This window comes from Lontra canadensis, unplaced genomic scaffold, assembly GCF_010015895.1.
Source record: "Lontra canadensis isolate GAN:19392208 unplaced genomic scaffold, GSC_riverotter_1.0 scaffold75, whole genome shotgun sequence".
Lineage (NCBI taxonomy): Eukaryota > Metazoa > Chordata > Mammalia > Carnivora > Mustelidae > Lontra > Lontra canadensis.
The window spans coordinates 9,810,576-9,916,958 of NW_022631069.1; the positions used below are offsets into that span (position 1 = coordinate 9,810,576).

The following is a 106,383-nucleotide window of genomic DNA, read 5'->3' on the forward strand; positions in this document are numbered from 1 at the left end:
GGACATGGGTACACTCTTACCCCTCTTTTACCATGAAGCATTGGGCCCTGGTTGGATGCTATGTTACACAGGATTCTGTCTGTAGATCAGCCATTCCATAGGCCTAATATAGTAATGTTGGGTTAGGACCTGTGGGTGGAAAGAAAAACCCATACCCAGAATAGCTATCCATCTCTGTAAAAATGAACCACTGGCTCCTCCAAGATGGAAGGGACCCAATGTAGTCAACCTGTCACCAACTAGCCAGTCCGTCTCCTTGAGTAACGGTGCCATATTAGGGGCTCAGCATTGGTCTCTGTTGCTGACAGGTTGGACATTAAGACATCAATAGCTATCAGCCTTGGAAATTTGGAGTCCATGCTTTTGGGACCTGTACATAGTCTCCATCCCTGCCACTATGGCCACTCTATTTATGTGCCTGTATTAGTTTCTTACGGGTGTCTTAACAAAGTGCCACACATTTGGTGATTTAAACAGCAGATACTTATGGTCTTACAGTTCTGGAAGCTAGAAGTCTGAGCGCAAGGTGTTAGCAGGCTTGGTTCCTTTTGAGGGCTGTGAAAGAAAATCTCTCCCCTAGCTTCTGTGGTTTGCTGGCAATCTTTGGCATTCTTTGGCTTCTACTACATCACCCTGATCTCTGTTATTGTTGTTTTTGTTGTTGTTGTTGTTGTTTAAAGATTTTATTTATTTGAGAGAGAATGAGTGAGAGAGAGCATGAAAGAGGAGAAGGTCAGAGGGAGAAGCAGACTCCCCAAGGAGCTGGGAGCCCGATGCGGGACTCGATCCTGGAAGTCCGGGATCATGACCTGAGCCAAAGGCAGTCGCTCAACCAACTGAGCCACCCAGGTGCCCCGATCTCTGTTTTTATCTTCACACGGCATTTTCTCTGTGTGTGTCTGTCTTCACATGGCTGTCTGCTTATGAGAACACACTTGAATTAGAGGACCATCATACTTCAGTATGACCTTAAATCAAAGTTCTTTATGACCCCAGTAGGAAAAATACATGGGCCCAGTAACCAAGGAATGGATGCAGGAACGGCCCCATTTACTTTTACTATCAATGATCCACTAGAAGGATACCAACATTTGTCATAATCTGGGATCTATAGGGCTGGTGATACTGGTCGATGAAAGGACTGCACTTCTATTAAGAGACACAAGGATCCCTTTGAACTACAAGCTATGACTGTTGCACTTTGAAGTCCTGTATGATGTCATTTTAACTAATTACATCTGCAACAACCCTATTTCCAAATAAGGTCACATTTTAAGGTACCCGGGGTTAGAAATTCAACATAAAAATCTGAGAGAGGGATAACAGTGCCTATCACACAATCATGCTGGTTCCAAGGTGGCCAATGATTAAGACTGATAATGACAAATGGATGATTCATTTTGTCTACTTGATTGCTTAGTGCCTCTTCCCTGGTAGATGCAAGATTTGATAAAAAAAACTTCACACTTCATGCCAACTCCTGTATATTCATTCATATGACTCTATTTCAGATCTCCTTATCTTTGATCTTCTAGTCCTTTTCCTTCCAGGTCCTCTACTAGGTTCCCTACCAGGCAACTGACACCTGCCCAACAATCTATATATATTCTTACTTTAGTCTGCTTCTCCTTATACACAAAGCAGATGATCAGGGATGATCCTTGTAACTCTACCAACTGGGAAGATTTTCCCTCTTTGCTGTTTTTCAAAGACTCTTAAGAATGTGACTATAATACAGCCACTATCTAATTTTGGTTTGCTCCCACATACTAAGCTGACTCATCCATAAACCAAACTTAGGCTTTACCCTTCTTCCTTCAGCTGTTCATGGCGTTGGTGCAGCTGTGGTGGGTTACATGGGGATCTGGGCTACCTGAGCATGCATCTTACAAGTGCCCCAATTGTGCTTGATCTCCATCCCCTATGTACCATTTCCATCTTACAACAGATGCTGCTGGGTCCATCTGAACCAACAGAATTCAGTCCATAACAAGTGGTTCTGGACACATGGTTACTTGGTATACTATGGTTAACTGTTCTGTCTCCACCAAGGCTCAGTATCTAGTTCTCACTAGTAGCTGGTTCTTAAAATGTGTATAATTCTCTGTTGTGGATGGCATGGCCTTGCTCCAAAGTCCTAAGGTGATTTTCTCACTAGAGCTTACTATAAGCTCTGTCTTAGCTTGGGCTGCCATAACAAAATACCGTAGACTGGATGGCTGAAACAACAAAAAATTACTTTCTCACAGTTCTGGAGGCCAGAGGTCTGAGATCAGGATGCCAGCATGATCAGGATCTGGTGAAAGCTCTTTTCCTGACTCGTAGACTGATACACCTTCTCACTGTGTCCTTATAGGACAGAGAGAGAGAGAGAGAGCTCTCTGTTGTCTCTTTATCATCACATTTGGGGTTAGGGCTTCAACATATGAATGGGGGGGTACATTTAGTCCATAACATCCCACCCATGCCCCCCTAAAATTCATGTCATTACTGCATGCAAAATACATTCATTCCATCCCAAAAGCCCCAAAGCTCTTAATTCATTCCAACATCAACTCATCTGAATATCATCTAAGTCAGATATATAGTGAGATTGGAAGTATGATTGATTCATCCTGAGGCAGCCGTGAATCTGTGAAATCGGACAAGTTATGTGCTCTCAAAATACCACAGTGCGACAGGCATAGGATACATATTCTCATTTCAAAAAGGATAAGAAGGAAGGGGTGACGGTCCCAAGCAAGTTCAAAATTTAGCAAGGCAAAAATTCCATTAGATTTTAAGGCTTGAAGATAACCCTCCTTGGTTCAATGCTCTGCCTTCCAGGTACAGTAGGCGGCAGCATCACCCCTAGGGTTCTGCTGGGTAGTCCCACTCTCAAGGCTGTTGAAACTGAGGCAGCAGCCCTCTCAATAACTTTCAGGGTCATTTCCCCTTCTTTTTGCAGAAGAGTGCATGCTCACAGCCGAACAGCTCTATAATTCTGTCCTGTCAAATTCAGTAAGCCCAACAGCCTTCCTTCATTTGGTCCCATCTCTATCCCCTTCAGTTCAAATTGGCTCTATTTCTGCTCATGTAATCCCATAAACTCTATCAAGTGATAATCTAGTTGTGCCATTGGTGTTCTCTTTAAAACATGCTTTTGTATTTTTTGCAATATGGATAGGCTGAGAATTTTCTAAATCATCAAGTTCTGGTTCCTTTTTGCTTAACAATTCCTTCTTCAACTCACCTCTCTCCTTTTGCATTTTACAATAAGCAGTCAGGAGGAACCAAGCCCCTCCTTCAATATTTTGCTTAGAAATCTCCTCAGCTAAATACTCAATTTCATTGCTCAAATTCTACCTTCCATGAAACACTAGAACACAGTTCAGTAACGTTCTTTGCCATTTTAAAACAAGGTTCACCTGTCCTCCAGTTTCCAGTAACATGTTCCTTATTTCTATCTGATATTTCATCAGAATTGTCCTTAATGTCCGTATTTCTAGCATGTACTTTAAAACTCTTCCAACTCCACCCATTACCCAGTTTCAAACCTGCTTCCACATTTTTAGTTTTTTGTTTCAGCTGTATTCCCCTGCTGGTGTCAAGATCTTTATTAGCCAGGGATCTCCAGAGAAACAAAACCATTATAGTTATATAGACGTAGGTATAAGTATAACTATAGATTAGATAGCTATAGCAATTGAGGTGTTTTTTTTTTTAAGATTTTTATTTATTTATTTATGTGACAGATCACAAGTAGGCAGAGAGGCAGGCAGAGAGAGAGAGGGAAGCAGGCTCCCTGCTGAGCAGAAAGCCCAATGCGGGATTTGATCCCAGGACCCTGGGATCATGACCTGAGCTGAAGGCAGAGGCTTTAAATCACTGAGCCACCCAGGCGCCCTATAGCAATTGAGTTATTATAGGGAATTGACTCACATGATTATGGAGGCTGAGAGGTCCCAAGATCTGCAGTAATCAAGCCGGAGACCCAGGTGAGCTATGTGTAGTTCCAGTCTGAACCAAAGACCTGAGAACTAGGAGTGCCAATGATGTAAGTTCCAGTATGAAAGTTGGCAGGTTCAAGATCCAAGAAGAGCTGATGTTTCAGTCCAAGCCTGAAGGAGTTCTCTTTTAGTCAGTCTTTTTGTTCTATTCACATCTTCAATTGATTGAATGAGGCCCCCTTACATTAAGGCCGGCAATCTGCTTTACTCATTCTATCAATCCAGTATTTACCTGATCCAGAAACACACCCACAAACATACCCTGAATAATGTTTGACCAAATACCTGGGTACCCCATGGCCCTGTCAAGTTGACATAAAATTAACTATCACAAGCTCCAAACTTCTTTTCCCACTGTTAACACCTCCAAGATTTTACAGAAATACATGGCCAAAGGGGCACAGATGCTTGTACTATAGCCTGAAGTTTACCTGCTCTGGGCTCCAAGGCTGGAAAACCTTCACTGTCACCTGGTAAATGGGCTATAGTAGTATTCCTAAGTGTGGTATGTACTGCTCCAGAACATAGACATACCAAGCCCTGTGCATTCTTCTTTGTGGTAGGGGATGTAAGATGTAATAATTTGTCTTTGACTTTGGAGGGCGATACTGATACACTTCTGACCAGCTGACCCTTAAAAACATAACCAAAGTGGCAAGCCCTTGAATCTTTGGAGCATTTCTCTTCTACTCTCTGGAGCATGGGTCTTACCAATGCCTCCAGCACTCGAGCCACCCCTTGCTTGTGCCATCTGAGCAGCACAATGTCACTGATGCAGTGGGTCAAAGTGATACTCTGAGATGGCGAGGAGGATCAGATTTCTTTGGGCTTTATTATGACAGAAGGCAGAGCTAACCAAAACTGTAAGTGAAAAGTTATCTGTCCCATATGTATGTGAATCCTTTCTGATGTTCTCTCCTAACCAGAATGGAAGATAATTCATTGAATAAATCACTGGCCACACATCATGTCCTGATGCCTTACTATTCTGCTCCAGCAATAAGACCATATCAAGCATAGCATGTGCATTGGGGTTCTTATCTGCTGAAGCCTATGGTAGTCTACAGCCATTCTCTGCAATCTACCTACTTTCTGCAGGGGACACACAGGCTAATTAAATGGAGATATGACAGGGACCATCTTTCATTCCCCCCATTCTTTAGGTCTTTTATGGTAGCACTAATTTCCACCACGCCCCCCCAGATGTGATATTTTTGTTAGTTTTTTAATTTACTATGTTGGCCAGGGTGGAAGGTCATTTTCAGATGCTCCCACTGACAGCTCTCCCTTCACACATGTCAAGGATTTAACATCGGTATTACTGCAGCCACTAGGTGTATCAATTCCAATTACATACTCGGGAACTGGAGAAATGACTACTGGGTGGGTCCACAGACACAATGACCTACTTACTGTAAGCTAGACTTTACTCAGAACCCCATTTACTACCGGTCCCCAAATGCCTCCATTCTAACAAGACGCCATGATAATGCTTGGGTCTCAAGATACTGTCAACTCAGACCCTGAGTCTCAAATTTTCTGGTTACTCCTATTCCCCACTGTGTAATCACTGAAGTAAATAGCTACAGGTATCTTTGGGAAAGGACAGGAGAATCATTACATTTATACTTGCTGCACTGAAGCAACATCTGCCATTAAGTCAATGATTTCCAGATCTAAAAAGTAGCTCAGATCTGGACACTGAGCAAGGGATAATGATTTTTGGGTGAAATCACCCTCAATATTCTGCTCTTCCATTTTGGCCCTTTTTGGGTTATAGATGTTAATAGTCTTCCCATCTATTTCACCCTTACAGATGTCAAGCTCTACATCCATCTCCACAACTCCCTAGGAGTTTGGCTGCCACTCGTCAGATGTTGCTGGTCTTTATAATTGTGGCCTCCTGGCTTCTAATGATTAAGTGTCACCATCTGGCCTCTACTAATTGGGGAAGGGGAATTTTTTCCCCAGTTATTAATGAACCATAACTCTGTGACTGCTATTATTAGCTCAGGACTGCAGAGAACTTTTTGGTGGTATTGCCCCTTATCAGGCCTTCTTGTGTTATCTTCTGGGCTCTCCTATGAAACATAACCCTTTGATGGAACTTCTGGCCTCACACATATCCATTCCAGCATGTCCACTTCCCCCAGTCTTTTTATTTTTATTTTTTTTATTTTTTAAAGATTTTATTTATTTATTTGACAGAGATCACAAGCAGGCAGAGAGGAAGGCAGAGAGAGAGAGGGAAGCAGGCTCCCCAGCGAGCAGAGAGCCCGATGTGGGGCTCGACCCCAGGACCCTGGAATCATGACCTGAGCCGAAGGCAGAGGCTTTAACCCACTGAGCCACCCAAGCGCCCCTTCCCCCAGTCTTTTAATTCATTCTTCTACCATATAAGCCCGGGGAACCCTAACATTTCTACTTTGCACAGCATTGGCCATCACTTTCTTTAGGTTTCTAAGACACCCCAACAGTGAGTTGTTTTATCCCTAGAAGTTCTTGCCAGGGTGTTAAGTCCTGACTCAAGAAAGTGCTCCTAAGTCAATAAATTCTTGATTATCTATGTCTAATATTCCAGCTCCCATGATCAAGTTACCTTAAAACTCAATTGCAGGGTACTTCGCTGACTTCTTTGTGTATGCTAGCTAATTCTTACAGCTCCTTTGTATATGATCTCTTTTCTCCTTTATCAGGTCAGGCATGTTTTCAGCTGGGTTATGCTAGGATTTGACTCTAGTTATTAGCATGGCAGCCAGGGGAAAAGGAATGGCTCTGCAGTGTCTTTCAACTTGGGAAATTACTAGTTCTTACTATGAAGAGGTAGCCCACCTCTGCAAGCTTTGAAAGTTCACGAGGGTCTGCAGAGCTAACATCCTTACAGTTGTACATACAGATGTCCCATACCTTGTTTATGGTTTCCTCAACCAGGGCCCTAACCTGCTTTGGCCACACATTTTAATGTCTCTGGGACTCTGTGCCTCTAACGTGTCCTGAGTCTGTGGCATAGCTGTTTCAGCTCTTCCACAGCAGGAAATAAAAGCCTCTTTGTAAATTACTAAAAGAGGTTCTCTGTCTCTCATACTTGGTCAGTAACCAAGGGGGACCTTTGCTTTTTCCTTATCCCTCCTGAGTGTTAATACAACTTAGCAGTGACCAGCCAACTCCACTGTCCACAAAGGTATTGCCCACCCCCACCCCCATATATTTCAAATGCCTGAAATTGTATTCTTCTCTTTCTCCTTCATTGGGATGCTTTCCCAGGTCACTGCTGATGAAATCTTTAGTAGCTGGGTCACCACCTTGTGCTGGGACTACCCATGCTCCAATACTACTCAGGATAATATTCTCTCTGCCCACCAGCTAGTGTGCGAACTGGTCCTGAAACCTCATTTTATTATCTAGCTTTTGTTTTCATTTTGGGTTTTTTAGTTGTTGTTTTTGTGTTTTGAGCCTTTCCTGGCACCACTTGTGTTAGTTTGGATCCTCTGAGCAGTTGCAAGGTGGGATCTGGCATGTGTATTAGCTAGGGCTGCCATAACAAACTATCAAGGACTGGGTGCCTTAAACAACAGAAATTTATTTCTTACAGTTCTGGAGCCTAGAAGTCCAAGATCAAGAGGTGAACAGGTCTGGCTTCTTCTGAGGCCTATCCCTTGGCTTGCAGATGGTCATGTTCTTGCTGTGTCCTCACACAGCCCTTCCTCTGCACCACACCCCGAGTGTCTCTGTGAGTCCAGTTTCCTCTTCTTGTAAGGATACCAGTCAGATTGGACTAGGGTTCACCCTAAGAGTTTCATTTTAACTTCACGGCCTCTTTAAAGGACCTATTTTCAAATACAGTCACATTCTGAGTTATTGGGTGGTTAGGGTTTCAACATATGAACTTTGAGGCGAACACAATTTGGCCTACAATGACATGCAGAAGATTTCTTAGAAAAAATGTCTATGAAAGACAAAAGGGGAGGGAGGAGGAGAAGGTGGGAAAGTGTGTAAACTGTGATATAGTTCTGAAGGACAGTAGAAAGAAAGGACTGAGTAGGCAGTGTCTCAAACTGCATCACAGTTCTAAGAATTTCAGCTAGTATGCCACAAACCATTGCTGCCCATTAGACGAGTCCCAAATAGTCCAACAATGAAGCTGCATTAGTACCCCTGCCATGCTCAGTCAGGTAGGCCAGGACTGGCCAATTAGTATTTCTTAAGAGGCCTGAAAAAATCCAAGCTAGTTGAATCTCTCAATATCCTTGGTGAAAAATATTTGCTTATTTTAAAACTTCGTATAAGGAATAGAATACATGACTTCATTTTATAATGACTATAAAAAAAATCATAAGGTGAAGCAGCCAAATCTAAAATGTCTCTTTATATAAATAACAAATTATAGCTACTAGAGATAAAAGTAGATAGATAGATTTGGGGAACATGATATCTAGGAAGAGCAAAGGGACCTAGATTATAGATTGATTTGAAATCACTTACAAAATTCTCCACATAAGTTTATTTTTTGCCATGCACCCAGGAATGTCTGACACAAGGTAATAATGCAGGACAATCATTAACAAATCTGAGTATTTTCAATATTTGTTGGGGTATTAACTTTATCAAACTATTTCATTTACTTGCAGTGGAATGACAAGGCTTCTAATCTATCGATACTTAATTGTAATATAGTAAGACCTCTGTGTTTCATCTCTTTTTTTTTTTTTTTTTTAAAGATTTTATTTATTTATTTGTCAGAGACAGAGGGAGAGAGAGCGAGCACAGGCAGACAGAGGCAGAGGGAGAAGCAGGCTCCCTGCCGAGCAAGGAGCCTGATGTGGGACTCGATCCCAGGACGCTGGGATCATGACCTGAGCCGAAGGCAGCCGCTTAACCAACTGAGCCACCCAGGCGTCCCTGTGTTTCATCTCTTAAGATGATTACAGCAGCTTTCAATTAGGGGGTCATTTTTCTTTCTTTGAAAAAATGTGCAAAAAAGTACCAAAATATTTGAGAGCTCTCATTTTGTGGGTGAATGCGGAACTTTTTTAAAAAAAATTTTTTAGGTTTTTTTTTTTTTTTTTAATGATTGTTCCTTTTCTCCACCATTTGCGGAACTTTAATAAATGTCCAAGTGATCTGCATTTGTCCAGGAAGAAATAGTCCTTCTCATCTCTCAGTATGTCACCTAAAAAAGTTGTGACCAACAAACTTTTGTCAAGTTTATAAAAAAACCCAAACCAACCAACCAAACAACCAAACTCCACCTAGGAAATTAAGACAGACAGACAGACAGACAGACAGAAAGAAAGAAAGAAAGAAGGAAAGAAATATTAGTGTTAAGTTTTACGAGTGGCAATTTGAAATACTGAATTTTCTTTATTTACTCTAATTCTCCAACTGACACATATATTAATCTCTATACAACTAATGTTTACAGCAATTGATCAATAATTGTTTATTTACTCAACAAACATTCTAGAGCATCAACTATGTGCAATGTGCTAGGCTGAGTAAGACATGGTACTGTTCCTCAAAGAACTCACATTTCAATTACTGTCTTTTTTTTTTTTTTTAAGATTTTATTTATTTATTTTGACAGACAGAGATCACAAGTAGGCAGAGAAGCAGAGAGAGAGAGAGGAGGAAGCAGGCTCCCTGCCGAGCAGAGAGCCCGATGCGGGGCTCGATCCCAGGACCCTGGAATCACGACCCGAGCCGAAGGCAGAGGCTTTAACCCACTGAGCCACCCAGGCGCCCCACTGTCTTTTTTTTTTAAAGGTTTTTTAATTTACTTATTTGAGAGAGAGAGAGAGAGAGAGAGAGAGAGAATGAGAGTAGAGAGGTCAGCAGGAGAAGCAGACTCCCCGCCCAGCAAGGAGCCTGATGCGGGACTCGATCCCAGGACTCCAGGATCATGACCGGAGCTAAAGGCAGCTGCTTAACCAACTGAGCCACCCAGGCACCCTCAATTACTGTCCTTTTAAAAAACGTATTTATTTTTATTACAGTAAAATACACATAAAATTTACCATTTTTACTATGTTTAACTGCACAGTTCAGTGACATCAAGCTCATTCACACTGTTGTGCAACCATCACACACAATCCATCCCCAGAACTTCCTCATCATCCTGCGCTGAAGTTCTGTACCTATTAAACAGTAATTCCTCTGCCCCTTCCTCCCCTGTCCCCGGTAACCACTAGTCTACTTTCTGTCTCTAATGAATTTGACTATTCTCAATACCTTATATAAGTAGAATAATATAATATTTGTCCTTTCATGTCTGGCTTATTTCGCTTAGCATAATGTCTTCAATCTCCATCCTAATTGTAGCATGTGTCAGAATTTCATTCCTTTTTAAGGCTAAAATAATATTCTGTTCTAGGTATATAGCACATTTTGTTTCTTCTCAATTACTTTAAAGTAGCTAATGTCTCATTTCACTTCTTTCAAAGAGATAGCATTAGGCTTGTAAAATTACTTTAAGCTTGTGTCTGTTGTCTCACAGTAGCTCCCCAGATGCCAGTTTCCTGCTTTTGCTGCCACCAACGTACAAGGTGCTCTCTTTCATGGTTTTAGTTTTCTAAACAATTCCTGACCTCTGTCATTTCTCTTTATAAGTCATCTGGACAGTTACACACACATTCAGGTGTCTTTTTTAAAGTAGCATTTTCTAGTTTACGTATAGTCAGAAACATTTACAAATCAGGCAATTTCAGGAATGTAAAGAATTCAGTTTGGGGATCAGTTCTTACTGATTTCTTCACTTGGGTACTATCTCCAGTCCACCCGGCACATTCTGCCACAGTTCATTTTGCTCCAGGACCAATGTGCCTAGCTCCACAGTACGTTTTAGATACCTTTCTCAGTTTCTGAATGTAGCTCATTCTCTCATGTTTTACTACATTCATTTCTCTTTTGTCTTCTGTGGCTCCTTTCATCATTTTTGTCAGAGGGACACTTGGTTCAATTTTTTAATGAAACATTTATTGAATTGATCATGGGGAAGAAATGATATACTAGGTGCTGGATTTTTAATGCCATGACAATCCATTTTCTTGGGAGAAAGTTAAGATTTCCCTTATTAACCACCATCAGCTACCAGCTCCCCTTCATTTATGATATATGGGGCACAAACACATTTACCCAGAGGAGATTCCACTTAAGTGATTTCGTGAGACATTCACCGCCATACCTGGTATTAGTTGGGGCTGCAGAGCACCTTGCATCCCTGAGTGTTCAGAAAATATTATTATGCTCAAGTAGCTACATAGGCTTAGAAGTAATACCTACGTAGGTATACAGTTACTATACATTAATTTCAAAATAACTTTGAAAGAGCAGGAACAATGAATTTAACTGGCATTTTTTTTTTCTTTCTTTTTTCTTTTTTTTTTTTTTTTTTGACAGAGTGAGAGATCACAAGTAGGCAGAGCAGCAGGCAGAGATAGAGGGGGAAGCAGGCTCCCTGCTGAGCAGAGCAACCGGTGCAGGGCTGGATCCCAGGACTCTGAGATCAGAACCTGAGCCAAAGGCAGAGGCTTTAACCCACTGAACCACGCAGGCGCCCCTTAACTGGCATTTTTCAGCAGAAAGGCCACATTAGTAGACCGGAAACCTAAAGCATACTGTTCTTTTCTCAGAAATCTAACAGATTCCTGAGGATTGCTACTTGGAGCTTCTCGGTTTCTTTAGTGTCAAACATCTGATTGGCTAGGGACCACAAAACGATATTCCTGCTGAATTTAGGAACGTAGGACATAAATGATGGGAAAAACAGATCTCAATACCCGAAAGGAGTATTTCTACATTCCCCCCACGACTGAAATGCTTTGGTCATTCACAAACCTAACCTAGGGCCAAATACGAACTTTTCTTGAGAGATACAGGGCCGCCTGGAGAAGTTAAGACTTGACCAGTGGCATCACATTGGCTGGAATGGAACCCTGGCATTTCCCTTTCAGTCAGTAATACACTGCCCATCAAATGGCTTAACTGGCTCTCTTTCCCGAACAGATAGTTCATTTATAGCCTTTCTCTGAAGCTGTGAAGTTGCTCTCCTAGCTTTAGGGAAGGGAAGCAGGGAGCACGAAGCACAAAAAGGCGGCACCGTGAGCTAAATTCTCCACGAATAACAGAAAAAGCAGTGAGCCGTACGAATCCCGATCCAAGGCTCTGCGTGAGCAGATCTAAAACCAGTACCGGGAAGGGCGCGGGGAGGAGCGGGGAGGGCAAGGAGTAGAAGGAAGCGCTGGTAAAATTACCTTGACCAGGTGGCAACTTGGAGACTTCTTCCCTGACTAAAACGCACCAACTTTCCTCAAACGGACCACGCGATAGGCAGGCTAGTCAGAAGCGAATGGACTCTCCCACAGCGCCTGGTCACACCCACCGTAGCGTGCCGCATCACCGCCCACGGCGAGTCCTGGAGCCCTCCACCCAGAGCCTTGAAGAAGACCGCGCCAGAGCCGGAAGAGCCCGGAATTCCGCGAAAGGCTGGGCGGGTACATGGCGCGGAGAAAAACGTGACCGAGGTACTCTAGTGCGGATTACTGGAGCCGGCAAGGAGCCTGTCAAACCAGAGTTCAGGCACCCAACTCTCCTTACAAGGTCTTCCGATTGCCAGTCTTAGGGCGGTTCACACCTCCCCGATCAGAAGAACTCTTCCCACAAACCTCCGGGTCCGAGCGCCCCTAGCAACCATCCGCGATTTAAAGCGGAAGGACAGCCCTCGCCCCGCCTTCCCTGAAATCAACCGGGGCCTGGCGGGGAGGCACGTTGGCCCAATCACCTCGGCGGGAACTAAGACCAACCAATAGGAGACAGGTACAGGAGGGCGGGCTGAAGGGGTCGCGGGCGCACGCGCAGTTGGGAGCAGGGCCTCGATTCGAGGTGGTGTGGGTGAGTTGGGTGTTGGTGCACTCGTGTTGGCCCTCGAAAACCCCGCGTAGCCGCTGCCGCCCTCTCCTGCCCTCGCCATGTTCCTCACCCGGTCTGAGTACGACAGGTCTGTGCGTCGGGGGGAAATGGTGTCGGGGTTGTGGGTGGCCAGGACTGGGGCCCGGTCCCGACCTGGGTTCTGCCGTGTCATGGGGGCGCCCCAGGATCCTGAGTCTGGCCGGGCCTGGGGATCTCTTGCCCTCCTTAGCTGCCCGCAGTGATTCTCCAAGCTAGACGCTCGCCAGGTCCTACCGCTGCGTCACTGCTGGGTCCTGACTCGGTGACTCGGTGCGGAAGCGAGAAGCTCCGCTTTGTGCTTGGGAAAGAAGGCTGAGGGGGCCGGGACTCCGACCTTTAACCTGGAGAAGTCCAGGGGTCACCCTCTCCCCCATTCATCATTTCGTGAGGCGTATGACTGCCTTTTTGGAAAATGTGAGCGTGTTGCCTGGAAGAAAAGGCAACTAGAGATTCTTTAATGGTCTTCATAATTTCAGCTCCCCTTTCCTTTAGGGTAACAACCTCGTTTTCCGTTTCTTAGTCGTGGAAATAGAGCAGCCTTTTCTTTGATTGAGATGGAGGAGGGCATGCTGGGATGTATACTTTCTGCAGAAGCGCCAAGGCATTCTCAGTTTTGCACAGGTAGAATGTGGAGTCTGATTTTACAGGAACTGGAATTCAGAGTGGTTCTCAGAAGTTTCCTCATCACGGTGATTCCACTAGACCTAGGCTTTTCTCATTCTTTAAGAAGCTTGTAGCAAGTTAGTGTGTGTTAAGGCCAGATCTGTTTTCGAAATTAAGGTTCTGAGATTTTTTTTTTTTTAAACACACTTTTCAGGGGTTGGGAATGCTGCGTAATACTAAATTGTACATATTTATGCAGTAGGCATTTTTGCTTTCAGTTTCTGCTTTGGTCAGTTAGGTTTTCACATAACTATAAAAGTTTTGGGGCGCCTGGGTGGCTGTTAGTTAATCAATTGCCTTCGGCTGGGGTCAGGATCCCAGGAGAGCACCACATCGGGCTCCTTGCTCAGCGGGGAGCCTGCTTCTCCCTCCCTCTGCCTGCTCTTTTTCCTGCCTGTGCTCAATTTATATATTTCAATAAATAAAATATTTTTTAAAAAACTATAAAAGTTTTGTGTTTGTGTTTTAAGCTGGGAAAGGCAGATTTTTCTTTCCTCCTAGGTGCTTAGAAGCTGCATTTCTTTGTCAAAGTATACTTTGACCCTGTCAAAAGTTTTATCTCTTGGAACTACCATTTCTTTTCACCTTTTTACTGATTCTTATAATTTACATGTGAAGTTTTATTTATTTTTTAAAGATTTTGTTTACTTATTTGACAGAGAGCACAAGTAGGAGAGCAGCAGGCAGAGGGAGAGGGAGACACAGGCTTCCTGACAAACAGGGAGCCCGATGTGGAACTGGATTCCAAGACGGTGGGATCATGACTTGAGCTGAAGGCAGATGCCTAACTGACTGAGCCACCCAGGCTCCCCATATGTGAAGTTTTAAAACTGACAGCTTTTCCTACTGTCGTATAAAATAACTATTAGTATTAATCTTCCTAAGCATTAAGAAGAATCATCTTTGGGTAATAGAATTTTGAGTTAGGGTGTGTATGATAAAAATTGTTTTTCTTATCAAAAGGCCTTATTAAGGTTTTGTGATCCTTAGCATCTTCAACGACTTCTTTGCGTTACTCATTTTTGTATCTTCCCAAGAACGCCTAACGCACAGCTTTTTTACATTCACTTATCTGATATATTTGAATGCTTGCTGTATACAAGGCGCTGTTCTAGTTGCTGGACATAGAGCAGTGAACAATATCAAGATCCTTGCTCTTGTATGGGAGACTGTCTTTTAAAGAACTGTTTACAAAAATAACTGTAGTGTGAGTCAGAAGTGTATTCACGTCATTAGAGAAATTCAAATCAAGTACTAAGTTCTTTTAGGGAGACTGCATTCAATATTAGGGATCATTGAAAACTTTAAAAAGGAGCTGATATTTACACTGAGTCTTGAGAAAGAGTAAGATTTTAATAAATATAGACTGTGAGAGTCAATAGTTTTGAGGCCAAGAATGTAGGATGAACAAAGGAGGGACAATGGGAAAGCACTGCATGTTTGGGAAAATTCTGTTCTGTACGGCATATATGATGCATGCATGGGAATGGTGAACTATGGAAAAAACAGGTTGATGCTAGATATTGAATGGTTTTTTATGTGTGGTTAAGGAGTTTGGGTCTTACTCTTTAGGCAACCATGTTCTACTATTTTCATTTTTAAAAGTTACAGAATCATAATTGTGTTTTGCAGAGATTATCTGACTGGAATAGAGGAAAGAGTGAGTCAATACCAGTTAGAAGGCTATTGTAATAGGTGAAAGGTAATGAGGGCGTTGAGAATGAAAGAAGAGTGTTGAGTTACTATGTGGGAGGAATTGATGTAACTTGGCGTATTGTTAATATGAGAGATGGGGAGAAATGAGTCAGATCATTCAGAACTTTCTAGCTAGGGAAACTGGGAGATTGGAGATGTTTTAAAATAAAAATGAAATAGGAGTGGTAGGAGATGGAGCTGATTTTGCAAGGATGGCTGGATTTAAAGAGATAATTCAGGTTGGAAAATGGTGAGTGTTCAGTGCTAATAGGATATCCAGGTAAAAATGCTTAGGAGGCATTTAAATTAGCCAGGGAAGTGTCCAAACTAGTAATAGAGATTTGAAAGTAGTGCTTTCAAATGTGCTTAGTGTAAATGAAATAACCCCTGGAAACAGTAAAGTTTGAGTAGAGGGCCAAGAGCAGAGCGCATATTAGGATGTAGTAATACCTCACTAGAATGAAGTGCTTGAATTGGAGTGAAAATACTGTATTTGCATAGTACTTTACACATTACAAAAGTTCTTTCCTACTCCATGCAATTCAGTATTACCTGTGATGGGGCAAGCATAGGTTTTGGTTTTGGTTTTTCATTTGAATTAAAGCTAGTTGCAGAACTAAAACTTAATTCCAGGTCTTCTGTCCTCACTTTTTACTCAGTGATTTTTAAAAATTGTTCCTGGGGCGCCAGGGTGGCTCATTTAATTAAGCATCTGACCAGGCTCAGGTCATCATCTCAGGGCTCTGGGATTGAGTCCTGAGTCAATTCTCCCTCTCAACATGGAGGAGTCTGCTTGTTCCTTTCTTCTCCCTCTCCCTTTTGTCCTCCCTTTGCTCATGCTCTCTTTCTCTTTCTCTCTCTAAAAAATAAAATCTTTTTTTAAAAAAGGTTGTTCTTGGGGCGCCTGGGTGGCTCAGTGGGTTAAAGCCTCAGCCTTCAGCTCGGGTCATGATCTCAGGGTTCTGGGATCGAGCCCCACATCGGGCTCTCTGCTCAGCGGGGAGACTGCTTCCTCCTTTCTCTCTCTCTCTGCCTGCCTCTCTGCCTACTTGTGATCTCTGTCTGTCAAATAAATAAATAAAATCTTTAAAAAAAGTAAAAAATAAAAAAAGTTGTTCTTTACAGTTCATAACTTTTTTTTTTTAAGATTTTATTTATTCATTTGATGGAGAGAGAGCACAAGCAGGGGGAGTGTCAGGCAGAGGGAAGAGGGGGAAGCAGGCTCTGGAGCCCCATGCGGGGCCTGATGTGGGGCCAGATACCAGGACCCTGGGATCGTGACCTGAGCCAAAGGCAGATGCTTAACTGACCAAACCACCCAGGCGCCCCGAGTTCTGGACTTTTTTTTTTTTTTTTTAAAGATTTTATTTATTTATTTGACAGACAGAGATCACAAGTAGACAGAGAGGCAGGCAGAGAGAGAGAGGGAAGCAGGCTCCCTGCTGAGCAGAGAGCCTGATGTGGGACTCGATCCCAGGACCCTGAGATCATGACCTGAGCCGAAGGCAGCGGCTTAACCCACTGAGCCACCCAGGCGCCCCAGTTCTGGACTTTTTAAATGATTTCTGGGGCAAGGGGGATGCTGGGATTGTGGGATTCTCCTTTAACTTTGATTTAACCCAGACTAATAATTCCCAGAGGCAGTATAGTGGAATAGTTAAAAGCTTGGACTCTAGTCACATTGCCTGAATTCTCAGTCCACTTCTGCTTCCCTTTTTTTTTTTTTTTAAGATTTTTATTTATTTATTTGACAGAGATCACAAGTAGGCAGGGCAGCAGGCAGGGGGGTGGGGTGAAGCAGGATCCCCGCTGAGCATAGAGCTTGATCCCAGGACCCTGAGATCCTGACCTGAGCTGAAGGCAGAGGCTTAACCCATTGAGCCACCCAGGCACCTCCACCTCTGCTTCTTATATGCTGAGTGACTTTGGGCAAATTACTTAACCTCCGTGTCTCAACTGTGAGATAGTATCTGTCTTAAAATGCTACTTCATAGGATTATTTTGAGGATTAAATAAGTTAAGTCATTTAGAGGTTTATAACAATGCCAGGCATGTAGTAGATATGCAGTAAATGTCAACTTATATTATTACCTGTTTTATATTTGGGGACATATATAAATATTTTTAAGAAAGTTTTTCCTAAAACAAATTTGAAAATGCTGTATTGTATATCATATCACATGTTACAAAATTCAGACTCCATAAACCAAGGATCATAACTCTATTCATTTATTTGTTCAAGTATTTTTGTAGTATCCATTGTGTGCTGAAAACTTTTATAGCTAAGACCATGGCTAATGCCTCTTCTCCATAGTGATTTCCAAAAGGATAGAGCGAAAAAAGGTGGGGAAGTGTTTGGGGGAAAAAAGAAATCTGGCATATAATTGGTATAAATATGTATGGAATAAATAAACTAGCTTAGGCTTTAGGAACTGCACGGATCTTAGTCTGTTAAGATACCAATCCTGATTCATACAAATAAATAGGGAAATGTACCTATAACTGACGTTTACTAAAAAGTAAGATATTAACAGCAAATGTATGTAATGGGAAGAGGATAAGGATAAACGCTTATTTTCTTGGGAATTGCCTGGTAGTTTTGGGGCATGAATTTGCTGAAGGAATTGCAGATTGATTCAGGGTTGAGGCAGAAGGTCACCTGTTCTCATTTGATCAGTTTGAAGTCTCTGGGAGTAGGACAGAAGTATTCCATACATAAGTTCCATTTTCTTGAAAAGCTGTTAATGTACAAAAAAATAGCTACAGATTGTTGTGGGCAAAGGAGAATAATGGCAATATGCACTAGCATATGTCAAGGAATTTGAGTTTCATATGTCTATGCTTATTTTTTCTGACAATTTTTAATCCTTTTTTAAATTATAGGGGCGTGAATACTTTTTCTCCTGAAGGAAGATTATTTCAAGTGGAATATGCCATTGAAGCTATCAAGGTATAGTATCAAGTGGCAAGTTTTTGAAAATTCATGGCAACCTAATGCTTTGCTGGCAGAACATTTGGGATTAAATGTGTTTTAGCTATTTTTTTAGAAAACATTCTTTATCTCCCTATAACCAAATACTAATGATTTTATTTTTGATTTTTTTTTTTAAGATTTTGTTTATTTATTAGAGAGCACACACACAAGGTGGGGGAATGGCAGAGGAAGAGGGAGGAGCAGACTCCCCACTGAGCAGGGAGCCCTACAATGAGGCTTGATCCCAGGACCCTGAGATCATGACCTTAGCCACCCTGGCACCCCTACTAACCATTTTTTTTTTTTTTAAGATTTTGTTTTTTTATTTGACAGAGAGAGATCACAAGTAGACAGAGAGGCAGGCAGAGAGAGAGGAGGAAGCAGGCTCCCTGCTGAGCAGAGAGCCCGATGCGGGGCTCGATCCCAGGACCCTGGGATCATGACCTGAGCGGAAGGCAGAGGCTTTAACCCACTGAGCCACCCAGGCGCCCCCCTACTAACCATTTTAACAGCAATTTCCATCTCATCCCTAAAACCTTTTGAACAGATAACTGCTTCATAATTATGTAGCTTTTTCTCAGTGGGGCTGGAAGGACATGCTTGTGTTCATAATCTTCTTGGCTATAAAGAGAAAAGTATAGAAGTCTAGAGTTAGGTCCTGGGAGATATTTTGAACAAATCCTTTGATCACCTGTATTCTTATTAGTAAAGTGGATTTGTATGGGACACTTTTAGGACTAAATAAAAGATGTGTCTTGTTATCTAGTAACAAAATCAAATAGTTTGAACCAGTATTAAGAAAATTAATAAGTAAGCTGTCTATACTTAAAGTTAGTTATCACATGGGATGTGCCTTTGTTGAATTATGGATAATCTAAATTCTGATACAGATTGTCCAGGGTAAGGTCCAGCGTCAGTATTTTTAAGGACTCCGTCAGTGATTCTGAGATCTAGCAAGTGTCTAGTCCAGCCCTTTTCCCTGTGCTTCAATCACTTCTGCATCCCCAAATAGTCTCTATTTGTAGAGTCCTAGTGATAGAACATTTTCTCACAAGATGGCTCATTCTGTTAGAAAACAGTTCTTAATGGTTAAGAAATTTATCCTTGTATTGAATGAAGAGTCTAGCTTCCTGAAGTTTCCTTCATTTTGCCCTAGTCTTGCCCTTGAACCATACAGAATGTTGAAACCTCCAAAGATAGTTCCTTGCATAATTGAAGAGAGCTACTGTGTTTCTCTTTAAGTTACCTGTTTTAGAAAGTGTATATGGTTGTATGAGAGTCTGGAAAAGGGCAAAAGAGATTTTAATTAGTTGAAGACATAGAAATAAAAGTGGATGCACTATGATAGATGGTGGGACAGAAAATGGTGGGGCAGCTACAAATGCCTATCCCTGTTTCTGATGTTTGCCCTATATTAAAACCATACAGTACTGTGAAGTATGAAACCATCATAATTCCAAGCTGTAGCATTTATTTTGAGCCTCTAAAGACAACATTCCCACCCAGATGTGCGAACCAAGAATAATCCTCAGGTTTTTAGGGTTTCTCTTTTAAGCTCCTTACTGCTAGTGATTTCCAGATTGCTTAAAGATAGATGACATCTGATCTCTAGCCCTCTGTTAGACTAAGATAGAAATAGCCATGTGGTCCTTAATAGATGTGACTTAACCTGTGTGAAAATTCAGGCTCTTTGGTATTTAAACAACCTGGTTGTTGCCTTGACAACTTATGAGTTGCCAGTGAGAAAGCAATTTGATAACCTTAAGTATTTTCAGCAGTATGAAAGGAGCTAGAGAAATGATTAAGAATGCTGAGAGGTAGAAATTGTCATTGGAGGTACTGTATGGATGGCATGGGTGAGATACAGCCAGCAAAAGTGGAAAAAATTGCCTTAGTAGGTTTTTTGGGGGAAGGAAGGATGATCTGTGGCAGTATCAAAATTACCATATGATACGGAGCATCTGATCATTGGTTACTATGAGTTGTACTTAAAAAAGTACTACATAGAATCAGTTCAAATGTTCCCTCACTCCCTTCATTTTCCTCATCCCCACCAAGGGGCGGGATGAAATTTAGGCAAAACTGTAATACCGAAATATCTGGGGGTAAATGTTCAAAAAAAAATTATCTTGATTTTGATATATTTTATAAAGTAGACTGTCTTGAAAGTATTAACCCTTTTTTGGAGCGGATGCTTAGGAAGTTACTTAAGTTGGAGGCCAAATTGAACAGGTTGAGAATTTATCCTCGTAATATGATAATGATTCATCCACAAAAGTAGTACCCAGGGACTACTAACATTTTTGACCACATAATTCTTTGTTGGGGGACCATCCTGTGCAAGGTAGAATGTTCTGCAGAATCCCTGTCCTCTACCATTAGATGCCATTAGCACTCACATTTCCAGCTGTGACAACTAAAAATGTCTCCAGACTTTGCCCTCCAGACAGATGTCCTCTAGACACGGTAAAATGGGCTCACTCTGCTAGATATAATTTGAAAGTAGGTATGAATACTGTCCTGCTCTGTTCAGTTGGAGACAAAAGAGCAATACACAGTACATAAATCAACTAGAGAGCAACTAAGTGCCACATTAAATTCTCTGATATTTTCGGATTAAAAATTTTATTCTTAAGGCATACCTGTACGTAGTTTTAGAGTCGAAAGATAAAATGATTATATAAACTCTGTAACAAAAACAGCAATCCCTGAGGACTGCCCCCTTTACCTTCAGCTTCCCTGAGGCAACACTTTGAAGTCTTTCAGCTGATAATTTTCTTGGCATTTACTTCCGTATTTCTAGCACAGACTCATATATTTTGTTTTGTTTTGCTTAGGTATTATCCACAGACTTTTTTTTTATGGAGAATGATGATTTCTGCCCCTAGTGACACACATAGAGAGACAGACACCCCCCACACACACACAATTTCCTTCTGGGGTGGCGGTAAGGCAACCCACTCTATATCATATATATCATAATCTTGTGAGATCATTAGTCGACATTTATATTAGTATGACTATGTAAATGCTGCTCACAGCTGAGCCATTTTTCCATTTCTCCACAGTTTTTTCCTGAGAGTGGAGAATTCTTTTTTTAAAAATTTGCTTAATTTAATTATGCATATCATAAAATCATCCCTAAAGTCTCTCTAGGTAATATATATCTTCTCAAAACATCCAGGCACATTAAATATCCTATTAAAGATTTTTAAATAGGGGTGCCTGGGTGGCTCAGTTAGTTAAGCATCCATTTCTTGATTTCAGCTCAGGTCATGATCTCAGGGTGGTGGGATCAAGCCCCAAGGCAGGCTTTGCATTCAGCAGTGAGTCTGCTTGAGATTCTCTCCCGTGCACCTTCTCCTTCTTAAATGTGCACACACTCTCTCTTTCTCTCTCTCTCTCTCAAATAAATAAATCTTTAAAAAAAGATTCTTAAAAAATCTTTGAGCCTTCTCACCTGCTCCAGTCTGGACTAGTTCTCTGGGCATAGTGCATAGCTGTATACTCAGGATATTCTGTCAACATCATCCTGGGGATTCCTTGTTTTGTTTTGTTTTAAGATTTTATTTATTTTTTTGACAGACAGAGATCACAAGTAGGCAGAGAGGCAGGCAGAGAGAGGCGGGGAAGCAGGCTCCCTGCTGAGCAGAGAGCCTGATGCGGGGCTCTATCCCAGGGCCCGGAGATCATGACCTGAGCTGAAGGCAGCGGCTTAACCCACTGAGCCACCCAGGCGCCCCCAGGGGATTCCTTTTAACTGCTTCTTGTGTTGGCTTCTGTGTGTCATCCTTTTTTCTTTTCATGTATTCTTCAGTTTGCTAAAGGTTCTCTAGTAGTTTCATAAGAAAGTATTTCCAAGCTCTTTTGTTTTTTCCTCTTTCTTATTAGTGTCCTATTATTATTTTACAGATGAAATATATTCTTTTCTTTTTTTTTTTTTTACAGATTTTATTTATTTATTTGAGAGAGAGAAATCACAACTAGGCAGAGAGGCAGGCAGAGAGAGGGGGGAAGAAGGCTCCCCACTGAGCAGAGAGCCCGATGTGGGACTCGATTCTAGGACCCTGAGACCATGACCTGAGCTGAAGGCAGAAGCTTAACCCACTGAGCCACCCAGGTGCCCTATATTCCTTTCTTTGAGGATTTTTTTGAAAGATTATATATTTATTTGAGAGAGAGGGAGAGAGAGTGAGCAGGGGGAGAGGGAGAGAATCTCAGGCAGACTCCCTGCTGAGTGTGGAGCTTGAGGCAGGGCTCACTCCCATGTGCTAAGATCCTGACCTGAGCCGAAATCAAGGAGTCAAGACACTTAACTGACTGAGCCACCCAGGCATCCCAAAGATTTTATTTTAAAAAATTATATTTATTTATTTGAGAGAGAGTGTGTGTGCACTAGTCAGGTTGGGGGAAGGGCAGAGGGAGAGGGAGAAGCAGACTCTCCCACTGAGCAGGGATCCCAACGTGGGGCTCAGTCCCAGGACCCCGATTTCACGACCCGAGCCAAAGGCAGACTTAACCAACTGAGCCACCAAGGATTTTTAAGGGTTTGTTTTGTTTTTAAATTTTTTTCCTTCTTGTGCTGGTTAGATTCTTTCTTTCCTCCCTCCCTTCCTCCCTTTCTATTTATTTAATCCCTACTAAACCCAGTGTAGGGCTTGAACTCACAACCTTGAGATCAGGAGTTGCATGCTCTTCCAGCTGGGCCAGCCAGGTGCCCCGAACTGGTTAGATTTTTTAGAGCTGTGTTTTTCAAGCTGCAAGTGTTGACCCATTAGTGGTCATGGAAGTCAATTTAGTAGTTAGTGGAAGCATTTCTTTTTGAGGGGAATAGAACAGGAGATATCAGAATGCCTTGCTCATAGTTTTGGTGAGTGTTTTATTGTGTTTTTTTCCATGTTGTTTCTGTTATATTTATTTGTATCCTTTTGTGTGTTTTGATCATGAAACGAAATATATTTCTTAATGTAGATTTTGTAGATTTCAAAAAGTTTGAAAACCACTGCTCTAGAGAAAACTGCCCCTTCTCATTTCATGCCTAAAGGGTGTTTCAACTACTAGCTTCTGAGAGCCAAATGGAGAAAGAAGGCTGAGGTTCTTAATATTAAGCTTGTCAATTTTTACTTAATGCCCCTGTTCCCACTCTAGTCTCCTGTTTTTGACTGTGCTTAGTGTCCCGCAATCCAAAGACCACCCTGTTTTACACTCTCCAGAGTCTTCTACAGGAGTTGGGGTGGAGGCCATCATCTAGCCTTATAGCATAGGGGAGAGGATCTGGAAATCTGTTTCTTAGGTAGGCATGGAACTGATGCTGCAGTTTTTAGTTCCTCTGTTTCTATTTCCACAGGTCCTTATTACCACCATTTCCTTTTTGGGGGTTTCTGTGATACAAATTAGGTTTTTTCTTGATTTTCTTTACTACTGATTTAGGATTCAGAATTCTCAGGTCTGCTCAGTAAATTATCAGCAACCAATCTTTTTTCGAAATTTTGTTGCTATGTCTTTGCCCTAGTGTATTTTTTGTGCATCCCTCACCCCACCATCCTTTAATCTTGTACTCTTGCCAGGCTGGGGGAAGGAGTAGAGCTTATGTGTGTTTTCAGTCTACAACTTTAACTAGAAGTATGAACACTCATTTTTTTTTTTATAAAAAATTCTTTAACAGTTCATCTATAGTTATGCATATAAACACCAATTAAGAAAATACATAATGGGCTGAAACCAAGAGTTGGATGCTCAACTAAGCCACCCAGCTGTCCCACTGTGCTTTATTTTGAATAATTACTTCATTTTTTGTCCAAGTTACGAATTCTCTTCACAAAAGAATTACTCTTTTCTTCGTCCACTAAGTTTTCATTTCAATGAAATGAATTTTGAAATTTGCTTGTTCTGTTTCATAAATTTCTTTTTTCCCTTACCGTATGTTATTTCTTCCTTAAATTTTGAAACATTTAAAAAAAAATACATAATGGGCGCCTGGGTGGCTCAGTCAGTTAAGCGTCTGTCTTCGGCTCAGGTCATGATCTAAGGGTCCTGGGATTCAGCCCCATATTGGGCTTCCTGCTCTGCAGGGAGCCTGCTTCTCCCTCTCCCGCTCCCCCTGCTTGTGTTCTCTCTCTCTGTGTCAAATAAGTAAATTAAAAATCTTTAAAAAACTGAATGAAATCTTTAAAAAAAAGTGAACTTAAAAAAAAAAAGAAAATATATAGCAAAAAGCTGCTGTATACATTTAAAAACAGTTAAGTCAGGACTTTATGTATTTGAAAAATAATACATCTATGTATGAGATATGATCAGTGTGCAGACATGTTAAACGTGTTATGCATAATGATTCATGGAATTCTTTGGGCTCCTTTGCAATAACAGGTTCCAGGAGTCTCCTGATTGCACTAGCAGGCAATGCTTTGTAGAACTAACTAAATAAAGTAATTCAGAGGAAAGAGCGCATTTAGTCATTGAAGGCTTTATAAATGATGGGTGGAATTTGGATAGGCAAAAGATTGTATTCCAAGGGAGAGAAGGCATGAGCAGAGTTGTGAAGTTAGTAGGAGATAATATGGCATGAGAAAATGGGTTGGGTTATACCTGGTGGATTTTGTTGGAGAATAGTGAACGATAAAGTTGGGGGGAGGGGCACCTGAGTTGCTCAGTGGGTTAAGCTTCTGCATTCATTCGGCTCGGGTCATGATCTCAGGATCCTGGGATTGAGCCCCGAGCTGGGCTCTCTGCTCAGTGGGGAGTCTGCTTCCCCGTCTTTCTCTGCCTGCCTCTCTGCCTACTTGTGATCTCTCTCTGTCAAATAAATAAAAATAAAATCTTTCAAAAGAAAAAAAAAGTTGAGAGAGAAAAGTGAGATTAGATTTTGAGGGCTCTGGAAGATTATGTGGAATTTATGTTACAGGCAATATAGGGAGACGTTAATTCTTCAGAGAAGAAGTATAATGAAAAGAGCATTTTATTAAATCAGTTAGGCCATAACATGAAATATACATTAAGAGAGAGATTAATTTGGGGAGCCTAAGTAGGAGGCTGTTGAAGTAATCCTAGCATAGAAGAATGACTAAATTTGTTACTCCTTTATTATATGCCAGACACCATTTTAAGCCTTTTATATATTAATACATTTACTCTTCTTGATGTGTTTTACAGATAAAGAAACAGACATAGAGGGATGGTGATTAGGATGGTGTCATGGAAATGGGAGATGAAATTATATTGTGAACTGCTAGTGACCTCAAAAGATTACTATTTTTACATTGGTGGTGGTGTTTGAGTTTCTTCTTTTTTTTTTTTTTTAAGTACATTACTTTTCTGGAGGTTATGTTGTACATTTGAGGAATACTACCTTTTGGGACAGGTCAAGATGGCAGAACTGGAAAGAAAAATATTAGAATTTTATTACTTTTTCCCCACTACGTTTAGAACTTTAGAATCCGCTCCTTCAAAATACTGGCATTAAAGGTGATAATTTTCCAGATGTTTTTAAGAACTTGGTGATCTTTCTCTTTAGAAGAACAAAATTCTATAAATCAGTGCTCTTGCCATTGATAGGAATAGTACATTACTTATTAGGGTGCTCCTTATTCTCTGCATACTAGATATAGCTGATTGAAGCTTTTATATTGTAAAGTTATTCAGAGAGATTCCTGGTGAGTATGTGAGACGGTTCTTTGACCTGTATGTGATAACGTAATGCATTTCTTTTCAGCTTGGTTCTACAGCCATTGGGATCCAGACATCAGAGGGGGTGTGCCTAGCTGTGGAGAAGAGAATTACCTCCCCTCTCATGGAGCCAAGCAGCATTGAGAAAATTGTAGAGATCGATGCTCACATAGGTAAGGAGTAAGGGAAAGCTGATCTGTAGGATCTGGCTTGGGTTAATTAGTCATCTTTGGTGTTCCAAGGGAGATGTATTAGATGAACATCTTATCTCCTTGTTAACTATTATTTTTCAGATAGTAGGCCAGTGTGCATAATATAAGAGTAGGAAGCAGTTGTAGAGCTCACTTACTCCCAGAATTAAGTCGGGGAGCCTTCAAATTTAGACTTGGCAAATGTGATGGTTATTAAACTATGTCAAGGTTGAATCATAGGTCGGGTCCTTATGATGGTTGGGTCTTTAATAATGCATAAGTTAGTCCTGGTAAGAAACCACCAGGAGCAGAAAATTATGTGGAAAACTAGAGGTCTCTGCTGAAAAGAGGAATTCTTAAAGATCTTTGGGGTGACTAAGGTTCAGAGAGCATAAGAATATTAGACTGAACAGATCAGTCTTCTTCCTCTATTTTGAGATTTATCTTTTTACTCCCTGTCACCCCCTACTCCCCCACCCACTCCCCAGCACTAATTTTCTTGGTCTCTGTTTAAATTCCCCTGCCTTAGCTTCTGGCATCACTGTAGCATTACAGGGTGAGTAGTTCTGATTATTTATAGCATGGCATTTTAGTTGGTTGTCCAGATTTTCTTAACCTACTAGTCATCTTATTAATGAAACATCATAAAATAATGACTTGAAGGCCTAAGACCAAATGCCATGGTGATTCTGGGAGCTCCACATTATTTCTTTCACAGACAGAGAAACAGATTTAGTCTTTTAAGATTAGAACATTGTGGCTACTTGACTTCAAGTCACTTGTCTTTTGGAGATAGATCAGTGTCACTTAATTCAGCAAATTGAGAACTTAACTATGTGCCAGATATATGTTAGTCAGCAGGGATACAGAGAGAAATGAGACTTAGTCCTTATCTTTCAGAAGCATACAACCTAATAGTGGAGGTAAACATGTAAATAAGTAAATGCAACTGAGTGATATAGGTAGCATTAAGAAAGGCTGTGGTATGGGTTTAGAAGGGGTACAGAGGAGGAAATAATTAGTTTTGTCTCGGGCCAGTGGTAGTGGGTATTCAGAAAAGGATTCTGTAATGGTGAAGACTGAGCTGAGCTGAATTGTAAAAGATCAGGAAGTGTTCATCAAGTGAACAAGTGTCTGGAGATAAAAGGAGGACACTCTGGTTAGAGGGATGGAAATGAGCAAACCCTTGATGGTGTAAAATGCTGAATATGCTGGCACAAGCAGTTTGGTATGACTGGGAGGTGGACTGTAGCAAGAAGTGAGTCTGGGATCAGATAGTTGGAACTTCTTACCATGCTAAAGAGCTTGAACTTGATCCTTTTGCTCTGATGATTTTAAGCATTGAGGTAATATGATCAGATTAGTATTTTAGAAAGACCATTCTGATAACAAGGTTGCAGGTAGAGTGAAGAGGGCTGAGACTAAATGTAAGGAGATCAGGTAAGAAATTTGCTTTAGTCCACATGGAGATGATGAGGGGTTTAACCAAAATGGTAGCCAGAGAATGGAGAAAGTAAAGATTAATGCCAGACATGCTAATTTGATAGACACTGATAGAATTTGAGATCTAATTGGTTGTGAGGGCCAAGGAGTTTAGAAGGGAACAAACTTGATTTGAGTTGGTGGTGTATCCAAGTAGATATATTAATGGAGTCATTTGGCTTTATGGGGTTTGAAATGTGGAAGCAAGGCTTAGGCTGGAAGTGCAGATTTTTGAGTCATGGTGTGTAAAGTAAAAGCCATAACCTTGATATCTTGGACTGTTATACAAACTTTTCTCTAGATTACTTGGTTTCTATTTGGTCAGGGAGGTGAAAAAGCTTTTGATTTTATCCTAGGGTCTTCCACTATAGCTCATAGTAAGATGGGTTTTTTAATTTTAATTTCTTCTGTTGGGATGTTATTGTTTACTTAGTTTGAAAGTGCATTGTGGTCTATAAAGAGTGCTGAAGGGTTTTTAAGGATGTAATATGTGGAAATTCATGTTCGATTGGCTGTTCTCCTCTGTCTTCTATCTTAAAAATATTGGACTCCTATGTTATTGTGGATAGTTCTTAAAATTTATTTGTAATATAATTATACTTATGTTCAGTACAGATAATCAAATAATTTCCCATTTTTATCTCTTGGGTGTATTGCTGTGGGATTGCTAGGTGGCTGTCTTGGTTCCATTCTAGTATTTCAGTATTTCCTGAGTGGATGAAAGAGTCCTGCAAGGATTTGGCCCCCTAGGTCACTATTGCTTTTACATTGCAGGTTGTGCCATGAGTGGGCTAATTGCTGATGCTAAGACTTTAATTGATAAAGCCAGAGTGGAGACACAGGTAAAATTAGCATCATCTCTCCTTTTTCCCATGATGCTTGAGTTCCTTCTTTAATGATGACATAGCTGCCTGAGCTGTATTGCAGGTTATCTGTGTTAATATCAGATGTAGCTCTTGGGAATGATTTTGGGTAGAATCCCTAGTTTGTAAGTTTCTGAGGCTTGGAGTCTAGCCATCCAACCATTGCGGCTTTAAGGAAGCCCTGGCAAATAGTGCTGACGGTCTCTTGCTTCTTTTTTGATTTGCCTTATATAAAGCAAGCTTTGCACTGCATTCTGTTTCCTAATTGACTTTCTGTGGGAGCACGATAGCAGGAAGTGAATGTAGCTAAGGGATATTCTACCCCAGCTGCCTTTGTAAATAACAGCTCTCCTGTTGCAAGTAATGTTATGTACTAGGTGACAAGTACTGGTCAGGAATACTGATACTCTGCTTGGAGAGTAGACTAGGAAGGAAAAAAAAAATACCCGATTTATTAACATTTTTTACACTTATTTTCAACTTTGCTGTCAGTACTTACAGAAAAGTAAGTCATTAATTTAAACACCAGTACAATGATGACCTAGGGTCTTTGGGGGAAAGTGGCACTTAGCCGTTAGCATTCACTTTAGTGAAAAGACCAAGCTTGGTGCTGCGAGGGATTAACTCTGTTTTTCATTGGAATAATCCTCTAGTCTGTCGTTGCTTAGAGTCCTTTTGATCAGAGTTTATTTTCCGAGCTATTTCTCTTCCTTTCGTGTAGTCCCGAGCATTCAAGTTTAGTGTTAAGGAAAACACAATGGAGCTGAGCATTCAGTTTGCAACCATCATTCACAGGGATGCGTGTAGTGAGATGGAGGGCTGCTTTAATGCTTCTCTTATTTAAAAGGTAGAGCATTTAGGGTCGCCTGGGTGGCTTAATCGGTGAAGTGTTCAACTCTTGATTTGAGCTCAGGTCTTGACCTCAGGGTTGTGGGGCATCGTGCTCTGTGCTCAGTAGGGAGTCTGCTCTAGGTTTTCTCTCCCCTTCTGTCCCCCACTGCACGTGCTCTCGTGCTCTTTCTCTCTCTCACTCTCTCAAATAAATAAATCTTAAAAAAAAAAAAAAAGAAGAAGAAGAGGTAGACCATGTTTTGCTCTTCTTCTAGAACCATTGGTTCACCTACAATGAGACAATGACTGTGGAGAGTGTGACTCAGGCTGTGTCTAATCTAGCTCTTCAGTTTGGAGAAGAAGATGCAGATCCAGGTGCCATGGTGAGTGTGGTATTTGTGTCATGTTTTCTTACTGTTCCAAGGGGCCTAGGACATTTGTCCTCTAAACAAACCTTTCCCGGCGCCTCTCACCACTTACTTCAATAGCCAGTTATCTTAATACCTCTTGTTTTTTTGGTTCTAGTCTCGTCCGTTTGGAGTAGCACTGTTATTTGGAGGAGTTGATGAGAAAGGACCCCAGCTGTAAGAATAATTTGCCATTTTTCCTGCTTCTTTTCTGGTAGAATTAATTTTAATTTGGGATGGGGACTGGTTGTTCAAATCAACTGAGAAGATTATTGTAGAATTACAAAAAATGAAGGGCTTCTAACTCTAAAGTTCAGTGATTGTGTGCTGTTTATACTAAGGCAAATTTGGGGATTCTATGAAGAGCTCCCCCTGTTGGCACCACTGCTAATGCTGGAAAGAATTAAAAGTAACTTGGTTACTATAGTCAGGTTGTATTTTAGAGCTTTGATTTAGAATGTTGATTTGATCCTTATCCTCAGGTATTTAGAAAGGCATATGTGGGTGCCATATTTAGATCTCCTATACCGCTAAATCTCTGAGGAATTTATTAGTTTAAACACTTTTTAAAAGATCTGGTTTCCCCAGGCACAGAATGTCTTTTGGACCCATGCCTCAGTATTTCAGTGGTTTTATGGCCGCAGGGCCAAGCATTTATATTCTTTAGCGAGATGTTTATTTCTTAAAATGCCACCACTGTTCAGCATTTTAATCCCCTTCTCTTGGGGGGTTTTGCAGGTTTCACATGGACCCATCTGGGACCTTTGTACAGTGTGATGCTCGAGCAATTGGCTCTGCTTCAGAGGGTGCCCAGAGCTCCTTGCAAGAAGTTTACCACAAGGTAATTGAGCACTCACAACTTTTATTTTATTATTTTTTAAATCAAGGTATAATCATACAATACATACAATAAAATGGGCAGACCTTAAGAGTTCATTTCTAGGAGTTTGACAGTTCTATCTTCCCTATATAACCACCACTTAAAACAAGATGTAGAACACTTCTCACTTCCTGAAATGTTTCTCTCTCCAGTCACCCTCTTCCTCCCTGGTAACCATGTTTACCATTAGAGATTAGTCTTGTCTGCTCTTATCATTTTTATAAATGCAGTCATACAGTTTGTATTTTGTGTTTGCCCTTTTTTGTTCAATATACTGTTCCATTCATGTTTTTGCACTTATCAGTACTTAATGCTGAGTGGTATACCATGGTATGGATGTACCACAGCTTGTTTATCCTTTATCTTTACAGCTTTACTTAACACTTACATTTCCTAGTCTGGCTCTTGAAGCAAGTAGGCATTTGGCACTTTTTATCTAGTGGGATGAGAGGGCTTAGTTTTGGGTAATTCATTGTGTTTGAAGACTGCCATACTTATTATTCAGACGATTCATGCATCCGTCAACCCCTGGTAGTTTTGATTTTATATGTAAAAAAAATTTATGTGTAGAAAAATTGGGTTTCGTGGGTTTAAAACGGTACAAGAAACAGATTTGCTAACCAATGAGCTACCTTTTTAGATCATTTGGGAATTCTTATTCATAGGATATTCCCAATATTATCTTGCTTCGATTATTAAAAGAAGATAACTACACAAGTGTAGCCCTTTCTGCCTCTTCAGAGGTCACTTATATGAAAGTTGGTGACTTTGATCTGGTTCAAAATAGGACTTTTTTCCCCCTGTGAATAAATGTATTGTACTTATTGACTGCTTGAATTGTAGAGATTCTTGTCATGCACTCTACTTATTAAGCTGCTTGATTTATTATTTGCTAAGTCATTTCTTAAGGGAACTATAAATCTTTGAAGGAAAGCAGAATTATATTATAATGGTTACACTTCTTACCCTTTTTGTTTCAAGTCTATGACACTGAAAGAAGCCATCAAGTCTTCACTCATCATCCTCAAACAAGTAATGGAGGAGAAGCTGAATGCAACTAATATAGAGGTATTTTTCTCTTCTGTTGTTTTTTATTTATATATCATAGTTCCCATTGCTGAAGTTTGAATGGATGGAGATAATCACATTTTTATATGTTTGGCCCTTTAGAAGTTATTACTATCCTTTGAATAAATGGTAACATCAGAAGCCAGAACTGGATGAGTTAAAGACTGGAAGGGAGGTGGACAAAACATGGATGTCCTGCTTTCTCAAGGAGTTACTATCCACAGAAGGCAGTATTAAAGGATTTTTTGTCTTTTTAAGGATGATAAAAGACTTGAAAATACTTTGATAGACTGAGAAGAAACTAGTATATAGAAAAATGTTAAAAGAAACAAAAGCAGGGATGCCTGCGTGGCTCAGTTGGTTGAGCATCTGCCTTCAGCTCAGGTCGTAGTCCCAGGGTCTTGGGATCGTGTCCCACATCGGGCTCCCTGCTCATCTTGGAGTCTGCTTTTCCCTCTGCCTTCTCCTCCCCCTGTTTGTACACGCGTTCGCTTGCGCGCGCGCGCTCTCTCTCTCTCTCTGACAAACAAAATCTTAAAAAAAAAAGAAAGAAAAGCAGAGGTTAGATAGTGATAGAAAAGTTCTAGAAGAGGGAAGCCTTTGTACAAATGAAGGAGTTGGTTTGGAAGAGTAGAACTCATTCAGCTTTATATTGAATACCCATTATATATCCAGTATTATACTAGATGCCCAGGGATACAGACACAGAAACTCCAATTCCCATTCAGGGTAGTATACTATGTAATCTAGGGAACATAGAGATAATAACAGCTTGTGGCAATTCTTCTATAGTAGTGATCAGAAAGTATTGCCACAGGAACATGTAACTTACACTAGGACATTAGGAAAGCTGGCTGGAAGAGGTGATGCTAAAGAAAAGAAGACAAGGGTATTCTGGGAAGAGGGAACAGCTATGCACAAAGGCTCAAAGCTGTAAAATAACATTGTATGGAAAAGGAATTTTTTTTTTTTTTTAAAGATTTATGTGTTTGTTTGAGAGGGTGCTTGCTCAAGCACAAGAGAATACCATGTGGGGAGGGGCTGAGCGAAAGGAAGAATCCCAAGCGACTCCTGACTGAGCAGGGAGCCCAGTGATGAGGGGCTTGATCTCACAACCCTGAGACCAAGACCTGAGCCAAAACCAGGAATTAGACACTTAACATACTGAGCCACTCAGGCGCCCCTGTAAAAGGGATCTTTGAGGGTTTTCTGACTGTTGGGTGTGAGATAAATGTGAGGTAGTGAGATAGTTGGAGATGACGTGACAGTTGTGGACCAGATTCTGAGTGCCCTTATTTAGGATGCTAAAAGTAGATGGGAGGAAAGGAGGTATAGTGGTATAGTGGTGAGTAAGTTTGGGTAAGTTTGCAGGTGACTTGGGAATAAGTTAGGGTAAGTTTGCAGGTGACTTGGGAGAGAGGTCCTGTATTTCCCTCGTGATTGTTTACATCATCTGCTCAGGGTGGGTGAGTGCAACAGTGAAATTAAGGTGAATGGAACTGTTTGGAAGAGTCATTATGGATAAGGAAAAAGGAAGACAGGGATGAGTAAAAGGGTTGCTGGGCTGTATTAAAATACTAATGGAGAAAAATAATTTTAAAAAAATTAAAAATAATTTTTAAAAAAACTAGTGGAGGCTGGAATCATCCCACAGATACTTACAAAAAGTCAGGATAGTAGGCATAGTATGTATGTACATTATATTTCAATTAGACAGAATTTTTAAAGGCAATGCAGCTGTAATCACAAATCCGTAATTAAACCAGTCAGCACTTACCAGGATATTTGTCAGAAGTACTTAGCATAGACTTAGATAATGTATGTTAGGGTTAATCCCTGGTAGAGGATTGCTGGTTCAGGGCCTACGAATATCTCTCCAATAGAGCCAGCTTCCACAGGCCACAGTAGGAGGAGCAAACTTGGATGCCAAAACAGGGGCTGGCCTAAAGGTCTGAGTGGAGTTGGAGAGAGGGGTGGGAGTAGGAGGGGTTGCTCTTTGAGCAGTAATGGGGAGAGGAAGGGTTTGGAATGGAAATGGAAAAACTTACTACATAAACGCTGTTTTTTCACTTTCTTAGCAGAGATTTTTAAATACTTTCCCTTGGCAATCTCTGAGACGACCAAGTGCAGCAAATGTAGTGATACCCCTTCCTGACCCTGAGGAGGGTTTTTGTTATTTCCTTTCTAGTACTTAGTGTTTCTTGGTACTTAATGAGTTAGGGTCTTGGCATTTTTCTAAGACTATCCCCTTCCCACTCCCAGTAGTTCAGACGTAGCTCTTTTGATTTCACAATGAAGGTTCTGAGGCCTGTTTGGTTCACCAGAAATTGCAAAGATTTTTAGCTCATTCAGTTTCAGTGTTTCTTTGAAAAGAACATCAGAAGTGTCTCCTTCATGTTTTATCATTAACTGTTCCCTAACTATAATCCCTGACTCTAGTTTTTTCACATTAAAACAAAATGGCACTTTGACTTGTCCAAGATAATTTACTCCACCAGTACTCTGATGTTTCTAAATCTGGCAGTCCATCAGTCTTTGGAAATGAGGCCCACAAATCTGTAGTTTTGAAGTCTCCTTGGATGAGTCTAATGGTCAGTCATTTGGGAGCCACTGCTCTAGAGCCCATCTGCTTTATCTCTTTTAGGGCCCTGCTCCATCAAGTTGTCCCTCGGATCCCCAGCCTTTCCTTCTCTACAAAAAAAAAAACTCTTAAGTGGCATCTTTTTCAGAAAACAAAACAGGGGCATCTGGGTGGCTCAGTCGGTTAAGCATCTGCAGCTCAGGTCATGATCCCAGGGTCCTGGGATTGAGCCCCACATTGGGCTCCCTGCTCAGTGGGGAGCGTGCTTCTCCCTCTGCCCCTCCCCTTGCTTGTGCATGAGCTCTCTTGTTCCCGCTCTCTCAAATAAATAAAATCTTTAAAACAAAACAAAATCCACTTTCGTTAACTCCTCTACCTAGTATCCTGTCTTAAAAAAAAAAAAAATCAGGGGCGCCTGGGTGGCTCAGTGGGTTAAGGCCTCTGCCTTCGGCTCAGGTCATGATCCCAGGGTCCTGGAATCGAGCCCCGCATCGGGCTCTCTGCTCGGCGGAGGCCCTGCTTCCTCCTCTCTCTGCCTGCCTCTGCCTGCTTGTGGTTTCTCTCTGTCAAATAAATAAATAAAATCTTTAAAAAAAAAATCAACTTTGTTGAGATACAGTGTATATACTGTAAAATGCAGTACTATTTAAAATTTAAATGTACTATTTTAAGTACACAGTTCAGTGAATTTTAACAAATATATAATCTGCCACCTCAATTAAGGTATAGAACATTTCTGTCATCCCAGAAATTTTTTTATGTCCCTTTTTTAGTCCATTCCTTTCTATTGATCTGCTTTTTGTCCCTATAGATTTGTTTTGGGTGTTGTAGAGTTTCATATAAATGGGTCACACAGTACGTGCTCTTTTGTGTCTAACTTCTTTCACTCAGCGTAATGATTTGAGATTCAGCCTGTGTCTGTCAGTAGTCTGTCACATTTTATTGCCAAGGGCTATTCCAGTCATCCTTTTTTGTAACCTTTATTGCTAGGTCTCTTCCCAGCAGAACCTTAGGTTCATGGTGCTCACTGCTTCCCCCCATTTATTCTTCAATCGCTATCATTTGTTTCTGTTCTTAATAGTTCCCTGAGACTACTCCTTGCTAAGATAACTCGTTTGTCATATTTCATGGTCACATTTTAGACCTATTATTTGACCTTTCTGAAGCAAACTTCTCAAATTTTTGACAATTCTAAAACTAAACATTCATTATCTTTCCTGAAAACCATTTCATCTTCTTGTCTTTCTAATCCTGGTTGATGACACCATTGGTGTACCTGCCATTCATAGCAGAAACCTAGAAGATTCTGGCTTTCTCCCTTTTACCTTTACTGAATTGTTCTCTTTACTGTTTTCGCCTACTTTTCAGTAACTCTCATGTCCGTGCCCCCTCTCCATCCCTACTTCCAGTGCCTACTTTTGTTCAGGCACTCAGTTTTCTTCTGCCTTGTATATTTTCAGAGGTTTCCTAACTAGTCTTCCTTCCTATAGCCTTCATTTCATTCCATTTCCCACCTCCCCCCATTGTGCTACTGAAATTGATCTTCTAAACCATGTATCTAGTCTTGCTTACTCTCCATTTAAAAAAAACATCTTTTCTGACTCCTGTCCACAAGATGAATTCCAAGCTTCTTTCATGGTGTAATGATTTACAGTTCTTAAGTCATAATGTTTTAATCTGTTAGGCACCTTGCTAAGCATTTTGCATGCAATTATCTTTTTTAATTTCCACAGCAACTCTCCAAGGTTGGTATTCCTATTTCCATTTTACAAAATAGGAAACTGAGGCTTTGAGAGGGTAGAATCATGCCCTAAATAACAGAATTGGTAAATGGGAAGAATCAAAATTTGAACCCAACTGTGATTTGGGGTCCTGTACCAAACCAGTATATGCCAGTATAATACATTGTCTTTCCTACTCCTCCTCCCCATTTTATCTCACCCCATAATCAATCTCTGCTCTAGCCATTCAGAATTACTTTGTATTATAAATACATCATCTTGTTTCATGCTTTTATGCATTTACACATTCAACCTGCCCTTCTGTTCGTCAACTTTAAGACATAACTCAAGGGGGCACTTGGGTGACTCATTCGGTTAAGCATCTGTCTCCTGATTTCAGCTCAGGTCATGATCTCAGGATCATGAGATTGAGCCCCACTTTGGGCTCCCTACTCAGCATGGAGTCTGCTTGGAATTGTCTCTCACTCTTTGCCCCTCCCTCCACTCACTTGTGCAGGCGCTCTCTCTCTCTCCCCCGCTCCCACCAAAGTAATTAAAAAAAAAAAAAAAAAAAGACACACAACCTAAAAGCTGCTTCTCTTTGAAATCTTCCTTGACTTCCCCTAGGTCACTCCTTTGTGGCTCTACATATGCTTAGCTCTCTTATAACACCTAACATTGAAAGCATTTGCCATCTGGCATCCTTAGTAAATAAGAAATTTTCTTCATCTTCGGATCCCTAGTGCCTAATACAATTGTAACTAGTGCACAAGTGCATAATAATTATTAATTGGATCAATGAAAGAAAATATGTTTTACCTGTCTCACAGAGGTTGTGATTTTGTTTTGTTGGTATTTTTTGTTTTGGATTGGTTTGGCTTTTATAGATTTATTTATTTAAAAGAGAGAAAGTATGTAGAGGGGATTGGAGGGAGAGGGGAGAGAGTCTTAAGCAGACTTCCCAGCTGAGCACAGGCCCCCATGGGCCTTGATCCCACAACCCATGAGATCATGACCTGAAAATAATAAACACCATATAATTGGATTGTGCTAATTCTGGTAATTTTTAAATTATATTAAATATCAATAATGAATATTACCAAAAATGCCCTAGTATGGTTAATTTTAAGGTCTAAAAAAAAAGGCAAGCGGCGCCTGGGTGGCTCAGTGGGTTAAGCCTCCACCTTCAGCTCAGGTCATGATCTCAGGGTCCTGGGATCGAGCCCCGCATCCGGCTCCCTGCTTAGTAGGGAGCCTGCTTCCCCCTCTCCCTTTGCCTGCCTTTCTGCTTAGTTGTGAGATCACAACATCTCTCTCTGTCAAATAAATTAAAGAAAATCTTAAATAAATAAATAAATAAATAATTTTTAAAAAGGCGACATGAGGAAATGACATTTAAAACGAACAAAACAGCTTTTTGGCAAATGTGAAGTGGCACCTATTGCTCAATATTGCCCCGAAACATGGGAACTGTGTTATCAGCAGAGGTGATGGAAGTATTGGTTGTTTTAGCTAAATTTGAAACTAACCATCTTCTAACCCTGGTCTTTTATTGCTTAAATAGATATCTAAACTGTTGGTTATTATTATTATTATTATTTTTTAAAGATTTTATTTAGTTATTTGACAGAGAGATCACAAGCAGAGAGGCAGGCAGAGGGAGAGGGAGAAGCAGGCTGAGCAGAGAGCCCAACGTGGGGCTCGATCCCAGGACCCTGGGATCATGACCCGAGCCGAAGGCAGAGGCTCAACCCACTGATCCACCCAGGCGCCCCATAAACTGTTGGTTATTATTAATATCTGTCAGTCACAACTGATTTCCTGTTGTGTTAGTGGAATCCTTTCATTTTCATGACCATTCCTTTTATTTTTTTATTTTTTATTTTTTTAAAGATTTTAAAATTTGATTTATTTGAGAGAGAGTGAGCGAGAGAGAGCAGGAGCTGGGGGAGGAATAGAGGGAGAAGCAGACTCCCTGCCTTTCAGGGATCCCTATGCAGGGTTTGATCCCAGGACCTTGGGTTCATGACCTGAGCTGAAGCAAATGCTTAACCGCCTATGCACCCAGGCGACCCTCATGGCCAATCCTTTTAAAAAAACAAAAAGGGGGCACCTGGGTGGCTCAGCAGGTTAAAGCCTCTGCCTTCAGCTCAGGTCATGATCTCAGGGTCCTGGGATCGAGCCCCGCATCGGGCTCTCTGCTCAGCGGGGAGCCTGCTTCCTCCTCTCTCTCTGCCTCCTTGTGATCTCTGTCTGTCAAATAAATAAATAAAATCTTTAAAAAAAAAAAAAAAAGGAACTTTGTTGTTAAGTTGCCTTATGAACAATTTTAGAGAATACAACATACCTAATAACAATAGTTATTTAGTACTTATAATGTTCCTAGGCAGTGTTGTAAGCACTTACATATATTAACACATTTAATCTTTATAATTTCTGTATAAGTGCTATTATTATCCCCATTTTTCTGTTGGAAATTGAAACACAGACTGTCCAAGAAACAAAGGTCTCACACACACAAGGTTCACTTGCAAGTGTGTAAACACACTTTAATATATTTCTAAAGAAATCATTAATGGAAAAACGTAGTAACCCCATGTAATTTGCTGCTGCTTTTCTGATCCTTGTTGAAGTAACTTGAAGAAATGACAGTGACTCCAGGCATTTGGTTAACTATTATGTGGTAAGTTAACCTCAAAATAGAAAATTTGGTCAATAAAAATTTTTATTTGGGAGTCAGAGAGCTATTTTAAGGAACCTACAGATGGAAAGGATATCCCTGGGACAGCAGATCCCTTAGTTCCTAATGAACAGCGGCATCACTAACACAGCTTCTCCTGACCTGGTGCTATGTGCAGAGTAATCGAGCCCAGCTCGTTAACCCTTCTCTGCTTTCTTTCCAGCTGGCCACGGTGCAGCCCGGCCAGAATTTCCACATGTTCACAAAGGAAGAACTTGAAGAGGTTATCAAGGACATTTAAAGAAGCATGATCCTCAGAACTTCTCTGGGACAATTTCAGTTCTCCTAAATGCTTTTAACTTTTAATTTCAGCTCCTGTTCTTGGAAGATCTCCATTATATGTGCATTTTTTTTTTATGATGTCTGTACATAAAGGCAGTTCTGAAATAAAGAAAAATTTAAAATTTGTTAATAGACTATTCTCTTCTAATGCAGTCTTTTGTTTGAAATGCTCATGTTAGGAGGCAAAAAGGATAGTGGTATTAATATCCCTATTCTATCAGAGTATCTATTCTAAAAGCTAATGTCTGTCTACAACAGAATCAACTGTCTCACAAATCCCTTGGTGTTGGCAAATGAACTCAAGCTAGTCCAGCTCCTCCCAGAGATATTAATACCAGTGTGAACCCATTCAGTCCTGTAGTTTCTCTTGATTAAATAGGTACTTTTGCTGCTTTTCTTATATGAAGGAGATGTTAACAAATTGACCATGAAAAACACGTTTTGAGGGTTAGAGTTAATTAAGCCAACTTCAGTGTTGTCCCAGTTCTTGTGTCTTAATAGATAATTTGAAAAGAGATTTTCATTTTTAATGAGGTTAACTTATAAGCTGCCATTTTATGACTCATTGAGATTATTTAAAGTATCAATCTATTGGAGCCCCCAAAATGGCCATGTGAAGTAGATACCATTATCATACTTTAACAGATGAAGAATCTAAGGGTATATGTCCATAGACACAGAAAATTAACCTGTGGGACTTGAATTCAGATTTTCTGGTTTCATATCATCAACTCTTGATTTTATAATGCCAGGTCCTTGGAGCCTATACACCTAGTGAGTAATAGGGAAATCTCATTGAAATTTGAAATATACCAGCACTGTCTACAACATGGCTAATCCACGCTTAACGACTGAGCCACCCAGGTGCCCCAAATCCATATATGGTTAAGGCAGAATTGATTGCATATTATCTTCATTGACATTTGTAGAAAGTTGTAGTCCATGATGTCAAAATAAGTCATCATTATTTGAGTAGGTTGAATTCATACTAAATTTCATACTGTGTTTCCAGCAAAACAAACAAAAAAAACTTGTGTTTATATACATTTGGAAATTGTAATGGCAAACATTTGGAAGAAAATAATTTTGCCCTAGATATACACATAAGGAAAGTAGAGAACCAGAATACATTGTCACCAATGTTCTGGAGACTGGTCCAGTGATTTTATTCCTGTTATTAAATACTACATGATAGGGGCACCTGGCTGGCTCAAGTCAGTAGAGCATGCAACTCTTGATTTCAGGGTCATGAGTTTGAGCCCCATATTAGGCTTCGAAGTTACTTAAAAAATAAATACAACACGATAATCATGAGATTCATTTCTCTCATGTTCACCATTTATCAAATCCTGGTAGAAAATGCCACTGAAAAACCCTATCACTACTTCCATTTACTCAAATCTAATACCTCTCTACTATGTACCATGTGTTAGGCATTGAGGATGGAGCTGTGAAAATACTGGATGTGGTCTGTGCTCCCATGAAGCTTCTACTGGGAAGAACTAGACTAGCATTCCCTTTAACTCTGTAGGTTCATGGACAAAGCATGCTCCTTTAGGGAGAGATGAGAATTGTGTCTCTGAATTACGGGTATTATGTGGGGAAAAACAGATCTTAACATATCTCCCTTAGCCTCCGCTTACACTATGCCTCCTCGCTGCCTAGGCAGTGTTTTTTGTACCTTGGACTCTACAGCTGATGAGACAGTGAATTTCACACACCCTCTATGTTTTTTGAAAGAATAGGATTTCAGCATCCTTAAAAAAGAGAAGTTTGGTTTTCTGTACGTTTCCTACAACGTTTCTCATGTCCAATTGAAATAGGATCAGAGGGGCTTATGGGTGGCTCAGTTGATTACGCATCTGCCTTTGGCTTGGGTGGTGATATCAGGGTCCTGGGATCAAGGCCCGCATCCCGCATCAGGCACCCTGCTCAGCAGAAAGCCTCTTCCCCCCTCCCTCTGCTGCTTCCCCTGCTTGTGCCCTCCCTCTGTCAAATAAATAAGACTTCTTATTTAAAAAAATAAATAGGATCAGAAATTATCTCACTAGGAAAAGTGATGGTTTTGTGATGTGTAACCACTTTTTATTCATCTTTCAGCTATAGAATTTATCTTGGAGAAAGGTACAGTTTTTACTAATAAGTAATTGATGTATTTTAGTCCTGCAAGTGAGGTAAGAGCTTATGTGCTGTATTTCACAAGGGAGATCTGACAGTGCAACTTTTGTATATAGTGCCTGTGTCAGACTAAAATACTGAAACACTTTAGTTACGCAAAACATTTTCTCAGCGCCATATGCAAAGTACCATGTCCCTAGCAGCTAATGCAGTTGATGAAGGAAATACATATTCTGTACACATATGGTTGGTTAACAAAAAGTAATATATTCAAAAGTGCAACAATAACTGCAACAATACTTGTTTAAAAGTGTATGTAGTAATTTCTCCAGGAGATGGCACTGTTGAGTTGTTTTTTTCTTTTCAAGCCCATAAGACAATAGACCATTCATCTTTGTGTCACCCAAACAAAGAAATACTCCTTTATACCCTCTCTTCTTCCCCTAGCTAATCACATGCTACTGGAACTGACTGTCTTGTGATCTACTCCATAGTTGGCATAGATTAAAAAATAATCTGTATTTTAAAAAAATAATCTGACACATGGTAATTAATGGAAAGGAACAAATTGTACACCAGTTTTCAAGCTTTGTCATTTCAGCAGCTGAGAACTTGGAAGACTGATCTAGTGATTTCATCACTCTGCTCAGATGCCATTCAAAAATATTTTTCACTTCTCAGGTCTTACGGTTGTTCTGGAAAAAAAAATGTAAATTTGTAAAGCTTTTTGTTTGCAAATTACTGTGAGTAGATGGATTTTAATGTAAACATTAGGTTGGGTGCATTGCACCATTTTGCTCTACAATGAATAATATATTCTCATTTGGGTTTACCTCCAGTTTGTAGTTAAAAGTACTTTTTAGTGGTATTATTTGAGCGTAACGTTTGTGCGCTTAGTATCTTTCTATTTGCTGCCTTTTCTACTGAACAACTTCGAGCATTCCGAAGGGATGGAGTCAGTAAAGATTCAAAACTGGTTTTACCTGCGCTGCATGTTCTAAAAGTTAAGTGTGCAGTGTCTGCGATAAAGGGAACCGCATAGGGTTTTGTTTTATTGATTAGAGGCAGGATGCTAATTTAGGGGGCATCATATACTCAAAACCAAACTTGTGCAATGCACTCATGGCAGGGTTAAGACACTTTGGTAAAGACAACATGCACCTACCTATGAAATGATCGTGTCTAAAGTAAGCACTGGGGAATTCTCTTGCCCCTTTCACCCACCCTTGATTTCTAAGCTACTTTGTTAAGTCTAGGGAAACCAATAAGCAATTCTGCCTTTGGCCTAACTCCCTGCAGAAGAGGAAAGCGAGTGAGACCATAGGTGGTGGAGTGGAGGACTCTTCAGGCTTGCATGAGTCACGGATGTTCTGATGTCTATCTGCCTCCGTAGGACCAGCCCACACAGTTCGCATTTACCTTTCTGGCAGCGAGGCGGGCTGCTTCACTGGACAATGGGTGCTCCAGTACGCGAAGGTTAAAAACCTGAAGCACCGGTTCATGACGAAGCCCCCTTTTCCAGCTGAGCAAGCTGAGGGAGTCCCTTAGGAGATTTTCCAGGCGCTGCCGCAACCCAAGGAATTTTAGGGATGTCTGTGGGGGGGAGACGCGCTGGGGGGGGCAATAACCCGGTCCCCAACCTGAGGGTGCCAGAGCGAGCAGCGAGGGTCTGGGCGCCACGGGCAGGGGGTGCTTCGCAGGAGGCGCGGGAAGCTCCTACGCTAACTCTGGAAGCCCGGCCCCGAAGACGCCAGGCGATGGGGGGATGACCTCAGCGGTCTCTGCCACGTTCCAGCCAATCAGTCCCGCATCTTGGCATCCGAATCCAGGACCCCCGAAGTCGGAGGCGACGCGAGCCAATGAGGAGCGGACCGGGGAAGAAGGACAGGCGGCCAGCCTATGGGGGCGGAGAGGCCCGGCTGCGCGTATCCAAGGAGCGCCGGGCTCCGGCTCGGGGGTGTGGCGCGGCGCCGGCGGGGGTGGGCGGGCGAGCCGGGCGGCAGGTGTCGGCGGCGTCGGCATTCGGCGGCGATGGAGCGGCCCCGGGGAGCTGCGGATGGCCTCTCGCGCTGGCCCCACGGCCTCGGCCTCCTCCTCCTCCTCCAGCTGCTGCCGCCGGAGACCTTCGGCCAGGACCGGCTGGACGCGCCGCCGCCGCCCGCTGCGCCGCTGTCGCGCTGGTCCGGCCCCGTCGGGGTGAGCTGGGGGCTGCGCGCGGCCGCGCCCGGGGGCCCGGTTCCCCGCGGCGGCCGTTGGCGCCGCAGCGCGCTCGAGGAGGACCAGGACTGCGGTCGGGTCCGGGACTTCGTCGCCAAGCTGGCCAACAACACGCACCAGGTGAGCGGGCGCCGGGCCCGGGAGCCGCCCGGACTGCGAGGTGCCGCCCCCGGCCCCCCTCCCCCGGCGGCCGCCTGCCCCGCCCGCGCGGCCCGTCCCTCCTCCAGCGTCCGCGCGCCGCGCGGCTCCGCCGGGGAGACCCGAGCCGCTCGCCTGCCCCGCGCCGCCCGCGCCCCCCGGGCCGCGGCCCCGAAACTGCGGCGGGCGGGCGGAGTCCGGCCCGGGAGCGGCCCCCGGGACGCCGCGGCCCGCGCGGCTGTGTTTCGTCACAGGGGAGGCAGCCTTAGACTGTCACGGCATTCTTTTTTTTTTTTTTTAAAGTTGCCAAAATTTCTAGAGCGCCCTTGTTTTGTGTCTGTGTAAATAATCAGGACCCAGTAACGCTGTAACCCACCAGGAGGCTGGAGGACTAATCACCTCTTTAAGTGCTGGAGAAGTTGGGCTGCGCAGAAGCAGAGGTGTGTCCTCGCTGGGTCAGTACTTTCAGGGTGGGTAGGCGGGTGTTCAGAAATCCCACGGCAGTTCTTAGGTTACTGTGTGTATTTTAGTAGGTGAAGGGACAAGCTTGGAGATGGGCTGACAATCTATCTGTGATCTCTCTTCCGCCTTCAATTTGACCTTCTAGCCTGGCATTGGAGTCGGACCAGGTTGTCTTCATCCTGTTTTAAGAAGATTTCCAACAGGAAGCACATTGCCGACATTCTCCTTTGTGCTCAGTCCTAGTCAGAAACTTTAAAAATTGCGATAGTTCTCTCCCTAGGGACAAGCCCCTCAACCTTTGCACACTACTGGCCTGACAAAGCCCATGGTTAAGAAGGTCCAGGCTCCTTGCTGCAGTGCAACGTGGACACCTTTCCTCGAGTCTCCCCGGGAGCTAATGGTTTAATTGTTGCTACCCATATTTGCGCAGAGTAGCCTTCATGTGATACATTCGCCATTACATTCTTTCCTCTTTCAACAAGAGTTGCACAGAGGGCTAGAGATGAGTGGCTGGTTGTACTTGTCCGTGTGTGACCACATTCCCTGTCAGCCAAATCTCAGTCTCCCCTTGAACTGTCTTTCTCCCTTTGCCTGGACTCTACTTGATACCTGTGCTGAATTCTCAGATGTGGGGTCCCTGGGGGCAGTTACTGTCAGGGCACAGGCAGTCAGGGAGAGCCCCACTGAAGGCCACACAGGCGGCAGCTATGTAACTAGTGCTGACCGGTGGAATCAAGTTGGATGCAACCAAGTTGGATGCGGACAGGGTGGAGTGAGTACTGGGAAGACTTCCTGTTTGCCAGGAAAAAATAATGGTGTAGATGGCTGTCTCACAGTGGGGAGTTGAGGAAGGCTTTACAGCACTGATGCTGAACTTAAAACAGGACCCCTTCCTTCCTGGAGTCAGCTGGAGGTAGCATTCTTACCCCATATTTTTGATTCTTCTCTTGCTGGTTGACCTACCTTAGAACCTGCTGCTACTCCTGGGTGTATTCCCTGACTAGTCTGACTTGATACGTCTTTTGTAAACTGTTGATTTCTAAAGCTAGAGGTAGAAAAAAATGGCTCAGGGGTTCCTTAGGCCAGATATACTCAAGAGCAGATCTGAAACCTTGTTCTTCAGAAAGAAGCTTCCCGGGGCGCCTGGGTGGCTCAGTGGGTTAAAGCCTCTTCCTTCCGCTCAGGTCATGATCCCAGGGTCCTGGGGAGCCTGCTTCCTCCCCTCTCTCTCTCTGCCTGCCTCTCTGCCTGCTTGTGATCTCTCTCTGTCAAATAAAAAAAAAAAAAAAAAGAAAGAAAGAAGCTTCCCTCTATCTCATTTTATTTAGCTACTGATTTTTTTTTTGCTTTTTTTCCTCAGTCTTCTTTCAGTGACCTAATTTTAAATAGCTCTTTTTTTACTTGTTAATTGCCCGTAGTCTCTTCTTCAGAGATCCCATCCTGTTTATAACATGTGAATGTGGTGAAAGTGAAGCCGTTAATAATCTTCACCTTAGAAATGGTTGAGTAAAGCAGTTCTTAGAGGTCCTTAACCCAGAATTGTTATGTTGTAGTCTGTTCTGCTTTTCAGTTCTTTATTTTTAGAAATCCTGATAAGTCATCCTGAATGGTATTGAGAGATCTAGTATTTAGGGACCCTTTATAAACAGTGTGAAATGAAAGGATCAGCATGGCCAAACAACTTTTTATCAGGGCTATTGTATACTTTTGTATATAATACTTTTTTTTTGTATCCTTTTGTACAGCTGGGAAAGTGCCACTAAGAGGAGTTTTTCATAAGATGACAGGAGTCAATTCCCAAAGAAAATCAAAAGTTTTTGGTTCTCATTTGTTAAAACTTGCAGTTCATGTTAAGCCATATTGATTCATATAGCCAGTACATGAAAACGCCGCCCAAAATGTCCAAGATGTGCTGGATGCTGGGGGTGCTAAGATACAAAGAAAAGATAGTTCAGACTGGACAATGAAAAGCCTCAGAAGGTTTTAGCAGATCTCCTGGACCATTGGCTTGTTTGGCTTGTGAGAATTTATTGGCGTTTCTTCTTTAAAGAGCAAGGTAAAACTAAAGCATGATAGTGCTTTTATATTCTGGTATTAGTAGATGTGTGCCCTAATGACCTATACCTTGGGCTTCTTCCCTCATGAAATCCAGCAAGTGTGTCTGTGTATTTATAAAAATCCTTTTCTCAGACTCAAAAAATAACCTTTTTGCCTTTAACCCAAAATTGTTTTCATGCCACACTTTGACTCTTTTAAGCACTTGGAGTATGTGTGACACGTATAACCTTTGCACATGAGACAAATTGAGCAAGCACAGACGATTTTATTAATGTTGGTTGCTAAGTTGGATTGCTTCAAAACATTCCTCCTATAAGTACCCCTTTGAGGTTCGGCATGAAAACTGTCTTAAAGAAACAGATGAAATGCTTTGGCCAGAGTTACGGTGGTTGCTGACATAATTTCCTTATTTCTCATTCCTGTGTTCAGACCATTTGATAATTTCCTTAAAACTTTCAAAACTTATGATTAAAAGCCAGAAACTGTTGCTCACTTTCTGTCCTCCCTCTGCTCCTGTCATTAACTACTTCTTTACACAGAACTTCCCAACTGCACCCCAACATCAAAGCATCTGGTTTCTTAAATAAACAGGCCCTGGAGAGAGAGACCGCGTTGTATGGCATGTGGGCTCTGAGAAGAATGTGCGTGTTTGTTTGCTGGTGCTGGCAGGGCTGAGTCCAGGCTGACAGGACTGAATGTGCCTGTTGGAGGTTCAGGGAGCTCCCGCTCCTAGCCCGTTGTGGATCTTTGTCACACCCGGAAATCGGAAGGTCAGTGCCTTTATCTGCCCCAGAACTTTCTAACTGCCTCATTTATTCCAACAGGCAGTCTCTCTCCATACTGTCTTCCCCAGCACTCCCACCCTTACCCTCGAGTTAGTCTTCTCTTGAGCCCTGTTCCACCCGTTTGTTTTACAAAGGTGGAAGCATAGGAATTCCATAGGATTTCCTTCTTGATCCCGGTTGAGCAGAATGAGCAAAATCCCCACGAGGACCCTATTCCCATGCAGTATACTAATCAGACCTTTAACCCTGGTGGCTATAAAGTGACTTCTGCAGTCGGGAATTCAGTTGCACGTTCAGCAGATTTGATGACGTGTATTTGTCTGGGGAAAGGTTAGTCTTCATCTGTGGTTTGGTTGGGGTGAGGGTGGAGAGCTATCCAGGCAGGACAAATGGCTCAGGGGGAATGCAGTGTAACAATTAGGTAAGGTCTCTGCTGACTCAAATATTTGGCTCTGTGCATAGTGATTTTTCATTAGAAATCTGAGTCTCCTGTTTGTGGAAATGATTGGAAGAAGGCTTATGTTCTGGTCAATTTCTAATGGTTATTTTCTTTCTGTAATGATAAAAATAATGGGCTTCCCATCCTGTTGTTTCGATCTGATTTTCCATGTCAGGTTCACAGAGGCTCTTAGCAGCTTCTTCTGCACTCTGCCGATTTCCAATCAGCTCTTGCCAACAAGCATTGGATTCTCAGTGGGTGACTACAGAGCCTGTGCTCCCCAACTTTGTCCTAGTTGGCCTGTTATCCTTGTGTGATCCTCACAGGAAGGGCAGTGCTTAACACTGAGTGGTAATGGTTGGAGCAGGAGTGAGGTCTGCTCCTCTCCCTCCCTTTCTGTGCACCCCTACCCCTTAGGTTCTTTTTTTTTCCTTTTAAGATTTATTTATTTTGGAGAGATAGCATGAGGAGGAGGAGCAGAGGGAGAGCGGGAGAAAGTCCCAAACAGACTCCACGCTGAGTGTGGAGCCCGACTTGGGGCTTGATCCTACAACCCTGAGATCATGACCTGATCTAAAACCAAGAGTTGGATGCCCAACTGACTTTGCCACCCAGGCACCCTTCAAGTTCTGCCCTTACAGAAGTGAGCTGTGTTTTGAGACTGGAGAAATGATGCTTGGATGTTTTATATGATTAGAAGCTAATTTTATGGCAGGCAAAACTATCAAATTTGACGTGTAATTAAAAATACAGCTTTTCTTGCAAAAGGCACTGTGACAGTTGCTCTAAAAATATTATGAAATAGATACTGCATTTATAAATTTCCAAAATTTTTTCAATTACCTTCCTATTTCTTTGTAACTAGTGTTTCTTTGGCACTTTTCTTTTTAAAAATTTGGCGAAAATTTGTTCTTACCATTGTCTAGGTTGCCTCACTGATTTGTGTGTAGGTGGGTTTGAGGAGTAATGGGGCTTGAGGAACATGCTAGTCAATTTCAGGCTGTTCTAGACAGGTTTTTTGTTTTTCTAATAGTGACTATAGTCAAAGTTGGGTTAGTCATATGTGGCTTTGAGTTAGCTGGGTTGAATGAATCTTCATGACAGACCCTTCATACCTACAGAGGTTGTTAAGTGAATGCCAGAAATGTGGAGGTTTTTTCTGTTTTTTGTTTTGTTTTTAAAGATTGAGGCTATTTTCCCCACTCCACCCTGAATCCTAGTCTCAGGAAACCACAGCAAAAACAGAATCTTCCATTCAGAGCCTGTGGTGTTTTGCTGAGAAAGTTTTCTGTGAATGCAGTTTATTTTCTGTTTTACATTTCAGTATCGAGCTCTCAATTGCTCATATACAACAGGAGAAATTTTGGATTAGCTTTAAAATGTCTAAAACAATTCTGATTCATATGGAAGAGGGGGAGGCCAGGGGTTGTGATCACAAATGTTTATTGGTTGATTCCAAATTTAGAAGCAAATTGGGGCTGTTCTGCTTCCTAGTTGAACTTGAACATGGCAGGGATTTCACATCTGGGGGTAATTTGTTACCACCTCCAGAGCTTGCTTCACTGAAATATGAGTGTTCTTTAAGATAGCAGGAGTATTTTTTTTTTTCCATAAAATTATGAAAGACATTTGACTCGTTTACTTTTTGGGTAGTACTTTGTCATCCTTTGTTGCCTGAAAAATCTAATGCAAAGAAAAGCTACTAGCTTGGATAGTCTAAAAGCAAACCCAGAAAACATATAACAATAAATTTGTTTTTTTCCTTTCCTACAGTACTTGGCCAAAACTGGGATTTTTTTTTTTCTCTTGTCCTGGCTGCTTGTGTTTTTAAAAATAGATGGTCAGCTTACCATTAATATACTCAGCCCTGTGCTAGTTAGAAACATAGGAGTGATTAATTGGCTTGATTTTTTTTTTTTTTTCATCAGAAGAGAATGTATGAGGGGTTTTTTGTTTGTTTTTTTTCCCTCTCGGGCTTGAATACTATCTCTCTCATATTTGCTTTTGTTAAGAGTTTTGTTTTTTTCTTCCTGTATGTTCTAAGAAACAAAGTACTGATGTACTTTAGCCAGTTTACAAGTCTGGTTCAACAGCAAGTTCATCACCCTGAAGGACTAAGAGAATTGAACTGGGAAGGAAAATTTTGATGAACTTTATACTTCCCAGACAAGATAGTTCGAAACAGACGTCTATCTGGTACCTACTCTTTGTCAAAGGGATTCAGATGTTGTATGCACAATTCAAAAGAGAGCTCTCAATTTCCAGATTTGAGTCCTGGCTCTACTGCTTTATAGCTGTGTGATCATGGACAGTCACTTCACTCCTCTGGCCTTTATTATAGTTTTTTAAACTACAGAAGCAGCTTTAGGATCATTTGGAAGGGGAAATAAAAAGTTTTATCAAAATGTTTTGTGTCAATGTCATTCATTTAAGCACTTAGTAAGCTACATATAGTGGAGTCCAGGCCTTTGGACATCCAAGGCAAACGTTAGAGATACCCACATTGGTGCTGCTTTAAGGATTAAGTGTTCAAAGGTGTCTTGATGAAAGTTTGGAAGAATTTTTAAAGAAGGCATGCCGACCACAGTGCAGTGGTTTGGGAAGGCCTCCTGGATGAAGAGAGAATCAAGGTATGCAGGTAATTCTTAAGGAGATCTGTAAAGGCATGATGGTAGGGAAATCCAGGACATGCTCAGGGAATGGTCAATGGAAAGTTTTCTGTGGGGTAGAAGTAGCTGATGAGGAGTATGTCTAAGGTTTCCAGAAAAACACATAGAGAAGTCAAAAAGGGTAGGTCTTAGTTGGGAGCGGGAAGAGGAAAGAGAGGGGAAGGCTGGGCAGGGGTGCTTTGGGACTTCATGGGGAATGTCTTTTAACAGGTAGTGTTAGACATGAGGCTAAAGATGGAGAAACCAGAGGTGGAAATGGGGATCCAAGAAGAGCTGACCATTTAGAGGTTGACCATTGCTGTGGTATTGAAGAATACATCCAACAGGAGAGCAGAATAGAGAGCAGGGCAGACCACCTTTTATACTTAAAGTGCTAAAGGTTCTAAGGAGCACTCTTAGACTCCTGGACCTTATTGGAGGAGAAGGTGAGCCAAGACATGAGACACCCAGGAGCTATAATATGGTGAAGCCAATGAACAGATTTCTCTTTCCTTAATATTTGTGAACAGGATGAGGTTGAATTCTTGCTGATAATGTGCTTAACAGTTTGAATCATAGATTGTTAGGCTCATTAGCTGGTCAAATCTCTTACTTTTACTGATGAGTCTAAATGACTTTGTATGTGGGCCAAGAACTGAGAGTAGAACACGGATGTCCCAATGTGGTGCAGTGTTTCGAAGTGTAGATAGAGATGTGTGTGTGTGTGTGTGTGTGTGTGTGTGTGTGTGTGTGTGTGTGTGTTTTAAGATTTTTATTTATTTGAGAAAGAGGGTGAGAGCACAAGTAGGGGGGAGCAGCAGAGGGAGAGGGAGAAGCAGACTCTCTGCTGAGCAGAGATCCCGGGGTAGGGCTGGATCCAAGGACTCCAGGATCATGACCTGAGCCGAAGGCAGATGCTTAACTGACTGAGCCATCTAGGCACCCCTCATAGAGATATTTTAAGTCAATGCATTTGCTATAGGGATAAGGCAAGGTTATAGACCCCAACTGTAAGTCCTACAGTTGTGAATTCTCTGCTCTCTTCCATCATTGAACCCTCAGCAGAGCTCAGTTAGCCTTTTTTAGCCTCAGTTTCCCATATAAAATGGAGCATTATCAGAGGCTTTGAAGAGAAAATGTTCTGAAAACCTTGGAGTACCGTATGTGGGATTTATGTCATTTCTTAACAAGCCTGTTGATCTGGCTACTGACTCCGGTTGTCAGCCAAATGATCCTGATAAATACCAACTCCAGAGGAACACGTGCAAAAAAGGAGATACGGGAGATGAAGTGGTTTTATCACTTGGCAGGGTTGGGTGACAGGCTTGGGTGGGGGTGGCAAGAAGGAGGGTGAGTCAAGATTGGCAGAAATGTGAGAAGCGTATGTGTTCTTTTTTTAACCTTCATGATTACATCAAAATTTTAACTTGTTAATATGATTGGCAGTTCTTTGAGGCAGTGGTTAGGAGGGAACATAATCTCAGGTCAGACCTGGCTAAATTCAAACTTCAGTGGTGACCATGGACAGATTAATTTCAATGGGTCTTGGTCTTTTCATCTATAAAATGGAGGTCCTAAGATCTATGTCTTAGGGTCATTGTGAAGATTAAATGAGATGTGGGATTTAGTGTGTGTTCATCCTTTAGTAAATCTTACAATGATGATTTCCACAAAGCTTCTGATGCGTTACCGGTTAGATGCCCAAATATTTGTGTATGCACTTGAAATTGTTTTTTATAGCTGTAATATTCCTAGAGAATCATCATGAGCAGTCATAGAGGTCTGGATTAAGAAATGTGTACTACTTATGTCCTTGGACTTGGGATTTTAAGAACAAGGATATAAGGTGAGAGGGAGATTATCTAACCCAGGTGTCTTTCCGGAAGCTATGAGAGTTGATGGAGAAATAATAATCCCACCATGATCAGATACCCCGTCATTTGGTTCTGGTAGTTTCAAGTAGATAAAGTTTACTTATGGTTTTAAAGAATTTACAGTCATAAAAAATAAGACTACTTACCGTTTAATCACTATTTCTGAAGCTTCAGTAAGCTTTAGTTTATCGGAGTCAGTGCCTGTGATTTTAAGTTGACAGCTCTGCACCCACACCTTGCCGGCTTCACCCTCATTTGTTAATGGAGCCGCCACTGTGAGCCCTACACGGCGCCAGTGTCTGGGAGGTTTGAAGAAGTAGTAACAAGATGTGATGGCTGCTTCTGAGGAACTTTGCTTGGAAGCGCGGCAGACCAGGATGCTAGTGCAGTTATTTTTCCTTCTGTGCATGTCTCTTTAGGCTAACATTTCACCACTTCCCGCCCCATGCCTACCCTCTGTTCCAGTTATGTGACCTTTCCACCAGGCCCTTGAGCTCGTCATGTGCTCTGTGCTTCTCCATCCTTGTTCACATGGCTTTCCTCCTGTCTGAATGCCGTTCTAGCTTCAGTGGCTTTCTTCTTTTCTCTCCTCCAACACTCAACGATGCTGTGTAAGAGCTAGCATTTAACTATAGTATTCTGTCCCATGTTTACTTTCATTTCTTCAATTTTCTACAGTTGCTGATTATACAATGCTAGATATTGGCCATTGTATTGGATCCTAAGCTGATGGTAGAACAGAGCAGACAAGACCCCTGTTTTTATGAGCCAGTGGGAAACATGAACGTTAAACAAATATGTAGTTATAAATATGATTAGTACCCAGAAGAACAAAAGTAACAACAGGGGGGTAATTGGCAGATGTCCTTTTAATCTGGGGGCATTAGGAAGGACTCACTGAGAAATTATTTAAACTAAGACTTGAAGATGAATAGAATTTAATCAGTAGGAGTATCACAGAACCATGTGTTCAAAGGCTTGGGGCTGGAGGGAGCTTGGTGTGCCCAAGGACCTGGAAGCAGGTGGGTATGGTGGCAGCAGAGGCAGTGGGGGCTTCGTCCCCACCCCCAGTGGCTCAGTGGCTGGCAATGGGGACCTATCCCTTATCACTTTTTGAAGTGGGACTAAGATATAAAAAGTAAACGCTGTTTTGGAATTTAGCTCATTTATTGGTCATAATGAGAATTGAGTTATCCCAAGAAAGTGAATTTTTCAAAAACTAAGCCCACCCTTTTAAGTGCCAAAGGTTTTTTGTTTTTGTTTAATGAGAATCTTTCTAAAATATTTCTCTGCCTTCTTAGTCAATACTGTGACCCTGCATCATTTAGAAGAGATTAAACTATGCTCTGCCACCACTCACATTATTTTAATGTGGTGTGGCATTCATGCCCTCAAGGGCTGTTGAGGTATGTGGGGCTGTTTTCTCCCCTTTCTTCAAACAGCCCATTGTCTGGATGTTGAACCTTACTTTTTGATTCTGCTGAAATGATAGTCCCTTTGCAATATCCTCTTCTTTTTGCTGCTGACCCTATCTTGAGACGCACTATCCCCTAAATTTTAGCTGCTGCTTCTGTGAACCAGGAAAATGGATTACTAATTGTAGACAATTCTGACAAGTTTGGCAAGTTGATACAGAGGGATGGTCTGCAAGTTTATCTCTGAGGTCAGATGCATAGATTTCTACCACGTGAATACTGCCATCAGAGGTCTCACTTGCTTCCTTCCAATGAGAGTTCAGGTCATTGGGGTTTCTATGTAAAGCAGGGTGCTGGGCCCTCCCCCTTTCAGCACTAAGGGATTGCAGAGCCAGCCAGCAGCTGAGTTGGTTTTTGTTTGTTTGTTTAAACAAAGAGCTGTGGAAAAGCAAACAGAGTGGTTTAATTATTGATGAGTCCTAGAATTTTAAAGCTTATAAGGACTAGAGGTGTTGGCATTCCAGCCCCCCTCACCTTGGTGGTGAAGTTAGGTTGCACTGCTGAAGTTCACACAGCTTTTTGGCAGAGCTGGAAAGAAAATTCAGATTGACTGTTAGCCCAGTGCTCTTCTCTGTACCGTCCTGCCTTGCAGAAAACTCTGAATAATTGAGTAGGTATGAAAACTTGTGTAATGTTTTGTGTTTAGCGTTTTCATTTCTAAGAATAGTCTCCCTGAGAACTGGAACATTTGTGATCTTATTTTTAGCTCGTGTTTTATGATCCCAGCAGTGCCTTATTTAACAGAACTGAATTCTGTGAAGATTTTCTTCCTGCCCGCAGGAGCGTCACCCAGGCTGTGTCCCAGACCTTTTCTGCACAGCGCTGTGTCCTGGCTGTCCCTGTGTTCCCTAGCTGGGTTTTGGAAGCCTGAATCTTAAATTCCCAGCTTCTATGGGCCCACCAGGGCCTCACCTTTGTATGTTATTTCATTTGATTCTTATTATTCCAGTGAGCGAAGGAGCATAATTCAGTTTTATTTCTGAGGAAGTGGATTCCCAAGAGAGAAAATAATTTGAGCCTGTTTTTCCAACCAGCGAGTTACTGGACTGGGCTTTCACACCCGCTTTTATAGTTGTATTTTTCACTGTGACAGGCTGTCGTCTCTAGATTAAAGGTCTAGCATGGTTAGCCTTCATTTTTAGACTTCTGTAGGAAGTGTGTTTGTATAAATGCTCCATGAGCACTGAACTCGGACTCTCACTGCTTTTTCCCCAGGGCTCCAAATAGGGCATGGTGCATGGTAGACACACAGAGGTACTTGTCCAAAGAAGGAATGTGTGTGAAGGATACCGTCATGGGATTCATTCCCTTTGTTTACCTGCCAGAGAAGTGGTTCCTGATGGCAGGATGGTCAGGTCATCTGCGAATGGCTTTTCACCTGGGGCCAACCCTGTAAACCTGACCCACGTTTGATTCTTTCAGTAGTTTACTTTCGATCAGATGTGTAACTAAGACAGGCAGAAGTTTCTCATTACCAGGTTTTCTTTCCAAGCTACAGTGAGTCTCACAACCAACTGTAAGTTCTCTGAGCTATAGCAACAGTAATTTAATTAGGCTCCTGGTTTAATTAGATGTGAAGACAAAGTTATCCCCATGAAGCATGTTGTGTTTTGTGGCCTTTCTCTTTTTCCAGATGGAGCTAGCAATTGGCCACGGGTCCCCAGAAATGGACATCGGTGTTCATTCATGGTCTCTTAAATGTGTGGACCTCACACTTTAAAATGGTAGGCAGTGAATGCATGGATAAATCTTACCATCAGCTGTCAAGGTGGATGTATTTCAGAGAAGGTAGTACAAGCTGTCCCCTGTTCCCAAACATAATGAGTCCCTGAAAACCAATTTGGTTATAAATGCCAGCCAAAGATTTCCTGCTGCCCAGAGCTTCCCTACTGGGGGCAGCAAATGGCTGTCAGTGCCATCTGGGATATTAGAAATCACTGTTCAACAGGTGATGTACGGAAGACTGAGTGTATTGGTGAATAATGACGTTGGGGTGTGGTATTAGGAGGTCTGCCTTAAATCGAGACCACCGACATTAGTGTGGCTTCGAGGCACGGGCTTTCTAACCTGTCCTGTAAGCTTCTGTTGCATCTGTTAGCCAGTATAATAGAAGTATAATAGAAGAAACTGACATCATCTGTGTATAATTTTATACCACTCTTTTATATATCCTTTTTTCAAAATAAAAATAACTTCTATAGTTTTATTTTTAAACATGATTCCTGCTAGTGGAGGTGGGGTGGGGAGTAACTCAGTCAGTCCAGAAAAACTATAAAGAAGGAAAAGTATCCCCATGAATTCTACCATTTAGAGACAGTTGCTATTGATTTTTTGAAGGACCTTCCTCCAGGTAACTTTTAACCATAAGGACCCACACAGGATTTTACACACTATTCTGTGACTTGCTTTTTAGGCAGCGCGTTGGAAATGTCCTCCAGTGTCAGATGCTGGAACATCTCCAGCAGCACCCAGTCTGTTTTGTTGCCTGTTGTGGCATATGTAACAAAGCTTTAATCCTTCACCTAGAATATACAGAGAGAGTGATATCTTACGGTGTTGTTACATGGATGAAATGAGGATGTGTTAAGCTGCTTTCACGCAGTAGATGGCCTAAAGGGAGTGCTCAGTAGCTGCTAGCCTCATCCAGGTACGAACATTCTTTGTCAAGATGTATAATTATCCCACTGTGATTAATTCCTAAGGGTGGGATTGCTGCGTCATATGATGTGGACATTTTCAGTTCTGATTCACATCACTGTTGAGACGCTCCCACCTACAGTGCACACAGGTGCCCGGGCTCCGTGTCCTTACTGGATACGTGCTGTCAGGCTTTTCTGGAAGTTGGAAATGTCATTACATTATTTGTCTGTGATTTTCTTGGGATTACTAGTGAAATTGAATAGCCTTTCCCATGTTATTAGTCATTTCCTTATCCTTTGTGAATTGCTTGTGTCTTTTGCCTATTTGGAGGTCTTTGTCCTTTTCTTACTGACTTGACAACTCTTTTTTATAGTGACCCTTTGTCTTGTTGCAAATAATTTTCCCATTTTTTTCAACTCGCTATTTGGTGTTTTGCCACTAAATTTTTTTTTTTTTTTATGTAGTCCAAGTAATTCCTGTAGTATGTTATGGGTTCCAGTTTTTGCATCATTTTTTGAGATGGTCTTCTCGTTTTAAAATTATAAAAATAGTCACTCATACTTCTAGGATTTTCAAGATTTGACTTTCTATATTTAAATCTTTGCTGTGTATGGAATTTATTTGTGAGTGGGGGTAAGAAAGTTTTAGGGATCCAGCTTATTTTTTCCATATAGATAGTTTTTCTAACACTTCAATCCCTAACTTGAAATGCTAGTTTGATCATACACTCTAAAAGAAGCCTTGCCCAGTCTTGGACTTTGTTTTGTTCCATTGATCTGTCTTGTCTATTCTTGTGCCAGTAACTGTGCTAGGAGATTAATAAATCTCTCTCTAGAAGTGACAAGTTTCGTGCTCATCTGCTCCTGATTGAATCAAGCTGACATTTTTATATAGCTAGTCTTAAACTGCTTGGTTTCTGAACTTCCTACCATAGAGTATGTTTAAGTAATCGGAATTACTGTATCTACTCCGTGGGCCTTTTGGGTACTGGCTTTTGGATTGATCTTCACATAAATAGTATACTTACATGGTTTTCCTTGATTTTGGCCTGCTTCTGCATTGTACATTTGGTTGACTGCTTAGCAATATGAATTGGCCAGATCATGTTCTCTTTGTGCTAAATAATCTACCTCTTAGGCATACTACACTGGAGCAACACTGCTATTGTTTTCCAGAAATAAAATGTGCTTCAGCTCTCCCCACCTTCTCCATTTCAACTGTCGTCTATACAGCTAGCACAGAACATCGCTTTTGCAACACTGCTTGAGGTAGGCATCCCCTATACCTTCTGTTGCCTGGACTCCTCAACTCCTACATAGCTACGTGTTTTTATATGTTCGGTGTTTTAGTATTGTAGGCTATTCATTGGTAATATCGTGCTGAAGGTCTGGGGTTTTCTCCTTTTAAAAGGGATTATTCTGCCTTTCAGTTCTTTCTAGCCACATAGCCTTGTCCTCTGCTCATATTTCTTTTATTCATCTTACTTTGCCTTGATTAGAACAATTGAACCATATCTTACTGGTTGATTATGTTCAGCTGTATATACCATTGGAAACCATGCCTATTTGCATAAGTGATCCTGTGGCCTCATCTCCTTTTTCTGTGGGCATTCAAGCAGAAGTACTTTTCTTCTTGAACACATTTCCTTTACTGTATTTTTATTTTCCTTCTATTCCTACCACAACTTGTCTATCCTGATCTTAAAATATTTAGTCATTTGAACAAGTGCTTAATAGCGTCTACTGTATACTCAGCACTTGACTGGTGGGTGACATTAGTATGTTATTTGTGTTATCCTTTGACATTTTTCAGAAGGGTTGCATGTATTTTCATGTTTGTTTTACCTGCACAACAACCTCCTCCCACCACCTTGCTGTTGCTTGTGGCTACTCCCACCTCTGGAAGCCCTGCTTAAATCTCAGTACTCAGACCCCTGTTTCTTCGTACTCAGATGTGTGCATTTCTCTTCTGTATGGTCTGCCCCACCGCCAGTGTCTCCAAACAATACGATGCATGTGGGACGCCCTTACCAGTTTGGGCCTTATGGAGTTGATGGTAATTGTAGTGGGAAGGAGAGGAGTAAGGTCACTGGTATGTGTATGAGCACCCCGGAACACGTCCTAGTGTTAACAGTGTTCCAGCTGGCAGAAAGGGCCTAAGGAGAATCCTTGTTCAGCCATTATTTACTATGGTGGTAACCACGCTAGAAGGAGGATTACACACAGATTGATAACACTAATAGCAGGGGGTTGCGAATAGACTTGTAAGGAGATATTCACGGAGCACTGAGTACATATAAGACCTTGTGCTAGGCCTGATGGGTGACACCACATCACAGTGTCTGCCGTCGAAGAACACCCAGTGTAATCTGAGAGGTAGCCAGCTGTGTAAATAGTTAGAGTACCAGCAACATCCATACGTGTTGTGAGAGTAATACCTAGGAGGAGATCACGTGAGCTGTGATCATGAGGAACCGGAATGGTTGGTTTTACACGGAAAGTCGGGATTTCGGTTGCCTTCCAGATCTTTTGCACTGGTGTAGTCCCTCCCTTGAGGCTGTCAGAAAGGAACATCCACCATATATAATAGTGAGGGGCAATGAACAAGTTCAGAAGAACCAGAACCTTTCTTTTCTAAAGCATGCATTTAAAAACTATTTTCACTGGGTATAGAATTTTATCTTTACAGTTTTCCCCCCAGTTCTTTAAAGATCCTGATCCACTCACTAGTTTGCACTATGAATAAGGAGAAGTCTCCAGTGATTCTTTGTTCTTCTGTATGTGATGTCATTTTTTTCTTCTGGGTGCTTTTAAGGTTTTTATCTCTGGTTTTAAACATTTTGAATATGATGTGCTTTGGTGTAGTTTTCATTGTGCTCCTTAAGCTTGGGATTTGTGAGTTTCTTGGCTCTCTGCGTTTATACTTTTAATTAAATCTGGGAAACTTTGGGCTCGTATTTCTTTCCTTTTTTTTTTTTTTCCTCTTTCTGTTCCCACCCCGCCCCCCAATTTTCTAGAGACTCCTATTACATATATATTAGGTAACTTGAAGCTCTATAGCTCAGTGATGCTCTGTTCATTTTTCCTGTCTTTTTTCACTGTGTCTCACTTGGATAGTTTCTATAGGTATAGCTTCGAGTCTATTAAAATGTCCCTTTCTGCAGTGCCTCCTCTCCTGTTAATGCTGTCCCATGTAATTTTCATCCCAGGCTTTGTAATTCCCATCTCTAGAAGTCCAGTTTGAGTCTGTTTCATATCTTCTGTGCCTTTATTTAGCATGCCCGGTCTACTCTCTAATTTTTTAAACCTGTGGAGTATAATTACAGCTGTCTTCATGTCCTTGTCTATTAGTTCTATTATCTGTGTTATTTCTGGGTCAGTTTGATTGATTTTTCTTCTCATTATGGTTCCTGTTTTCTTCTTTGCATGCCTGGTTTTTTTGATTGAACGTTGGACATTGTGAATTTTATCTTCTCGAGTGCTATATATTTTTATATTCCTATAAGTATCTTGAACTTTGGTCTGGGGCATAGTTAGGTTCCTTGGCAGTGAATTGGTCCTTTCTGTTCTTGTTTGGGTTCTTCTTTTTCTCTTCCTTTCTCTTTCTTTCTTTCTTCTTTTCTTTCTTTCTTTCTAAGCTTTTTAAGGCAAGTCCAGAATAGCATTTAGATGAGGGTTAATTTTTCTTTCCATATGACCTTTTCTTTCCACCTGAGGTTTGGTCTGTTGTTAGATCTGATTTCATTTTTCTCTTTTACTTTCAGTAGTATAAGAATGTTAAAGACTGGAGTATAAAAAGTTAGTTGCATTTGTCATAGACAGATGGATTTTTTCAGCCATTATTTGCTGAAATGGTGGTAACCATGCTAGAAGGAGGATTACACACAGATTGATAATGCTGATATCAGGGGGTGCAAATAGACTTGCACGGAGATATTCGCAGAGCCCTGACTACATATGAGACCTTGTGCTAGGCCTGATGGGTGACACCACATCACAGTGCCTGCTGTCAAAGAACACCCAGTGTAATCTGAGTTATTGGGAAGGGAAGGGAGGAAGAGTTAAAGGTAGCGGAAGACCCCACCCCAATTGTAGTTAATAAATCTGGCCTACATTTCCAGAGGCACTCTTTGGATGATAATGAGGGCAGCTATCCTTTGAGTTGTTCAGGTGAAGCTGGGTGTCGCTAGTGATATCTAATGACCCTCCTCCTTCTGTGACTGGGTGACAGGAAAATGTGAGTAATGCCAGTGTGCGCTGACTGGGTGCGGTGTATAGAGCTTTGTCTGAACAGTGAAAGTTGCAGATCCTGATTGGCTCAAGACTAACTACATTGTGGCCTGATCAAGATTGCCAGGACTCCTGTGATGGAATTTGTCTTTTATCCTAGTCAGTTGTGATGACCAGAGCCTTCCTTGGAAAGATAGTCTGTGTTTAAACGACTGTGAGCCCATGTAGTCTCTCTGGTGCCTGTGGTAGCTCTGGGTATTCCTACTCCTCAAGGAGCTCATTGATGTAATTTCAGACACTGTATCCTCACTCAAGAGAACAGGCCGTCTTGCTCTGCGTGGAGTATCTTACAAGACCCGTTGCTGTGTCCGTTTTTAAGCTGCTGGTTCCAGATGTCTCTAGCAGCCCTACTTTTTCTCAGATGCTTAGCCAGTTTACATGTATGAATGGCCTTTCTGTCCTGCAGAGGCTGTGAGAAGCTCTGCCTGAATGTTTGAGAGTTAACCGGCATTTAGCAAGCAAGCCTTCCATGAGGCACTGATGGTACTGTTTTCAGAGATCGTGCAAGAGCTTCTGCTGATCTCAAAGGTACTCACTGTCCAGGGGGCAAATAGCGTACGTGAATTCAGAAACCTGTTCAGGAGGACCATGAACAAAAATGAGAAGATGAGCAGAACAGTTAGTGTTTTGAGTTGTATTTCTTCAGACTTCTCTGTTGGGGTAGTGGTTTGAGTGACCAAGTGGCTGGCATCCCACCATTTATAGACATGTTCTATTTTGAGACTGAGTTTGTGGTTTGGGAAGGATGTATAATCATTTTCAACAGACGCTTATTGAGGGCGTTAAGTGTCATGTCAGGCCCAGGGAATACCAAGAAGTGTAGTTACAGCCTCTGCTTCTAAGGAACCGTTCATCCTCGGAAAGTCAGGGCGCGCTTAACGTTAAAGAACTTAGTAAGATATAAGAAGTCTTTGTAAGTGAAAAGCATAATTGTCAACATTTAGCAGAAGTATATACTAAACTGTTAACTGCTCAGGGGAGTGGGGCTTGAAGTACTGGGGCACAAGGTGGGGAAGAGGAAAGCTCTTCACTTTTTATTATGCATTTGACCTGTGGACAACATGAGTTTGAAGGGCATGGATCCACTTACATGTGGTTTGTTGGTGTTTGATAAATACAGTGCAGTTCTGTAAATTATTCTCTCTTCTTTATGATTTTCTTTATAACATTTTATTTTCTCTAGCTTTCTTGCAAGAATACAGCATATAGTAGATATAACGTAAAAAAATATGTGTTAATCTTCTATTGGAGATATTGGTAAGGTTTCCAGTCAGCAGTAGCCTATTAGTAAAGTGTTGAGGGACTCAAAAATTATATATGGCTCTTGACCATGCTGGGGGTCGGCACCCCCTTCTCCCACATTGCTCAAGGATCGACCATATACGTTTGTGCGTGGTTGGAAATTTTTTACCAAGTGCCAGTGTATTGCCTTTTTGGAATTCTTTATCAGTTAAAGAAATGATGGGAGGGTGGGTGGGGTACCTGGGTGGTGGGCAGTAAGGAGGGCATGTGATATGATGAGCACTGGGTGTTATAAGCAACTAATGAATCATTGAGCACTACACCAAAATCTAATGATGTACTGTATGTTAGATAATTGAATTTAAATTAAAAAAATAAAAATAATAAAATAAAATAAAAATTTTAATTTAATTTAATTTTAAAAGTGATACACTAGAAAATTATACCCATAATGTTAGCCTTGAATATCTGTGTGATAGGATTATAAATAATTTATATTTTCTTTATTATACCTCCCTATTATTGCCCACATTTTCTATAATGGATATGTATTATTTTATAAATAGAGAAAGTATTTGAAAACCAAAACCCTAAAGGATCCATGATGATTATTATAACTACATTCCAACATGCTTCTGGTATCTTGATTATAATATACCAGCTTTCCTTTTCTTTTTGCTAACTTTTTTTTTTAAGATTTTATTTATTTATTTGACAGAGAGAGAGTAGGCAGAGAGGCAGGCAGAGAGAGAAGGAAGCAGGCTCCCCGCTGAGCAGAGAGCCCGAAGCGGGGCTCGATCCCAGGACCCTGGGATCATGACCTGAGCTGAAGGCAGAGGCTTTAACCCACTGAGCCACCCAGGAGCCCCTCTTTTTCCTAACTCTTACCACAACTGCCAAGACTTCTTCTATCTTAATTCATCATCATCACTACTATTTATTTATTTACTCATTTTTAAAGATTTATTTTATTTATTATTTTAGAGAGAGAGCAGGAGGAGGGGCAGAGGGAGAGAGAGAGAATCTCAAGCGGACTCCACACTGAGCACAGAACCTGACACAAGGGGTCGATCTCACAGTCCTGAGTTCATGACTTGAGCCGAACTCAAGAGTCACACACTTAATGGACTGAGCCCACTCAGGTGTCCCCATCTTCACTATTTAAAGGTGAAACAGGACATTGGCTCTTGCTTCTGTCCCTTGTCATTTTGAGTGAGTGAGTTAGTCTTGGAGCAAAAGGAATCCATCTATTAACTACTCAACTATACTGTGAAGGCTGCCTAGAAGAATTCAAATTATGCCGATTGGGTTACAATTATATCTGTCAATGTGGGCTGTGATCTCTTGGTTTAAAGCATCCTAAGAATACTTTTCTATATCTTTATATTTAGTCCCGTTGGAGAAAGCAATTCGATTATTCCATCTCCCCATCTGGTGCAGTAAGAAAACTCATCTGCTTGGCTTACTTTATATGAGAGAGAATTAAAATGTCCAAGTTAAAAAAAAATGTCCAAGTTATTTGTAATTTGGGTTAAGTAGTTCAATCCCAGCTTTCCTACATTTTTCTGGGAATTCATACTCCCTTATGATTATCAACTTAATTACTTTGGAAATAATAGTGTTCTGAATTATTTAAGGAAGCCAGGGATCGAAAGACAGATGTCATTTCTAAATGAATTTTTTTTTTTCCCTTATAGCATGTGTTTGATGATCTCAGTGTCTCAGTATCCTTGTCCTGGGTTGGCGATGGCACTGGGGTAAGTAGTATTTTGAATCTGTTAACTCAGTGTAGCAAGAAGAAGACGGGGATTTTAGGGGTTTAAACACTGAATGTTGTTACTTTTTGAAATGGTCTCCAACCTCCGTTGCAGGCATGTTTGCAGTACAGATTTTCAGGAAGCTGTGATGGGTTTGGTTTTGCTTTAGAACTGGGAACATCTAGTGACTGCCTTCCACAGTAGGAAGACAGACACCTTTTTAGTTTTTGATGGCTGCTTGGCATCAAGATGAGCAAGAAGAAGAAAGAGGAAGGAGAGTGCCATGTGCTCGGACGGCAGCCTCATAATACTTGGGAAAACCCCTGTGTAGCAGCAGAAAACTGCATGTTGCACATCTTGGCATTTTTCCTCCAAACTGTATTGTTCTGTGTCCTTTCCCACAGTTAGTGTTGAAGGACTGTGGCGCCCATGGGCTCGCGGTTGTTCATCTCCTTCTGTTGCCTCTTCCCCTACCACGGAGGAGCCCTGCCAGGACTGGCGTCATGGAAGCAGAGTCCTGCAGCTCCTCATCCCTCTGTATCCCCATATAGACAGTCCCCCAGCAGGAAGCTGTGCTGAGGGTGGCTGTAGGTCTTGAGTCAGGGTGTGGCATTGCCCGGCTCTGTGTCCTTCTGTCTGAACAAGGGCAGGGGCCACAGCTCATACCCTCTGGTATTCTGGTAATATGTATATCATAGCACTGAGGCCCGTGACAGTGGCATCAGGAATCAAAAGAAATAGAATTTTGATGTTGAAAAGCAAGTTATACATTTCTTATTTTAATTAATTTAATTAATTTTTAACCATGTCTCGGTTTCTTCTAAAATTTGAGTAGTGCACCAATTTCTGTGATTTAACCACTTATCTAAGATGGCTGGTATCTCTAAGGTTTCTTGTTATGTGGCTATTTGAGACTCCATAGCCTCTTGTACTAATCTACTATCAGAGTCTTTTCCTCATGAATATTTCTTTCTAGAAAAATACTTATTTGAAAAATTAATTTCACAGAGAACTAACAGCAAGGAGATTAAGAAATGGACAAATATATATATGATATAGTGACCTCTCTAAGAACACCCTTACTATTCTAGCCTCTGTGAGCAGAAAGAGAGATGATCTTTGCCTGAGAATATCTTCCAATAATAGAGATTCTCTGCCTCACTACTTGAAGTGTATGTGATGGGACCATTTGAACAAAATGAGTTGAGATCTTGAGTCATTGTGAGCCCTAGGAACGTGGTCCTTCTGGGTTTTCTGATATTACAGTATAGGCTACCGTAGGGCAGGACTCCTGGCAATCTATTACTTGTTGATTTAACCCCATCACAAGCAAGCATGTAATTGGATGATCTTTCTTATTGACTGCATGCTTTTGTCTCTTCCCAGATCATTCTGGTCTTGACTACCTTCCATGTACCACTGGTAATTATGACTTTTGGACAGTCCAAGCTATATCGAAGGTGAGATGCATAACGTGTGGCTGGGGCATTGGCTGAGTAACACATTGTGAATGTAAGTTCCTTACGATATAGACACGATGGAGTTTAAAAGTTGATTTAAAGGATTGTCTAGCTATCTTAAGTTTTCATCAGACTGTCACACTCCACATACTGCATATCTGCTTAGCAACCTGACCAAGTATGAAAAGGGATCTAGTTCCAAGGAGTTTAGGCAGGCTCACCTCACTGAGTGGCAAAACAATAAAGGAAGACAAAGGAAGAGTTCATAGCAGCCTGTATCTCTTCATTTAAATGGGTATTTATTTGTGAGAAGGTAGCATAGAGTTTAACCATCTTTCCATTTATTATGAGTTTTTTAATATCTCTGAAATAGCACAAAGTGGTTTTTATATCCTTGGAAGAGTCCTTACTATACCTTTCAGGTGAATGTGATTTATCTTACAATAAAATGGATATGTATTTTGAGCCCTAAACAGATTGTTTCCAGATCAGGAGGGAGTTCTGACCTAACCCACGTGTGTCACAGTATTCATAATACTTGGAAAACATTGGTAATGATGGGGGCAGTATGTGTTCAGGAACCATAATCTATACTGTGACGTTCACAAAGTTTTAGAGTTGTCTTCTCAAAGGTACAGCTTGGTTAAATAGTGGGTTCTTTCCCTTAATTATAAGATTCAACACCAACGTACTCTCAGCAATTGCTGATTGTCTTCTCTGTCATTTGTGTCTATCCCATTCTCCCCCCAAGGGACTTTAAAGAAAGATGACATCCCAGCAGATGATATAGAAACGCCTCCCAGGGCCAAGGGATCTCCCAAGGGCCATTGTACTCTCTCAGGGTTCCTTCTTTGACTATTGGTCTTGGTCCAGGAGGGGGTGAACCCATGTTGAAGCTCTGAGATGAAGGATCAGCCCAACTTTCCTTCCCTGGTAGGCGTGATCACTGGCTGCTGCTGCTGAGCCTGGAGCCAGTGCTCTCTACCCTTCAGCACAGTGATGTTGGCTTAAAAATTGACCAATAAGGAATTGCGATCTTGAAATCCATGAAAGCAGGGTTCTTGACTAACTTGGGGTTCTCCGCCAACTAGCCAAACAACTGACTCATAGCAGGCAAGCAGTACATACTAATTGAGTGAATGAATACCTTTGCCTCTGTATAATTTTCAGGCTTATAGTATTTTTTATTTGTTTGATAAAGATTTATAATGCATTGTAGAATCCCAGTGCTGGAAAGGGCTATGATTTATAGGTGATTTTGTTTATTCAGATAGAACAGTAGTTGAAGCATTTCGGACAGATGAAAGGTATCCTGTTTGGGGAGGGAAAAAATATTTTTTAGGTTGTACCTTCAGTAACTCTTCCCAGTGTTTAAAAAACCTGGCTCTCATAAAATCTTTTCTTATAGAAAACAACCATGTTATAAAACATTTGGAAATTTTAAAAGAAAGAAAAAATTCACCCTAAAAAGTAAAGTGTGACCTTAATATTTTTACACTTTATTATCTTGATTTTTCCCTTTCATATTATTCATATGACTACATACATAGTCTTAGGAAGCAGCATGGTCTAGGGTAAAATTGCCAGACTGTGTTGGCAAACAGGCCTGGGACTGAATCTCAGCACTGTCATTTGTAAGCAGAATGAACTCGAACAAGTCCTAAGTTTTTTGTCATCTGTAAAAGAAAGGTGGTAATAATGGCCACCGCAGAGCCTCTGCATGGTGTGCTTTGCAGTGGCTGGCGTGGAATAAGAACGGAGTGGGGTTAGCCGCTGTCATGCCAACAGCCGGGGATAGCTTGTAGCCAGCCTGTGCTGGCACTGTCCTACCAGTTATTAAAATGAATCTGAGAGCCTTTGGTGCCAGCTGGTAAAGAGTGATTGCCTGCCCCCAGATGCTTCCGTGGCTTCTACAACGCTCACACCCTTGCCCCTGCTAGTATGCAAGTATTACTAACCCCTGATGTTAACCTATGTCCATTTCACTTGGTGAGTGCTCATACCGTGGCATTTTTCATATCCCCTCTGCTAATAATTCACCATTTTTGTTAGATCGACAGAACTTTTTTAATCACTATCATTGTGGACACAGATTGTAGCTGATGTTTTCAGTATTACTAATGCTGCTGTGGTAAATACCACATATTTACATCAAAGAAGTTGCTGATTTCCAATTCATTTTTAGTAGCAAATGAAAACTTCCTCTCCAGTGGATCCCTACCTGTCGTGAAGGCTGTTTACTAAACTCTTCCCTCACCAAGTTGAACTATCTTCTATACCTCTTGCGTTGGCCACTTTCTTGCTTGCCTTCTGAATTCACTTTTTTTTTTTTCTCTACACTGCTCTTGAAGTGTGTAGCTAGAACTGGACCTGATAGGTTCCTGAGTCATACCTAGGGGGCATGAAATGTGTTTTCATGACTCTTTTTCCCATCCTTTTACTTTTCAATTCTGTGCTTACTTTAAAGACAGCCAAAAAAAAAAAGAAAAAGAAAAAAGAAAAAGAAAAAAACAAAAGCAGTATCACTAAGTGTTACTGTTAAAATACCAACCAGCATCTGACTCAGCCCTTCCCATCCGATATTTGCCTAGTCTTGTGAGAAACCCCTAACACACACTTGACTAGAGAGCGACCCTGTTTGTTTCTCCAGTAGTCTCCTGTGACTGAGCTTCTGCTGCTTCCTGTCACACAGCAGGGTTCTTGTTTGGGTGTTTTTTTGTTTTTGCCAAGGTCATTTTGAATATTAATTCTTTCCTCCCTGCTGTGAAGTGAGACATTTTCCAGAGTTTAGGTGGAAACTGTAAATAGGCTTCGTTGCTTCTCCCACTGGCCTGGCCTCTAGGAAGGGACTCCTGTTGTCCTGTTGTCCCGTTTTTGGGCAGGCCAGCCGAGGGGCACGTGTTGCTCAGAGGGGAGGGGGCAGGTTGATTAAGAGGAGTCCTAAACAGGCCACGGTTGCCCAGCGGAAAAAACAAAAGCCTGTTGAATTTGTTCCGAAGTCTCTTCTGTTTTTCACATCTCTCGTGATCATGTTATTTACCAGATTATCTTTCTGTACTAAATCTTATGTGGTCAGATGTTCATTTGGGAATCAAATAGATAACACTTGGTCACGTGCCAGCTGCTCTGAGTCTTACTGCCCAGAGGCTCACAGGATAGAAGGAAGTTGTGCCTGTCACCTATGCTGTGTTAGAGGGAAATATATACTTTGATCTTTAGGTACTAAATCTTATGTGGTCAGATGTTCATTTGGGAATCAAATAGACAGCACTTGGTCACGTGCCAGCTGCTCTGAGTCTTATTGCCCAGAGGCTCACAGGATAGAAGGAAGTTGTGCCTGTCACCTATGCTGTGTTAGAGGGAAATATATACTTTGATCTTTAGGTTATAAAAAAGAATTGTGGGAAGATGGGGGAAATAATAAATAACCTCCCTAGGCATTGCTGATTAGGTAAAATTGATTAATATAGTAATATCTTCAATTTAAAGGAGTTATATTTGAATAGCTTAAATTTTGATCCTCTGTTACAGAATAATTTACACAATAGATTGTAAAGTACACGTGCCTCTTTCAAATGTGAAGTTAAAAAGGAAATAAACTACACCTGTGATTAAGATGATAATTTGGTGGGCGCCTGGGTGGCTCAGTGGGTTAAGCCTCTGCCTTCGGCTCAGGTCATGATCTCAGGGTCCTGGGATCGAGCCCCGCATCGGGCTCTCTGCTCGGCAGGGAGCCTGCTTCATCCTCTCTCTCTCTCTCTCTCTCTCTCTCTGCCTGCCTCTCTGCCTACTGTGATCTCTCTCTCTGTCAAATAAATAAAATCTTAAAAAAAAAAAAAAAGATGATAATTTGGTGTTTGGCAGCTGAAAGATGTTTTGCATGCTTTTGTTTGTGGGCCTCTTGAGTCTAACTTTTCACTGTAAGATCAACTTAATGAAACACATGTTAGCATTACTCTACACCAAAATTCTGTACACACTCACCACAAAACTGCTGCTGTTTTAGGGCACCTGGGTGGCACAGTCGGTTAAGTGTCCAACTCTTGATTTTGGCACAGGTCCTGATCTCAGGGTTGTGAGATGCAGCCCCGCCTCGGGCTCCAGCCCCATCTTAGGCTCCGCCATCTGCTTGAGATTTTCTCTCTCTCCTGCTGCCCCTCCCCCCAATAAATAAATAGATCTTAAAAAAATAAAACTGCTGCTATTTTATTTGTGATTTTATTTACTATTGAGAGTTGTTCAACCTTTGGAAATGAGTAAGGGCATCTTGAGATAATTAAATTTCACATTAAATTTTATTCCATAGTCAATGTAAATTTTTAAGGCTCTTACCTGAGGTAAAAAAAAAAAAAGAAAAAGGTTAATGCGAAGATATCAACAGATATTAAAGCAAAGTGCACTAAACTGGCTTCTCCAGGACATCTTGTATGACAGCCTTTTTAATGATATGCTTGGTCCAGTTTTCACTGCAATAGATTATTAATAATGAGTGCATATTTAGTTAAAATTTTAACTCACATTTCATTACAAAATATATTTTATTGCTTTTTTTTCTTAAAGAAAAAGTTTATTAAAATGGATGATGACTTTTTACTACAGGTTCACTTTTATGAACTTAGAGCATATAAAAATCATGAAACTAGGTGGTTTTCATCATTTAGGAACTATTCCCATGAAAATACATGTTAGAATTGCCTTGTCAACCAAAGCCAAATAGGGACACCGGATACATACTCATGTTCCTTCTGATTACTCACAATATCTTACCTCCTTTATTTTCCCACTTATATTTTTCAAAATTTCTACAGAAAACATGCATCCTTTTTTTCAGTAAGCATAAAGCAATAAAATATTAAAAAGACAAGGTAGCATTAGACAGTTGGGGGTAAAAAAAAAAAAGAGAGAGAAAGACTGAAGTATTGGGAGTTCAGCTTAATGTGAATTCAAATTCTGCCTATTTTACTGGCCAGTCTGTGATTTCAGGTCTGCTGTTTTGTTGCCACATTTTAATAAGCTACATTCTCCCTGTTGATCTTTTAACTGGAAGTCTCAAGACCGCTGGTTGTCATTGTTCTGCAGAGTTCCCATGTATCCTGAATTGGGAGGTACGAAACCATTGCTCCCAGAGGAGAGAAAGATTTCAGCTCCCACAAACCTCTGCTCACACCATTCATTTTTTTTTTTTAAGATTTTTTTATTTATTTGACAGACAGAGATCACAAGTAGGCAGAGAGAGGGGAAGCAGGCTCCCTGTTGAGCAGAGAGCCCGATGCAGGGCTTGATCCCAGGACCCTGAGATTGCGACCTGAGCCGAAGGCAGCGGCTTAACCTACTGAGCCAACCCAGGTGCCCCATCACACCATTCATATTTGTTCATTGATCAGTACATGATCTTGTTTTATGTACATTTCTGTTGAAAGAAGACACCTTATTTAATGTGTATTGTTGATTCATTAACGTTGAGCTCGTTTCCAACTCATGCCGAGAAGATGCTTTTCTAACTCACGTATTTTCTCCATAAGACACATCAAAGCCTTCTCATGCTGAGGAACACTAGCCCTCAAACACTGTGCTTGGGTGCTGTTAGAAACAGCAGAATCACCAAGAAAAAACACAAAAGTGCAAAATGCATGGCACTAAATAGACTGTGAAGAAGACATTTGTTGACAGTGTAAGAGCTGACACGAGAAGGCAGAGCGTCCCCTTCTCGGACCCCAGCTGGGAATGTGCATGCTGGGTTACTCACTCTGTGTTCCTCACTCTGCGCATGCCTGCTAATGACTACAAAAGTGCCAGGAGCGAGGGTTACAAATACATTTGAGTGTGCAGTCAAATTTGTAAATAGAAACCTAGGAACAGTAAGGATCTACTGTGTAAGCTTCCTGATGAGTGAAAACTAGAAAACAGTAAGTTGTTTGTTTTAAGTTTGTTGTCATCCTTGTTGCTTTTATGTTGCAATTTATAGCGACTTAATCATGGCAAAAATAAACTAAAGAAACAGAGGAATGTTTGGGTCTAAAAGCCAACAAAACAGGGATATCTATGCTTGTATGTGTGTATTTGTTTGCTTGTTTGTGTGTTTTAAGAGAGAGAGTGCATGTGCATGCGCGCGCTCGCGCACACACGTGTTGTGTGCACGTGAGGTAGGGGGGTGGGGGAGGGAGGAGAATCTTAGGCAGGCTTCATGCTCAGGGTGGATCATGACCTGAGCTGAATTAAGAGTCATATGCTTAAGCGAGTGAGCCACCCAGGCACCCCAAATGCTTGTTTGATTGTCGAGAAAAATAAAATGTAAGATTATCTGAGATACTGTAGAACTCTCATACTATTATTTTCGTTAAACGTCTGTGGTTCAGATACCTGGTGTTACAAGTTCCAATAGATTATAAATGAAAAGTCCTCAAAAACAAGGATGTAATTTTTGAGTATTGACATTTGGGTTGAGTGTCAATATGAGTCTTATGGAAAAAAAAACCTTTGAGTGCTTCCTTCTACTAGGAATTTTGATGTTCTGTCTTACTTGGAGTCCTATACTATGATTACTTCTTTTCTTTTTTCATTTATTTTAATAATGTCTAGATCTTTCTTGTTTTTTGAAGGTATTGGGTTCTATTCTGAAAATATTTGTATTTTAACACTTTTCTTCAGCTGCAAGTATGTACATGTTCTTATGCGTGTTTATAGCACAGATATATGCATAAGTGATCATTTATTTTTGGCAACCAGAAATTGGTTATTTTCTATTCAAAAGACTTGCTTCTAAAGCAGATGGTTTCACAGGATTTACTTATCGTTTGACTGCTGTTTATGACACTATTAATTATCCTATGGATTTTGGAAAGTAGATTTATTTTTCAAGATATTGCTTTGGTTTCCTCTTCATGATGTATGTTGTGTGCTGATAGAAAATAAAGCTACTCTATTATTTTTTTAAGATTTTATTTATTTATTTTAGCAAGAGAGCATCCAAGCAGGGGCAGGAGCAAAGGGAGAGGGATAGGGAGGGGGAAGGAATCTCAAGCAGGTGCAGAGCCTGGAGCCTGATGCAGGGTTCAATCCAAGACCCCGAGATCATGACCTGAGCTGAAACCAGGAGCTGGACTCAACCAGCTGAGCCACCCAGGTGCCCCCAAATAAAGCTACTTTATTTTTTTTTATTTTTAAATCATTTTCTAAAGATTTTATTTACTTATTTGACAGAGAGAGAGCGCACAAGTAGGCAGAGAGGCAGGCAAAGTGAGAAGGAGAAGCAGGCTCTCTGCTGAGCAGGGAGCCCAATGTGGGGCTCGATCCCGGGACCCTGGGATCATGAGCCAAGCGGAAGGCTGCTGCTTAACCAACTGAGCCACCCAGGCATCCTGGTAAAGCTACTTTAAAATAAAGTGTTATATTAAAATATTTTCCTTGACCTTGCATGGCCTCAACAGAATCCTGCATAAATCCTAGCCCATCGATACTAGTCCATTGTGCTCCAGTCATTTTTTTCAGTGGCTAAAGTAGTGTAGTCGCAGATGATTTTTTGTTTTGCTCATGTTGCTTTCTTTTTCTGAAGGGCAGGGTTGTGTTTGTTGTGCCAAGTTCTTAAAAAGCAAGCAGGCCTGCCAACAGGTTTGTGGAGGTTCCCTGGGGATGTCCTAAAGGAGGGGAGATTTGTAAGCTGGTGATAAGCAAGCCACTACAAACCCCTTTAGACTGTTGTCTGAGCGACTAAGAATCTGTACCTTGTAGAGCGTTTGTCTGAGCAACTAAGGATCTGTATCTTGTAGAGTGAGGAATTGTTTATGCATAATCCCTTTGACCTGCTATCTGGAAGATAAGAACACTTTTTGTACTCCAAAGCCAAGGATAGGGTAGTAAAGAATCAGTTGGGTGGTGCCTAATCCCTGTTTTGCGCAGGAAGAGTCTTTCAGACAACTTGAAGTTAGGTGTGGTTTGCTTTAGCATGCAGTCAGGGACCTCTGCGAACACTCGGGAGACGCTGCCTTCCTGTCTGGCTCAACTTCCTCTTAGCTCGTCTTTACTATGGGGACACCAGCCCTGGCAAGATTGTGGAAGTCTACAGGTTGTAAGAGAATTTTATTTACAAATAAAATAATTCAAAGTTGCCTCTAGTATGGGGCTGAGAGTTAAGAGAATTGCACTGTAGTTTCAATTTTGCCCTTAATTAACTAGTTGCCTTCTGACAAATTGCCTCCTCGGGAACCTCCTCAGCTGTGAGGTGAGGGAGTTGGACAAGATGTTCTCCTCAGCCCCTTGCATCTCTCTCATTTTGTGTTCCATGGTTCTGTGATTCTTTATTTGGGGAGGCTTCTACCCGAACTGTACCATTTGTGAAGTCATATACCCTATCAGCGAACACTGCATTCATCAGTGAACACTGCATTTATCAGCGGGCAACTAACTGGCCGCACACAGCCATCTTCACCGACGAACGTCTAGATTTCTCAACTGCTGAGATGCCGCGTTCTCTATCATGTTTTAGCAGACTGCGCACAGTATGAAACCCAGCAGACGTAGATAGATACTGACTTTTTTGCTTTTAGTTTTCAAAATCGAAACACAAAGCTGAATACCTCTCAAAAATATTGTTGGAATGAACTTTTGGGAAAAGCTTTAACAACCCAAGAGATGAGATTAACTTTGTTTTCCCTAGCTGTTTTGTGCGAGGCACACTGTGGACACGGGTGCCTGGTACGGCAGCCTCTGGGAGTGGGGGGACCTCGGGACTCCTGCTCCTTCGTTTGCAGCTTTATCGTTAGGGCTGTGCGTGACTAGATTAGTTTGGAGGCCTTTGGCTACATTTAGCAGACATGCCAACCCATACTAGCTTAAATAATAAGGGAATTAATGGCTCATAACTAAATACAGAAGAAGGATGGGCTTCAATGTTAGTTCAATCCAGTGTCCTGGGCTCTGCTTCTCTGGAATTCCAGAATTCCCTCAGCAGTTCACTTTTGTTGGCTTATTTTTCAAGTTGTGCTCTCATTGTGCCAAAATGTCTGTAGCAGTTTTTGCTTTGTATTCACATATTATGGGGTTGGCGTTTCCCAACCTTTGGGTCACTGACATTTGGGGTCAGCTAATTTTTTCTTGTCGTGAAACTGTCCTGCGCATTGTAGGATGTGTGGCAGCACCCCTGGCCTTCACCCACCAGATGCCAGTAGCATCTCACTGCTGGGTTGTGATCATAAACGTCTCCTGACAAGCCAAATGTTTGCGGTTGTGGTGGGGGCTGGTGGGCAAGAATGCACTGACTGAGAACCGCTCAGCAAAGGAAGACATCATTTTGTCAGGTGGCTGTCTTAAGGATAAAGAAACGTGTTTCCTCAAAGACCCCAAATTTCCCACTTTTGTCTTACTGGCTCAACCTGGGTCACTCCCATTTCTGACCCCTCACTGGTGAGAGGGAAGACTGTCCTTCAGACTAATCAGGCCCACCACTGGAGCTAGAGATGGGATCCATCCCCTGAGGCAGGTGACTGTTCAGGGGAGGGTGGTGAGTGCCTCAGCCAAGGCAGTGGGCAGGGATCATGCATGGAAGCCAGGCAGGACTTCCGGAAGTGTCCTTGACTGCTGAATTCTAAATGTGTCTTGCTTTTCTTCCTCTCAGTGAGGACTATGGAAAGAACTTTAAGGATATTACAAATCTCATCAATAACACCTTCATTCGGACTGAGTTTGGCATGGCTATTGGTCCTGAGAATTCTGGAAAGGTGAGACTCATTCACACACATATGAAGCTGCGCTTGATGCCACACATAGGATTGTCAGATAATAATGTTGGAATGGTCCAGTTGTATATAGCAATATATTTAGTTTGCTGTTAGTGCATTTTATTTTTTTTTTAAGATTTTATTTATTTATCTGACAGTGAGAGATATAACAAAAGAGGGAACACAAATCGGAAAAGTGGAAGAGGGAGAAGCAGGCCTCCTGCCAAGCAGGGAGCCCAATGAGGGGCTTGATCCCAGGACTCTGGGATCATGACCTGTGCCAAAGGCAGACACCTACTGACTGAGCCACCCAGGCACCCCATTAATGCATTTTAAAATTAAACATAATTCAGTGCTGTTCATCAAAGAATGGAATTCAGCACACAGGTTCTTTTTTTTTGGGTGGTCCCTATCCAGGATCTAGCCAAACTCTTTAAAATTATGTAGCAGGGGCACCTGGGTGGCTCAGTGGTTAAGCCTCTGCCTTTGGCTCAGGTCATGATCTCAAGGTCCTGGGATCGAGCCCCGAAGCTGGCTCTCTGCTCAGCAGGGAGCCTGCTTCCCCCTGTCTCTCTCTGCCCGCCTCTGACTACTTGTGATCTCTGTAAAATAAATTAAAAAAAAAAAATCTTTAGAATTATGTAGCAGCGGTTTGGCATCACAATGTCTAATTCACAAAACAACATTTTAGCTTTGGGCAACTAGCTAATCTCAAACTGAGCAAGCTAAATTCACAGTTATGATGCACTATTTCAATTTAGGATAATATTTGTTATAAGACTAATATTTGAGTGTAGTATACCAATAATCTGTTTTTATAACTCTTTGTATTTATGGAAATTTCTTAACGGATATCTGGTGAAAATGGTGTAAGAACTTCTGTGCTTTAATAGTATTATACTCTGAATCTGAACTTTTTTCTTCCTCATCAGGTGATTTTAACAGCAGAGGTGTCTGGAGGAAGTCACGGAGGAAGAATCTTCAGATCGTCAGATTTTGCAAAGAACTTTGTTCAGACCAATCTCCCTTTCCATCCTCTGACTCAGATGATGTATAGCCCTCAGAATTCTGATTATCTTTTAGCTCTCAGCACTGAGGTGAGTATAGTTGAGGAACTTGTGTTGCTTTTTTGCATTTTTATAAACTGAAAATATACTGTTTTAAAAGAACCCTATAGGAAATGCCTTTATATTGGACTGCTTTCTAGTGATTTTTTAAGGCATGAATTTGTATTTTTTGCATTATTTTCCAGTTTGGTAAAGGGCATGATTTTCGTGTACTATCTATTCCAGACAAGTATGATATCTAGCTGTCATTACACATTTTTTTAAGTGAGTAGATGCAGTGTGCTATCAGAGTAATGAACTAGAAAACAGTTTAATGTAATTATTCTTGTGCTTCAAGGGACAAGCATAAACTGTCAAACTCCTGATGGTGTTATTCCTTTCCTATGGCCAAACCACATCTTCATAATTTTTTTTTGTTACTTCCCAGTATATAAATCATATTGATTTCTATCTTTGATACTCCTGTATTAAATATCCAGAGTTTTAAATCTCTGCATCCCCTACCATATTCCTATACTGTCCCCAGGAACCTGTGCCTCTCCCTGACCCTCCCACCTCTCTTCTGAAAGTTCTATGGGGAGCACATTTCACTTTTCCTTTCCTGGAGGACCAGTCTCCTTTACCATCGACTTTAAGGGCCCAAAATGGCTGAGTTTCTAGACTGTGATAATCATAATTATACTTTTCGTTTACATGGGCTCTTTCTCATCTTATTTCTTAGAGTGTGGTCTCCTGACCTGCAACATCAGTTAGAAACCCCTGGGAGATTCTTTTAATATGCAGTTCTTTGGCCCCGGTCCAGACATAGTCCGCCAGTGACTTTTGTTTTTGAGGTGGCTAGTATTTTTAACAACCTTCCCAGCTGTGTCTGCACACTAAAATTTGAGAGCCATTGCTGTGGGACAGAAAGTGGGTCATCAATGTGGACAAGCGGGGCTGAGCAAAGGGGTAGCATGGGGAGGATGAAGAGCTGTCTGGGGTCTGGGCCTTCTGTGCAGATCTTTGAGCAGAGGGAAGGCTAGAAGATTCAAGGAGATCAAAGTTAAGTTTAGGCAAAGGAGGCTAGAGGAAGGAAACTGGCCTGCTGGGTAGGCTTCAGATCTCAAAGCAACAATTCCAGGAAGTCAGCCTCCAGCAGCTTGAGCTAGGCCCTTCAAGGGAGCAAGGAGACCCCCAGAGGAATGGACAGAATCAGCAACCCCCCCACTTTTTTAAAGATTATTTATTTATTTATTTGACAGGCAGAGGTCACAAGTAGGCAAAGAGGCAGGCAGAGAGAGAGGCAGAAGCAGGCTCCTCGCTGAGCAGAGAGCCCGATGTGGGGCTCAGTCCCAGGACCCTAGGATCACGACCCGAACCGAAGGCAGAGGCTTTAACCCATTGAACCAACCAGGCACCCCAGCAATCTCCCTTTTGAATTCAACCACATTGCCATTACCAAGTGTCTTAAGATTATTGAAACACGCTGTCCTCAGGAAGAGGTAGTCACAGTCTGCTTTTATATCTCAGTTTCTTCCAGTTAAGGGTAAGTTGGAGGTATAAATAATCAGGGTTGGGGTGCCTGGGTGGCACAGTCAATTAAGCATCCAACTCTTGGTCTCAGCTCAGGTCATGATCTCAGGGTTGTGAGATTGAGCCCTGCGTCAGGCTCTGCCCTGAGTGTGGAGTCTGCTTAAGATTCTCTCTCTTCAGGACACCTGGGTGGCTCAGTGGGTTAAAGCCTCTGCCTTCGGCTCAGGTCATGATCCCAGGGTTCTGGAATCGAGCCCTGCATCCGGCTCTCTGCTCAGCAGAGAGCCTACTTCCCTCCCCCTTCTCTCTCTGCCCGCCTCTCTGCCTCCTTGTGATCTCTGTCTGTCAAATAAATAAATAAAATCTTAAAAAAAAAAAAGATTCTCTCTCTTCCCCTTTCCCCCACTTGCTCTCTCTCTCAAATAAATAAATAAAATCTTAAAACAACAACAAAAACCCAGGATTGAGAAGACAGACCAGTATGTACTAAGATATAACTATAGGTGATACCAGATATTTCCAAGTAGAATTTGGTAAATTAGAAATGCTGGGAGGTGAACATTATCAGAGAAATAAAGAGTTACAGAAGGAAGAATGGTGGGTAAGCGTGGGGGAGCACGTAGGTGAATTCTGCCTAGATCAGCCCCTTATTTTTTTTTTTTTTTAAAGATTTTATTTATTTATTTGACAGACAGAGATCACAAGTAGGCAGAGAGGCAGGCAGAGAGAGAGGTGGAGGCAGGCTCCCTGCGGAGCAGAGAGCCCGATGTGGGGCTCGATCCCAGGACCCTGGGATCATGACCTGAGCTGAAGGCAGAGGCTTAACCCACTGAGCCACCCAGGCGCCCCAGATCAGCCCCTTATAATTACAGCTGTACCAGGACATCTCTGTCCCACCTCCACTGGGTCTGGGCCCAGTGGGCTTGTGTTGCCAGTGTAAAGTATATTGTCAGTCTTTATCTTACCCAGCCTTTGCTACATCTGAAAATAAATGGCCAGTCTCTCCTTTTGGGAACTTGGCTTTCTTGGCTTCTTTCTTACCTTCTAACCATTCCTTCCTGGTCTCTTTCATAACTCCTGTTATGAAATTCCTTTGAAACTATGTTTCAAACTCCTGTCAATCTACCCTTAAGTTGCTACTGCTCATTTCATTCTGAGCAATCTCTTCCCCTCTGACCATTGTAACTGTCCCTGTAATGTGTAAGATTCTCAAATCCATATTTCTGGCTTCCTCCTAGGACTTCAGATTTCTATCTTGCTTCTCCCCTATTACACATGCACACAAACACACACACACACACACGCACACACACACACTCTGCCTTACAGGAAAAAGCTACCAGTTCTACCGAATCTAGTTTCTAGATTCTTCCTGAGCCTATTCCTCACAGGTGTGGTTTAGGGCCTCACTAACTCTTTTTTTTTTTTTTTTTTTTAAGATTTTATTTGAGAGAGAGTGAGCGAGCATGAGTGGGGGGAGCAGAAGGCAGAGAGAGAAGTAGACTTCCTGCTGAATAGGGAGCCCAACATGGGGCTCGATCCCAAGACCCTGGGATCATGACCTGAAGTCAGACACTTAGGCAGCTGAGGCCCCCAGGGGCCCTGGAGCTTCACTAACTCTCAATGAACTAATGGGGCACTACTTTTTTACTGCTTTTCCTGTTTCTGGTCTAAAATCCGTCTCTCCTGTTGCCATTCAAGTATTATACCTTTAAAAAAGTAAAACTGAGGGGTGCCTTTGTGACTTAGTCAGTTAAGTGTCCGACTCTTGATTTTTGACTCAGGTTCTGTGATCTTGGGAATCTTGGGAGTCGTGAGATTGAGCCCTGTGTCAGGCTCCATAAGCATGGAGCCTGCCTAAGATTCTCTTTCTCCCTCTGCCCTTCCTCTATTCCCCCCATCCCATATTCACATGTGTGTGTGCATACTCTTTCTCTCTCTCAAAAAAAAAAAGTAAAACTACGGGCCCTCTGTGAGCTGGCCCTCACATCTCTCCCTAGCATGAGCCCCTTCTTTCCTCACCTTGGAATTTGTGCTCCATCAGTGTCTGATGTCTTTGAACTCCTTGCCCGCGCTGTGATGTTTTATCCCCTCTGGCCTCAGCTGGTACTACTGTGTATTTGTGCAATAACATCCCATCTCCCCATTTGCCTTCTTATGGTTACACTGCTCATTATTTAATACTAGTTCAGCTGTCTTCACAAACCGTCTCTGAAGCATTGTTGCTCCCCTCCTTATTCTCACCCTGGACACAGTGTTTCCGTAACTTACCACATTGTATCAAATTCTTATCCACGCCCCTTGTTAAACCCTGAGCTCCTTAAGAACAGGGAATATATTGTTGGAATATATTGTCTTTGTGTCCCTAGTGCAACCTCTGGGACAGTGCCTGGCACACAGTAGGCACTCCATAAGCATTTGTTATTCTGAATTTCCAAAACCATCAAGGGGCCCCCATCACTCAAGTGTGTATGGAGGGCAGGCTGCTTGATGCACCTTCAGTGTGTGTGTTTACTGTCCCAGATGATTAGATATGAATTATTAAAGGTCATATAAGCAGCTGCACAAGACAAAGCTGGAATTCTGATAAGTCATTTATAATCTTTCAGAATGGCCTGTGGGTGTCCAAGGATTTTGGGGGAAAATGGGAAGAAATCCACAAAGCAGTATGTTTGGCCAAATGGTGAGTAACAGAAGACTCCATCTGTGCAGGGCCCTAACCCTATCCTGACAGCGCTGCCAGAAGTCACAGGACTAAGTACTGAGCACGGACTACGTGCCATGTAGTCTTCAGGGTGCCTTGAGGGGCCTAAGGGGAGGGGCATGACACAGATCTTGACCTGGAGGAACTTCTGATTCTGCTGGGAAAGAATCCTTAATCTCACTAAGCATTAGGATATAAAGTGTAAAACAGGGCACAGGACTGAGTAGCTGCTGCCCGCAAAGGTTTGTTCTCCATAAAAGGTGACATCAGTCGGAATAGCATAACACACAGCTCTGACCTGGGACTTACGTACTTCTCTGTGGCCAGATTTATATTCCCTCACCTAGAGATCCATTCCGGCTGTGCGGAATGTAGCAAGGAGTCAGGAAGAAAGCCCGGAGAACCCCCAGAGTGCTAGAGTCACCCTGTGCGTGCACCAAAAATCCTTCCCCTCTCTCGGTGGGACACCCGCAGCGCGTGTGCGCGCGCGCGCGCGCACACACACACACACACACCTCCCTGCTTAAGATGATGCAGCTGAGGAGCTCTTACTTGGGAATTGGGTCACCTTTGTTCAAAACTGGCTTAGTCAGTGGCTTAACCTCGCTGGGCTCTAGTGTTTCCCTTTTGTGAAAGATTTACTGGGGGGAGTTTGGGGGATGGTGGAGCAAGAATCGAATTAAAAACCTTCATACCACCACAATTCTGATTATGCTCCCACCCTAGAGCCTTTTCTTTCTCTTTGACTAATTTCAGCAAATTTGTGCATCTAGTTTCCCTGTTGAGAGCAGATTGGTGCCTGAGGTGGGGGGTATGAGTGCTAGCAACCAGCACGGCCTGCTTGAGACGCAACTGCTGAGAGCAGCACGGAGGCAGGAGAGCTGTAAAAGCAGCCACACCAGAGAGGCCGTGACAGGATGTGCTGCTTTTGTGCCGGATCAAGAGAGCCCACGTAGCTCAGTAACTTCTAATAGGAACACTGTGTTACAGTGTCAGATGCTTGATGTTCATGAACATGACCCATAGTCCCAGGGAAGAATTTAATAGTTAATGTCCTCTACTTAGGGAGTCAGGGAGATGTTTAATACATTGCCAAATATATCTACTGAAATTAAAATATTAAAAAAATACTGCTTCAAGTGGCCTTTTCCCAGAAACTGCTGATAAAATGAGGTCTGTGCTGCCACGCTCTGGGACACAGGCTATATCTGCATTCGGTCTGTGTATTTTCACAAATTGTGTTTGTGCCTTATATGGTCTTATCAGGAAGGAAGTAATTTTAAAGGAACTAAGTCAACAAGTTGCTTCACTCTCAGTGGACCTAAAGTATATAGGATGTGCTCAAGTAAGACTATAGTAAGTTTTGGTCATTAAAACTCACCATGATACATGTATATCAAATCACCACAGTATGCACTCTCAATGGTATTTGTCAGTTAGACCTTAAATAAAAAGCCAAAAGAAGCAAACAGAAAACTCATCTTGAAAGCTAAACCTTTAGGGATTCCTGGCTGGCTCAGTTGGTAGAGCGTGCAACTCTTGATCTCAGGGTCATGGGTTTGAGCCCCATGTTAGGTGTAGAGATTACTGAAAATTTTTTAAAAATCTTAAAAAAAAACCCTAAAATTCATTTTTATTTTACTTTTTAAAAAGATTTTATTTATTTATTTGACAGAGATCACAAGTAGGCAGAGAGAGAGAGAAGAGGAAGCAGGCTCCCTGCTGAGCAGAGAGTCCGATGCCGGATTCGATCCCAGGATCCTGAGATCATGATCTGAGCTGAAAGCAGAGGCTTAACCTACTGAGCCACTCAGGCGCCCCTAAAATTTGTTTTTAAGTGGTATTTTGTATCCTCTATAGGTTTTTTTTTTTTTACTTTTGTAACTTGTTTCTTTGATTAGTGTCTAAATACAAGATAATTGGACAGCTGATAACTATTTACACACCTTTTAGATCTTTGATTTCTAGGAGTTGACAGCCCGAAGTGCTGAAAGAACATGCTCAGAGCCCACCCCTTGTGCTGGTGCTCAGCCAAAAGTACTGCCAGGTTCTGAACCTACTGTCCTACAAACTCCCTTTTCCAAGGTAGAATTTAAATAATTCAACCTCTGACCTAGCTGTCTATTTGAGATGAAAGAACTAAGTTATTTAGCACATGCAAAGCATTGAACTAGGTTCTGAGGGGAAACAACAAAGCATAAAACTTCATACCTGTCCTAAAGAACCCGATAATGTAGTAGGAGAGGGAGGTGTACACTGTTCCATTAAAATAATTAAATAGGAGACAAAGGAGTGCCAAATGGCTGGTGCAGAATGGCATGGTGCTCTAGAACACAAGGTTTCTCAACCCCTGGCACTCATGACATTTTGGACTAGAAAGTTCTTTGCTGTGGGGGAGTCGTCCTAGCATTGCAGGATGGTTAGCATCACCCCTGGTCTCTGCCCGTTGGTACTAGCAACAACTCCCCATCCCTCAGTTGCAACAATCAGAAATGTGCCCTGGGGAGTAAAGTCACCCCCGGTTGAGAATCACTGCTGTAGAAATTTGCAGCAAAGAAGCTTTCCAGGTGGAGCACCAGGAAAAGTTTCATGGAAGAGCTAGATTTTCAGCTGGAGCCTAAAGACTGTGAGGTTAGATCTGATTATAGGAGAGAAAAAAGCATTTCAAGCCGGAAACAGGAACAGCAAATGCAAGAGGCAGATTTGGAGAGTGTAAACAGACCAATCTGACCATCTGGAAGAGTTCACGTGAAGTAGTGGACAGGCAAAATCCTGGGCCAGGTTGGGGGGCACCTTGACCAGTGTGGCTGGGAGAGTCCAGCATACAGCACCCCAGAAGGCCGTTTCGCCTGGCACCCATGGGTGGAGCTTATCACTAGAAGCTTGCTTGGAGCTTTGTGACTGCCGTTGACAGCAGTCTTGAACCATGTCTTTTCTCTGTCTTTGCCTCTCTTTAGGGGATCAGAAAACACCATCTTCTTTACCACCTATGCAAATGGCTCCTGCAGTAAGTATATTTTAGTTCCAAATAAGAATGTCCTGTGGTCCATTCACAGTAGAATGTTCTGGGTGCTAAGAGATAGAAACACCAGAGATCCTTCTATTCTTCTGTAGTTTTAATAGCTAAGATAACTGTCAAGGATTTTAAAAATTTTGAAAGTACTGAGCCTAGATTGAATAAAAACATTAGCTATACAGAGAGGCAGTGTACTTAATTTTAGCAATGTGTTTACATAAAGTAATTATTAGGCTACAAACAATAACAAGTCGAAAGACCATGGAGGTTGTGTTGTGATGTTGTCAGCTTTCCAAACCATGGCACCATTTCAAAGCAGAAAGCATGGTCTTTCATTTATTCATTCAACAAACTCATTTTTTCATTCACTGATTTGCACACCTGCTGTAATATGCCATTCACTGTTCTAAGGATGGAGAGAGCAAGACACCCAAGCTTCTCTTATGGGGCTTGAGTTCCAGTAGGGGGTATTAGATGATCAGCAAGAAAACCAAAAACTCAAACAAGACTACTTAAAATAGAAAAAGATAAGTGTGCCATGAAGAAAGCAAAACAGGATGCTGTGGCCGTGACATGTTTATGCAACACTGTATTTGAATTAAGTAAACTCGGTCGTTCTGTCTAGTGCAGAACCTCACATGTACAATATTAAAACCCAAATGTGAATTCCCTATATCTAATGCTGTGTCATTTTACATTGTCACTTGATTAACAAGCATAGAATTAAAAATCGTTTAGCTATAAAATTAACATTCTAAAACGATTGTTTTGGGCTGAAGGCTCACCAGTATGTGAAATTTTAATTAATGTTTTGTCTTGTTTAAGAAGCTGACCTTGGGGCACTGGAATTATGGAGAACTTCAGACTTGGGGAAAAGCTTCAAAACCATTGGTGTGAAAATCTACTCATTTGGTCTTGGGGGACGTTTCCTTTTTGCCTCTGTGATGGCTGATAAGGTGAGTGTTTCCTCTTTTGGCAATTCTGAAATTTCTGTAAATATGTCTCAAATGGATCCCTTTTACCACTGGTCCTGGCAGAGTTTCTTGCCTTTTTGTAGTGTTTAGTATCACTAACATTTGGAAGTAATTCTTTCTAGAGGCTGATTGATTCTTCTGGGCTCTGCACACCAGCCTGTTGTCACCATATGATTACCCACAACCCCAGAATTTGGACTTTACTCAGACACAGATACCTGAAAAAAAAGCAATCCACTTGCTCACTATCCAATAATGATAATAGAAATAGGTAACATTAATTAAGTACCTGCTGTATTCTAGATACTATTCTAGACCCCAGGAATATAGCATTGAACAAAACAGATAAATGTCCTACTCTCAGAGCTTATATTTAAGTAGGGAGTTAGATAGATACTAAACTAATAAATTTGACATAATATTAGGTAGTGATTAAAGCTACGAAGAAATCTATGACAGAGTAAGGAACTAGAATGTGCTAGGAACTGGAGTAGTCCTGTTTTAGATCAGGTGGCTTGGATGGGCTGAGACCCAACTGAAGGGAGAGCGTAGTTCTGTGTACATCTGGGCTGAAGGAGCAGTAGGCACAAAGACAGTAAGCACAAAGATTGGAACATGCTGGAAATATTGAAGAAAAGTGAGGATGGCTGCATGGCTAGAGCACAAAGAAGGGTGATCCAAAGAGGGGGAGCCAGTGGTCAAATGAGAGAAGACTTTAATGGGCCAAGACCTTGGGTTTTCTTCTTCTTGTTTTGGGGAGCTGTGAAAGGCTGTGAGTGGGGGAATGGCGTAAGTTGGCTTCTGTTTCGACAGAGTAGGTAGGTGTAGAATAGCCTGACGGGCAGAAATGGAAGTACCAAGAGCAGCTAGGAGCCCGTGACAGCAGGGAGAGAGATGGTAGGCTGTTAATGTGGACGAGTGAGGCAGTGGTAAGATCTTGGATGTATTGTTAATGTATTGCCAATAGGATTTGCTGATGAATTAGATGTGGTTTGTGAAGGAATGAGAGGAACCAAAGATAACTTTAGAATCTTTGCCCTGAGCAACTGGGTGAATGATGGTACCATTTCCTGAGATGGCAAGAGAACTAAGTTTGTAGGAGAAAAGTCAAGAATTCATTTTCGGGTATGACATGCCCACTAGACACCTAAGTGGAAATGTCGAGTAACATTTGGGCATGAGTCTCCCCAGATTATATGGTATATGAAGCTGTGCGACTAGATGATATCTTCTGGAGGACTGAGCGCATGCTGGAGCACCCCAGTGACACTGAAGGGTTGGAAAAAAGATGAGAATCCAGCAAAGAAGACCAAGAGGGAGGTGGGGAATCGGACAGGGATGCCACGAAATCCCAGGGGAGGAAGTATCTCAGGAAGAAGGAGTGATCAGCTGTGTGCAACTCAGCTGAGATGTGGGATTAGAGCAGTCCTTAGAATGACCCACTTTAGTTGGCGAAGTGGAGATTGTCGGTGACCTTGACAAGTGCAGTTTCTTCAGAGGACTGGGGTTAATGGACTGATTACAGTGGGTTCAGAGAGAATAGGAGTGGAGATGGGGAAGTAGACACAATGACTTCACATAACTCCCTCCAGCAGTTGCACAGAATCTTCCCAGCAACCCGGGAGCAGGTCCTCTTGCCTCAATTTGTATTTGAGGAGATTGAGTAACTTGCTTGGGTCACCGAGAGGTGGAACTGTGGTGGGAATCAGACTGGCCCACTCTGGAGGGGGCCTCCTGTGGTGCAGCGCTAGTCTACCAGGTCACCACCCTACTGTATGCTTTTGAATTCTAGTTCTTACCTGCAACAGTAAGACTGAAAGTGAACTTCCAGGTGTGAGAGAAGTAAGTCAAATGCACTTGCCACTGAACTTTAAAGTGTTTAACATTAGGAGGCACTGGGACTAATTCTTGTGCACTGGCCAACTGTGTCTAGTAGGTACTTTAAGCTGTTCCTCAGAGAGGAGGTATTACCTGCCTTCTTAACAGACTCCTTTCAGCATATAAATACCTCCTGATCAGCTCCCTTATATTGGCCACTTCCCAGGCTGTGCAGGACCTTCATTACGGCGATTCACAGACCTTTATTCCTTAAAGAGGAGACGTGTCACATCTTGACTTCCCTGTGATCTCAAGGGAAGCATGGGTTTCATCTCCCTTTTTTAGACTCTTAATTATCTAGTTCTTTGGATTATGCCAGGACTATCTCAAAGAAACTAAACTTCTGTGCAGCAGTCATCATTTTAAGAATTATCTGAGCAAGCATATATGAATGCCTGTAAAGCCAAACTAAGATGGCCCCATCACCCCTTTAGCTCTGTTGAAGGAAATGGGAATGTCAGAGGTTGGGAAGGTTATATCTTACAGGGCCATACCAGAATGGAGAAGCCAAAGAGGAAGTCAAGATAACCTTTGTTATTTTTTTTTTTAAGATTTTATTTATTTATTTGACAGACAGAAATCACAAGTAGGCAGAGAGGCAGGCAGAGAGAGAGGGGGAGGCAGGCTCCCTGCTGAGCAGAGAGCCCGATGCGGGGCTCGATCCCAGGACCCTGAGATCATGACCCGAGCCGAAGGGAGAGGTTTAACCCACTGAGCTACCCAGGCACCCCAAGATAACCTTTGTTATAATAGAATGGATTGTTCTATGGCCTGGAACTTTGCTAGGGGTTGGAAATTGCTTTGCTAACTGGTACTGGGACCTGTCAATTATAACAGTTGTACCTAGTGAGGAAATGGATAATGATACTCATAATTATGAATAATAAGGTTCCTATTCATGTCCCTGCACAGGGCATCTTGGCAGAAAATTAAAAAGATAAATATTGGCATTTGTTCCAGGATACAACAAGAAGGATTCATGTGTCAACAGATCAAGGGGACACATGGAGCATGGCCCAGCTACCTTCTGTGGGGCAGGAACAGTTCTATTCTATTCTAGCAGCTAATGATGACATGGTGTTCATGCATGTCGATGAACCCGGAGGTAAGAGCTCTTTCAGCGGCCCGCCCTTGAATGCTCAGAGATGTAAGCTTCAAGTTCGACTTTGAACTTCCTTCTTACATGTTGACTTTTTCACTTACCCCGAGGTATTTATTAGTGTCCTACTGAATATACTGTCTTACAGAGAATATGTAGTCTCTGTTAGAAAGGCCCCTTGCTTTGACTCTGTAGTGTGGTTTATGTGTATGCTCAAGTATTCTGGAGCACTGCTGCTCAAAGAACGGTCAGAGGACTGGCACTGGTTTGCAAACTCTTTGTTACCAAGTAAGCACAGAAAACAATAGCAGGCATTGAGAAACTCCTATAGCCTTTGACCAAGTCTTTTTTTATCTGTTGAATCTAATCATTAAAAAATGGTGGATTATATTTTGTCTATCTTTTGTACTTCACTCTTCTTATGATTAATTTTTATTATACTTTACAAAGGATCAGTTTGTGCCATAGTAGAAATTTAAAAATTGATCTTTTACCAGGGCACTTGCCTGGCTTGGTCAGAAGATCACGTGACTCTTGATCTGGGGATTGTGAGTTCGAGCCCCACACTGGGTATAGAGATTCCTTAAATAAATAAAACTTTAAAAAAATTGATCCTTCACCACAGATAGTTTGAGAAGCATTGTTCTGGAATATGAAGATTTAGAGAGATGTAGGATATGAATCCAAAGGCATTGCCTCTGCCACCAGAATAGATCTGGGGAGGTCTTTTCTGTAGCATCTGATTAATCCATCCAACAAACAGTATCTGCCATACTCCAGTCAACAAGCTGGTGCTGGAATTAAAGGTGGACATGAAAATCACGAGTATCAAACCATGATTAATTCTCAGGTCTGCATCTACATCATGAAGAGAGACAGTTGGCTAATGTACACAGTCCGTACTGTGGTCAGTCGTGTGTATGGCTGGACTCTTGTTTTCCCTCTGTTCCCTCCCAGACTTAGTGTTTTTGTTTGTTTGCCTATTTCAGATACCGGATTTGGAACAATCTTTACCTCAGATGATCGAGGCATTGTCTACTCCAAGTCCTTAGACCGACATCTCTACACCACCACAGGTGGCGAGACAGACTTTACCAATGTGACCTCCCTCCGTGGGGTCTACATAACAAGTGTGCTCTCAGAAGGTGAGTCTGGGTACAGCTGTCCTTCTCCTGAAGATGTTGGGAGTTGAGGTTGTGGGGGAGAATAATGGTTCTGATCCTGAGGTAATGTTGCTTGCCTGGCCTGCAAAACTATCCGTGTAAATTCTGACTCTTTATGTTACATAAATTATGGTAAACAGGATTAAAAAGAAGTAAAGCAACAGCAGGTAAAAAGAAAGACTTTTTGAGTTCTATGTTGTTTAGGGTAAGTGTTAAAAAAAAATAAGTTTTCTATATAGGGAGGTTCAGGACTAGGGGAATGAGCCTGAGTTTGAACCACTGCTTGCTTTTCTCCTGGCAGAGGGCACAGCTATAGCCAGCCAGCATTTCTCTTGTGTTCTACTCAGTAGTTCTGCAGAGCTCACCTTGCTAAGGCCCAGTTGTACAAATAAACACGCCACCCTAAAGTATAAAAAGGCTCTTAAGGTTTTGTTTAAATATGTATTTATTTTTTGGTAGGAGGTGGGGCATTGTTTGTTTTTATTTGTAAATTTTATTACTTGTAGTGGTCTGCAAGGTCTTAATCAGTATTGGTCCCTGTTTCCTCCCTGACCTCAGCTGCTACCCCTTTCCCCTCTCCTTACTGTATTCTGGTCACTCCAGCCTTCTGCACACACACCTGGTTTAGAGATGTGCAGGCACTGTTCTCTGTTTCCCCAAAGAGCTGCAAGGCTAATGCCGTGCCCCTTCCCATCTATGCTCATATGTTGCTTTCTGATGAGAACTTGCCCAGGGTATCCCGTTGGAAACTTGTCTGCCCTCCCCTCCTCACAGATACACTCAGCCTCTCCTTAGCAGGTTTTTCCCATACACTTATTGTCTCACGTACTATATAATTTACCTATTTACAGTGTCTGGTGTCTGTCTGATCCTGCCGGGATGTATATTTCCGAAAGTGGGTTTTTTTTTTTTTTTCCTGTTTTGTTCACTGAAAGAGTCTCGAGGGTTTACAGCAGTTTTCATAGTAGGCACGCAATAAATGTTTATTGACTAAATGAATTGTCCTTCATTTGCCTTCTTGTTTGATTTTCGTTGGACATCTCAAAGCATATTGCCTCTGAATTTAAACCTGCAATAGTTTATGTCATTGAAAATAGAACAGGGAAGAGACTTGTAGAAAAAAGGAAAGAAAAAGTACAAGAGGTCAGATACAGAGTAATGGAGAGACAGAAACTAGGAATTATTACGCCAGACTCACACTCACACATTCAAATCCCATTCAGATCTTGAGAGTCCCTAAAACAAGCCTGGTATCCTGGCCTTCTCTGAGGAAAGAGTGGGATGCCTTCCCATTGTAGATTTTACTTCCAAGGCAAGCAAGCAAGCAAGGAGAATGGACATCAGCCTGTTTTGTTGGTGAGGAGATAAAAGGTATCTTTTCAAGAGTATCAGTCTAGATGATTCCTGTCATCAGCTGAGTCCTAGGAAGGTGGGAAGCCTTGCTCAGATATCGTGGAGTGCTCTCTGGATCAGTTTCCCACCAGTACCGAGCTGTTCTGTTGGATGTCACAAGCTTGTGGGCCTCCAGACTTGTAATGGTATTGTGTAGTCTCAGGAGAGAGATATGCAATGATCAGCTGAAGTCCATAAGACGCTTCCAGTGTTTCAGACTTAGTGTCCTTCTTCTCCCATTCAGATAATTCCATCCAGACTATGATCACTTTTGATCAAGGAGGAAGATGGAAGCATCTGAGGAAGCCCGAAAACAGTGAATGCGATGCTACAGCAAAAAACAAGAATGAGGTTTGTTTTACCCCAAGTGTCCTATGTGCTTGGAGCAAGGCAGCCGTTCCATTCTGCTCTGATGGGTGCCAGGCCTTTGAATAATGAAGTTTTGTAAGTGATTAGGGTCTGCAGCTGCAAGCCGAAAGTTTAGAAGTGAGAGTAATGAAAGGAACTTAGAATGCAGGAAAAGGAACTATAAAGAAAAGCCAAAAATACCATGGATTATTTGTCTTCTTAAAAAAAAAAACTGAAGGCTAAAATTTTGTGTCTTATTAAACTGCTGAATGCAGACAGAGCAGAAGGTGGGCCTGTGATCATTCAGGAGTCAGCATGGCGGAAGGTGGGAATCCTTTAGGAAGGATTTCGGGATCCTTCACGAAGCTATGAGCATTCATGAGCAGTGCAAAGCTGTGCTGGCCAGAAACAAATGGAAGAGAACTTGGCTTTCTCTTCCCCTCTGCCTGGGCTCCATGTGGCTGGCGGGTATGGATGGAGACGCCGTGCCATTGCAGGTGTGAAAGTCGGAGCTGACCCCTCTGAGGAGAGGCTAAGAATAGAATAGAGATAGAAGGGCATTGCTCCGGGAGATCCCAGATTCCAGGAGTGACGGGTCTTGACAGGCAAGAAATAAAGAAAAGATAAAAGCTTTATATCTGACTTCTAGAGAGTTTGAGAGGAGCGTGAGGAAACCCTGGGAGTTTTCTTCAAAAAGTGACAGTGTTAGTGGTTCCCAAGTTCTCCTCAGAACACCTGTGGCTAATAGGCACTCTGCTGTTGTAGGTGGGATTTTTGTTTTGTTTGAGAACCTCAGACAGTGTGAGGTAGGGTACCTGTACCCCCCTCAAAGCTCTCTCTCCTTCTCTGTACTCGTAAGTGCTGTGAGCCTCTCTCCCCTCTCCTTTTTTCCCATCCGTCTGCCATGGCCTTGCCTTAACCTGGCTGGGGCAGTGGACTCTTGACTGATGTGGCCCCCCTCACACTCCCATGCCTCTCCCTCCTCAGGACACGTTAGGCTTCCCCTCTGCCTGTGAATAAATGCTGTGCCTTTGACCTGGTGAATGAAGGTCCTCTCCTCCCTGTCAGGCTCTCTCCTGCCTTTTCATTGTCACTGTCCATCTTATCACTGGTATTTTCCTTATTGTAGCCCTCTGCTGCTCCCTGAACACCCCACATGCACCCCTACCACTGTGGCCCACGAGACTCCTGGGGAAATTGTGGCTGATTTTCCACCCCCAAGTCATTAGAATTAGTAGAAATCCTGACCATCCTCCTGCCCACCTTCAGTTAGAATTAATGCTTCCAGGAGCCTGGGTGGCTCAGTCAGCTAAGCGTCTGCCTTCGGCTCAGGTCATGATCCCAGGGTCCTGGGATCGAGTCCTATATCAGGCTTCTTGATCAGCGGGGAGCCTAATTCTCCCTCTCCCCCTGCTCATGCTCTCTCTTGCGAGCTCTCTCTCTCTATCTCAAATAAATGAATAAAATCTTTTTATTTTTTTTTAAGATTTTATTTATTTATTTGACAGACAGAGATTACAAGTAGGCGGAGAGGCAGGCAGAGAGAGAGGAGGAAGCAGGCTCCCTGCTGAGCAGACAGCCCGATGTGGAGCTCAATCCCAGGACTCTGAGATCATGACCTGAGCCGATGGCAGAGGCTTTAACCCACTGAGCCACCCAGCCGCCCCTGAAGAAAATCTTTTTAAAAAAATAGGATTAATCCTTCCTCTTCATTTCACCAATAGTTTGCTTGAACCTCTTGTTTATTGCAGTAAAATATATGATAGAACATGAACATTTTATCCAATGCAGACCTCTTTTAAAGCATTAACTTTCTTGTAAAATCTCTCTTTAAAAAAAAAAAAAAGATTTATTTGTTTGTTTTAGAGAGAGAAAGAGTGTGTGCACACATGTGCAGGGAGGGGCAGAGGGAGAGAATCTTCAAGCAGACTCCCTGCTGAGCTCAGAGCCCAATGCAGGGCTCAGTCCCAGGACCCTGAGATTATGACCTGAGCTGAAACCAAGAGTCAGATGCTTAACTGACTGAGCCACCCCAGCGCCCCTCAGAAATCTCTCTTAAAGGCAGGACTGGGTTTTACTTTGAATCAGTACCACATCTTGTACAGTACCTGGAATATTTCAGGCATTCATGAAGTTTGTGTGGAATCATACTTAAATATTGATCACAGGCTTCAGTATAATGCAGGAATAAAATAAATTAAGACATTGCACATGAGAAAATAATTGCATAATTTGCTCCCAAATATACTAATGCATTTTGGGATCAAGAATATTCCACTGGGGGCACCTGGGTGGCTCAGTTGGTTAAGCAACTGCCTTCAGCTCAGGTCATGATCCTGGAATCCCGGGATCGAGACCTGCATCAGGCTCCCAGCTCCATGGGGAGTCTGCTTCTCCCTCTGACCTTCTCCCCTCTTGTGCCTTTCTCACTGTCTCTCTCTCAAATAAATAAATAAAATCTTAAAAAAAAAAAAAAGGAATATCCCACTGGGACTATAACTCAACAACAAAAACAACCCAAATTAAAAATGGTCGAAGGACTGAAATAGACATTTCTCTAAAGAAAATATACAAATGGCCAAGAAGCACATGAAAAGACGCTTGACATCACTAATTATTAAGGAAATGCAAATCAAAAGCACAGGGAAAGATCACATCACACATTAGAATGGCTACAACTATCAAAAATAAAATAACATGTATTGCTAGGGATGTGGAGAAATTAGAACCCTTGTGCGCTGTTGGTGGATATGAAAAATAGTGCAGTCTCTATGGGAAACAGTATGGTGGGTCCTCAAAAAATTAAACGTAGAACTACCATATGATCCAGCAATCCTACTTCTGGGTATATATCCGAAAGAATTGAAAGCAGGGTCTTGAAGAGCTATTTGTATGCCCTTGTGCACAGCAACATTATCTACAAGAGGCAAAAGGTGGAAGCAACCCAAGTGTCCGTAGACCACTAAATGGATAAGCCAGATGTTTTATATACATGCCATGGAATAATATTGTGCCCTAAAAAGGCAGGAAATCCTGACAACATGAAATTACTACAACATGGATGAACCCCAAGGACATAACACCAAGTGAAATAAGCCAGTCGTAAAAAGACAAATACCGGGGCACCTGGGTGGCTCAGTGGGTTAAGCCTCTGCCTTCAGCTCAGGTCACGATCTCAGGGTCCTGGGATCGAGCCCCGCATCAGGCTCTTTGCTCAGTGAGGAGCCTGCTTCCCCCTCTCTCTCTGCCTGCCTCTCTGCCTACTTGTGATCTCTCTCTCTCTCTGTAAAATAAATAAATAAAATCTTTTTTTTTTTAAAAGAGAAATACTGTTCCACTTCTGTAAGGTGCCTAGAATAGTCAGATTCATAGAACAAGAAAGTGGAATGGTGGTTCCCATTCTGGAAGGTCGGGAAATCTGGGAGGAGGGGCATTGGGAGTTACTGGTTAATGAGTTAGACTTTTAGTTTTGCGAGATGAAAAAGCTCTGGAGATGGACAGTGGTGATGGTGGCACAACATTGTTAATGTGTTTAACCCTGCTGAGCTGCGCATTTAAACATGCGTGGCTAAGATGGTAAATTTTATGGTATTTTACCCCAACTTTTTTGAAGAGTATCCCACTGAAGTCTGGGTTCAGTTCAGAGCTTCCTTAGAAGGGTCTGTGAGATGAGTTAAAAATTACACCTTTGGTTTTAATCTAAGCTTTGGTTTCTTTTCACAGTGCAGCCTTCATATTCACGCTTCCTACAGCATCTCCCAGAAGCTAAACGTCCCAATGGCCCCGCTCTCTGAGCCTAAGGCCGTCGGCATAGTCATTGCCCACGGTAAGCAGCCCTCCTCTCATCTCCCCGGGAACCATCAGCTGAGCATGCTGAGACTCAGTCCCAGTCTTGAATCCTGTAAGAAAACCACCAGACATGACTCTTACCATGCTTTATAGAGTTTCTTACATGATAATGGTATTTTGGGTTTTCCCTGGAGAGAGAAACATGTTTTTTCCCTTTCCCAAATTTTGTGGTCTTTTTTTTCTGTTACAAGAGACATGACGGGAAATAGGGTAAATTCATTGAAAATCATTCCCTCAACGCTAAATCCCCTCCGTTCCGTTGCTGGTTTTTGCTGATAAGATGGGTTGTGTTACAGGTAGTGTAGGGGATGCCATCTCAGTGATGATCCCAGATGTATACATCTCAGATGATGGGGGTTACTCCTGGACGAAGATGCTGGAAGGACCCCACTATTACACCATCCTGGATTCCGGAGGCATCATTGTGGCCATTGAGCACAGCAGCCATCCTATCAATGTGATTAAGTATGCATGAGCTCCGCTCCACCCACACTATCTCCACGGAGGGCGACTGTGGGATGCTTTTTAGTTGTGGGGAGAACTGGGGGGGTGAGGGACTGGTTACAGACCCTGACTCAAATGTGTGCATTCTACAGAACTGTGGGGATCATTCTTGAAGGGATTGCAACCCACATTCAGTGGCTTTGCTTTTTCTTCTGACTTCCTCTAGCTAACACTTTTTGTCACTTTTTAAAAATATTCTTCTTTCTCTCCACAAGAATCTTACACAGCGTTTTAGCACTTTGGGTGGAAGGTGACTCCTTAAGTATAAGTTACACAAAGTAATTTCTGTTTATTTATTTAGAAGCCCGTTCCTTCCTGTGAAAGAAATTTTATAAAGACATTTTCTTCTTTACTCTTTGAATGAATCCCTTTTACCCACCCTATTAACTGTAGGCATTAAAAATTAATATAATCATCAGTCAGCCATCACCTAAATATGAGGGCTTTCTCTGGTTTGGGATCAAACCGCTAGAGTGGTTTCCTGAAACTCCTGTACATGTTGATCCTCTGTCACAGTTGTTCTCTGGCTGTGGTTCCAGGTTCTCCACAGATGAAGGTCAGTGCTGGCAAACCTACATGTTCACCAGGGAGCCCATCTACTTTACTGGCCTCGCTTCAGAACCTGGAGCTCGGTCCATGAATATCAGCATTTGGGGTTTCACAGAATCTTTCCTGACTCGCCAATGGGTCTCCTACACCATTGATTTTAAAGATGTCCTTGAAAGGAACTGTGAGTACCTCCTTTGACGTTTTCCACCAGAAACTTATAAGCCCATTTTCCTAAATAACCAATTCAGTTTCGTTTCTTTTAGCTGGAATAAGAAAATGCACAGGTAAGAAGATTGAAGAATGTGGGTAATCAGGCAAGGAATGGTATCAGAAATGCAGTTTCCCTCTTTGGACTAGCACTGTACGAGAGAAATAAAATGAAGACCACATGTATGATTTAAATTATTCTATCCCCTGTATTATAGGAGTAAAAGAGTTGAAATCTACTTTAATAATAATACAATCGTCTCAACATATCCAAAATGTTATCATTTCAACACATAAGCAATATTAAGAGTTATCGATGAAATGTTTTGTTTTGTTTTGTTTTGTTTTGTTTTGACAGACAGCGATCACAAGTAGGCAGAGAGGGAGACAGAGAGAGGGGGGGAGAAGCAGGCTCCCTGCCGAGCAGGGAGCCCAATGTGGGGCTTGATCCCATGACCGTGGGATCATGACCTGAGCTGAAGGCAGAGGCTTTAACCCACTGAACCATACAGATGCTCCTGTTTTGTATTTTTTTTTAAATTTAATTTTATTTTTTTATTTGACAGAGAGAGAGATCACAAGTAGACAGGCAGGCAGAGAGAGAGGGGGAAGCAGGCTCCCCACTGAGCAGAGAGCCCGATGTGGGGCTCGATCCCAGGACCCCGAGATCACGACCTGAGCCGAAGGCAGTGGCTTAACCCACTGAGCCACCCAGGTGCCCCCCTGTTTTGTATTTTATATTTCTCTTCTTTTTTTTTTTTTTTTAAGATTTTATTTATTTATTTGACAGAGAGAGATCACAAGCAGGCAGAGAGGCAGGCAGAGAGAGAGGAGGAAGCAGGCTCCCTGCTGAGCAGAGAGCCCGACGCGGGGCTCGATCCCAGGACTCTGAGATCATGACCTGAGCCGAAGGCAGCGGCTTAACCCACTGAGCCACCCAGGCGCCCCTATATTTCTCTTCTAAGACTTCAAAATCCAGTGTATATTTGACACTTAGTTTTATAGTAAATCTCAATTCAGACCAGCAATAAGTGGGTAAGGCTCTCACATAGGAGAAGGTAGCTTCACACTGTTGGAGCTCTGTAACATTTTGTGGGACTTATTTCTGCTTGTAAGGATAATGCATGCTTGCATTTATCTAAAATTATTTCATGACATTTCAGGGGTTTTCACCCTTGATTGCAGCAGACCTGTAAAGAGAAAGCTTTAGAGAAAAGTGTGTTTCAAAGAGCATCTGACTGATTGTGTCCCTTACCATAACGTTGAAGTGAAGAAAAAAAAAAAAAGCAACAACAAAAAACATTCAAGTGAGAAAGTTTTCACGCAGAGTTTTGGCTTGAATGTCAGTCCCAGGCGAGGCTCTAGAATGGTGACTGGGCTAGCAATGAGCCCATGTGGGCCATTTCAGAGTTCTGTGACTTCAGGCTGGAAGGCATGTTAAAAAGGCACAGAAAATGGCTTCAGAAAAGGAGGTAAAAAGAAACCCAAGCAAACCCAGACCCCAGTACCAAAGATGCTGACATTGTACTGAAAAATATGGAAGATAAAAGAAAAAACTGGAGAAAAGTCCCCCACCCTTCGAGCTGCAGTTTCTTATTGGTGTGTTAGGATAAAAGACTTAAAGTTTCAGGGGCACCTGGGTGACTCCATCTGTAAGTGTCTGCCTTCAGTTCAGGTCATGATCTCGGGGTCCTGGGATCAAGCCCCGCATTGGGCTCCCTGCTCAGTGGGGAGCCTGCTTCTCCCTTTCCCTCTCCCCACTGCTTGTGTACTCTCTCACTCTCTCTCTGAATTAAATAAAATCTTAAAAAAAAAAAAAAAAAAAAAAAGCCTTAAGGCTTCAAGTCACTGTGGTTGAATTTTGGTCCTGTCGTTTGATTGTAGGATGGGTCCATTTCCTCCGAATGTTAGTTTAGTGACCCCTGAGCATTCTGTTCGGACCTTACTTTCTACAGGGTGTTTAAATATGATTTAATGCCCGAGAGTCATTATTTTCCAGATTCATTAAGTAGGCTGTAAAGGAGCTGGCTTATGAGTTTTCCCCTCATAAGGCGCTATGCAGTTACCCCTAAAGTTTAACACCGCTAAGAGATTTGGTAAGCAACTGCTTCGTAGCAGCCTCCATGCTGGTCTTCAGATCCCAAAGGATAAAAACCTAATCCACAGTCTTTAGGCCATAGGCTTTGAGTCATTTTTCCAGGAGTGGATGGTATGACTTACGAAGCCAGATTGACTATCCTCAATGGTCTACTTGAAAGCCAGTCAACTAGAGTAAAAAGTCTAGAAAGAGATGGTCTTCCCTTCTGTTTGATGCAAGCCAACCCATGGTAAAACTGAACCCATGCTTTAGGCTAACTGGTGTCTTGTCCTAAAAAGAACCACCTCGCTGCTTACCTGCGGCAGCTCCCGCTGACTGGGGCACAGGTGCACACAGCAGGGAGACTGCAGCCTCCCCGCCTGGAGGAAAGCTCAGAGGGGCTCCATGCAGCCGCCCACTGTGAAACAAATGCGGTTTCTCCTATTACCCAAAAGCGGGGTGAGAGGCGAAGAGCCCTCCTCTGGCGCGAGGGGATGCCAACCACTAGTAGGCACCAGGTCCTGCAACTTTTGTCTACAGCTCCAAAATGCAGCAGTAGCATGAGTCAGACATCCGCGTTTCCCTTCCTTGTTCTGCTCTCTGCCTGGCAGCCGCCTCGCGTGCGTAGGTGTGGGGCCAGGCGGTGACCTGAACAGCCTGTCTTCTCTTTAGGTGAGGAGAAGGACTATACCATATGGCTGGCTCATTCCGCAGACCCTGGAGATTACGCAGATGGCTGCATCTTGGGCTACAAGGAGCAGTACCTGCGGCTTCGCAAGTCATCCGTCTGCCAGAACGGTCGGGACTACGTTGTGACCAAGCAGCCGTCTGTCTGTCCCTGCTCCCTGGAGGACTTCCTCTGGTATCAGCTTCCCTCAGATCCCTGTTAGCCGCTTTGCTATGTGGGAGGAGGTGAGGGGCAGCTGGAAAGGATTCAGATCCTTTCTTCCCTGAGGGTGGAGAGCTGCTGCTGCTTACTGAGGAGATGGAAGCACCGAGAAGGGATCCAGAGTTGTTAGTAACGGGACAGGTGAGGTGTCACATCAGACAGTTGTTGGACAACTGGCGACAACCCCTGGAATCCTGGCCCGACAGCCCGGGAGAGAGGTGTGTAAGGAGGAAGAGAGCTCAGAAACCCAGAGAGGGGACGATAGGGCAGAGACCACCAGGAAAGGCAGTGCAGGAGCTGGGAGGGGGTTGGACTTCCGTGTGCTCACTGAACACTGACAGCCCGAGATTAGCAGGTGGGGTGCTAGGTTTTGGATTGTCTGCAAAACTGAAGGCAGCGAGTGTGGTTCTGTCCTGAGACAGGAGGGGATGTCAGGGTACTGATGGCCCAGATGTCCCATCAAGGTCTAAAAGCCATCGAGGTAGACTCCCGTGAGCTCAGGACCATCTGTGCTGAAGGGTCAGTGGCACGGCCAGCATGGGGTTAGTTGATTGTCTAAGGGCAAGGCAGTCCCCAGGTCACCAAGCAGGGGTACTGCTTCCCGAACTCATTTCCTTTTCAAATCATAGTGGCAGGAAATAAAGGTGAATCCTGGAAGATCTGGAAAAGAGTGCAGACAGACAGCAGTCATGTCCCTCCCACATCACATTCTCTAGAACTGCAGGTGACCAAGAATACGGGACTGAGCAAACCTCCCAGTCTGACCGGTGTAGACCCCCTGCCCCGGTGCGGCTCCCATCTGCACATGGAACGGGCCAGGGGTGCTCCTTCTGTGTTTCCACAAGGAACGGGATCTCTCCCATGGCTGTGGTGTCAGTCTAGGGCTAGAGCATGTTGACTGTGACACTCTCATGGGCTGCCTTCATCCTAGAACGTACACAGACTGGGATCTTAACTCCCAGCCTTCTTTCCAGATCTGCTGTGCCTCATCAGAGCTGCGTGCCATTGTCCATGGGGCTTCCTCTGGCCGGGAAGTCTCCCCACATTGCCTGCTTGCCCCCCAGGCTTAGGGGATGCCTACTTGGCCTTTAGAACTTTGCTTACTTCTCTCCTCCACAAAGCCTTCCCCGGCTTTCCCTCATCTGCACTCCTACAGGACACCTGCTGCTGGGTTTTGGTTGTCAGAGAGAGGTTTGGGTCTGCCTTCAAACTCTCAGCTCCTTGAGGGTGTTATGTTTGATAAGCATGGAGTAGTCAGCACAGCCCCTGGCACTTACCGAACACTGACTCTGTAGCAGGCACTGTCCCAAGCCATTTGCATTTACCCCCAGCAGCCCTCTGAGATAGGGACCATTGCCATTTCCGTCTCACCAAGGGAGAAATGAAGGTTCAGAGAGGGCGTCACTGCCTTGCCCACAGCGGCTCAGCCAGAAGTGGTAGAGCTGGAATGTGCGCCCAGCAGCTCGGCCCTGGAGCCTGCACCTGTCCCGCCCGTGCTTGAGAAGTGTGTGACTGTGAGGACAAAGGGCGCTTTCCCTGACATGTGGGATTGCACACCTAAAATTCTCACCATAACTCTCCCCCTGTCGGAGGGGTAGTATCTTCGACTTCTTTTGTTCTTCTTACCCTGCTCCTTAAATATTTGTCAGCAACCTTGAAGTACCAGCAGCATCCGTGTACCCCCCGAGCATCTGTTGCATCCTTGCTGTGCACAGGGCGGTGCAAAGTGACAATGAAAAGTTTGTTATTGACGCTCAGATGCACAGGATTATGCAGTGAAACAGTGCCTGCGGGGTTGAGAGAAGGGAAAGGCCATTCCATCTAGAGCTGAAGGGAGGTGGCTCAGAGAAGGCTTTGTTGAGGAGGAACATTTGAGCTGAGCCCTGACAAGCGCTAGGACTTGACTTTGCACATCTGGGAAGAAACAGTCGTTAAAGCCAGTGGAGTGGTGCGAGGGAAGGGTGTGCTGGGAGATAGGCCATGAGGGCAAGTCGCAGCCGTCCTGATAAAGAAACATGGGAGGGTGCAGATGGGGCAGGCCCAGGCTGAATTTGCAACTTAGATAATGGAAGGAAGGTAGTGCCGTGGACAAACACAGGGAAATGGTGGGAGAGACTGGCTCGAAGGAGAGGACATGATGTGTATTGAATGCTCTATTTTTTTGAGGTTCTGTCAGCAGATTTAGGTGGTGACGTCCAGCAGGAACTTGGAAATGTAGGATCACAGGTCAAGAGAGGTAAAACCTGGAAGTTTTAGCTGCAACAAACAGTTAAGCTCACAAAGGTAGAGCAGATACGGCGTAAGAGAATGAATTGCAGACCTCAGGCAAGGGTCTGCGTTTCCTGGTTAGGAAGGCAGAGGCATAAACCGTGCAGAGAGAAGCAGGTGAGCCAGCTTTGCGGGGGCGTGGGCAGACGTGGGCAGCACATGGGGGTGGCGCGGGGCAGGCCAGACCGGAGAAGGCTCCCCAAGGTTGCCAGACTTGTGCATCCTGGGGGCCTCAGACATTTGCCTCCAAGGTAGTAGGGGGGATTGAAGCCAAAATGCACAGGATAAAAAGTGAACAAGTACGAAATACTCGTTTAAGAAGTTTGGCCAATAAAGAAGAAGAGAGGGAAGGAAGATGATACACACAGGTAAGGAGAAGCCCCCAGGTGAGGGGGCCTGATGGTCCCTCCACATGGTCAGCCAAGCAAGGTCCCAGGGCAGTTGGAGGGATGGAGCATGGATACTTATGCGGGGGATCAGCCTTGGAGAGGAGGCAGTATATTACTTCTTGGGGGAAGCAGAGAGACCAGAGCAGATGGGAAGCACTGTGGAGAGATGGGATAGGATGAAAGGCAGGCAGGCATCCACATTGGAGACAAGGATCCTAAGAAGCTAAGAGGGACAGAAATGGGGCAGGCAGGCAGGATTTGATACACACCCTGGGGTACACACCCAGAGAACATAATGAGTGATTTGGAGGTAAATAAAACGGTAACTAAGCATCGTGGTTTTAGATCTGTTGCTGGTGCCACTGTTTCTTAGTGTCTGAGTTCTCAAGTGAGTTCCCACCCTGCTGCAGGCAGTCCCTTCCCGGAGCTGCTGCTGTCTGGGCCAGGCTTCTAGCTACCGAGTCCCAAGTGCACCAGGCCTGCTCCATGAGCTGCTGGTCCCCCAGCTGAGCATTCTCCATGTCTGTCCTCCTCAGTGGGCCTTCCTCACAGGTGGCAGGGCTGCTCCCATGCAGCCACAGACTGGGCTGTCCATCCGCCTGCGCCACATAAAACCTTCATCGACGGTCCCCTCACTGCCGTTCCGCAGCTCTGAAACATACTGTATTTGTGGACTCTTACAGTGATTTTGGCTACTTCCGTCCAGAAAATGACTCCAAATGTGTGGAACAGCCAGAGCTAAAGGGCCACGATCTGGAATTTTGTCTGTATGGCAGAGAGGAGCACCTGACAACAAATGGGTGAGGCGCCTCCCCTCCTGAGTCGTGACAGCCGTGTCCCTGCCGTGCAGAGGGAGCCCCCACTCACCACGCCCTGCACCTCCATGCAGGCAGTGTTCTAGAGCATGCTAGGAAAATACTGTGGAACAGAACTTTCTGTGGCGCTGGAAATGCCCTCTCGTCTGCTGTGTCCCATACGGTAGCCATTAGCCCTGTGTAGCAACTGAACTAATTTTACTTAGTTTAAGTGTAAGTAGCCACTGTGTGGGGGTAGTGCTGCCCCAGAGGAGACACAGTACTTCCCCCACAGTACATACGCCCCCCTCCCATTTTTGTACGGTGTGTTACTGTGCTTTCCTTGGGCCATGGTTCTTTGGCCCCATCTCGTGGCCCAGAGAGGCAGGCATGCCTCCGCAGGAAGGCCAGGGATACTTGGGCTGTTCAGGGCCTGAGACTACACAGAACATCCCCAAAACATTCCCGAGGCTCTCCCCTCAGGCCTGAAAGGGGGTGGAAGTTTGAGAAGCTTTTCTGCAGATTTTTCAAATCTTGCTTTCAGGAACGAGGAATACATCCTAATGGTCTGACAAGAAATTGTCTGTGCTTTTTCAGGTACCGAAAAATTCCAGGAGACAGATGCCAAGGTGGCGTGAATCCAGTCCGAGAAGTAAAAGACTTGAAAAAGAAATGCACAAGCAACTTCCTGAGTCCTGAAAAGCAGGTACAGTAAAGTAGATCTGGTTTAGGGACCAGTGGGCTTTTGTGTTCTGCCAGAAACAAAGCGACAGCACTGAGAATTTTATGACTGAATACAAAGAGGCCGGACTACTTCAGGCGGCCTGCACTGTGCACAGGAGACCATTAGGATGGAGGATGGGTCACACAGCATGATAAACTCCATGCTAAAAACTTTATCGTTGGAGGAACAAAGTAGAATTCCATACAATTCTGAATTCTTGGGAGCATCAGGTTGAGGACATTTCTGGGGGCTGAGAGTCATTTAGGGAAAATACTTGAAGTCGGGCTGTAAAGGGCAGGAAGAGAGGAGCCCTGGCCCTCATTTAGGTGGGCTCTGTGCTGAGTAATGCCGAGTGTGCTCAGACTAGACAACTGAACTTCGGTACTAATGGGTTTGTGATGTAGGAGCGGGTTATGAGACAGATTACAGCTCTGTGGTGCTGAACCGTCTGGCTAGGATGTGGGAAGTGCTAAAGAGGAAGCCTTTTGATAAAGAAACACTGGACCAGCAGTGTGACTGGGGCAGTCAGCTGTGGGCCCCAGTTCCCTAATCCATAAAATGGGAGATAGACAATCCGCAGTCCCCTCCTCTCTGGCCTTCTGAGGGATGAGGGCCTGACACGGGCAGGATTAGGTAGGTAGCAGGAGCAGAATGTGGGTGTGTGTCTTTGTCAGGGGGCAAGTTCCCTCTTCTCTGCACCCTCACCCTGCATCCCTAGTAGCTATCCTCAGTGTGTGTGTGTGTGATTGGACAGGACTCCCGCCCCCAGAGACACAACGTGTCCCAGAATCCAGTTCCGCCACCTCTTGGATTCACTGAAAACACACGTTCCCTATCTCCCACCCTGAAACAGGTAGGGCCCACTCCAGCAATAATATGAAAAGGCTTATTTGCAGAAACATACCAAAAATGAAGTAAAAACAAGAGTCTTCATGTTACACGATGTCCTGCCTGAGGCAGCATGGGCACAGCTTCTTCCCAGGGACTGGCCATGTTCCACATTTATCTGGCCCACTGTTGTCATTCTCCCCCTTTCCCACTGTGCCCCGAAGTGCTCCACCCCTCCACATGGCTAGTGGGGAACAGCCTCAGTTGCTCTTTGACCTAGGTCATTGCCATAGTTCCCAGAGTAACTCGGATATTAGAGCCTGAGTTTGGACCATTCTGGCAGCTTCCGGGCAGCCGAAGTTCTGGTTCCCCTCTGCCATCAGTGATGCACTCCTGGTAGGGTTGAGACAGTCCGGCGGGGGCGGGGGCGGGGAAAGCACAAAGGGCCTGGAGACTGCAGGTCATTCACAGAGAAACCAGGGGAAGGAGCAGCCTCATTGAGTTCAGTCCTAGCATGTGCACACCTGAAATTGTCTGTGTTTTAATTTGTCAAGAACTCCAAGTCAAATTCTGTTCCAATCATCCTGGCCACCGTGGGATTGATGCTGGTCACAGTCGTAGCAGGGGTGCTCATTGTGAAGAAGTACGTCTGTGGGGGAAGGTAAGGAGCATGGCAGTCAGCCAGAGGTACCAAACTCCAGCTGCAGAGGCAGCCCAGGGCGTGTGGTTGAGCCGGCCCCTGGCGAAAACTGGCCAATGGTAGTGGTGTTCCTGAATCATCAGGCCCAGACCTTCTCAGAGCTTCTGTCTGCCACATGCCGACTGTGGGCTGTGCCTCCCGTGTGTGTGACTCGTGCTGTGAGTGTGTAGAACTCAGAAAGTCCGCAGGCCTGTGAGAGGCATGTCTCCTGTCCCATGTCCCCATGTCACATGTCACCATGGGACAGCTCACGGAGGTCTCCACCCCCAGGTTCCTGGTGCACCGCTATTCCGTGCTGCAGCAGCATGCTGAGGCCAATGGCGTGGATGGCGTGGATGCCCTGGACACGGCCTCCCACACTCACAAGAGTGGTTATCATGATGACTCAGATGAGGTAAGACTTCTTGACGGGTGGCCTGGAAGCACAAGAAAGGGGTGTTCCTGTTCCTTTCAAAATCAGAATCCAACTGAGGCAGAGGGGGCGCGTAAGCCAGCAGCAGCCACTTAATGCCTGTAAGACTTGGCCAGCCCAGAAACTAGGTTAGAACTTTCAAAATAGAAAATTTTTTTTTTTTAAGATTTTATTTATTTGACAGAGAGAGACACAGCAAGAGAGGGAACACAAGCAGAGGGAGTGGGAGAGGGAGAAACAGGCTTTCCCACCGAGCAGGGAGCCTGATCTGGGGCTCGATCCCAGAATCCTAGGATCATGACCTGAACCGAAGGGAGCCGCTTAATGACTGAGCCACCCAGGTGCCCCTCAAAATAGGAATTTTTTAGTGTGCAAATAATATAGTCTCTGTTTCTCTTCTCAGGACCTCCTGGAATAGCTCTTCAAAGTGGCTGGGACCGAGCACAGATGATGGAACCGCAGTACCTCTCACACGCCCTGTGGCTCCGACTTGGGGGAAATAAATTTCCCATTGCAAGGGACCCAGCTCTGTTTCTGCTGCTTCCACCAAAGCCAAAAGGACCTGCGCTAAAGAAATGTGGGCGGGTGGGGACCCGAAACACTCTCACGATTGGCTCTGAGAAGGGGGGGAATCTAAATTCTTTAATTTTTTATTTCAAGTTCTGTCTTTTTGCAAAGTATGGGTTCTTTTGGTTTTGTTTCTGTTTGGTAAGGGAAATGGGATTGGAAGGGAATGTTTCACTAACCCCCCTCTTGCATGTTTTGCATGGCGCCTGCCCCCAGGCACCTGCCAGCCCCGGCATCAACCATCACCAAGTACTCGGTGCTGTCCCCGGGCTCTGCCGGTGACACGGAGCAGCTGCTGAGAGGGACTCGGGGGCTGCGATGACTGGCACGGCCTGGCGGCCTTTCCCCGGCCAGGGACAGCCCCACCCCGAGAGTGCTGCACACCAGCTCCTCACACACACCCCGCCTTTGCTTGCTTGCTCTTTTGGGGACCATGGACCACAGTGGTGTCTCTTCCCCCCACCCCATTTAATTAGGCAGTACCCTCGTTAATTGCCCTTTGGCAACTGACTTAACCATGTGCTTCCAAGACACTAAATCAGGAAAACTTAAAGGGCAATATTTTTAACTTGGGGCAGGAAGAAGGGAGCAGCAGGGAATTGACTAGGGTTAGCACCTATTAAAGGACAAATTCTTGCTTCTTCCAAGATCTTTCCAGCCGTGCTTCGTGTCTGTGCCTGTGAACTTGCTCAAGGACAGGGTGAGGGCTTGCCCTGGATATCTGTCCAGGCTGTGGGGTCTCTCCGCTGGAGCCGAGGGAGGGTGCCCGGGGTGGCCCCTGAGGACTGAACATCACAGTCCTCCGTGTCCTCTGCCACCTGTGGGCACAGTGGTGAATCCTTAGGATGGCTACTTGCTTGCTTCCTCTTGGACTGCTGTTGTACATGGAGCCAGGACTAGACATGTTTTCAGATTTATAAACTATTTTTTTTTTAAAAATCAAGATTTTATTACCAGGCTCTCTTCCTCACCTATTTTCTCCAGCTTTGCCAACTAATTTGTTGGCATGAAACTTCTGGCCGAACCAACCGAAAACACATGTGTAGTGTAGGTGATGTTTTACCTGATGCGTTAAGTTCGTATTTTAAATTTAAGGAAGTTTTCCACTGGACATTTTTTCAGATCAAGTTAACGGTAGAATGTGGTGAGGTGGAGTTTTGGGTGGCCACACAGTAATGGAAAGCTGCAATAATTCGTTTTAATAGAGCTTGAATATTTGCTCTCCAGGTATATAGTATAGTACATTTTTGGTCTTAGTGTCCCTACTGTGCTGGCCACAGTTTCTCCCAGTAATTACGGTTGGGACATTCTTTGGTAACTGCCATTTTGCTGCTAGTTCATTTTATGGTGATAAAGTCACGAAAAAGTAGACGTGCCAAATCAACTTTTGTCAGAATGCGTGAGCAGATGGCTGTGTTCTCTCCTCCCCAGAATGGATTAACAGCAGCAGGGAAAGTGGGAGAGGGGGTGGATGGAGAAGGTTAGAGACTTTGAAGCTGCAGCAGAACTAAATGAGTCAGGGAGCTTCAGTTGGGAGATAAAGCTAGGGCATTTTTTGTGAAGAGAATTCGTATTTGTTTGAGCCATAGAGCACTGGTCTTTTAGGAAAAGCTCATTCATTTTGCATAGTTTTTAAATTAAAAAAAAAATCCAAAGATAGACCAGGTCACAAATGATAACGTGTCAGTCTTTCTCCTGGACACACTCACCTCCTGCCCAAAGTGATTCTGATGCCCAGAAAAGACCCACTCCTGCCGCACACCTTCTCCCTGCAGCTTATACTCGCCTGGGCAGATGTGTGCGTATGTGGTAATTCTCTGATTTATTTTAGGATGTAGGAAAGTTTATCTTCTTCCTTAACCAAATAAGGTTAGAGATCTGGGACTTCTGTAGAACTTGGCAATTTTCAGAGCACTTTGACTTGGCATTGTGTCATTGGAAACTTAGAACATTCTCGATGAGACTTTCTCTTTGAAGGCCAGGGGTTTGTCTCCCCATTTTTCAGGAGACGGAGCTGAGGTACAAAAAGTGAGTAAATTGTCCAGGGTCTCTGTGTGCATGGCAAGCAGTGCCGGTCGGTTGTCTTTAGAGCTTTTGACGTTTTTATGTGTGCAGGGGCTGCGTGCCCAGGGCGTGCAGGGTTCCTGCATACAGTCGCCTCTCTGTCCTTCAGGAGAGGGATGGGT

The 106,383-nt window shown here is 42.9% G+C and overlaps 2 protein-coding genes across 4 annotated transcripts; both read left to right on the forward strand.

Moving 5' to 3' along the window:
* The first annotated feature begins 12,834 nt into the window (after positions 1 to 12,834).
* PSMA5 (proteasome 20S subunit alpha 5) lies at positions 12,835 to 39,107 on the forward strand. Its single transcript, XM_032881554.1, has 9 exons — positions 12,835 to 12,981; positions 18,174 to 18,240; positions 25,973 to 26,099; positions 28,374 to 28,441; positions 29,569 to 29,676; positions 29,819 to 29,877; positions 30,439 to 30,541; positions 31,562 to 31,648; positions 38,854 to 39,107. The coding sequence occupies exons 1-9, from the start codon at positions 12,953 to 12,955 to the stop codon at positions 38,929 to 38,931; spliced, it is 726 nt and encodes a 241-aa protein (XP_032737445.1). The 5' UTR covers positions 12,835 to 12,952; the 3' UTR covers positions 38,932 to 39,107.
* Positions 39,108 to 43,074: 3,967 nt separating this feature from the next.
* SORT1 (sortilin 1) lies at positions 43,075 to 105,127 on the forward strand. 3 transcript variants are annotated; one of them, XM_032881545.1, is made up of 20 exons: positions 43,075 to 43,427; positions 63,055 to 63,114; positions 64,501 to 64,574; positions 74,185 to 74,287; positions 75,220 to 75,384; positions 79,476 to 79,549; positions 82,528 to 82,577; positions 83,415 to 83,542; positions 86,399 to 86,543; positions 87,527 to 87,682; positions 89,337 to 89,443; positions 93,164 to 93,266; positions 93,586 to 93,754; positions 94,333 to 94,523; positions 97,299 to 97,488; positions 100,856 to 100,972; positions 101,564 to 101,672; positions 103,073 to 103,179; positions 103,489 to 103,612; positions 104,034 to 105,127. In XM_032881545.1, the coding sequence occupies exons 1-20, from the start codon at positions 43,122 to 43,124 to the stop codon at positions 104,046 to 104,048; spliced, it is 2,493 nt and encodes an 830-aa protein (XP_032737436.1). In that variant the 5' UTR covers positions 43,075 to 43,121; the 3' UTR covers positions 104,049 to 105,127. The 3 variants fall into 3 exon arrangements, with proteins under 3 accessions (XP_032737436.1, XP_032737435.1, XP_032737437.1); XM_032881544.1 differs by having other exon boundaries at positions 43,076 to 43,427; positions 83,412 to 83,542; XM_032881546.1 differs by lacking the exon at positions 43,075 to 43,427 and adding an exon at positions 43,775 to 43,885 and having other exon boundaries at positions 83,412 to 83,542.
* Positions 105,128 to 106,383: the final 1,256 nt, after the last annotated feature.

Bases quoted from the DNA above. Each gene is read 5' to 3' on its own strand.
- SORT1 (XM_032881544.1), top strand. From the start codon at position 43,122: ATGGAGCGGCCCCGGGGAGCTGCGGATGGCCTCTCGCGCTGGCCCCAC. The intron at 74,288-75,219 runs GTGAGACTCATT...CTTCCTCATCAG, and splicing joins GTCCTGAGAATTCTGGAAAG to GTGATTTTAACAGCAGAGGT. The intron at 93,755-94,332 runs GTATGCATGAGC...CTGTGGTTCCAG, and splicing joins CATCCTATCAATGTGATTAA to GTTCTCCACAGATGAAGGTC.
- PSMA5 (XM_032881554.1), top strand. From the start codon at position 12,953: ATGTTCCTCACCCGGTCTGAGTACGACAG. The intron at 26,100-28,373 runs GTAAGGAGTAAG...TTTACATTGCAG, and splicing joins AGAGATCGATGCTCACATAG to GTTGTGCCATGAGTGGGCTA. The intron at 31,649-38,853 runs GTATTTTTCTCT...CTTTCTTTCCAG, and splicing joins TGAATGCAACTAATATAGAG to CTGGCCACGGTGCAGCCCGG.